General features: G+C 32.3%; 8 protein-coding genes across 16 annotated transcripts; 3 read left to right on the top strand and 5 right to left on the bottom strand.

Moving 5' to 3' along the window:
- Nucleotides 1-8340: 8340 nt before the first annotated feature.
- Nucleotides 8341-16582, bottom strand: LOC139490769 (organic cation transporter protein-like). Of its 2 annotated transcripts, none has more exons than XM_071277754.1 (5): nucleotides 15744-16582; nucleotides 12623-12777; nucleotides 10580-10748; nucleotides 10010-10234; nucleotides 8341-9423 (listed from the first exon to the last, which is right to left on the bottom strand). In XM_071277754.1, the coding sequence occupies exons 1-5, from the start codon at nucleotides 15791-15793 to the stop codon at nucleotides 9348-9350; spliced, it is 675 nt and encodes a 224-aa protein (XP_071133855.1). In that variant the 5' UTR covers nucleotides 15794-16582; the 3' UTR covers nucleotides 8341-9347. The 2 variants fall into 2 exon arrangements, with proteins under 2 accessions (XP_071133855.1, XP_071133854.1); XM_071277753.1 differs by lacking the exon at nucleotides 15744-16582 and adding an exon at nucleotides 15010-15590.
- A 2258-nt stretch (nucleotides 16583-18840) lies between these two features.
- On the bottom strand, nucleotides 18841-42327 carry LOC139490768 (organic cation transporter protein-like). 6 transcript variants are annotated; one of them, XM_071277751.1, is made up of 11 exons: nucleotides 42237-42327; nucleotides 30799-30948; nucleotides 29912-30068; nucleotides 28810-28913; nucleotides 27028-27182; nucleotides 26338-26506; nucleotides 25669-25893; nucleotides 25078-25304; nucleotides 23597-23778; nucleotides 23083-23234; nucleotides 18841-18965 (listed from the first exon to the last, which is right to left on the bottom strand). In XM_071277751.1, the coding sequence occupies exons 2-11, from the start codon at nucleotides 30939-30941 to the stop codon at nucleotides 18890-18892; spliced, it is 1590 nt and encodes a 529-aa protein (XP_071133852.1). In that variant the 5' UTR covers nucleotides 30942-30948; nucleotides 42237-42327; the 3' UTR covers nucleotides 18841-18889. The 6 variants fall into 6 exon arrangements, with proteins under 6 accessions (XP_071133852.1, XP_071133851.1, XP_071133848.1 ...); XM_071277750.1 differs by having other exon boundaries at nucleotides 42180-42277; XM_071277747.1 differs by having other exon boundaries at nucleotides 42185-42274.
- Nucleotides 42328-49805: 7478 nt separating this feature from the next.
- Nucleotides 49806-64204, bottom strand: LOC139490765 (protein-cysteine N-palmitoyltransferase HHAT-like). Of its 2 annotated transcripts, none has more exons than XM_071277744.1 (11): nucleotides 64083-64204; nucleotides 62270-62415; nucleotides 60979-61043; nucleotides 59765-59875; nucleotides 58292-58489; nucleotides 57514-57843; nucleotides 53282-53607; nucleotides 52588-52623; nucleotides 51622-51820; nucleotides 51108-51249; nucleotides 49806-50076 (listed from the first exon to the last, which is right to left on the bottom strand). In XM_071277744.1, the coding sequence occupies exons 2-11, from the start codon at nucleotides 62400-62402 to the stop codon at nucleotides 49973-49975; spliced, it is 1644 nt and encodes a 547-aa protein (XP_071133845.1). In that variant the 5' UTR covers nucleotides 62403-62415; nucleotides 64083-64204; the 3' UTR covers nucleotides 49806-49972. The 2 variants fall into 2 exon arrangements, with proteins under 2 accessions (XP_071133845.1, XP_071133846.1); XM_071277745.1 differs by having other exon boundaries at nucleotides 59761-59875; nucleotides 64083-64139.
- Nucleotides 64205-65186: 982 nt separating this feature from the next.
- LOC139490767 (perlucin-like protein) lies at nucleotides 65187-69645 on the top strand. The gene is made up of 6 exons (XM_071277746.1): nucleotides 65187-66003; nucleotides 67151-67371; nucleotides 67754-67827; nucleotides 68040-68133; nucleotides 68873-69097; nucleotides 69538-69645. The coding sequence occupies exons 2-6, from the start codon at nucleotides 67152-67154 to the stop codon at nucleotides 69546-69548; spliced, it is 624 nt and encodes a 207-aa protein (XP_071133847.1). The 5' UTR covers nucleotides 65187-66003; nucleotide 67151; the 3' UTR covers nucleotides 69549-69645.
- A 4198-nt stretch (nucleotides 69646-73843) lies between these two features.
- Nucleotides 73844-104686, bottom strand: LOC139490738 (major vault protein-like). 2 transcript variants are annotated; one of them, XR_011656381.1, is made up of 27 exons: nucleotides 104547-104686; nucleotides 98248-98381; nucleotides 95765-95828; nucleotides 94767-94994; nucleotides 93912-94003; nucleotides 93308-93377; nucleotides 92597-92691; nucleotides 91974-92040; nucleotides 91247-91388; nucleotides 90659-90763; nucleotides 90021-90108; nucleotides 89150-89210; nucleotides 88423-88517; nucleotides 88028-88106; nucleotides 87474-87530; nucleotides 86239-86335; nucleotides 85108-85187; nucleotides 84052-84111; nucleotides 83755-83833; nucleotides 83061-83203; nucleotides 82094-82194; nucleotides 81559-81785; nucleotides 80221-80285; nucleotides 78365-78445; nucleotides 77912-77992; nucleotides 74848-76444; nucleotides 73844-74686 (listed from the first exon to the last, which is right to left on the bottom strand). XR_011656381.1 is itself a non-coding variant. In XM_071277707.1 (26 exons), the coding sequence occupies exons 1-26, from the start codon at nucleotides 104604-104606 to the stop codon at nucleotides 76331-76333; spliced, it is 2565 nt and encodes an 854-aa protein (XP_071133808.1). In that variant the 5' UTR covers nucleotides 104607-104686; the 3' UTR covers nucleotides 73844-76330. The 2 variants fall into 2 exon arrangements, 1 of the variants encoding a protein (XP_071133808.1); XM_071277707.1 differs by having other exon boundaries at nucleotides 73844-76444.
- Nucleotides 104687-106854: 2168 nt separating this feature from the next.
- On the top strand, nucleotides 106855-109770 carry LOC139492671 (serine-rich adhesin for platelets-like). The gene has a single exon (XM_071280823.1). The coding sequence runs from the start codon at nucleotides 106855-106857 to the stop codon at nucleotides 109768-109770; it is 2916 nt and encodes a 971-aa protein (XP_071136924.1).
- Nucleotides 109771-111582: 1812 nt separating this feature from the next.
- Nucleotides 111583-138950, bottom strand: LOC139492095 (cell division cycle 5-like protein). Its single transcript, XM_071280238.1, has 20 exons — nucleotides 138796-138950; nucleotides 136374-136477; nucleotides 135619-135780; nucleotides 134886-135007; nucleotides 134187-134283; nucleotides 133711-133761; nucleotides 132834-132910; nucleotides 132077-132180; nucleotides 131507-131586; nucleotides 129151-129226; nucleotides 128271-128435; nucleotides 127726-127900; nucleotides 126812-126945; nucleotides 126420-126600; nucleotides 125922-126046; nucleotides 125333-125527; nucleotides 123868-124065; nucleotides 113788-113871; nucleotides 113322-113450; nucleotides 111583-112553 (listed from the first exon to the last, which is right to left on the bottom strand). Exons 1-20 carry the CDS (start codon nucleotides 138838-138840, stop codon nucleotides 112449-112451), a joined length of 2409 nt encoding a protein of 802 aa, XP_071136339.1. The 5' UTR covers nucleotides 138841-138950; the 3' UTR covers nucleotides 111583-112448.
- Nucleotides 138951-139180: 230 nt separating this feature from the next.
- Nucleotides 139181-143959, top strand: LOC139492093 (uncharacterized). The gene is made up of 2 exons (XM_071280237.1): nucleotides 139181-139270; nucleotides 142012-143959. The coding sequence occupies exon 2, from the start codon at nucleotides 142021-142023 to the stop codon at nucleotides 143770-143772; it is 1752 nt and encodes a 583-aa protein (XP_071136338.1). The 5' UTR covers nucleotides 139181-139270; nucleotides 142012-142020; the 3' UTR covers nucleotides 143773-143959.
- The last annotated feature ends 220 nt before the right edge of the window (nucleotides 143960-144179 follow it).

The following is a 144179-nucleotide window of genomic DNA, read 5'->3' as shown; positions in this document are numbered from 1 at the left end:
CGTACGGTGACCTATAGTTGTTAATGTCTGTGTCATTTTGGTCTTTTGTGGATAATTGTCTCATTGGCAATCATACCACATCTTCTTTTTTATATCTCGTTTGATTGACTGAATAACAATACTTATTCAAAAATTAAACTTCAGCCTTTGTTTGTTAAAATGTATCGAGTGAAAATATATCCTTATAACATTAGCTTTTATCCCTTTCCTGACATGTTGATTATGTTTGTTTAATCAACGTGTGGATCGTTTGATCTCAGCTCTTCATTGGTCAAAATTCGATTATGACGTCGAATTTTCTTGCTTTTCTCTCATTTTCCTATTGTGACTGCACGAAAAGAGGCGACCATGCCTGATGACGTCACATAGAAAGAACACATCTTTTTGTACATCATTTGAAAAGAAGTATTGAATTTGTCTGTATATTGTTTAAAATTCATTAGAGAAACAGATTCCACCACCAAATATCGTGTAATACAATATTAATCCACTCTCGACAGTTAAATTTTAAATATTTAAAACGCTCGGCGAGCCTCTCGTTTTGACTTTGAAAATTTAAATGTCTCGAGTGGATAAATATCGTATCACACTCGATGCAGTGGTAGAATCTTTATTTTGAGTTATTAGTACTATCAATATATTTGATAACTAGTACCACGTGCACCTCCAACTTTTATCAAATCTCCGTTTTAATTTAAAGCAAACACTCAGAAACGATCTCGTTCCGGTAGATACGTTTATAGATATAGGAAGATGTGGTGTGAGTGCCAATGAGACAACTCTCCATCCAAATAACAATTTTAAAAAAGTAAGCCATTTTAGGTCAATGTACGGCCTTCAACACGGAGCCTTGGCTAGTGTAAAACCATTCATACGGGAAAACCAACGGTCTAATCTATATAAAAAACGAGAAACACGTATAAATTACATAAACAAACGACAACTACTGTACATCAGATTCCTGACTTAGGATGGTTAGCATGGTTATAAAAATAAACGTTTATGTTGTTTTGAAATCGCCCCATAGTGTACTCGTATGACAGGTGGTCTGACTTGTACGCGGTTTCGAGTCCGACAGTTATAATTGCAAATGTTTATCAGTCCTTTTAAAAACAACAGCTGATCACGATTGTCTTTTAAAGTCCTCAATACAAGACATAGGCAAAAAAGGATGAGCAAATCGAATCCCTCATGAAAGGTTAGCAACTCCTTGCTCCACATGTGATTATATTTCGTATAGCTCATCAAAATCAGCATGACTTTATAAGATAACATTGCGAATACTACAAATCCAAACTTGAAGGTGTAGATAAAATTTATAACCGGCATGACGTAAAAACTGTGAATAAAAGAATTCAACTTTATATCGGACTAATGTAGGACAATGCTGTTAGTTGAAAATAAACATTCCAAAGAATCGATATTACCAATAAGTAATGATTTACAGATCAACAGATTCAAACGGAAAGATGTTGAAAGCAGAGAAAACCGTGCATCTTACAATTAGCATGACATTCTCAGATATCAATACGAGTGCTAGTTCTAAAAATCTAAGCTAAAAATAAGGCTGATATAGAATTAGATACTCTAATTCAGTCCCGGAAACGCGATGTCGCGGGTGTGTCCCAGTGGTGATATTATCACGAGCATGCATGTCAATCGACCAAATATAGTGGATATCTTCAAACTCTAAATAAAGAGAAGAAAAAAAGAGAGAATCAAAGATTGAGAAATTATATTCTGTGATGATGACTCAGGTTTTAATGATTTATGACGATGAAGTTGGACCATAACCGTATCAATAACACTTTTTGAAAGTACAAGAAATCTATTTGACCTTTTACTATAATCATGAACATGTTTGGAAATACATTTAGTTCGTTTAAAAGTTATATTGCTCCACAAAACTATTCAGGTTCATGTTCGTATATTTTTTGCACCTATCAACTTATTTGATTCAATTGTCACTGATGAGTCTTTTGAACTGAAACGAGAGTCAAAATATTAATTCTGATAACTAAGATGAATTTATGAGAAGCTAAAACTAAAAGCATGGTTTCTTGAAAGCCAAGTAGTATCGATAAGATAGTCAATTAAGAGTTTATGGTTCATGAAGAGTATTTTTGACAAATGAAAATGAAAAGAACACCCTCAATAGCTGGCCAACACTGTCAGGAAAAGCCATTATAATGTCATCTTTGAAAATTTCATAGAATATAGCAAAACATCGCCACTGAGTTAAATTTAATATTTAATATCTTCGTACCGTCTTGATAATAAGTTGCAACTTTACTCTTTTCCAACAGTTTTTTTTAATTTAGTTGATGTTGCGAATATTTTTATCAATCTAATTTCATATCAAAGTGTGAATGGAATAAAAAGATTCCGTAGTTAGGGAAAGCCTTCGCAGTGGAACAATGATACATGTTCATTTCTCCGAGAATAGTTGGTTGCACTTTGTACATATGGTTGGGGGGGGGGGGCAAGATAACATATAAGGTACTCAGATGATTTTTTTTATTCGTATGATAAAACATCAGATCATTTACTTCTCCTTTCATTTCAGGATTACCAGTCATCATTGCAAACTTAGTAAAGTTTTTCTCAATGATTTCGAGACAGTCGGAATTTCTTATACGCAAAACATAAAGGTGTTTATTTACAATGGCAATTATACTTTCGATATGATTGTTCATCTTGCAAGGTTTATAATTTGAATGCTTACATCCTCTATTGTGTTTGCTAATGTGCTTTGTCTAAATGCTCTTTTGTTTAATATTTGTTAACATGTTTTACCGTGATTAAGATTATAACACACTGCTGTCTGCTGTAATCCTACTTTTGACATTTTAACCTATTATGTCTGTTTGTTTATCAAACATCCTTGTTAATAAAATTGAATGTTAGCTAGCTATTACAGTGACTTGATTGTTAGTGTTGTTCTCCAACTTTTGCAACTGATTAAAAATTCTGACCAAATTGCATTTTGTTTTATTAAACGAATGTTTAACTGGTCAGAATTTTGAACAAATTGTTTACACAAAATGTGAAAGTGCAAGGTGATAAAATAAAACATACTTACAATTCTAAATGATTTTTGTCTATACAATGTAGAAGATTTTTCGAAAGAAACACTATATGAAAGTTTAGTTTGGACATTTTTCATAGCAATTCAAAATAACAACATTTCACCTTTAGTATGGTAATGACTATAATATACTAATACAAACTGATAGACTGAATTTGTCACAACAACATTAAAGTGGCACTTGTTAAAATTTCTGACCAGTTGAACAGTTTGGTTTTATAAAACAAATTGCAATTTGGTCAGAATTTTGAATAAGTTGCAATTGGTTGAGAGCAACACTAACAGGCAAGTCATATTTAATTCAATAGTTATCAAATCAGGTTTATTCCACCATTTACTAAACAAGCAAATGCCTGTACCAATTCAGGAATATGACAGTTTGTTTGATGTGTTTGAGTTTTGATTTTACCTAATATCAAGGAACTCATCGAAACTCATCGTTTTGTTATTTAATTTTTTTTTATCTGCAAACAACAAAAAAAACAGTTAAAATTAGTTTTTCATTTATTTGTAAATCAGCTGAAAGGGGTATACAATCAAAAGAATATTTGTCCTGCACTTTGTATGCACTTTCATTTGCTATGCAAAAACAAACCTTCTTAAACTAATAGTTGTTTTGCACTCAATGACCGCCTAAAACCAATTTTCGGGAAACAGTAATATGATTTTTGGAAATTGACACTTTATGGACTTTTATTTGATTTGCGACAAATTTTATTATCTTCGAAGTTTTAATTTTTGCTCTTAATGACCCTACTCATTTCTTTAGGATACAAAAGATATCTTAAGGGAAGAGTGTTTAAAGATTGACCTCAAATTGAAGGGTGAAATACTGATTTTTTTTTGCAGTGTATAGTAGGTTGTGTTTATACAAAAATCTCTTTTAAATGTGCATGTTGGTCTTTTTTGAGAAATTGTAAAAAAAATTGGCTCACCTTGACTTCTTAGTGTAAGCATGTAAAAGCTATTTAGAATCAGAATTACCTAATATCACTCGGGAACTAGAAATAAGGTCACTATTTGTCGTTCATTGACCATCAGTTCTTAATTTTAGGAGTCAAGTATGCTAATATTCTTGCCAGTTTATATATTTATCTGTATGCGGAAGTTTGCATACAATTTAAAGAAAGAAAGAGAGAGAGGAAGAGAGAACTCAAACTTGACCTTCGTTTACTATATTTAGTTGATTCTATAATATGAAAAAGGAACCTGCAACACAAGTAACATCAAGCGGTTTCTATTTCAGTTAGAATTTAAGAGCAAGACTCTTTCTCTTTGTGTACTTCCTAAAATGCATGAAAGGTGTGTAAATGGTGTATAATATGTCTTCATTTCGATTGGTTTCTCGATGAATCATTTCAAAAAGTTAAAACCCTATGGTTTGTTCCTGTACCAAGTCATCCCATTTGAAACTTGTGTCGTTCTTTGCTGTTTATTTTTGTTGATGCGCCTTAAAGATATTGATATTGCATGAAAATATGTGACCTGAAGTTTTTTCAGTGCGGTTGCTTCACTATAAAGGGAGAAATATACATAACTGCTGCCTTTACATGATTGTGTCTTAATAACCGTTCATTGATACTAAAAGTCATCGATAAAGTCAGTCTATACATTTTTTTTTTATCCCCGTCAGTTAGCTAATCCATCGTTCAGACACCTTTTGTTGAAAAAAATAGATTAACGTTTAGATATCTTATTGTTTATTAATGTCAGTGTGCTGCTTTCACAATAGCGTGTTCGTACTATCTGCTAAAAAGTCGTATTTGCTTGTTTTATAAATGATACATGAAAAGTGGATACGCAATTTTGAAAAGCAATTTACCATATTATTTAACAGAGAAGTAAACTCTAATGTGATTCACTAGTTTGAAATGGTGTTTTGATGATGTGAAAGTAGTCAGGAGTTTGTTATTCAGTGCTGGTCGTTTGTTGGTGAGGTTCATATATGTTTCTCCTTTCTCGCTTTTTATATACATTAGACAGTCGGTTTCCCTCTTTTATAAATTATTTTTCACCAATCATCGGGGCCTTTTATAGCTTACTGTTCTGTGTGAGACAAGGCTCCGTGTTGAAGACCTTACTTTGACCTATACTTGTTAACGGTTTATGCATTGTGACTTGGATGGAGAGTTGTGTCATTGACACTCATGACACATTTTCTCATTTATATAATGAATTTTGCAAAAAAAAATAAAGGTATATGATACAGTACATTTGTTTTCTACAAAATAGCAGGAAATTGTAGTTTTATGAAAGATGAATGAAATGTGACCTCGAAGGAATATGAATTGGATATTTTCGTTAAAAAGAAATTTTAACATTTAATGTGTCTAATGCCTTTGGTGCAGCTATTAGATATTTAATGCTCTACTACTATAACATGGTGTGAACTGGTGTTTTTTTTCTAAAAACTTGACATATGGTAAAATACTTGTACATGTACATTGTTTATTACATTGAGGACAGGTGTTTATCTCTTCAACGATTTTAGGATAACATGTTTTCTTATTTACATCAAACCATATCATTACGTTTTATTGTAATATATTTATCACGTTATACATCAATTTCTTTAGCTATAAACACTTATCCCAGTAAACAATCAGAGGTTCGGGTGGCGTAAACTTACAAAGTACTGTCGAGATTGTTAGAGTCTCAGTCCTTTATTTCCGGTTCAAGTTTACACCAAAAAGAAACGTAAATTTAATCATTACAATTTGTAATTTGGAAGTACAATCTTAAATAACATCGAATAAATTACAAATGTGTCATTATTTGTCGTATTGGATGATTTAAGATTAACACAAAGGCAATTTGTCAATTTAGTTCGAACGGTAAGCAAACCATAAACAATCAATCAAGAGAAGTGCATGTTTGACTTTATTTGTATGCCCTATTTCAACCTGTGGTGGTGTCCGTATAAGAGTTTGATCCTCTTGATAGATTTTTTTTTTAATGCATCCTATTTCAAATAATTTGATAATTTGATAATCAAAGCCGCAAATAAATATCAAATTACATTACATTAAATAACATAAAACAATTATATATATTTCCCCAAAGGTTAAACAAAATACCGACCTCGAAATTTTTTCCGGTTCTTGTATACTTTGAGGCAATAGCATATTTTTAGTTTCAGGAAGTGCAAACGAGCACAAATACCAAAAGCACCAAAAATTACCAGCGGTAAGGCAACACCAAACAACCAATACACCCTACAAATAAATGAAGTGAATATACTTGAAACATTTTAACATTTGAATTATTACAATGGAAACATGAAGATTTGTCAACTTTCACTTATGTTATCATTATTTAACTGATTTTATTTTTTGCTTTCTAAGGTTATTCCTATTCCTATTCCTATTACAATTGTGTATGTTCTTATTTTACCTTTATCATAGCGTGCTTCTAGTGTTTATGTTTTTTTGTTATTCACAGAAAATTAACAGAACCCCGCAAGCTAAATTATTTTCTGATAAAAAAAACTATATATACATATTGGTAACATTTCGTGATTCGTATGAAAATTTATCATCATTCGGAAATAAATATGAAATAATCTCAATAACAAATATTTACCAAATCACCAACATAAGCGGATACCATTGATCTAGCATACCCGGCTGAGCTGCCAATTCCAAACCCAAATGATCGAAGGTTAGTTGGGACATTTTCCGCCACCATAAGATAAAAATTAAAGTATGCCACTGTTATTGTGAGGTTTCCTATCAAAGACAAGGTTATCGTCAACCAGTGTAGGGCTGTAGTAGACAAAAGAAAATAGGATGAATTAAAACTGATTAAATGAATATATGTGGTTATAAAAAATGAAAAAAACGTGTTATGATATTGCGTGCAGATTTTTTGTCCCTTTTCAAAAACAAACTTGTTATCATAATTCAAACGACGTGTTTTTATTGTATTTAAATACAAATCAGATGCGAAGAAAGAATTAAAGATGTGCTGGAAGGATTATAAATCCCTCGAGGTTTTGCTAGATACGCCTCTTTCAACTAAGAAATGTTGATATAACTAACCTTTTCATTGTAACTCCTTCTACATGGTTTGTCGTATCTACATGAAACTTACTACATTGATAGATGCTACTGCATATATGGATATGGGTGGAATGTTTCGGGTTCAATGCGTTTTTATTGTTATCCCCTTTGAACAAAAAACATGTTGACATAACCGACCTCGTTATACATGGTTTATCATATAAGCATAAAAGTTCCTACACTATTTTTTTCTTATTATGCCCGTTGAACATGGAAATTCAAACAGAACCGACCTCTCATCGCAATTCCTCTTACATAATTAATACTATCAACATATGTGGATGTAGGGTGAATGTTCCGGTTGAAAAGTTTCCTTTTGGTTATGCCATTTTGAGCTAGAAACAGTTTGATAGGTACAACCTTGTCATCGCAACTGCTTATATATGGTTTATCGTATCATCATGATAACTACTTCATGATAACTACCACATTGTCATACCCATCATATGCAAATGTGCATGTTGGAATGACGTCATGTCCTTTGAGTCTTTTCGTAACTATGCCCCTTGAATATTAAAAAATATTGGCAAAACCGACCTTTTTGCCGTCGCAACTTCTCATATATCGTTTATCTAATGTATTAGCGTTGAAATTTATACATTGGTAGATGCTAAAATGCAGATGTGCATTTGGGTACGATGTTCCGGTATTTTTATATTTTTTTTTATTATGCCCTTTGAACTTTGGGAAAGTTTAAACAGAACTGACCTTCTCATTTCAACTCATCTTACATGAGTTCTCGTATCATCATATTTGGATGTGGGAGGGATGTTCCCGTTCAATGATGTTGGTTTTTTGTTATGCCGTTTTGAAATAGGAAAGTTTTGATAGAGCCGACCTTTTTATCACAACTCATCAAACATAGTTAAACGTATCTTCATTATACGACTCCATTGTTAGATCCTAATTTAAAGGTGTGCATGAGCATTAGATGTTCCTGTCATTTTGTTTTTAATACGCCCCCTTTTAGTTTTTGAATTTTGGCAGAACTGCCTTTGTCATCGCAACTCATTCTACATGCTGATATCAATTCATATTACAAAATGTTTTCATTGCATGTAAACTCAATTGTTTGCCAAAAGCATATACAAAATTATAATCCTGGTATCTATGATGAGTTTATTTACCACTTCCACCACATCGTTGATTAACGTGTGCATATGCTCGTGACTGATATACGGCGAATCTATAAACTTTATAATACAAATTCGGACCAAATGTTTAATCAAGAATTGAAAGTTTTGTAAACAGTTAATTTAGATTTATGATCATACGAGTATCAATGATAATTCGTGTCAATACAGAAGTGCTGACTACTGGACTGGTGATTCCCTAGAGGAATAAAACTCGACCAGCAGTGGAATCGGCCGGGTATTGGTAAATACCACCATCATATACAAGCTTGTTAAAAGTGTTTTACATACTACTTACATGGAACACCGTACAAAGATGAAAATATTGTACACAGACAACCAGTGCCACAAATTAACATAGAAGAACTGAATATTTTCTTTCTTCCAAGTCTTTCCACCACATAAAGACATATGAATAAGGCTATTACTTCAGCTGACGTGGATCTTAAATAACTCACATAGACATCCCCACCTAAGTTACCAACTGTCATTGTGATCCCTAAATAAGTTATACTTATTGAAAACCTGTAAAACAATTTGATATTAAGCTACATTTTCACCATAACAGAAGAAAGTGTACTAATAAATTTTGTACCAAACAAACAATTACCAATGTCAAAAACAGTATATAAAATACAGTTTATTATTTCATCATACTTTCTCTCACAATCATTTTTTTAGAAAATTTGAAGCATAATATTATTAAACGTACACGTTAAATTTTATAACACATGCATTGTTCAACTTTAAAGCGATCTCGAATACGTCAGTGATTCCCTGTTAACTTGAGAATGTGTACGTTGTTCTCCTCTTATATTTAATGCGTTTCCCTCGGTTTTAGTTTGTTACCCCGATTTTGTTTTTTGTCCATGGATTTATGAGTTTTGAACAGCGGTATACTACTGTTGCCTTTATTTAGCTATTCCTTTCAGATATGTTTTATATATCATATTTTCATTTGTTAAATAACTTTTTGTTCGGTTTCCCCTGTTAAAGGTAAATCAATATACTAAAAATTAAGTTATCAAATACGTGTTGCTGGTGTGAGGAGAAATGCCAACTCCGTCAATTATAATTGTTTTTACAGCTACATCTACATTGTGCCTTTTGTCTGAACAGCATTAATGGAAACTGCTGGAAACTGGCATGTAAATACCATTGTTCAATCTGTGCATATTTTGTAACTTTTTATATAAAAACAAGATGTGATATGATTGCCTATAACTATCCATCAATCGTTCAAATGCATTAAATAATAGTATAATATATGATTAATACCATTATTGAGTAGAAATTGCTTTGCTTGGGCACGTCATAAAATGAATACACCACTTGGTATCGTGGTAGAATGATTGCCTTAAGTGTTTGATATAGTGTGCTCGATTTCTGGTAGTTTCAAATGAAAGCCTTGACCTTTTAGCTACCTCCCTGCCAAATATGCGTCCGCAATTAGTGAGAACAGACTGATTGGTTCGAAGTTATAAATATGTGCCTGGGTATGGTAACATGTCCATCTGCTAGCTTTTAGCTTGTTAAATAGCACATTGAATATCCGTCTACGGATGCCGGTCAAATATAAAAATGTCACCAGACGTTCAACAATAATTCAAACTTCTATGCTGTCATCATAAGGCATTGTTTTATAAAATACTCCGAAATATAGCTGCCAATAATGATGTACTTACTAATTTATAAACGTGTATAGGTTATTGTTTCAAAATACTTACCAATTAAACATAAAAATAGCTAATCGAAAGGTTAGAATTTTTGACTTGAAAAGCTCTCCGACGACTGTACAAAATGCAACCTTTTCATGTTTTTCATCAAACTTAATTTTCTGAATGTCAATGTCAAAATTAGCATTATTTTCTTTTGCAATATCCTTTAGAATCATTTCAGCTCTCGATAATTTCCCCTTCGCTATCAGCCATCGTGCCGACTCTTTCTGGAATCTGAAATATAGTACATGTATTTCTAAATATAATGAGTTACATTTCTTAGAGAAAATCGTGTGAGGGGCTAAGAATTATGTTCGCTGTTGATTAGAATTTTTAGACGAAACGCACTTTCGTCTGGTTTCTTTAACAATATTTTTGTTAAAACTTTTTTCGGTTAAAATAGATCTTTAATGTCAATTCTGCCTATATTTAATCATAATTAAAACACATGTAAATTCTTGAAATGTTTTGCCATATCCTGTCGTTTCCATAAATTGTCCAAAGTATTTTTATTATTTTATTGCATTTAAAATAAATCTATTGAGTTGCTATGATTATACTTGATAACTATCTACATACAGTAATGAGGTGAGAAATATGCCAACAACTATTGATGTTGACCAGCCCAGAATACGCCAATCCCTGATAAAGTAGGCAAGTATTACCAGCACGTATTCTCCAATACAGAAGGAGAAATAATAGGCAAAGTTTGCGAACACTCTTTTAGATGAATCGACCAATTCAGTAGCTAGAACGAAAAACATTTAAACAGATGCATATCATTTATATGTACAAAACATATTTATATCCTACATATTTTGAACTGTTACTGTGAGGTTGTTGATACAAATTAGAATTAAGAAACTGAATGGGTCTATCTTTAAGACCTAAATGTTGCAAACACAGTTATTCTATCTCCACGACAAATATGTTGTTGTCCCCGCAGATAAAGCCCCAAACAACATCTAACCAAAGAGGAAATCCTGGATAAGCAAGGGTCTGTTCTATCTTCCTTTGGAATTTCAACCAAAGACGAAGAACTGGATATTCCATCAGTGTACTTGATACCTAAACTAAATAAGTGTCCTTACAAACAACGGTATATTGCTAGGTGTTCCAAGTGCTCCATCAAACCTCTTTCTAAATTATTAACATCAATTTTATCAATAATCTAAGCCGGGCTTCAAAGTTATTGAGAAACTGCCTATTCTAGAGGTGGTGTAAATCAGATGTGAATACTAAAAACTTCTAAAGATCTTTTAGAGTACATGCGATCTAACTCTCTTTCATCTTGCAATAGTATTAAAACATTTGACTTTTCTACACTTTACACAAGTATTCCGCATTCCAAACTTAAAGACAAATTGAAAGCGTTGGTATTGCTTTGCTTCCTTAAAAAGAATGGCCAACGTAGATACAAGTATCTTGTCTTAGGGGGGGATAAATCCTACTTTGTAAAGGATCACTCTGATTTCAAACAAAAAATTCTCTGAAACTGACATTATCAAGATGCTTCATTTTTTGATTGAAAACATATTTGTTACGTTCGGATGGCGTTTTTTTCAACAGATTGCCGGCATTCCAAAGGGAACCAATTGTGCCTCTCTTCTTGTCGATTTAGTTCTTTATTATTATAAGGCTGACTTTATACAGGAACTTCTTAGGAAGAAAGATAAGAAGTTAGCAATATCCTTTTACTTTACTTTCCGATATATAGATGATGTTCTCTCACTAAATAATTAAAAATTGGTGACTATGTTAAACGCATGTATACCATCGAACTAGAGATAAATGATACAATAGATACAACTAAGTCGGCCTCATAACTTGACATACATCTTTAAATTGACAATGAGGGTCGGTTGAAAATAAACTTTACGACAAAAGATATGATTTCAGTTTTCTAATTGTGAACTTTTCATTTCTCAGTAGCAACATTCCAGCAGCACCTGCATACGGGGTATATATCTCCCAATTGATACGATATTCCCGTGCTTGTATTTCCTATCATGATTTTCTTGAAAGAAGGTTGTTATTTACAAGGAAGCTATTAAACCAAGAGTTCCAAATAGTGAAGTTGAAATCATCCCTTCGTAAATTTTACGGACGCCATCACGAGTTGGTTGACCGTTATGGAATAATCGTTTCACAGATGATATCGGATATGTTCCTTACGTCGTAACTACAAGCCCCTTCCCTATCATGAATGTGACCTACCAATTTAGACTATTTACCGGATTTGTTATAGCATGATCAACACTACGGATGCCACATGTGGAGCAGGATCTGCTTTCCCTTCCGTCATGTTTACTATTATTAGTCTTTTTCATTTTAGCCATGGCGTTGTCTGTTTATTTTCGATTTATGAGTTTGACTGTTCCTCTGGTATCTTTTTTCACTCTTTTTGTTAACAATTGACGTAAAGCTGAATTATTCCAAATGAGAATAGCAAATTTATTATTTTCGCTAACTGTAATTGCAATGCTTCATTAAAAATAGAATCAATTTTGACTGTCAATTTTTTTTAGTCTTCAAATTCGTTGTCATGTTTCCGTTTAGTTAACATTAAAACATATCCCCACTAATCACATATAATTATGGTATAAGATATAAACAGCATACCTAGAATATAACCTGTATCATACACAAGCATGCTGAAATAACCGTTTGCAAAAATCAGGAAACCAACAAGTGGAAGAGACGAAACAAAAGACCTTATTAAATTTGGTAACATCATTCCTATAAGCGCTGTTGTCAAAACAGGTTGCCTACCTAATCTGAATTAGAAAAATAATATATTGTGTGTGAGTTTGTTATCAAATAAAAAAAACCATCTTGAACAGTATGTTTCTTCTAGTGGATTTATTTAAGAAACTTATAATCCAAAGAAAATCGCTTATTAAGTTGATAGAGACGGGATATAATCTTGATGTAATCAGTCATATTTTTAAAAGTGTTAACGCAGTGATTTGTTTCGCCTGAGTGTCATTTCGGCAACGTAATACAAAAATTAAAAAGCACTCAAATCTGTTAACTATGCAAACGTTTCAAAGACAATAGACAATCGAGTAGATTGCAGCGCCAATTGGTCTCAATGGAAATAAATGTACCTATGCCAATTGAACTTCCTGCCAAATATCATTATGACGTCTTTACACTTAATCCATTGGATGTTGGATGTCTATTGTATGATAACTTAGTCTTAGACGCATGATTTTTTTTTTATTATTTGTTATTGGCTGTTTGTTCAATTGGTTTTTAATACTTATAATGTATTGTAACACCACTGTTCTAGATAAGGGGAGGATTGGGATCCACCTTACACGTTTAGCCTATTTACATTCTATATGTATGTGCCTGTCCCAAGCCAAATTCCTGTAATTCAGTGGTTATCAATTGTTGCTATGTTACATATTTGTTTTTTGTTCAGTTTTTGGATCACTAATTAGGCCGTAACTTTTCTCATTTGACTTGATTTACAGTTTTCAGGATTGGGACTTTTAATGCGGATAATGCGTTATTGGCTTTGCTCTTGTCGAAGGCCGTATGCTAACCTTAAATTGTTAATTTCTGTGTCATTGTGGAGAGTTGTTCCATTGGGAATCATACCCCATCTTCCTTTTATTTTTATATACAGTAAGTTCATACAGGATAGGACATACACTCTAATTCTTACGGAAATGTTGTATACCTATCCCGGTAAACGTACCGATCCTTTAAATTAATTCATGCGAAAATGTTATTAATTCAACAATGTTATTAGGTCTTTAAATGTTGTTTTTATTGGTAAAAATTTTGATTTTGCTATCCTGTAAATTAAAACCAAAGAAAAAAAGTATGGTTATATGAATATGCATATTCACAGCTCTACAATCTGTCGACACCTGTAATTTGATATTGCATAAGGTCATGTTTTTCTCGAACTGCTAAAGACGTCTTTGCACTAAATTCATTGGATGTTGGATGTGCACTGATTGATATTTAAGTCGTAGATATATAATTTTTCAGTAGATGTTATTGGCTTCAAATTCATTGTCAGTAACTGAGAGTATTCTCAGATTTGTAACCTGTAAATTTTGTATAGTGGGATGTATAAAAACCCTGCCACGTCCGATCTATGCTTTTCTAAATCATGTTTCTGCTTTTGATCGATTTTAAACTCTTTTCAACTGCTTTTTTTTTATAAGTTTGTTCTTATGTTTTCTGTTCCTCCACTGTCCAAGGTTAGGGGAGAGTGTGGGGCCTCCAAACATGTTTAACCTCGCTATATTCTGTATGTGTATGTACCAAGTCAGAACCTGTAATTCAGGGTTTTTTGTTTGTTTACTGTATATCCTATTTATGTTATCTTCATTGTTTTGAACATAAACCAGGCCGTTAGTTTTCTCAGTTGTTTACATTTGTCATTTAGGGGAATGTATAAATACCTATGGAGTATGTGTTTTGTTTATTGTTGAAAAACGTAGTGTGACCTATAGTTGTAAACTTCTATGTTATTTAGTCTCTGGTGGATTGTTGTATCATTGCCAATTATAATATATCATCTTATTCTTATAATATCTGCGATAATTAGTGTGGCTCAAAGATTTCACTCTAGAGACAATACACCATTAGCATTTTGATTCTAAATCTTCAAATATGATTATGTCGTTATTATTTCAAATTAGACAGACAAAAATTCATATTTCAGTACTATTATTTGAAATCTCAAAACTACTCTTAGATACATAATTATTAAAAATGTTATCCTGTTATATTTTTTTCTTCGCTGTATGTGGCTGATGAAGAACAAATGAGGCTTGTCATCAGATAGCCCTACGACGTATGTCACTATAGGTGCAAACCTTCTTGGAAGTTCGGAAGGTTTTGTGTTGTTAATGATTTGTTTTTAAAGGACCTTTGTTTTGTTTCCTTTTGTGTCTTTGTTTTCTTTTTTTGCCATGCTGTCGGCTATTTTTCAATTTTTGTGTACTCTATACGATTGTCGATTGACGTGTATGCATACGTACGTGTCGGAAAACATTCCATATGTCATAGCACCACAAAAAAGTCCAATATAATGAAAAAGCATCGTGTGACTTCTTACAAATTTGTTGTCGCATACCATATAAACTGAAAAATGGTAATGCGTGAATAATTTTCCGGCACAAACTGTAACCAACAACTTGAATGTGAAATACTTATGTACAAATAAGCCTGTTGTGTTGTTAGCATATTACTTGGTTAACACGCTTTGTGTTATTGTTTTCATTGACTGCATTTTTTAGCGTACATTATCGTTTGTTATTCAGCATTTAAACCCGCTGCATTTGTATGTAACTTTCCTAAGTCGGGATCCTGTTGTTCAGTGGTTGTCGTTTGCTGGTGTGGATATATATATAGTTATTCTTGTCTTTCGATTTTTTTATATAAAGACCAGATAGATCTTTTGAATGGCTTTAGACTGATCATTTTTGGGTCCATATTAGCTTGCTGTTCGGTGTAAGCCAAGATTACTAGTTAAAGGCCATACTTTGATCTATAATTTTTAACTTTTTATACATTGTGGCATGGAAGGAGAGTTACCTCATTGGCAATCATGCCACATTAAATATTTTTTTTAATTGCAAGACAAACTGGGCAAAAGAAGTTTCCCCCTCTACCCCACACCCCCCCCCCCCCCCCCCACCCCACACACACACTGAATTAGAATGACGGCAGCCGAAAAGAAGAAAATCTTAAGTTAGTTGTACGCTATACTTACTGTTGAAATAAGTGTAGATTTGTACTGACTTTGATCGTAGACCCACTCATTACAGGCTGTTGTACTACCGTTTTGATATACAAAAGATTCAGAAATGTTAGCAGCCATATTAACAGTGCTGTTAAATGGATCCACCATGGTGTTTGTCATTTGGCATCTGCATTATATTGACAAATGAATCAATTTTTGCAGGAAAGATTTTCAAATAAATCCATATGCAATTCGCATTATCATATAAAATTAAAATCTTCGTTTAGCCTAAGGTCTCAGCAGACATATTTTTAAAATGCTATTATTTTAAATATTTTCTCAAAATTGAGACAATAAAAACAAGCCATTTCTATGTTGTTGCCTGTTTTCTCTCTATTCGACATTTTAGTTTTTGATTGCCTCTTGGTATTTTCTCTCTCTTTTCTTCTTCTTTAAAAGTCAGAAAAATAACAATTGGATCGTTTCTCAACCGCTCAACAAGATGTACCTCTGTACAATTTCCCCTATTTTTGGTGGCTTTTTACGTATTTTCGTAACGCGTTATCGAACCGTTTTTTGGAAGGGAAGTGTCATGACCTCATATTCAGATGTTTACAATGAAAGATCAATCAGCATTTTCTTTGTCATAGAATCAGCTGTTAAAAATAGTCTTCAATGTCGATTTATAAAGGAACAAAGATAATGGCGAATTAATTAGAAACGTTTTAAATGTAACAGGACAACTTACTTAACAAACATTACCTACACCAGATTACCGGATATCACTACGGCATATACAATTATTACGTTTTTAATTAATAGCAATTCTTTTTCTGTAGTGTATCGCGTATTGTAATTATCAGTAATTTATTGTTGGGTCAATAAGCCTTATTGTTTTATTGCGTATTGTTGTCTAGCATTCCGATTGAAAAACAACTTATCTGTGCTTATGATCTCCAAGTATAAATGTCAGCATGTATGACGTCATTGGATCCAAAAACGGAGGAATCAATAACAGAGCCAGCATGCGTTTCTGAAAACGGCCAAACTCGCCAATCTTCATTAGAAGCTTGTCGTAATTCATGTTGGTCCTGACAAAAAAGTCAAATCGGCAAACTATTTTGTTTGGATCATTTATTACCACAAGTAAAGAGATTACTTGTAAACGAATTTTATTTTGCGAAAAAATGTCCAACATTGTTTTTTTACATCCACCTCATTGGGTCTCTAGTGGATGGTAAGCAATCGTACAGCATATACTTTTTATGTTATAATCAACCTAAATCGGATGCATCTAAAAAAGGCATTATGAATGAACGTTCTATATTTGAATTATGTTTAAAATGCATTATTTCCCGTTTATCGCCAAAATATGCAAGAAACAGGCCACCATTGCAGTTTTAGTACTTGGTTTTATTGAGTAATTATAGAATATAGAAAAAAAGAAGATATGGTATGATTGCTGATAAGATATCTCTCCACCAGAGACTTAACGACGTAGAGTAAGCAATTATTGAGTAATTATAGTATATAGAAAAAAGAAGATGTGGTATGATTGCCGATAAGACATCTCTCCACCAGAGACTTAACGACGTAGAGTAAACAATTATTGACAAAAATGAGCAAAACCAATACCGCATAACAAGCTTTTATAATATTTTAACATTGATAAGGATAGAAAAATGTCTTTTCTGAACATTATCGAGTTGTTTCAATATATCATAAATTCGTGTATATTTTAGAATATAAGTCATATGATTTACCATCGAGATGGTCTCTGAAGAATTTTGTAGGCCATAGACATAAACATGTGCAATCGTATAATAAGCAATTTTCTTGATTGTCATACACTAAAACTGTTATCTTATAGCGAAATCTTATTTCACGATTCGCTTTTATACATGTTTGGAACAACATTATAATAGTATGATTTTTTTTGTCAACTTCGTAGCTAATTCCCTTTTACCCATCTTCAAATAATCAAATTTAGAAGTACTTTTAAACAACATATTTCACTTTTGTAAGAAATTTATATTATCAAGTTGGTAGAACTTAGTATAGTTTGCTAAATTCTTACTTTTCAAACAAATAGGTTCATAAGATCTGTTCAACAACACATAGTTCTTACCTTTAAATCTACATACTCAAGTTTTCTTTCAAAATGAATCGTTATTATAATTACTATCTAGAGAGAAATTCTAATTCTATAACATTGTCACAGATCAGTAACAATTACAACTGTAAAGATGGAAATTTAACTGGTATGTTATTTATTAACAAGAGAATTTTGTTTTGTTTTTTGTTTTTGGTTTGTGACCCGGATTTGTTTAAATAGATTCATGACTTTTAAACAATTTGTCCAAAATGGCCTACAGTATACTCATACATAAATTCAGTGGGGTTGTAAGAAAACTGAAGTTGATAGCGTTACCGATTTACAGCTTTTAAAACAAATCTAATATAAAAGAGGGGAGAAAGATACAACAGGAACAGTCAAATTCATCAATCGAAAATAAACAGACAACGCCATTTGCTCACTGGCCAGAAGAATTCCTGAAGGGAAATCACCTTAAACAATAGAATTACACCTTTTCAAATATGTAAACATTATTTCACATTTTAGCAAGTCCTGTTAGTGATGTCATTCCATCAATCATCTTAAATGAAGTTACGATTAATAAAACCCGTAAAGTTAAAACAATTGTAACTGTGTAAATAACCTGTCATCTAACATGAACTAATATTCTTACATTCCGGATTTGGTTTACATATTTGTATAAAAAAATTAGTGCTGTTTCAAAATCATGTTTTAATTAGATCAGAAACATTGGACGAATTCGTCCATTTATTACGGAAGAAGCATGCAAAATGTTAGTATGCTCTCTTGTTACCTCTCGTTATATTATCTAATAACATCAACGGTACCAATTTTCCTGCACCAGATGCGCATTTTGACAATACATGTCTCTTCAGTGATGCTCGTGGCCAAAATATTTAAAATCCAAAGCTTATATAAAGGATTAGGAGTTATAATCCAAAAGGTCCTAAAAGTATAGCCGAATCCGTGAAAGGAATCAGAGCTTTGCATTAGGGAGATACATTCCGTAATTCATAATAATTTCTATCATTTTGTAATAGCAAATTTTAATAACACAAAAAATATTCGTTTAAGTATTTCAGTCCTTTGTGACTAACAAACAAATTTCAGCACCATTCCTATACAGGACAGATCCACCATCTTTGTATTGTTTCCTGCAACGAAAGTCGAACATGATTGTTTATAAATATACAAATAAATAGTTATCAAAGGTACCAGGATTATAAAATGTACTATGTTTAAAAAGAAACTACAACAGAACTGATTCGCCAATATCCTAGGGTACGAACTGTTGTCAAAATTTATCTATACACTTATTACTGTAATTGTAATTTCTGTAAGCTATAAATGGGACTTGAAAAAGTATAACAAATATTCTGAACTCCGAGGTAAATAAATATTCTGAACTCCGAGGTAAATAAATATTCTGAACTCCGAGGTAAATAAATAAATGTGAGGTCCATAAAAACTGACAAAACTGTGATGATTCTTTGCTATATAGACATCGGAAGATGTGGTGTGAGTGCCAATGAGACAACTCTCCATCCAAATAACAACTTATAAAAGTATACCATTATAGGTCAATGTACGGCCTTCAAAACGGAGCCTTGGCTCACACCGAACAATAAGCTATAAAGGGCCCCAAAATTACTAGTGTAAAACCATTCAAACGGGAAAACCAACGGTCTAATCTATGTAAAAAAACAAAAAACGAGAAACACGTATAAATATTACATAAACAAACGACAACTACTGTACATCAGACTCTTAACTTAGGATAGGTGCAAACATTTGCAGCGGGATTAAACGTTTTAATGGTACCAAACCTTCTCCCCCTTTTTCTGAAACAATAGTATAACATCACAACACAGAAAAACACACGATAAAATAACAATTGGAAGGCTTAACTTAATCAGAAAACGTAAATTAACATTATTTGGTACTGTTTAACATTGATTTGCCGTCTATTTTGTTGTTGTCTATACTACCGATAATGTAAAGTTAAATATTTTTTTCGTATAAGAAAAAAACTGTTTTGCCACTGAAACTTATATTTTGGTGTTTAAATCTGTCCAGCGTGTGTGTCGTATCTAAAAAATTAAAATAGTATGTCGATGAACGACTTCAAGCTACTTAGTTTTCTTTTGAATTGTTTTATATCAGTGATTTTGGGGTCTTTGATAGATGACTATGTTGTATGGGCTTTACTCATTGTTGAAGGCCATACGATGACTTTTAATTTCTGTGTCATTTTTGGTCTCTTGAAAGAGCTGTGAGATTGGCAATTACACCACATCATCTTCTTTATATATTTTTTTCCACGTATTATATTCAACTATTAATACTCATTCTCAGTTCCTTAACACATTTCCCATCAATTAAAAGAGATGCCATTTGTTGTAATTATAAAATATTATGAATTTTTTTTGTTGTTTAGTGTTTTTCTCAGCTCTTTACAATTATGATAATGACAAATAGAAATTTGCTTTCTTTGACTGAATTTTAAACTGATCACATATTTTAGATTATGTTACATTGTGTTACATTGTAGTGTTGTGTCGTTGTTCTCCTCTTATATTTAATGCGTTTCCCTCCGTTTTAGTTTGTTACCCCGATTTTGTTTTTTTGTCCATTGATTTATGAGTTTGAACAGCGGTATACTACTGTTGCCTTTATTTACAAAATGGCTGTTAAAATACAGTCGAAGCCCAGTCATCAATGTAAGTAGTGTAAAGAAAAAAAAACTCTAAGGATACTTTCAATACTATGCATCATGTTAACTATTCTAGTGAGAATTTTATGTGTTTACTGTAAAGTTATTTTGATAGGTTGAATGCTAAAGTGAAAAGATATAATTTAATGAAATCCCTTGAGATATTGCTCATTTATTTACGTATGTTTCATCTGAAACAGCTATTTTCTTTTTTAAATGCATCTTATGAACGACATTTTTATAATGCCCGCGTCACACTGTCCCGATTTTTACGCCGATGGCAACACGATAATGGAAATTTTCAAAATCGGGGCTGGTCGTATCCAGATCGGGCTATTCGTAGTGCCATCTTTAACCATCTTTAACCATCGGCCACTTTTTCTAGCCTTCGGGGACAACTTCGGGAAGGGTTCTAAATTTTTTAACATGTTAAAAAATCCCCGAAGGTGCGCCCGATGTTGAGGGTTCGTATTGAGTTCGTATCACCATCCTCAATATCGTAATGTCACCGGGAATGCATCTTTTCACATCGTATTGCATTCGTGTTTCAATCGTTTCCATCGGGCAGTTTTGACATTACGATGTCTACACGAATGAATCACGAAGGTACCCGAAGGTCTTACGATGGCAACACGACTTCGTGAAGACCTCGTAATCCCGTCGTGTTGCCATCGTATTAAAGTACGAAGGCGACAAGATGGAACTACGACGGCAATAAATCCAGCTAAATGTAAGTTAATTTTCGCGCTAAAATACATTTAAAGTGCCATGCGCGATATGCACTGGTCAGTCCAATACGACAGTTAAGAAAGACGTTCACAAAACATGGAGCTCATATCATATGATTCTATGAGAACAAGAAAGGCGACAGCGTTGTTTCTATTAATTCAAATGGAACAAGAAGAGCAGCTATTACAGGCTCAGGATTTACTTTTCCAAGTAAAATATTATTTTTTGTCAATTTTTTATATCAAGTAACATAATTAAAGGTGACAAAGAATTTAGAGTTTAATTTATATTAGACAATGTCGGAACATATTCAATTTCTTCTATTCACAACAACAACACGAAAAGACAAAAACGTTAGTTATGATAAGAGCGATATGTTCAGGCCTTTTCCATCTGGATTGTTTCATATCATTACATGCTGGGGTTCCTTTAAATAAACGCGCCTCGTACACCAACACTGCAGGTACACTTATATAGGGAAACCAACTTTTTATTCATTATTCTGATTTTTTATGTATCGTCTGAGTTGTTGTCACACGAATGTTTACTCCATAACCATTTTGTTTTCTATATGTCATATTTTGCCGCCTTTGTTGCTTTCCCCACATCCTTCCTTTTGTCTATATTATTGTGATATTCTCCTGGAAAGAGCTCTTTTTGAATAAAAGGGATCAACGAACCCATTACCTTACCTTTAAGATAGATCAGTAAACATGGGCATAATTATGGGTAATTATTCAGACTAGTGCACACATTTTACAGTTCAAACAAGGCAGTGCCGAGCGTGGCATCCCCTCGTATGTAACATATTGGGGACAAATATGGACACTATATTTGTATATGACACATGCAGAAAATGGTAAATTGAATATCCATATTTGATACATAAACTATTTTTTTAGAAATCAACCAAAACATTTAGTAACTGGAAATACCTTTAATATTGTCTTTAGAACCAGCAGGTAAAAAAATGAGCAATCAATTTCCTGTGTATTATGCTATTTCAAGGAGAAAAAACAAGTCCATCTGCATGACCTTGACCTTTCGCCTTGAACGTAAAAAATGTCAGATCATTACAAGGAGGAACAATATACCAAATGTAGTTAAAATCTTTTGAAGCATATTGGTTTTAGAGTGTCCACAAGGGTGATATTGCCTTGTATTACAACTGCCACTGTGACCTTGACCTTTGAACTTTAAAGTCAATAGCGCTTTAGATATTCTTAACGAGTAACACCATACCAAGTTTTGAGCATTTTGGTTCTAGAGTGTCCATAACAATTTTATCTACATGCAACTTACATGTAGTAGGCGAGGGGATAATAAACTAAGTTTTATAAGAATTAGACAAAAAGATCGATTACCCGCCATGCATGGCAGACTTGTACAGAAACGATATGTTGTCGAAATTCTGTTCGTATTTTTTAGACATCGTATGGCCATCGCGCCATCATAGTAATCCATCGTGTAGCCTTCGTAATCCACCGTGTAGCCTTCTTGATCCATCGTGTAGGCTACGGCTGAGATATGAAGCTTAAATACCCGTCTTCGGTTAATCTTCGTATGTCCATCTTTTGCTATCGTATACAATTTCGGCACCATCGTATAGACTTCGTTATTCATCGTACTTGCTTCGGTCACTTTTTGATATTTTAACGAGATCGGGACCAACTTCGTACGAACTTACAATTTTAGCATTCGGGTGTCCATCGTATATAAAAATCGGGACAGTGTGACGCGGGCATAAGCAAATGGTTTAAAGTATAGAATCATTTGAGAAATCCATTCCTTTGATTTAAGGTTTTTGTTGCTTAGACGTAAATACAGACCTTGAAATATTTTCAGCTTCTTGTATACTTTGAGGCAATGGCATATTTTTAGTCTCTGGTAGGGCGAACGATAGTAAACCAGCACAAATACCAAAAGCACCAAATATTACCAGCGGTAAGGCAACACCAAACTTTGTATCAACCAATACACCCTACAAATATATGAAATGAATTTACTGGAAATTAACTAATTATAATTGATACATGAAGAACCTGTGAAATGTCACCTAAAAGCTGTCATTATTTATCTTATTTTATTCTAGGGTTATTCGTGTTCCTATTATAATTCTGACTGTTAAATCTAACCTTCATTTTAGCATGTTTCTCATGTTTATGGATTTTTCATATTTCATAAAAGCAGGAAATTAAATGAGTTTTGAAAGCAAAATTGGTTTTGATTTGGTAAAATTAAAAATATATATATATAAACATCTTGTCAAAATTTCTTTCCTCGTTTCGAAAAAGGGTCACCATAAAAAAAAATTGGAAATAATCTCAAAAAACACATATTTACCAAATCACCAACATATGCAGACACCATTGACCCAGCATACCCAGATGAGCTGCAAATTCCAAGCGCAAATGATCTGAGGTTAGTTGGGAAATTTTCCGCTACCATAAGATAAATATTAAAGTATGCCACCGTTATTGTGAGCTTTCCTATCATAGCTAAGGTTATCGTCAACCAGTGAAGGGCTGTAGTAGACAAATGAAAATACGATAAAAACTATGTTATTATACCTTGCATACAAATTTTTGTCCGATGTGGTTTAAATGCATTCAAATACAAAATAGATGCAAAGAAAGAAGTGTAACTTCCAAGTGCATTTAGGTATTACTATCTATATTCATTTTAACTTAGAAATGTTAATTGAACGAACCGTGTCATTGTTACTCCTTCTACATGGTTTGTCGTATCTACATGAAACTACATTGCTATATGCTAATACATTCGTGGATTAACATTCGAGTTCCATAATGAATAGATATAAGTCATATTTTACAAAGCCGAATTGATTATAAATTAAGCTTGTAAAATTCAGTTTAAAAATTATCAGTCTGAATAGTTATGTATTTATCATAGTTTATGTAAATGATTTGGATCAATGCAAAACCAGGTATTAATTCCAATGGGACGATAGCGAAAAAAAATCGTATATATATCTATGATCATATCACCTGTTATCATTGATAACTAACAGAGAAATATATGATGAATTTAAATAGCTAATAGTGGGAATGGAAAACGACGAAAAAGTATGTTATCTCAATGTGGAACAAGCAATTTCAAGTATCTTACAATTGGTGATATTAGTGCGAACCAAACTAAATTTTTCTACATTTTCATCTGCTATTGTTCAATCTATTTCAACTTTTTTTTCAGTTCTGTTGTTTTATTGAGTGAATACAATAGCTATTGTTCTGTGTGTAGTCTATTCACCGGTACCTTTAAATTTCTTCGCAAATAAAAGTTTAAATAGATTGAAACTGTGGAAATGTTTCATTTGTTTTGCTATATTTTTTTCATGCAGCTTGTGCATTTTAAACCGTTCGTTTAAAAAAAGATAGACAGCAAATATGAAAAAAAGTCATTGACTCCAAAAAATAAAATAAAACACCAACGAATTATGTTATGATACAGAGTCTCGAAGCAAGTATATGTTTGGTCGCTTTGAAGTGTACCTGATTATAAAAATGATAATCGTTTGCGTATATAAAGTTCACCTCCACTTATGGACAGTGAAAACTATACTATTTATTTCACATCTATTAAACAAACGGAAAAGCGAAATGAATTGCACATACTATAATACATTTGCAATCATCGACGGAAAATGTTCACATTGGTTTAACTCCTTTACAAATACGTACGTTATCGGCATGTTAAAAAAGCTCATATATACTAAAGTTATGTAATTACGGTGCTTTTTCAGAAGTCTTTATTTTACTTTAATTGCAATTAAAGCTTTTAAAAGTGTCCATAATTCTACTTACATGGGCCACCGTACAAAGATGAAAATATTGTACACAGACAACCAATGCCACAGATTAACATAGAAGCACTGAATATTTTCTTTCTTCCAAGTCTTTCCACCACATAAAGACATATGAATAAGGCAATTACTTCAGCTGACGTGGATATTAAATAATTAACATAGACATCCCCACCTAAGTTACCAACTTTCATTGTGATCCCAAAATAAGTCATACTTATTGAAAACCTGTAAAACATATTATGTATATATAATATATAAATGTGCGTCCTTAAGTAGTAAGAACAGACTGATCAGTTCAAAGTCATAAATATGTGTCTGGGTATGGTAACATGTCCAGCTGCTATATTTTAGCTTGTGAACTTTCACGTTGCATATACGGCTTAGTATGTCGGTCAAATATAAAACTTGGTTCAAAGTCATGTCACATTAAGACGTTCTTGTCCTTATATGTAGACAATGTTTGTCATCGGACGTTCAAAAACAATTCTTTCACCCATGCTGCTATATCACGACATTAAACAGCTAATAAATTGATTGATGTACATGCTGATTTACAAACGTGTTTATGTTATTGTTTCAAAGTACTTACCAATTAAACATAAATATAGCCAATCGAACAGTTAGAACTTTTGACTTGAAAAGCTCTCCGACTGCTGTACAAAATGCAACCCTTTCTTGTGTTTCATCAACCTTAATTTTCTGAATGTCAATGTCAAAATTAACATTATTTTCTTTTGCAATATCCTTTAGAATCATTTCAGCTCTCGATAACTTTCTCTTAGCTATCAGCCATCGTGGCGACTCTTTCTGGAATCTGAAATATAGTATTTCTAAATATAATGATTTGCATTTCGAAGAGAAAATCGTGTGAGGGGCTAAAAATTATGTGCTCTGTTGATTAGAATTTTTAGACGAAACGCACTTTCGTCTTGTTTCTTTAACAATATTTTTGTTAAAAAAAATTCGAGTTAAAATAGATCTATATTGTCAATTCTGCCTATATTTAATCATAATTAACACACAATTAAATGCTTTATCGAGTCTATTAATTTGACATTTCTGACAAATGAAGAACGGCAATAATAGTACTGTTCCTTTTATCTTTGTGTTTCCATGTACGCGTAGTGATTTTGTTTCTTGAAATGTTTTGCCATATCCCTTCTTTTCAATAAATTGTCCAAAGTACTTTTTTTATTTGATTGTATTTAAAATAAAACTATTAAGTTGCTATGATTTTACTTGATATATATCTACATACAGTAATGAGGTGAGAAATATTCCTACAACTATTGATGTTGACCAGCCTAGAATACGCCAATCCCTGATAAAGTAGGCAACAATTACCAGCACGTATTCTCCAATACAGAAGGAGAAATAATAGGCAAAGTTTGCGAACACTCTTTTAGATGGATCCACCAATTCTGTAGCTAGAACGAAAAACATCTAAACAGATGAATATCATTTATATGCACAAAACATATTTATATCTTACATATTGTGAACTGATATATTGTTCCTTTTTCGAAATGAAATGTCCATCTGTTATAAAGGCACACGAAATCTTGCGCATAGAATAAGAATAAGAATAAGATTATTCATTGAATCCAATTAAAGGGCCCGTTTCCGAGCATATACAATTATATAAATATATACAAATAAGATAAACAAATTACCAGCAGTACTTATGAGATTGGTTACTACTATTTAATAATGGACGTTAGGTTGAATAATTGTAAATGAGAATCGCAAAATTTAATTTTCGTTAACTGTAATAGCAATGCGTCATTAAAAATAAAATGAATGTTTTTTGTTGAATTTTACTTCTTATTCAATTAGTCCTCAAATTCGTTGTCATATTTTTGTTAGATTAACATTTAAACATACCCCCCCCCCCCCCCAAAAAAAAAATCACATATAAAAACTGCGATATATAATGTAAACAGCATACCTAGAACATAACCTGACTGATACACGAGCATACTGAAATATCCGTTCGCAAATATCAGGAAACCAACAAGTGGAAGAGAGGAAACAAAAGACCTAATCAAATTTGGTAACATCATTCCTATGAGTGATGTTGTCAATACGGGTCGTCTACCTAATCTGAATTAAAAAAATATATATATAATTCTGTGTGATTTGGTTACTAAATTAAAAAAATCAGTTTAAACAGCGTGGTTCTTCTAGTGTTATTATTTCAGAAACATATTATCTCTCACAATCAAAATCAACAATGTAATTGTGTCTTTAAATGTTGATTTTATTTGTAAAAATATTGATTTTGTTATCAGTAAATTCAAACCAAATAAAAAAAAGTATGGTTATATACATATGAATATTAACGATACCTGTTATTTGGCATTTCACAAGGTCATTTGTCTCGAACTGCTAATGACGTCTTTGCACTAAATTCGTTGGATGTGTTCTGTTTGATATTTTAGTCTTAGATACAAAATGTTTTATAATGTGTTATTGGCTTTCAATTAACTATCAGTGACTGAGAGTATTCTCAGATGTGTACTTTGTATATTTTTTTTATTGCGGGATGTAAAAATACCCTGCCAAGGCCGGTCTATGCCTTTCTAACTTTTGTTACTACTTCTGATCGAGTTGATGAGTTAAACACTTTTCAGGTGTGTTTTTTTATAGTTTGTTCTTATGTTTTCCGTTACACCTCTGACCAAGGTTAGGGAAGGGTTTGCGGTTTAAAACATGTTTGCCGCCACATTCTGTATGTGTATGTACCATTAGTCAGGACCTGTTATTCAAAGGTGTTCGTTTGTTACTGTATATCATATTTTGGTTTCGTTCATTGTTTTGTACATGAACAAGGCCGTTAGATTTCTCGTTTTAATGGTTTTCATTTGTCATTTAGATGCCTTTTATAGAAACCTATGGAATGTGCTTTAGTTCATTGCAAAAGGACATAGGGTGACTTATAGTTGTTAACTTCTGTTTCATTTAGTCTTTGGTGAATCGTCGTCTCATTGGCAATTTTAACAAATTAACTTATTCTTATAATATATGCGATAATTAATGTCTTTTTATTTTTAGCCATGGCGTTGTCAGTTTATGCTCTATCCATGAGTTTGACTCTCCCTCTGGTATCCGTCGTCCCTCTTTTAGTGTGGCTAAAATATAATAACACTCTTCAGACAATACAGCAATTAGCATTGTGTTTCCAAGTCTTCAAATATGATAATGGCGTACATTTCAAATAAGATAAGAAAAAAAAAACCGGATTTCAGTAGTATTATTTGACATCTCAAAAATCCTCTTAATGATGAACTTATGATTGGGCTAGTGGAGAGTTGTTTCATTGCAAACCATACGGGCCACATTTTCTCATTTAAAACGATTTTTAATTTTAAGGGCGCATCGACCTGTGAAGTCAAGTACCCAGATTTTCAACTAAATTTCACGATTTTGAATATGACGCTCTTGTATTTACATGTACATTTTACAAGTCTACCTTTATAACTATATTCTCATGTGCGCAGCTGATGAAGAAAAAACTAGGTTTGTCATCAGATAGCATGTAACTATAGATGCAAACCTTCATAATATTTGCAGCGCTTAAGTTCGGAAGGTTTTGTGCTGTTAATGACTTTTTTATTGTTTAAAAGACCTTTGCTTTCTTTTTGTCTGTGTTTACTTTTGTTGCCATGTTGTTTGTTATTCTTTTCAATTCAACTCTATACGACTGCAGATCGCGTGTGAGCATACATACGTGTCAGAAAACATTCCATATGTGAAGGCACCACAAAAAATTCCAATATAATGACAAAGCATCGTGTGACTTCTTACAAATTTGTTGTCGCATACCATATCAAACTGAAAAATGGTAATGCCTGAATAATTTTTAATGCAAGCACTAACTGTAACTAATAACTTGAATGTAAAATACTAATGTACAAATAATGTTTTTGCGTTGTAAGCATACTGCTTGGTTTACAATCTTTATGTTATTGTTTTCATTGACTGTATTTTCAACGTGTAACATATTCGTTTGCTATTCAGTTGTTTTGAATTGCTTTACACCCGTCAGATTGGGGCCTTAATAGCTTGCTGTTCGATGTAAGCCAATATTCCTTGTTGAAGGCCATACTTTGACCTATAACTGTTTTAGTTTTATACATTGTGACCAGGATGAGGAGATGCCACATTGGCACTTACGTCACATCGTTTTATTTATATAGTTTCTTAATTTTATTTTTGAGTTTAGGGTGACGGATTTATAGAGGATCACTGTTCTTTTTTCCTAACCCCAATTATTGCATTACTTGTATATTTCGTATTTATGTCTTTACTTTTGTAGTTATACCTTAAGATTTTCTTTAATAAAATGTGTTTACATTAACGATCAGTGAAAACGAAATTTAGAAAAGTAGCATTTTAGAATTATCTTATAGATGTACCCACCCCCACCCCCCAGAAAACCCCCCAAAAAACACATTCACACACATAAGACACGAACAAACATGAAATAGAATGACTGCAACAAAACGAATTAAAATATGATGGTATCAAATGAAATAGTTACAAAATGTTAAATATTTCTTAAGCCTGTAAAAACCAAATCAGTTTTCAATTTTTTTAAAATAGTGCGTTCGTATGCCAGCTTTTAACAGATTATATTAACTGTTTGTTTGAAACTATACCCATCATATGATTCATACTTTGTAGTTCCATGGATTTAATCTGTGTAATCGTCGTTGTTTAGATGTGAGGCTCATGAATTCCAAATTATTTGATATATGTACATTAAGGATCATTCAGACTGCAGTTGGTTTTCTAGCATACCAAAAAACGTAATTGAACGCAAAACTTACTGTTGAAATAAGTGTAGATTTGTACTGACTTTGATCGTAGACCCACTCATTACAGGCGGTTGTACTTCCATTTTGATATACAAAACATTCAGAAATGTTTGCAGCCATATTTAGAGTACTGTTAAATGGATCACCCATGGTGTTTGGCATTTGGCATCTGCAATATATAGTGAAAATGCATTAACTTTTACAGGAAAGGTTTTCAAATTATCAATATTAAATTCATATTTATTATATAAAATTAAATTCTTCGTTTAGCTTTAGGTCACAGCAGACATATTATTTAAATGCTACCCTTTTACATATTAACTCAATATTGAGATAATAAAACAAATTATTTCAATTGTGTTGACTTAATGTCTGTTTTTTGGTTTTTTTTTTTCTATTCGACATTTTGATTGCAATTGTTTTTTCTCCCTCTTTTTTCTTTGAATAGTCTGAAAAATAGCGATTGCAGCTTTTATCGACCGCTCAACAAAAATTACTTTTTGTAGCTTTGTATGTTTTTCCGTAACGTCATATATCGTATTTTTGGAAGGGAAGTGTCAGATGTTCACCATGAAAGATCAATTTGTCATACAATAAGCTGTTTAAAAAGTCTTGAAATGTAATAACTTGAAGATCAGATCGTCAATGTCGATTTATAAACGAACAAAAAAAAATAGCTTATTAATTAAAAACGTTTACATGTAACACGGCTACCTACTTTTAAAATAAGCATTACATACACCGGATTACCGGCTGTCACTACCATTAATACGTTTGAAATTGATAGCAATTCTTTCTTTCTCCATTGTATCTCGTATTGTTATTATCAGAAATTATTTTTCTGTGTATTATCGCGTATTGTTGTCTGTCATTCAGATTGCAATTTGAAAAAAACTAACCTGTGCTTATGATCTCCAAGTATAAATGTCAGCATGTATGACGTCATGGGATCCAAAAATGGAGGTATCATTAACAAAGCCAGCATACGTTTCTGAAAACGGCCAAACCCTCCGATTTTCATTAGTAGTTTGTCGTAATTCATCTTGGTCCTGACAAAAAAGTCATATTTCATTAAATGGACAAAAAATTGGCAAACTATTCAATTTGCAATAAAATAAATTTCCATCAATTCCATCGGCGGCCTTTTGCGGGTATTACAATAAGTTTAAAATAAGAAGGCACCAGAGAAGAGTTTTGCCAATGGACTTTGAGATGTGAAAAGTTCCATCCGATCTGACGGTAAAGAGTTGCAAGTTTTACTTTAATATCGTAAATAGAATATGATTATCTGTCTATTCTGTTCGTTGTGTCTTTTTGTGTCGGGATGTACCCGGCCACGTCCACTTGTATTTTTGTCCATCTGATGAGTTAAGCCTTTTTCAACTGATTTTTATAGTTCGTTCTTACGTTGTACTGTCATACCACTGTCCCAGGTGAAGGGGAGGGTTGGGATCCCGCTAACATGTTTAAACCCGCCACATTATTTATGTATGTGCCTGTCCCAAGTCAGGAGCCTGTAATTCAGTGGTTGTTGTTTTTTTATGTGTTACATATTTGTTTTTCGTTCATTTTTTTACATAAATAAGGCCGTTAGTTTTCTCGTTTGAATTGTTTTACATTGTCTTATCGGGGCCTATTATAGCTGACTATGCGGTATGGGCTTTGCTTATTGTGGAAGGCCGTACGGTGACCTATAGTTGTTAATGTTTGTGTCATTTTGGTCTTTTGTGGATAGTTGGCAATCATACCACATCTTCTTTTTTATAAGAACCCAATGTCCTGCCCCTTTGCAAGAGTAGTAAGACATGGTTGGGACGTTTTTTATCCGTTGTTATACTTTCTACATATGTATTTGCAGTACTGATTTGAGCCTATTCTTTCAAATAAATCCGTTTGAACGGGACATCTATCTGAATATACTTTTAATCTGGACATCAACAGTTTATTATGTGTACTGTTAAACTGCGTATCGTAAATCATTGGTGTAGAATTATCCACGGCAAAGAAAGTAAGTTGTCACACATTTTGTATAACTTTATGTTTTTAAAATATTCATAGAATAATTGTAAGACTGAAGGGATTATGTTTATAAAAAATATTCTTGATACATGTGGTTATAGTAATATCTGGTTAGCACAAAATGGCTGAATGATAGTTTAAAACAGAAGTTATTTGACCAAATTTCAACAAACCTGGCGTTCAGATATATTCAATTCGTCAAAAGGTTTACCATATAGATTGTATAAAGATAAGTTTGCATTCGAAAAATATTTAGATATATTACCAGATAGAGATAGGGTTATATTTTGTAGATTTAGAATTGGTAATCATAGATTACCAATTGAAACTTGAAAATGGATAGGTTTAGATAGAGAAAGGGGATATTGTAATTTATGTCAATGTAAAAAAAAAAGGTTCTTTTGAATTGTAGATCCCTGGACGTTTAAGAAGACTGTTTTTGGATAATTGTTATTGTAACAGAGTAAATATAAAAAAATTAAATTATTACAAACAACACAAAGAAATAAGCTAAAAAATATATGCAAATTTATAAAGGTTATAAATTCAGTAGCAGGTCTTCCTGGTAAGCCTTTGTCTATTTGATTTCTATTATATATAATATATTTATATAATAGTAATTGTAACATTCCTATCTTGTCATATCATGTGCACAATTTATTTTGTATACTATGTATTATTATTTCATTCTTTTTACCAATGTGTATAATAATACTTTCATCGTTATCAAAAATAATACACCATTCTTTTACATGTATCTGATCCTTCTTTTACATGTATCTAATCCTTCTTTTACATGTATCTGATCCTTCTTTTACATGTATCTAATCCTTCTTTTACATGTATCTGATCCTTCTATTGCATGTATCTAATCCTTCTATTGCATGTATCTAATCCTTCTTTTACATGTATCTAATCCTTCTTTTACATGTATCTGATCCTTCTATTGCATGTATCTAATCCTTCTTTTACATGTATCGAATCCTTCTTTTACATGTATCTAATCCTTCTATTGCATGTATCTAATCCTTCTTTTACATGTATCGAATCTTTCTTTTACATGTATCTAATCCTTCTTTTACATGTATCTGATCCTTCTATTGCATGTATCTAATCCTTCTATTGCATGTATCTAATCCTTCTTTTACATGTATCTAATCCTTCTTTTACATGTATCTGATCCTTCTATTGCATGTATCTAATCCTTCTTTTACATGTATCTAATCCTTCTTTTACATGTATCGAATCCTTTTTTTACATGTATCTAATCATCCTTCTTTTACATGTATCTAATCCTTCTTTTACATGTATCGAATCCTTCTTTTACATGTATCTAATCATCCTTCTTTTACATGTATCGAATCCTTCTTTTCACGTATCTAATCCTTCTTTTACATGTATGTAATACTTTCCCTATTTTCGATATTTAGAGTGACTCTATTTACACTTTCTGAACTCTTGCTCTTTGTCTTTTTTAGGTGCGGTTTTTGTATATGTTTTGTTTAGTTAAGTTGGGGTTTTTAGGGGCGCTGTCTACTGTTTGTTTCTAATTCCTTCTTACTACAAAATAGACCATTCAGCTACTGCATTGGAGCTGTTATATATTTTGAATACTGACTGGAATGAAATAATTTTGTTCAGTACTTTTTGTGATTTTTCACAGGTTAAATGGAATGGAGAATAAAATTTTAAAATGAACAAGATACAACAAGAGGCTCAACTGCATAACTTTTGCAGCAAAAAAGGAAACACAACAGTAGCAACATCTGGCTTATTTGTAAATTTGATGTTTAAGTATAAGAAGACATGAATGGACATTAATCTGCTTATTTCTAATAAATGTAATATTTATTTAGCGGTTTTCTATTATTTCTCATTCGAACTATATCCGGTTCCTTGTAGATTCATTCTTTCTAAATGCAATCAAATACTAATGAATGTCCACACACCCCCCTTTTCACCCTCCCCTGTGTGCTGCAAAATATGCAATCCCGTACGAAACATTACATTTAGACTAAAGATTAACATTTGAACCAAGAAATTTTTAATTCGATTCTGATATTGAGTCAATTCTGTATACGAAATTCCGAAATAGGTCGCCGAAAAGATTTTTTGTCTTCAGCCTCAAAATTTGAGACACAAAAAACTCAGGAGCCTTTAGAAAACTATGCAATGGTTACGTCTGCTTCTCCTATCTGTAAATAAATTATGGATCATTCTTTTCCGTGAAAAATAGAATTTGGTGTTTACTTTTCTCAAAAAAGAAGTTTTATACTTTTTCTTACCTTTGTCGTTTTGCTAAGCTTCGAAGGCGCCAACCATGTCAAACATAGTTAAAATCTCAAACGAGGCGTTCAACACAGTGATATATGTGCCGATATAAGTATCCCTTAAATTAGTTATTTAATATTTAGGAAAAAATATTCAATAAAGTATATCTATAAAGTTAGTTATATTTATTGCATACATTAGAGCAGTTCTACAGAGTACAATTTCATACCGGAATACGATATTTTTCTTAATCTAAACTGTATTTGATTGATTTATCAAAGCTTCACTGAACCGTGAAATTGATGATGATAGCATGGCGTTTCAGGTCAATGCTTTTACACCCCAATGAAGTTACACAAAGAAGCATTCAATTCTTAAATATGAGATGAGGAATACAAATATTGTGTCAGTAGATGCAACTTTGTTAGTCACAAGTTCCAAATCAAGTCTTCAAAATGAAGTAGATGATATTCCGTTTAATCAACTGCACAGTTAAGTTATATTTTATAGCATTATCATAACTAATTGGATTGGACAAGTTCTGGCTATTGAGGATATATAAGTCAACAAATTGTTTATATAATACTTTGCACTTTTTTTTACACCAAAAACCTCCATATTTCCGGCCCAATAATTTGGTGCGTGCACCAATTAACTCTCTTGTTATATTTTATATGCTTTATTATTATATCATTGGTTTGAGATATTTAGAGCGTATTCCAGTATACTAGTATAAAGTAATGTAATATAACTACACTATGAGGCATCAATATTTGGCTTTCATATTTCTTTTTCTTCTTCTGCGATTTGCTATATCGAATTATTTACTTTAAGTTCTATTTAAAACGCAACATGAACCACAGAAAACAGTAAATAATAAATGAACATTAAGAATAAATGAAATTGAAAACAAGACTTCGCGTTCTGATACCTTTTTGTTTTAGGACAAAAGAGGGGCGAAAAATACTAGAGGGACATTCAAACTGATAGACTGGTAGACAATATGTGCTGTGACTAGCTGTCATGTACACATTGCCATCTTTGTAATAACATTACTTACAAATTACTCTTTGTAGTGCAAATATATAAATATATCATTTTGGAAATCAAGGATAAGATTCGTTTATATTCTATTGCTGTTTATTCTGTTGACTTTAGACAACTTCTAATTTCTTTGATTTTCGTTTTTCAGATCAAGCGAAGATTTTTTTTGATAGTTTTGTTTTGCGTTCCATAAGCTTAAACAGTTGCTTTATGATTTAGTGTTGTAAAATGTTTTTTTTTCGAATCGATTGACACTATAAAGCTTCAGGTGCAAGGTAATTTAATTATTATCATTACAATTTTTCACTCGCATATGCGCTTTGCGATTGTTTAAGTTCCTACATAAAGTATTGGAGTTAAGGTCACTGCATACGAAGAAGTATAGACGAATTAATGCATGGGAAGACAATATTTCAATAGCAGTACATAAAATACGTAAAGGATTTTGTTTGTCAAAAAAGTTATTTACCACACTTGAATGAAACTATTCAATTATTTGAATAAAGGCAATATTAGTATACCGCTGTTCAAACTCATAAATCCATGGACAAAAAACAAAATCGGGGCAACAAACTGAAACTGAGGGAAACGCATCAAACACAAGAGGAGAATAACGACACAACACCACAATGTAACACACACAGAAACGGACCAAGCAACAGACAAAATCCCACGAGAACAACAAATATAACATCAAAACCAAATACATGAACCTGGGACAGACAAGTACCGTGACACGTCTTATCGCAATGTGAATTTACATTCAATCTTTATTTTTTTAATATGAAGTTTCATATCACTTTAAAGTTCAACACACCATTTTTAAATCGAGGTCGAATATTAATTCCAGCTACAAGTTACAAAAAATTGAACTTTTTACTGTGTCGAATGACCGAAATTCATTACCGGTTTGAAAAGGTTGAACTGTTTTGCGGACAAACATCAGAACATACTATTCATATACACTTATAGACATTCAGAACCCTTCTTCCACCACTTTGATATTATAACTATACAACTTATTTTGTTCGAAACAAATATGCATGCTTAAATGACCGCTTTTATGTATATCTATAAACCGTGTTCTTGTAAATTTATCAGACCTTGAAAAATTAAAATCTCAAGGTTTGTGTTTACAAACCTGCGTCGTCTTCATAACCTTGAGGGAAGACTGTCTGTATCACTAAAAAAATCACTTGAATTGTTTTACAATCCGATAGAACTATTCAATTGAACATATACTTTGTTTAACCCTGATTATGTTTTGTATATGCACATTTTCTTGGTTTAGAGATTGTTTGAAGTCATCAACTACAATACTAAAATAACATAATTTTAAAACTTCCTAACCAATACTTGGTCTTTCTTATAAACTGTTATTTTTTTTATCTAACGTTTAAAAAGAAAGGTCATGATATTTGTGAAAATAAAACCTTCTTTTTATATTGCCTATATAATTATTCACCTTTCAGATTGGTTGACTGATCCAGTCAAACATATCAAAGGTAGTTAGAAAACAACCGGGCACTAGCTACGAGATATATAATAAGTCAAAAGTATGACCTTTTTTTGTGTTCAATTATTAATGAAAGTGAAAAAGTGAAATAATCATTTGCTTTTATTAGCTAAAATGGTTCAATTTTGTCAAATTAAGCTTATAAATATTGATAATGTATTATTCACTAGCAAGTGAATAACCCGACCTCATAAAATCCATATTCATGTGAACTTCAATTTAACCGCGTAGAAAGTGATAAAATAACGCATGCATTGTCCGTGTACGGGTATTTAAAGGACAAATATGTCAACATTGAAAGTGAAACAAAGGTAAATAATTTGATTAACTGATTCGATCCACACAAAATCATTTTTATAAAGGTAAACGACAATAAACATAACTTTTTAATCTATTATAAAAAATTTAACAGACCTATAAAAATCCAATTGCACGAGTTGCTTAATCTATTTATATCTGTGTTTATGTTTACATCGCTTATATGGTCATAGAAGGTCAACTCGATAGTTAATTAGATGGCGTCTTGGCTAAATTTCACACAAAACGAAGCAACATTGTATTGAGACCATGTCCTGTAAATAGTTTATTTGATATTTTTGATAGTTTGGAAAAATGTTTTACATTGTTATAAATAAAATATGAGAATTTGAGTAAAATCGGTGATCATGAATTTGTCAGTTAGTGCCCCTTTAAAAATAGACAATAACATACTATAACAATAAATGCCCATGCGTTTTTCTTATGGTGGCATGTGTTACGATTATTTTTTTTTATAAATAAACCTATTTATGATATCAAATGTTTGGATACAGTAATACCACAAGTAAAGAGATTAAAAGAATTATTTTTTTTGCGAACCTATGTTCAACATTGTTTTTTTACCACCACATTGTTTAGCCTCTGATGGATGGTTAGCAATTGTACAACATTAATAAAAGCAACAGTAGTATACCACTGTTCAAAACTCATAAATCGATAGAAACTTTTTATATTATAATTGGAACAAAATTTTAAAAGTATTTTTTTTTTGTCAACTTCATAGCTAATGCCCTTTATACTCATCAGAAAATAAAATATATTTAGAAGTATTTTGTAACAGCATTTTCTACTTCTGTAAGAAATTTTTATTATCAAGTTCGTAAAACTTAAATTCGTACTCTTCAAAACAAAGAAATACATGCGATCTTTTCAACAACGTAAGGTTCTTACCTTTAAATGATCTTTTAATCTATGTCATAAAATTTTCTTTCAAAATGAATATTTTTTATAATTACTATCTAGAGAGGTATTCTAGTTCTATAACACTCACACAGATCAGTAAGAATAACAACTATTACGATGGAAATTTAAGTGGTATCTATTTCACCCTGTCGAAATGCCGTAAAATATGAATAACATATTACATCATGATTGTCACAAACATAAACTTTCTCCTTTTGTATTTCATTATATATGTTTACAAATTGAGATTGTTATGTATACCTGTTAGGAATTTAATTTTAATTTTTCTAATGTTTTCTCAAGAGAATCTTAGAATAAACAGCGTATAGAAAGATACACTTGCAGTTCGTGAAAATAATTGTCATGTTAAACAAACAAAGTAATCCAATTTGAATCTTTTAGTTAGTGATGAATTCGTGATATTCCTTAGGATTCAAAAGATTAAATTGCTTTCATGAATGGGTCCTATTTTTCAAAATTTATTTTTAGAGGTTGTGCCTCTGCACTAGCTTTGACGTTTCGCGACCAACTCTACTAGCACCAAGACATAGAGTAGTTAAACAATCCTACCCCTCGTATAATATTATTTCATAATTTTTCCAACCGTTCACGATGTATGTATCCAAGTTTTTAGAAAGGGAATTGGGTCACTTTCTACCTGGCTAGCAGTCACTGAATTGAGGTTCGGAAAAAGTGGATTAAATCTCAGTATTCCTCAATGCTCTTCAACATCTTACTTTAATTGGACATTTTTTTAAACTTTATTTGATGTCATTTGTACACTAAACTCGCGTCTGGCGCAAATAAAAAAAAAAGTAAATCATATAAAAAGATTTTGATCATATAAAGGATTTTACCTTACAAAATAGTCCACGTAAACCTGTTTAAAAGTAAAACTTAGCCATACAAGTAAATAAAACATTCAACTTTTTTTTCATTTGAAGTTTCATCTGACTTTAACTTGCAACGCACTATACAACGCACTTGAAATCGATTTTAATTCCAGGTACATTGTACAAGTTTAAAATATTTGACTTTTTTGCAGTTTCGAATGACTGATATTTGATACCAGTTTAAACTGGTTTCGTTGAACTTCAGAATATATAACAAATATACACTAAGCGACTTCAGAACCATTCTTCCGTCACTTAAATTTACATCTTTTATTTTCGAAAAAAAATATTTATGGTAAATTAACTACTTTTACACATGTTTGAAAATGTGTTCTCGTATTAAATCTTCATAACTTCTAAAAAAAAGATATATTTCAAGGTCTGTTATCACCTTCGTCGGCTAAAATAATCATTAGTGACGACTGTCTAGTTTATATGAAAAGAAAATTATTTGAATTGTGTTATAATCTGATGGAATTATTCAATTAAACATATAGTTTCCCTTTTTACTTCTGAAAAGTTAACGTTGCAAAAACCTTTTTTTCAAAAATACAATTTTTCTTACTGTGTTTGCACATTTTCTTAGTTTTTTAACACAGTTTTTAAATAACTAAGTTAGTAACTAAAATTTGCAATGAAACGTTTTTAAAATTTGTCTAAATGACAGCTTGTTGTTGGGTTTGTTTTTTTAAGTGTTATGATGCAAAGCAAGCAAAATGACATTCCAAATATGCATTTGATAAGACGCATTTATAAATATTATGCAATTTAATGATTTTAACTATGAAAACTCGATGGAACCGGTTAAGGTGAATTTTAAACACATTAATAAATTATTAATCTTGTTATGCAATCTTATACAGATAAAAACGACGATAAACATATATTTTTAATCTATAATATGAAATTAAACAGACCATAAAAAATCTAATTGCACGATTTGCTTAATCTATTTAAATCTATATCTTTGTTGATATTGCTTGTATGGTCATCTGAAGTGTTCGGGGTTGAACTCGACTAGATGACATCTAGACTTAAATACACACGAAACGAAGCTACATATTATCAAACTCACGACCTGTAAACTGTTTATTGTTCAATAGTTTGGATAAACGTTAAAGCTATAATTCCTATATAGATAACCAAAAAAAACCAAAACATAATCTTTGATAAGGGGTAGAGTGAAGTTAAACTGCAAAAACATAATATGTTGATGAAGATGTACTATATCATTCATAACTACACAAACAATGAAATAAAGACTATAGTTGTCAGAAAAGCATCTTTATTTAAAAAAAAAACCAACATATACTGTACAGTAAAAAAAAAAGAGATTCGTTAACTCATGATACACACAGAAACGTAGACAAAAAAATGAGCAGTGCCTTTTCTTATCATTAAAAGTGCCCTGCCCTCCACTGGTACCCTGCCCCTTTTGATTTCTAGCTAGAGCACTGAAATCTATTACTATTTCAATTCAACGGTTGTTGATGTTTTTGTCACTTGGTTCAAGCCGTCACCTGTTCAAATCTAATCCTTCAAAACTGCCTTTACAATTAACATAAATTTTCATGGGAGTTTAGTATTTTTGTGATTTTACTTTCTATTACTAATGCCTTAATCATGGAAGAAATATGATAAAGTTCGAAATGTATGTACAAAATGTAACTAAAAGTAACGTGCTTTCGCCATTACCATGATACGAACATTCTGAACATACACATATCTTTAATATCAGGTTATTGGATACGGTTTATTACCACAGGTAAAGAGATTGCATTTGGTCTCTAGTGGATAGTTGGCAATCAAACCGCATATACTTTTTTTTATATCATAATACATTTATGTAAATCTAATTCGCATGCATCTAAACTAGTAAGCCATTATGAATGCACGGTCTATATTTTAATTCGGCTTAAAATGCATTATAATCCGTTTATTTCGCCAATATTTGCAACAAAACATGCTATCATTGCAGAATAAGTGTTATTGAGAACTAGTGTTAAGCGTATACAACATACGAATAATATGGTATAACTACCAATATGACAACTATCAACCTGAGACCACATGACTTAGGTTAAGCAATTTTTGGCCGTCGCGATTATTTCTGACAGATTCTGTAGGTCACATAACCTTATATAAACATAAATACACACGAAACACGTGCAATAGTTTAATTGTCATTTTTCTAGGTCAGTTTGATTTCATGTCTTATATTAAAAACGTGTTAATCATTGTGATTTGTGAGCATGGCAAAATCAGTGAACGACAGACAATTACCGGGTGGCTGCTTTTTTCACTTTCAATATTGACATTCTTTTTTTATTGATAACTAAACATGCTTTCACCATGAATAACCATTCTCAATTATAGCGAAATATTATTTCACGACTCTGCTTTTATATGGGCTTGAAACAAATAATCATATTTTGGTGGGTTTTTTTTACAACTTCGTAGCTAATGCTCCTTTCATCATCTGCAAAGAAGAAGTTCTTAACAACATATTTCACTTCTGTTACACATTTAATCATGAATTTGTTAAAGGGGTACTAGCTGTCAAATTCATGTTAACCGATTCTAATCAAATTCTCATATTTGATTTATAACAATGTAAAACATTTATCCAAACTATTAAAAGTCTAAATGAAACAATATTCAAGGCACAGACATGAAAATACGTAGCTTCGTTTCGTGTGTACTAATATTTGAGTCTAGACGCCATCTAGTAATTTATCGAGTTGACCACTATAGTCTTCCTATGACCATATAAGCAATGTAAACATAAATATAGATATAAATAGATTAAGCAGACACGTGCTGTTGAATTATTCTAGATCTATTAATTTTTTTATTACAGATAAAAAAAAATGTTTATCATCGTTTATACCTGCATTAGAATGTTTATTTGCGGATCGAATCAGTCAATCAAATGATTTATCTTTGTTTCGTGTCAATTTTTACATTCTCTTCCTTTAAATAACTCTACACATACAATTCACGTATTATTCATCTCAAGCTACGGGGTTCACATGAATACGGATTCAATGAGGTCGAATTATTCACTTGCATAATTCATTATCAATATTGTTTTGCTTAATTTGACAATATTGAACCTTATTGGCTACAAAAAGGAATTATAATTTCACTATTTGCATTTCATTACTAATTGAGCCCAAAAAACAATACAAAAAATATATTAGGCTTTTTATATATCTCGTAGCTAATGCCAATTTAAAGATGAGAGCGGTTTGATAATTTCTTCGTCTTCAAAATAAATAGATGCATACGATCTGTTCAACAACAAAAATCTTACCTTACCTTAAATTGTCTTTCGAAATGAATCAATGCCCGATAAATGTCCGATAAATACCTTTTCAATTTTTATTACAGACACAGATGAGTAAGAACTACAACCGTAACACTGGTAATTTAAGTAATGCAAACCTCATCCTGTCTTTATTCTGTAAGATATAAATAACGTATTGAATTATAACATATTAAAATTTCTCATAGATTCTTTTATTTTCATATGTTTACAAAAAGGAAAATTTATGGACACGCGTTGGATATTAAAATTCTTTAATTCACTTATTTCTTCAATTCTTATCTACCCAATGGGTTTGAAAATAAACAGGGCATAGAGGTATGTTCTTACAGGTCATATTTCTGACTTGGTACAGGCATGTTCTTATGTAAAAACTGTTGAATTTAACCTGGTTGTTAAAACCTGGTTTTATATAGAGCTAGGGCTACTACTTGTTTTACAGTCGCATAAAATATCATTGGTTTTTTTTAACAAAACAAAGAGACATAATAGTTTAAAATGTCAAAAATAAGGGTACACTAGTAACCTTTCATCATGTTTCATTACACATGTTTCCGATAACGTCAATGCAAATTATTTTCCGGTTATACTTCTGATGCGGTATATATGGGATCAAATAATTTCGTATGGGATGAGAGCGAAGCTCGAATCCCTATATGGAATTTACTGACCCCATATATACTGAATTAGGAATTTACATTGGAGTTTGGTATTTTTGTGATACTTTTTCTTCTACATTAATTAAACTCATTATACGTACCAGGATTAAAATTAAGTAATTGCGCTAGACACACGTTTCGTCTACAAAACAACCGTTAATTCCATAAAAATTTTACAATGATCAAATGTCGATATCATTTATCCTCCGAGTCATTGAATCTCACTACGAACCAACTTTTATCTATTAGTATTTGACGTTTCGAGAATGTAACTTTAACACACTTATGACTGTTATTAAATTAGTTGTATTGATTTATAGATTCACGCAATATTTCTGAAGATAAACTAGATTCATCATGTACATGCATCATCAAGATAAATTCGAATGATGATAAGAAATGTTTCCACCAATCGCACATTTTCTTCAATTTTAAGTTTCTTTTCGTTTTTATTTACAAACAAGACAGCTCAGCCTACTTTAAAATTCTCAATAATTGAAAAATAACTCTTTATCTATTCATTGACTAACATTATTTCTCTCTTAAAACAGGTTTGTAAGGGATATTTTTCTTCGAATATTACATCATTTTACTCTTTCACCGAATCATATATCAGTCAATTGAAATTTAAAGGTATGTACATATAAACCTCAAACTGAAATCATAGCTTGTTACGATAATTTTATAAAACGAGAACATTTTAGAAAAAATATGAGAAAGTTCATTTAAGGTGGTACCCAACACTTTAACTAAAATTAATTTGGCTTGTTTAATTTTCATAAAATTTTGTCAAAGTATTTACAAAAATATAAAAATTTCAAACAATTTGAACCAACCGTTTTATCAGAAAAATTACACTGGTTACATAGCAATTTGACAAACACCAATTTTGATCATTGAGAAGCTTAATATTTCCTTAACAACACAACGTAATTAAAACGTTTAGCTGATTTTACAGAGTTATCTCCCTGTAGTTTTAGGTACCACCTAAATGACAAAAGAAAAAAATAACTCTCATGAATATTAAACTAAAGACGCGCAAGTCCAATATTTTTCAATTTGGTCTAAACATGATTGTGAATGTTCGTATCTTCATCTCGCATAATTAGTAAACAAAATTACTGACGCATAGCAAATTTGTTATCACACTTGAACGGAAAACTGAAAATTTGACCAATTTAAACAGAAATAAAATGAGAATTTAAATTTAAAAGAGAAAAATATTTCCAGCTGTTACTCCTATTTACAATCAAAAACGGTTATCTTTATACAGCGTAAATAAAAAAAAATGTAATTTTCTTGAATTATTTGAAAGGTATTTTAAATGACAATCCTGGTGTACTTCTATGCAGTGTTGCACTAAGACAATCAAATAAATAAACGTCTGTCCTCATAGATCTTAACTAACATAATTTATTGCCTCATGAGCGAGCTATTAATGCTGCTGCACAGTCCACAATCACCAAGTTTGTTTATGTAAAATACTCAAAATAAAACCTATATTGTGCTGTTTGCTGGTATCGAATAGTTATTATGCTTTTGAAACTCTTGCTCTTTTAACAGAACACTGTTCCATATTGGGCTGTCTTTTCAAATGAGTTCCTTTGGCATTAGGAACAATGTTAAAGGTCAATGAAAAACACCTTTTCCGAACGCCAATGTATTTGTTTGAAAGTGTTCTTTGGACTTTTTAATGGAGTTGTATCCCCTTTAAATATTAAAAAAACAGACTATTTAGTAAGAGAGTTCCTAACCGTATATAGAGACTTAATGTTTTCTGATTTGAGATCCTCGATTTTTTACCCTGAAACTTAGGGCAAGGTCATATTTTGACTTTTGGTAGAATTTAATACTCGTAGCTGATGAAGCCATTTTGTCTTTACTACCAGTATTAGAATGAAAATGGCTAACACGAAGTAACTGTGTTTAAGTTTGATAGACAGTTTTGCCCAATGGCATGTAAAAGAAAACACAAACAATATGTTTTTCGCAATGGTGAAAAACTCCTTTTTCATTTGTCATCTGATTTGGAAAATTGTTCGCCGTAAATAATTTCCCTTATTTCAATGAAACCATATATATTCTTTTCAAATCAGTCAAAATTAAGTTTACACTGGAATGGCTTTTGATACAGAAAGTAGCGGATCATCTTTCTTGCTTTAACGAATGATTTACAAACAGCATATTTTTTTGGGATTGGAGCTGGATAAGTGGTCTTCTGACACGAATTGTTTAAATATAAGTTCATTTGTGGTCTCGAAAAATTAGTGTCTGCAGAACAGTTTTTTCCCAATATTTATCAGCATGTGAGCGATAGATATCTGAACAATTGTTTTTTGTTTTGTATTATTTTTTTATTTAAAAAAATCTTTAGTTGTATGGTTATTTTCTATATGTGCATTACTGTTTTCACAATTTTGGCTTTAATTCATTGTTGAAGCACCGCAATCTTATAGCAATCACAGTACGTACGTACTAAATCTTAATGCTGGTATCATTGATGAGTTATTATATGTAAAAAAGAGATATATCCCCTTGCAGGAGATAGCTTTCACGAAAAGAAAATTATTTCCCTCTCATCCTAAATTTACTTTACTAAGTAACAATATGGACAGACTTCTATCAGTCACAGGTGGAATTTTATTTTGATTGTAAAATGTATAGTCGTTTGGGGTAATGTATGTTGTATATTAAATAATCATATACCTTGATGATATCAGGTTTAAAAGACTCGCGCGTAATATAAGACAAACCAAAGTATATACCTGGTATATATGAGTTTTAACAATCTCTGTTTCGATGTCTTTGCTTTATGACGTCCCGTTTCCGAGAGTATCGGCAGCCTAGTAGTCGGCACTGTTTTCGTTGACATGAAATGACATCAATCGTTTCATGTTATGAAAATTAACTGATTATAAACTGTTGAAATATTCAAAACACTGATGTTTTTCTATACCCAGAAATAAGTTTTCTAAGCTATATTTGGCACACCTTTTTTTGAATTTACGGTTATAAATACACTCGAACTTTGTTTTTAATTCAAGCGACATTTTCCCGTCTTTACGTAAACTAAATTATAAGCCTGGTATCTTTGACGAGATGTTTTAATAATTTTTGATAAATTCAAACTATTTATCGCAAAGTATACCTTATTTCTCCCTTAAACAATATATTTTTTACATATTTTGGTCAATTTTTTTTTATAAACAAAATTCTTCTAATCTGTCTTAAACTAGGATTATTTGTGTAAATGTTACAAAATGTCGATGTGTAATTGAGTGTACTCTTATATATGCGTTCTTTATATTCCAAAATAGGACACACACTCCTAGTGATAGAGTAGACATTTTCACGCTTAATCTTAAGCTCTGTTTTGATTGCTCAGATAAAAGATATGCGTACTTTATTTGATGGAGGTTTTAGGGGAAAATAGACCTACTTAAGTTAATAACAATTTAAATGTTTGTTGGGACACCTTTTATTTGTATCCATTTGACAATTTTCGTTATGTCTTGATTAATATTTACTTTGCAATCCTTGAAAGTTTTGATTAAATATAAAAGCTTACCACAATCTGTTCTCATACTTTCTTTCTTTTTGTTTTTAAGTATTTAGTGTTTCTGCTTACATTCATAATACCTCAATGCAATGATCTATTTGTATCCATGTTATATATATATTTTTTTTGTATTTTCTCTCATATTGTTTTGAGTACACTGTCAGATTTATTTTACCTTGAATAGCCTACCATTTCATCACAAACTCATCCTTCCTTTTTTCATAAAGATATATTTCATCCTCATTCCGTAGTGAAGTAAAACACTATATGTTAACAATTTTGAGGAATTGAGCCACATCAAGGTCCAAAATTGTGGAATACAAAAGGAAAATAGCATAATTTATTAAAACGCCTGTAATGTACGTCCAAAGTTAGATCTCATTAACACCGATATACATAAGTAGGATATTATTTGTATATAATTATCTCATCATCACAGGTTAAATAATTTCCTTTACAAAAATAAATTATATATCCTTGTTTTAAAAATTTCAATAGGGAATATATTTTACATTATTGTAGTAATTAACCATTATTCAAGACGTTTCGGCCACTGGCTTTCTTCAGTTTCTTTTTTCTTCTTAGCTATATGATAGACATTTTTCCTTTCACAATCAAAAAATTATATATGTTTCAAAAACATGTAAGGTACAAGATATAGGAAGATGTGGTATGAGTGACAATGAAACAACTCTCCATCCAAGTCACAATTTATAAAATTAAACCATTATAGTTCTAGGTACGGTCTTTAACACGGAGTCTACGCTCACACCGAACAGCAAGTTAAACGGGAAAACCAACGATATAATCTATATATATATATAAAAAAAAAAAAGAGAAACGAGTAACACTTATGAACCACATAAACAAACGACAACCACTGAGCATCAGATAACTGACTTAGGACAGGTGCAAACAATTGCAGCGGTATTAAACGTTTTAATGGTACCAAACCGTCTACCTTTTCTAGAACAGTAGTATAACATCACAACATAGAAAGACACACTATAAAATATCAATTGGAACGACTTAACTCAATCAAAAATTATATTGAATGTATAATGTAACCGCAGTTTACTGATGTTCAAATCCGATAAATCAAGTTAGAAGATGAAAATTCAAATTTAAAACTAACAAAAACGAAGGGATTTAGGGAACAAAAATATTGTCAACAGAGTAAACAGTCTTTGGACATGTAACCGCTGCAATAAGAAGGCACACTCAGTCAAAATATAACAATCCACTATAAACGTGTTTACTTCTAAAAGGGATAAAACTTACTGTACTTGTTCTTTCTGCACCATTCTGAACAAGTCGATATTTTATTGGAAATCACTGTTTTTGTACAGGTATTGCCAGAGAAAAAAGTTAAAGGTACTTGGTTTTATGGCTAACTGAAACTCTGGCTTATACATCATTTGTTTAAATTTCATTTATATAAACCATATTAAGTCAGCAACTCCAACAGACATGATAGGTTAATAATTTGATCCAGTAAATGTAGCACACCAAGTGTGACTGAGTGTGTAATAAAAGCTTTTTAATCTTTGGTGAAAATTAATTAAAAAAAACTATTAAAGATGGAATGGATTTGAAAAACAACAAATGAGTTTAAACGGTTAAAAAGATGACAGAAAGAAATATGTTAAGCATTGATATTAAACATTTTATAGACATAGATATGTCAAAGAAAATTACTTATTAAAAAAACTTGTCCATTAAAATTTGCTAATGCATATTGTAAATCAGGTTCTGATAAAATCATGAGATAAATGTTAGAGATAGGATTTAATGATAGTAGATAAATAGATTAGAAATAGTTGTAAAAAAAAAAAAGTAATGTCATCCCTCATATATTCATATTTACCGAACTCCAAGGAAAATTCAAAACGGAAAGTTCTTCTTCGAATGGTAAAGTCAAAAGCTCAAACACATCAAATGAATGGAAAACAACTGTCATATTTTTACTTGGTACAGGCTTTTCCTCATGTAGATTATTATGGCTTAGCTAGCTAAACCTCTAACTTGTATGACAGTCGCAAAATCTGCATTATTTTAACAGCAATGTGTGAGCAAAATAAACAGACATAATTGGTAAAATTGTCAAAATTTGGGGTACACCAGTCAACAGTGCGTTATAATATTTATCACTATAAAAACAAATAACTATATTTCAAGGGAGAAAAATAAAATGGCATATTCATTCTATAAATAAGTACCGTGATAAGCAAACTTGAAAGACAAGAATACAAAAAAAAATGACTATAGCACAATAACAAAATGTCGGGATGTATAAAAACTGAGCCAGACAAAAAGCATATTACCAAAACTGGACAAAACAGTAAAAGTTTTAAAAAAATATACAAAGACAATTTAAAACACTATAAAACGTAATAAGGACGATAAAGAATATCAGTACTTGACTTCAAGATTATCATGTAATATTTGTTAAGTTAATACGGAATATTTATGAAAAAAAGGTTAAGTATCTTCTGATGATATTGTTTAAAAAAAAGGACGATACGTTCTTTGACACAACTCTAGATCATCAAATCTCTGCTTGGACACTGATGGCATTTTAGTAGCTGCAAGCTCTCAAATACCAAATAAACGACTAAATGTATATCCCATATACAGATGGAATTGGAATAGTAAGGTGGGGGGAATTAATAGTTTTAAAATAAATATTGTCTCGTTGTCATAGATTCTGATTCCCGCTAGTGTCAAATTTGAGTTATATATCAGTCTAAAAATGAGGCAGAGGAAGCATTATAAGTTATATATCATAACTACACTGCGGTAGTTATAATATATAGGAATAGATTACCTTAGCTGTATTTGGCAAAACTTTTAGGAATTTTTTATCCTTAATGCTCTTCAACTTCGTACTTTGTTTGGCCTTTTTACATTTTTTGATTCGAGCGTCACTGATGAGTCTTTTGTAGACGAAACGCGCGTCTGGGGTAAATATAAAATTAATCCTGGTATCTATGATGAGTTTATATATAAACTTTGTTTGAATTTTAGTTCAACTTTTCTAGATTGGCAAATTTGTGGTTTTAAAAATCTAGTGTCATGGTCTCAGCTGTAAACCCATGATTTTTTGACATCGACGCAAAACCACCTGCACTGTTTCCAGTGCCCAAGTCCACGTAATCTACTAGACGATACGAAATATAGCGTTCGTACGTTAAAAAAAAGGCTATCTCCGTTGTCTTCTAGAGTTGGAACACACTGCATGATTTTGATGGCATACTTTGCAAATCTATGTTTTATCTGTCGTCAAGAATATACGTATCACTGGATCCTTGTTCTCTCATTGCGTGCATTTATGCTAACTTCAAATAATATCATGGTTTTAACAAATAATTATGAAATATCATACAAAATAGACAATAATTTGGATATCATTTATAAATGCAAGAGAGGATGTACAAAATTGATGAACAGTATTTTATCGAAATGTACTTTAAATGTAAGCACCTAGCGAGTAATACACGCTTGGATTGAACCTGTTCTTACAGAGTTTCTGCGTTTGTATACTATAGTTAATAAAACTATTCCTAGTCTTTTTTCGGTTTCCTATCTAACCATTTGTCGATTTCTATACTTGAATGAACACAACAGTACATGACAAACAAGTTTGTTAACCACGACTTCATCGAACCTGTAATGAAGACAAGCTTTTTTAAACAAAGATGTCGCTGTCTCAAACCTTCAAAAAATAAACGATATCCCCCCAAAAAAGATATGAAAGTAAGAATTACTAGCATTATCCTCACAATGAAAACGAATGTCGGATCTGAGGACCATAACGTATTTAAAATATATAATATACTTTGGTTTTAAATTGAAACTTATTCCCAGACCTTGAATTTGATTTCAAAATTCAATTCAATTCAAAGACAGTATCATATCAAAGAGAAAGAGAGTTTTATGATGGCAAATACGTCATAATAGTATTCGATACAGTCAGTTTTACGGTTGCCTTACACAGAAGGGACAAAAACAAGATAATTTACATAAAAAAAACACAACACAAGTAAAATAAATAGCGTTTAATCAAGTACAGGAAAACGATTGAAAAGAAAGAACGAAAATACAAAAACAAAGTTGAATTTGTTTAAAGGCATTAAAGATAAACAAACGACGGGTTCCACATGTGGAACAGGATCTGCTCACCCTTCCGGAGCACCTGTGATCACCCTAAGTTTTTGATGGGGTTCGTGTTTCTTAGTCTTTAGTTTTCTAGGTTGTGTCTTGTGTACTATTATTTGTCTTTTTGTCTTTTTCTTTTTTAGCCATGTCGTTGTCAGTTTATTTTCGATCTATAAGTTTGAGTGACTGTCCCTATGGTATCTTTCGTCTCATTTTCATTGACTGCATTCTAATGTTCATTTCATAACTTATAAGTTTTAAATTTGAAAGTAAAAAAAGTTTTGCTGTCGTTAACTAATGATGTTCGTTGTTATTCTTCGGTTTACATGTTACTAATTTGTACTATTATATTGTTTATTTGTGCATTTCTCTGTAGTGAGTGTTCAGAATTGTGTTTGCTTGTACTATATTCCTGTCACGTAGTGTTGTTATAAAATTTATGAATTGCAGAAAACTGTCTTTCTCTAGTTATTTAGCGCGTCTTTGTGAATTTTTCATATTCGTTCGTATTTGGTAAGTAAAAAAGTATTAGAAGCTTACCTTTTACAATAATAGTCTGATAATAAATGTTTCCTATACTGCTCCCTCCAATAAAACAGAAAGCAGATAAGATTGACATAATAGCTATCGGTGCTGCAACAAAGCACTGTATTCTTCTGTAGGCAGCGGGCATTGACGTTTTCTAAAAATTGATAAAAATTTGCATTGTTGCGTGTTTGTATCGAGGTAATTAGTGTACTTAAAATAATCAAGTCAAGGAGTAATTTAAATTACATATAACATCTTATATATCAGAGTCATAGCATATTCTCGTTTACAAACTTTTCAATTTAATGGTCTACAACCTTTCGAGTACATTTCGTGTGGTGATTTCCAGATGCTTATATCTTAAACGTGTCAAAAACCTTCTCTTAAACTTCTTTAAGAAACTTTAATAATGATAGTCTAGTTAGAAAAGAAAAAATAAATCTACCTTCAATTTTCAATTTCAATCTCAATTTGTTAAAAACAAAAATGGTAGTGTTGAAGTATTAGGACGAAATTGAGAACTTACAAAGTGAAACACAGCAGTTTGTTTATCTACCCAGTTACCGAACACTTCTAGTGAGATACCAATAAAGTTAAGTAATGTCCAAATAAATATGTAGTATTCTGTGCCGTGCCAAATGAACACAAATATAAAACAGGATGCTGAACACACTAGTCTCTGTAAAGTATTTCCTTTAGAGCCTCCAAGAGGTACATATATATACCTGTAATAATGAGTTAAATAATAGTTAAGTGTATACTGTTATATATATCAGTGGAACTCAGAAGCACAAATATATATCTGTTATAATGACACTTTATTTTAGACAAAACCCAACACCCTTGATATTAAAACTGTACTCAGTCGCCTTTTACAGATAATTACATAATATGGGTGTTCTCAGAGTTGGAGGCCACTTACGGTGATATATAGTTACTTTCAACGTCATTTTAACTCTGTTGGTTAGTTTTCTCAATGACAATCGTCATGATCGTACCACATCTTCTTATTGTATACCAATCAGAGTTCTATCCATCCTAAACTAACAGTGTTGCTACAAAACGGTAGACACCATTGACGTGACGTTATAGGTCGGTCGATGATTATTTCAGTGTATCCAAAGTAATGGTAGATTTATCTTCAGTGCTTCTTATCATTTTAAACATTCATTTACCTTATTTGAAATATTATCGGATATGACCAACTACCAAAATGTGGAGTTCTAATGCTGAGATTGATACGCTTATATTTGAAAGCAGTTGAAGCTTATGTTGACAGTATTATGCATTGCTTTAAGATCGTGTGTGCTGTTTTTGATATATATAGCTTTGAGTCCGTCTGTTTTTGTTGGTCCGTGCATCTGTCTCATTGATTTTGCTTTGTCACATTCGTTTATTGTTTAATGCATTTTCTAGTTTTCCAGTTTTAAAATGCGCATACCCAAAATATAATTCAATGAAGAAAAAAATATATATGAATTACCCTACCAACCTTTTGATAAAATTGTACATCCCTCTGTCAAAGCACCTACAAATACAAAATGTATTGCCTAAAATAAAGTCAAAAATTCTGGTAAAATCAAAATCAATAGATAAAAGATGCTGCGAGAACCGAATTTTATCTAAGCTATTATTATTCACTTTATAAAAATGATGGTTTCTTTTTTTTTTAACTTTGATATACAAATATATATGTCCTTTTATTTCTATGCTGTTTTCTAAGGTTTAATTCCTTAATGTGTGTGTCAATCATCACTACCTCATAAAATATCCTGGAATTACTTTATTCAAATTATTATTCCTCTGTTTCAATGAATTGCAACATGTTCTTTTTGACACCCGTTAGCGGATCTAGATATGTAGAGTGAACAATACGAATAAGGGTAAACTCATAGCTTTTTATGAAAATGGAATGAAAAAGTAATAAGGGATGATTATTTTACAATTTTGTATAACCAGTTTTTACAAGTCTAATCAACAGAATGTAGAAAATAGTTGTCTTAAATCTTGCATAAAACAAACGATGAAGCTTCTAATATACTCTTTCACTTTCTTTTAATTAATCAATCAATTTGTTGAAAAGTAGGTACAAAATATAAACAACATACCGATTGATACACAAACGGCTTACATTCAAGTGTTGAATTAATCTCATCCCCCAAAAATATAAAAACCTAATTTCTTACTTCCACATATCAGAGTATTTGTAAATATGTCCTACGTAATTAGGTCCTTCTGGTGGAACAATGCCACAAATCCTGGCCACTACAGACGGCAGACCAAATAACACCCAGTATTTTATCATAAAGAAATGGCCTTGACAATATCCAATTCCCCATAAAGTCCACTGGTCAATGTTTTCTAGAGTAGACACATTATTTTGAAATGCATTGACATATAAGAAGTGAAGAATGAATTCAATGAAAAATGTCCAGAATATCACCCTTGTTGCTCGAAATGCTATAGATTTCAGTTCCGATGCTTTTAAAGTTGTCTTTTCGGATTCGTTCATCTAAAAATAAAATAAATTGTTAATATTTGCTATTTTTGTGGATTTTGCCATTTAATTTACACAAAAAATAGTGCTCTTTGTTTGGGTGAACACTTCGCAAAAACATGAATAGAGGCACATATCATACTTGGATGGAGAGTTGTCTCATTGGCACTCATACAACATCTTCCTATATCTATATCATGAATGTAAAGGCATAATGTACGAACCATACTAGACAGATACATGTACTAACATACCTACAAAAGTAAATACACCAACCGTCCTCAACCCCTGACTTTAATTAAGAACTGTACCAGGCTTTGCTCCAGTGATTGTAAGTGTTTACTGCCATACATATATTGTAATTGTTTACTGCCATACATACATTGTAAGTGACATATATTGTAAAAGAGGGACGAAAGATACCAGAGGGACAGTCAAACTCATAAATCGAAAAAAAAAACCTGACAACCCTATGGCTAAAAATGAAAAGGACAAACAGACAAACATAGTACACATGACACAACATAGAAAACTAAAGAATAAACAAGACGAACCCCACCATAAACAAGGGGTGATCTCAGGTGATCTGGAAGGGTAAGCAGATCCTGCTCCACATGTGGCACCCGTTGTGTTGCTTATGAGATAACAAATCCGGCAAATAGTCTAATCCGGTAGGTCACATTTATGAAAGGGAAGGGGATTGTAGTAACGACGTTAAGAACATATTAGATATCATTTGTGAAACGGTTATTCATAACGGTCAACCAACTCGTGATGGCGTCCGTAAAATTTACGAAGAGATGATTATAACTACACCATTTGAAACTCTTGATTTAATAGCTTCCTTGTGAGCAACAACCCTCTATCAAGAAAATCATGTTAGGAAATAGAAAGAACGGGAATATAGTACCAATTGGGAGATATATACACCATATGCAGGTGCTACTGGAATGTGGCTTCTTGACTGTTTACTAACATTGTTTATTGCCCTACATACATTGTAATTGTTTACTGTCCTACATACATTATAATTGTTTACTACCATACATATATTGTAATTGTTTACTGCCTTACATACAATGTAATTGTTTACTGCCATACATACATTGTAATTGTTTACTGCCATACCATGAATTGTAATTTTTTACTGCCATACATATATTGTAATTGTTTACTGCCATACATATATTGTAATTGTTTACTGCCATACATATATTGTAATTGTTTACTGCCCTACATACATTGTAATTATTTACTGCCATACATATATTGTAATTGTTTACTGCCGTATATATATTGTAATTGTTTACTGTCCTACATACATTATAATTGTTTACTACCATACATATATTGTAATTTTTTACTGCCATACATATATTGTAATTGCTTACTGTCCTACATACATTATAATTGATTACTGCCCTACATACATTGTAATTGTTTACTGCCATACATACATTGTATTGTTTACTGCCATTCATATATTGTAGTTGTTTGCTGCATTACATACATTGTAATTGTTTACTGCCATTTATATATTGTAATTTTTTACTGCCATACATATATTGTAAATGTTTACTGCCCTACATATATTGTAATTGTTTACTGCCATACATATATTGTAATTGTTTACTGCCATATATATATTGCAATTGTTTACTGCCATTCATATATTGTAATTGTTTACTGCCATACATATATTGTTATTGTTTACTGCCCTACATATATTGTAATTGTTAACTGCCCTACATATATTGTAATTGTTTACTGTCATTCATATATTGTAATTGTTTATTACCATACATATATTGTAATTGTTTACTGCCATTCATATATTGTAATTGTTTACTGCCATACATATATTGTAATTGTTTACTGCCATTCATATATTGTAATTGTTTACTACCATACATATATTGTAATTGTTTACTGCCCTACATATATTGTAATTGTTTACTGCCATACATATGTTGTAATTGTTTACTGCCATTCATATATTGTAATTGTTTACTACCATACATATATTGTAATTGTTTACTGCCATTCATATATTGTAATTGTTTACTGCCCTACATACATACATTGTAATTGTTTACTGCCCTACATACATTGTAATTGTTTACTGCCCTACATATATTGTAATTGTTTACTGCCCTACATATATTATAATTGTTTACTGCCGTATATATATTGTAATTGTTTACTGCCATACATACATTGCAATTGTTTACTGCCCTTCATACATTATAATTGTTTACTGCCATACATACATTGTAATTGTTTACTGCCCTACATACATTGTAATTGTTTACTGCCTTTCATACATTATAATTGTTTACTGCCATACATATATTGTAATTGTTTACTGCTCTACATACATTATAATTGTTTACTGCCATACATACATACATTGTTATTGTTTACTGCCATATATATATTGTAATTGTTTACTGCCATACATACATTGTAATTGTTTACTGCCATACATATATTGTAATTGTTTACATCCATACATACATTGTAATTGTTAACTGTTTTACATACATTGTAATTGTTTAATGCCATACATACATTATAAGTGTTTACTGCCATACATACATACATTGTAATTGTTTACTGCCCTACATACATTGTAATTGTTTACTGCCTTTCATACATTATAATTGTTTACTGCCATACATATATTATAATTGTTTACTGCTCTACATACATTATAATTGTTTACTGCCATACATACATACATTGTTATTGTTTACTGCCATATATATATTGTAATTGTTTACTGCCATACATACATTGTAATTGTTAACTGTTTTACATACATTGTAATTGTTTAATGCCATACATACATTATAAGTGTTTACTGCCATACATACATACATTGTAATTGTTTACTGCCCTACATACATTGTAATTGTTTACTGCCTTTCATACATTATAATTGTTTACTGCCATACATATATTGTAATTGTTTACTGCCATTCATATATTGTAATTGTTTACTGCCCTACATATATACATTGTAATTGTTTACTGTCCTACATACATTGTAATTGTTTACTGCCCTACATATATTGTAATTGTTTACTGCCCTACATATATTGTAATTGTTTACTGCCATACATATATTGTAAGTGTTTACTGCCGTATATATATTGTAATTATTGTTTACTGCCATACATACATTGCAATTGTTTACTGCCCTTCATACCTTAAAATTGTTTGCTGCCATACATACATTGTAATTGTTTACTACCCTACATACAATATAAGTGTTTACTGCCATACATACATACATTGTAATTGTTTACTGCCCTACATACATTGTAATTGTTTACTGCCCTTCATACATTATAATTGTTTACTGCCATACATATATTGTAATTGTTTACTGCCCTACATACATTATAATTGTTTGCTACCATACATACATACATTGTTATTGTTTACTGCCATATATATATATTGTAATTATTTACTGTCATACATACATTGTAATTGTTTACTGCCATACATATATTGTAATTGTTTACATCCATACATACATTGTAATTGTTAACTGTTTTACATACATTGTAATTGTTCAATGCCATGCAAACATTGTAATTGTCGTTTAATGTTATTAGCTTACATTAATCTTTTATAGGCTCTTATTGTTATTGTTACACCCTTATGTTATCTTAGGCTCAGCCTCTTTATAACTCCCATAACGGTTTGTTCATTGTTGAAGGCCCTACAGTAACCTGTAGTTGTTAAGATTTTTGTCCTTTGGGTTTTCTGGATAGGTTGTCTCTCGTTTGGTAGTCCTACCACATCTTCATTATTTCAAATAGAGTTGCAACGTGGCATTTGTGATTAACTCTTTTTCATATTAATAAATATGCAAACTTAACGACATATTATATTACAAATAAAACATACCTGTTTTGAAAAATCATCAAAGGTAATAATTGGTCCAGTGAAAAACAAAGGATAGTAAAAGCAATAACTAAATGCATCCAACAAAGAAAAGTGAATCTCCTCTTTTTGTTTTATTTCTTCGTCAGGTTTTCTTGTAGGACAGGCACTTTCGCTTTGTTTTGTTTTAGCGCTTTGTTGTAGAGGAGCTTTGCAAAATATATATTGTTTAATTGAGGCAGCATATTCCACTCGTTCCAGACAAAAACTTGTATAACGTAGATGTGTAAGCGATAACGTAGCCATTAAGGCGTAGTATGAGTTCCTTGTTGAGTCCTCAGGGGTCAATGAATTCTACAAAATATGACAATAATTTATTGACTGGAGTTTGTTTTCAAAGTCAACGGGTAAATTTTGCATGCTCACTATGGAAGAAATAAAGTATTATTTGTTTAAAGAATGTTACTTGCAACAACTTTTGCAATGTGCAATATAAATTTGCATCTGCTACTAAATCTTATAAATTGGTTTGTTATTGAATTTATAACCAGCAGCATTCTTAAAACATCTAACAAAACAAGTCTTTTTATTCTTATAAATATGAAATTGGTGTCATTAATATTTTTTTTATTCAATGGTTTACATCTTACCAAACATTTAACAATCTAATACCTGTTACAACTTTCGTTAGTCGGTGTATCATGTTTTCTGTGCCGTTTTATTTCACACTCTTTATTATTGTTTAATACTAGTATATAACAAAGAAATTGCAATTGTTTTTTCGTCCCCTCCCCTAACTTACCATCAATGTAACACACGCTGGTATATTTAAAGTTGAGATGAGAGCGATGGACAGTATCCACACCAAACACTTAGACTGGAGTAAACAGACTAGATACATTACAGTACAATGTAGAACTTGTAATAACATTGTCTTCAATCCAAGGAGGTATATCAGTAGTATCACAGAATACGAAAGACACACCATTCTTCTGTAAATCTGTCAATGTTAAATAGAGTAGTAATAGTAGTATTGTCAATAACCTTAGCAAAATGTTCTCTTTCAAAGGACAATGAGTTAAATACATTGCTTAAATTTAAAAGGTACACAAAACAAAGGAGAGTAAGAAAATAGAGGCGAAAGATACCAATTCAAACTCATCAGACGAAAATAAACTGGCAAACAGACAAACTGACAAACAGCAGTACACAAAACACAACATGAAAACTAACAGGTGAGCAACACGATCCGTCCTAAAACTGGTGATGATGTCTGGTGCACCGTATTAAGGTTACGCATATCCTGCTCAACAGCAGCAAATAAATTTCACAAGTAGCATCCGATTCCGTAGACTATCTTGTTACTTTGGTTGAGTTTAACTGTAAATATAGATAAGAAGATGTGGTGTGAGTGCAAATGAGACAACTCTCCACCTTAGTCACAATGTATAAAAAGTTACCAATTAAACAACTCAAACATGAAAACAAACATTCTAATCTATATTAAACAAAAAGATAAACACATATGAACCACACCAAGAGACACCACTAAACAACAGTTTCCTGACTTGGGACAGGTGCATCAAACAGATGTTCTCATAAAACGCATATAATTGTGAATGTCAAAGAACATTTTGATTAACTGATAATAAAAAAACTACCGTTCAAATTAGTTTTGCTTTATTTTACGAAAGCCCCTAGTCTTATATGCTTTATTTTACGAAAGCCCCTAGTCTTATATGCTTTATTTTACGAAAGCCCCTAGTCTTATATATTGCATTCTGATTATGAAACTACTGCTGTGAATGTAAAATGAACATTTCCAACTGTTTATATTCATAGCGGGCGATTATTACAATATTAAAGTTGTTATCCTTATGCCAGTAAATTAAAAGTTTGGTTGATTTGCCTGCTTTTTTGTATAGATATTTGCTCAAGAATTGTTATTAAGATTGACATCTGCGGTCAATACATAGGGGCTTCAGCTTGTATACATTATACTTATAAATGTTTTTGGAAGTTAAGCAATGTATACAAGTTGAATCCCCGCCTATCTAGTGGTTGCAAATGTCAATCTTAATTACATTTATACAGCCAACCAAACCTTAAACTTGTTAGCATTATGATAATAGCTTTAAGCACAGGAATAATATATTCTAATTAGTTATCAAAGGTACGAGGCTTATAATTTAACACGCCAGACGCGCGTTTAGTCTTCATTAGTGACGCTCAGCTCAAAATAGTTATAAAGCCAAATAAGTATATACGTACTTACAAACGACATATGACGTGATGCTACCCAGTCCAGGGCTATGTAAGCAAAGAATGATGGATAGATACTCCAAAATAGGTTGTAGAAAAAATGCCACTCAAAATCAGAATTATCCTGAAATATAGGTATTCATATGAAACTATTTGATATATGTACAGTCATAACTACAGCATAGACCATTCTCGTACCAACCAATTTTCATGCATCTGATAAGGTCGTTCATTTTTTATCGATTGTTCCGTAATGTTAAGCTATAATTGTTAAGTTAAAATGTTTTTATTTAGAAATCTTAACATTTGCCTTCATTCTGCACCTGAATTTTGGTTTTAAGCCTTAAAAAGTTTTTGGTAAACAGATCTGACTTACAGCCCATTGATTTGAGTGTGTAGGTTAAGATAATATAAATAGACATGATAGAAGTGGTAATTGGTTTATGTCATATATTGTCTAATGTAAAACATATAGTTTTTTTTAAAGTCTTATTTCTTGTGAGAATATATATTGGTAAATGACTTACGAAATTGGAAGTAATTTCGTCGAAAATAATTACGCTCGCAATCATGCCTTTGTTGACTTTTACTGAGTAACTGTATCACAAATGGCTATGCATCGATTGTCGATGTCAAAATGTTTGCTCTTTTCAGTGGTAATTTCTTGTTACTTGGTACAGCTTAGTATTTACTTTTTACATATCATGCTAGCAACACGACAGTCGCCATTGGAACAGGAACTGCTTTATCTTGGTATCCAAGCTTCTCGTTATCCGGTTTGGATGATTGTTTTGCTCAATTTTTAGTTTTTCGTGTAATATTTTTAAGACTTTTGTGTGTTCTTTTTCTGTAGTCATAGTATTGTTGGTTCTTCTTTGACGGATGTTGTTTGATTGTCTGATTTATAGTTTCTTATTTTCACAGGTATTTAAAAAAAAAATACTAACACTGACTTCATGGTACTTGATTGATTGAGTGCCTGATTGTTCTGGCTTTTCTTGCTAAATGTCCTGTGGCATATTTCCCATGCACATTCAAGAAGGAAACAAAAAAACAATAAATCTTATATATAGACCTACAACGATCGGTATCAAGGGCGGAAACATATTGCCAGAAGAAAAGTTACAAGAGAGTAAAAGATAAAATTTATCAATGTTCTGTGTCCATCGAAATACATTTGTAGATATAAAAAAATGAAGCAAAAATGATAATAAAGAGCAAACATACCTTGCCTCTCTTAATGAAAGCCCATCCAGATTGAAAGTCAATCCCACCGAAAAAGGCACCATACTCTTAAAATGGGATAAAATGTAAGTCAAACATTTGTTTTCAAATAACATTCATAATCAAGTAAGTGAACGAATCGTTTGAGTTGATGGCTGATATTTGGTTGTTTTTATTCAACTATTTATACACATGTACGTTGTTTATACTCGGTATGGACGCCTGTCTATCGTCAAACTTTCGGATTCTGCCTCCTTTTGATTTTTTATCGTTTAATAGACGTATCGTTGCTATTCAACCCCCATAATTCAATTGTTTTGTATGACCACCCTTTTGGAGCATCTTATATCACACCCGGATTTAAAGTTATGTTATAACGTGTAGCCTAAAGCTTTCATTGAAATGGGTTTTGGTTTTTTTGTAGACGTTTTTTTTTTTTGTTTGTTCCAAAAGCTTTCTCCTTACTTTTGATTTGTTTCCTTAGTAACCTGTCGTTTGGATCTTAATGATTTAAATACATGCAATTTGCAACAGTATTGACTTGAAGAATGAAAATCTTAAAAAATTTAAATGCATGTTACACATTTTTTTTAGTTAGATACAATATTTACATGAAAATGATTGTATCGAATTACATATACAGCTTAAACGATTTATTAAAATAATGAACAAATAGTACAAGCAAACTAAAATTAAATATAATGAATCAATCACATTAAGGGGCAACTGTTAACATTTGTTAAGTTCATATACAGTTTTTAGAAGGGCCTCCTTGTCCGAGTTGTCTAAGAAGTCTAACTATTGTACCACTATCCTGTCAACACTGAGGTTACGAGTTCAAATCCCGCATGTGGCAGGTGCGCTAGACGCAAATCTTAACTGACTGAAATTGTCAGTTTTGCCGAAGGCTGGTTGCTCTTTCCGACTTCCTACACCATTAAAAATCAACCTCCATGAAATAGCCAATAGTGTTAGAATATAATACTGATATATAGTCTTTGATCTTATTACATTGAAACTTCACAATTACTAAAAAAACCACATAGACGCGGACGGCATCCATACTGCATCAAACAGAAGATGAGAAAGTAACCGGACTAATCCAGTCGTTATATTCCGACTCACTATATATAATACATCGCTACATTCCCTCGAGAGTACACTGGCCGATAGAGAAAGAGACAATCAAAGCTGAAAGAGAGACCAACATAACAATCGAAACAGACCGAAAAATGACAAAAGGACAAAAAACAACATACCACACGAGCAATATTTCGAACTAGTCTTTACTTACTGTTTGATGCCATATACACACAGTATGTAATGTATGTCACAACAGATATATGTACACTTATGTAGAAGTAGGTTTCCCAAGCTGGTAATATCATCCAAGGGTTTTTAGTATTAGTCTTTTTCTTGGACTCCATTTTAATTAAATTTCTAAAAACAAATGTACTAGTATATCAATAACATATGTTGGCTACCTTCTTACAAATAATCATTAGCATGTTATTTTGTTTTTAAGAAAAAAAAACATGTTCTTTAAAAGCTTTAAAGTACATATTCGTGTAATAAATATATATTTATTAAAGTTCAATGAACTTTTTTTTATATCGCTATATATGTGCATGTCAGATATTTGCAGAATTCTAGAAGTTTTTCGACAAATTACAAAAAGGCCGAAAAAAAAAAGACTTAATTTACCTTTATAGACTTTTTGTACATTTTCCGAAATTATATACTGAAAATTTAACTATAAATACGGTATGAGAGTTTGTACACAAAATATTTAAGAAAAAGAACTTATCTTTAGGGACACGTACATTGGTAATATTCCTTGTATCATTATCTTCAACAATATTAAATAATGATGTTTTGTTGGTCTTCAAACTGTATTCTTTCGAGTGCCAATGATGACTACTTATATAAATATAAACGAACCGTGCGTCTGATGTACCAAATGATAAACCAGGTCTTTTTGACGTGTTTGTAAAATCAAAGATTATATGCCATTGCTGGTGGTCGTTTCGTCCCCGGGGATATGTTCAACCCAGCAGTAAGCTTTATTGTGTTTTCTATAACCAAATTAATCACTTCAATTTTAGGTTTTGCTGTATTTAAACATCCTGTGTTATTGGTCTGTTTATTTGTTGTATAACTTTGATTTGAAATTAGACCCAAAAAAAAGAAGACTTGCAGTGAGCTTGGTCTCCATATTTATTTTTATTTATTTTATATTTTTTTTTGGGGGGGAGGGTTCCTATGTATGAAGCCCACACTGTGATTTTGAGATGAAAATCAGCAATGGAAGCGCTGTTCCTTTGCTTTTGTGTTGTCGGTTTTTTCTTCTATGAATGGACTTTAATTGTGTCGTGGACGGATGGATATCCCATATACTTTTTTTTTTTCATCAAATGATGAATTTGTCAAAGTTTAAATTTTCTGTACAAATGTTTTCATTGAGAAAATATAAGTTACGTATAGAGTACCTCGTGTCACTTATATTATAATCGTTATCTATAAGTAGAACGGAAGTTCTTTAGATTACAGGAAAAGATCCATTAACTAATATATATGCAGCATCTTCTTCCTAGTAGCTTACTATCGTGTGAAAGGGAATTTGATTCAACATTTTCATGAATGACAAGTTGAAAATACCCTAAAGATTTTGGTACGTGAGGAAACAAAAATCAACACCAGGAGGACAATTTATATACGGCACAGCAAAGAGACAAGACATCTACATTGACAAACATGATAAAGTATTGGATCAAACAAACGAATGATTTTTGGGAACAGAAAAGAAAATATATACTACTACACCCACATCGTTTTACCAACTTTTTTTGAAAATGGTGTTTGGTAAACGTAACTAAGTTTTCAGTAGATCATATGAAAGTTTACCTTTTGCGGCACTCTTTTTTTTTATAACCGTAAAACGCAATTTAAAGTAATTTTAGTAAATCAATATTAAAAGCTAGAATAACACTGCTACACAAGCAAATGTGTTAGTCTGGTAATATTCAGAATGTAGAGTTTTCAAGTAAGGATAGATGTATAGTTTCAGATTTATAACCTATCTCAGAAAGTTAATGAAAATGACTTACCATCGGTGATGCGTGTTGATATACCTTCCTGGAGTGATTACGTGTCACTGTAACCGTGATCAACACTTAACGATATTCGAATTATCCATCATTAAAATGATGATGATGATGAGGTGGAAGAGGAAGAAGGAATATGAGGTGGAGGATGAGGAAGAAAAGAAGTGGTATCATTGTCAAGACAGCTATTCCTATCGACCAGAGTTCAAATGACAAAAAAATATAGTTCCCAGTACGGCTTTCAGCGATGAAAAAACTATTAATACCGACATATATCTTAATCTTTAAAAGGCCCAGACACGAAATATGAAGAGCTACTTTTCAAATCGATTTAACATAGTAGTCTCGTCGTGAAAATGATGGCAATGGTGACTTTTAACTACCATAGTCTAATTTGCCAATCTTCTCTGGTTATATTGTTTGTCCTTTTTGGTTTTAACAGCTCTTCAAATAAAGTTTTGGATTTTCAAATATTTTGGCAACGAGCATCACTGAAAATACATTTATTGTCGAAATGCGTATCTGGTGCAGTAAAATTGTTACTGTTCATGTTAACACATGTAAATGTATATTCAGGAAGATCGATATGAAAATAAATCAAAGTTGTACGAGACAAACATACAGAGCCGGATTTGTAATGTGTGAGGAAACAGTCCGCAAAACGACATATCGCACTACTCGGACACATTAGTTTGGCTCCAAGTCAACCATGCAGTCTCAATCTTATGTTTAGTGGAGAAGCAGCAACATATGTATCGCTGATTTAAACCGACTGGTATAATGATATCTATAATGTATGCCTTTTAAAAGAAAGCTTGCCAAAACATAATCGAAAAATACATAAATGATTCATAATTGAGATATACATATAATGAAATCATTTTTTTTTATATATATAAATTCGACTCCGTCGCTTCAGGATAGTTATACAAAAAGATCAATAATTCAGAAATTGAATGGAACTTATGTTTACTAGGTCAGCAAACAGACCTTTAGATGTAAAGATAATGAAGGCATTTCATATGACGTCTATAAACAACTATTTGATTCACTTGTGAGTCCTATTGATGAATATGGTGACACGATTTGGGGGTGCAAGAATTTTTCATTTATAAATGCCATTCAGATGAGAGCTTGTAGATTCCTCCTTGGTGATGGTAAATACACACCAAACCTAGCTGTCATGGGATACATGGGTTGGGTTCCAATTTACAATACACAATGAAAAGAAATTGCAAGACACTGGCATAGAATAGTAAATACGGAGCCGATCATATTAGCACAAAATATTTATATGGACAGATTAGGTCAGTCAGAAACATAAAATTGTTTTAAAAAAATGGAATATCATGGTTAAAAAAACAGTTCACGGAACTTGAACTGGTTGACTTTGTAATACAAACACTAATATTAATCAAAAATATATTTGTTGAAACATTCTTGTAAAGAATGTTTGATAAATATATTGATAAATGGAAAAGCATCGTTTATTCATCCTTTTCAACACGGGCAAATGGGCGTAACAAGTTGAGAACATATAATATTGTTAAGCAGGATTACGTACGTTGTTGAAAACTACTGCAAACTGTTGATGCCTTTTTGGTGAAAGTCCACCTTTGTAAAATTAAGATGTGGGATGGCTCCTAAAAGGCTGGATTCTGGAAGGAATGGAAATTGGCGTAGACTGTGACATCGCTATTTTGAAGTGGAAAGATCTCATTGCGGTAGGAAAAGTTGAAATACTTGATTACGGTATGAAACATCGAATCGTTTGTCGACAATTCATGATTGTGAATTTCCCTAGGAACGGGAAAAACCTTTAAAAAACTGTCTCATTTGTATATAAATACATTCGAATATATTTGATAACATATTCAGAAAGTTTTTATTAACTAAACAGAAAGTGGCGCCGAAATATTTGCAGGTTTGTTTTTAAATTGTATGACAGCTTTTTATTTGTTTTCGTTCAGTTGTTTTTCTTTCTATATAGATAAAATTAAAATTAAAACATTTATATATATTTTTTTTAATGACATGAGTTGATGATTTTATAGTTTACTAAGATATCATTACTTGGATAACTTTCAGTTTAAAAATAAAAAGTGGTTTATTTCCGATGCTAAGTTTGGTAACAAAAATAAATCGGAAACCGACATGATAAAGATGCTTGATTTCTTAATTGACAAAATTTGTTATGCTTGGAGGACGTGTTTTTCAACAAACAATCTACATTCTCATGGGAACCAACTTTGTGCTTATTCTTTACGACATGTTCCCTTTTGATGTAACGCATAGTTCAATTTACATAGAGAACATACAATTATTTTAACCCACCCCCTCCCCCCATACACACACATTTATTTCTTGTATCAAGACAAAAAATCCTCACGCTGTTTTCCTTTGATTTACCTTTTTTCTGAGGAGTTGAGTGTTTATGGTTGTTATGGTCTGTTTTACTGTGCAGTATCTCTGTATTTACTCTTAACCTGGTAATGTAATTTGTTCAATTAACTTTACTCAATCATAAAGAAATGTATTTTGATTTAACTAGCAATGATAATTTTTGTATCAGAAATTTTCAAGATTTTTTAAAAATAAACAGACCGACTGAATTTTGTTGGTGATATTGATTACTGGTACAGTATAAAGACCAGGAGTATCATTTCTCTAAAATTTTGTATACAAAAAAAAAGAATGTGTAATTGAAAACACGAATTCCCCTGCACAAGCTTTGCAATGAATGTAAGTTGTACGTACGGACGGTCAAGAGTAACACTAAATGACCCCTACGGCGGGGCATACACATAAATGTTCATTATTATAATGCTATCTTTATGCTGTTGACTTAAATTTGATAACATTGTTTTACCCTTCTTGTCTTGTTGCATTTACTTATTTAGCAAGTAAGAAGCACACTTTTTTTGTGAAAATAAGCAAAAAAAAAGAGCATTGTTTTATTATTTATGAGTTTGACTTTTTAAGGATGTTATTACTGTTTCTCTGTGTTTATGTTTTGATTGCTTCTTAGTTCATTCTTCATACAGAATGCACCATTCTTTACTTTTTTACAGAATGACTTCTGTCTTAATGTTTACATTCCTTATGATGTGTGTGGTATGTGAGACTGTTTTTTCGTTACCGTGTCTAACAATCAAATCCAAAGAAGATTTTATCAAAGCCAGAAAAGCATTAACAAATCTTGAAGATTTCCTAAAAAGCCAAGCAAGTGCTATCAACTCTAAAGTACAGGCTTTAGACACAGATTTAACATCGATGGAAGAGGATTTCAAAAGTGAGGGTTATTTGTTCTGCTTTGAAACTCTCTACAAAGGAGAAATGAATAATTTATAATCAAATACTTTATTTCTATATAAATCAAAATTTGGTCTGTGACAAATTAGACAATCTTCAAAATAAATAAAACAACATTGAAATAACAGTTCAAATTAAAAAAGAAATGTTTTAATAAGAAGGTAATTCAACAAAATTAATGAATAACAAATTTTCAATTAATTTGTGTCAGTGTGTCTGTTAGCATACATAGCATTAAACAAAACTTTGTGATATTTAACCAAAAAAAGCATTTGACATTAAAATGCTTGTCAGTTTTCTGTACTTCTTTATATAATTTTCATATAAACTGCTAATCAATATGAATTTGAAATGTCATTCAGGGAGACAATGGACAAAGTACAACAGCCACTGTTATTATATTGGAGATGATAATGTTATATGGACTGATGCAGAGGTAAGCTTACGTCTATACTGTCAATATTATTTCTTAAGAAAAACTTGAAAAAGTATTTCATTGAAAAATTGGGTATTATATGTTATATCCATTTTTAATTACGGATTAATGTTGTGCTTGTATTCGTTCGCGTGTAAATGATGTGTGAATTGTTTTTGTACAAAATAACAGAACTTATAATTCACATTTGTAAAACCATATTAATTTTGTAGAGAAAATGCCGAGAGATTGGTGGGTATTTAGCGAAAATTGATGATTCATCAGAAAACAATTGGATATACCAGCAAGTAAAGAAGAGCAGCAACAGTAAGTCGGGCATATCTAGTTTATAGAAGGGTCTTTATTTATTTTGTAGAACAAGTGTATTAATAAATATAAATATAGGCATTTCTTATAACTTGAACCAATAGAGTAATAAAGAAAAATACATTTAGAACAGAAATCAATGAGTAGAGTCGATTTAAAACAGAACAGACATCAATCAACACGTGTATAGATTGTTTGAGACCGTTTCTGTATCTCTATATGCCTAGTGTTGGTTTGCCTAGTTTTGTTTCTGTCTCATCGGCGGCTATGATCCCTTATCTCCTTTTATGTTTACCCTAAACTTTTAAGTATAATCCGTCTGAACAGTTGAAAAATTATAGAATTGTATTGCAATGGAATATTTTCATTTCTAAACATTAACTGCATATTCTAGTTCTAATAAGGAAGCAACCATTAAACTTCAACGGGGGTTATGTTTTTTTTTCTGAGTCAAAATTTGTTTTCTCGGGCAAAGCGCGAACATTTTTTTTAGTTTTTCAATCATTCAAATTATTTCTTTTCAAAATTTGACATAAAGGTATTGGGAATATATGTGTATTCATAATATTTTAATTTATCATCTGCTTTTCCATCTATTTTTAAGGGGCATACAATATCGTTTACACTGTGCGAGATACTTTTGTTTCGTGTACGCTAAATACCAAAAACATTGGAGAGCCATAAAAGTCTACGAATATTGTTGATAAGGATAATTATGTTTCCTTTCATCCTATTTAAGAAAATTATCACTGGCTGGGGTCTACAGATGTGGTCAATGGTGACTGGAGATGGATATATGATCAAACTCAGTTAAGTTACAAGAACTTTTATACAGGACTACCTTATCCAACCAGTAATGCATACTCCCACTCATATAACTGTATGATGATGAACTACAGCAATGGTTACTGGTACGACTCCCAGTGTCAGAGCAAATATCCATATGTCTGTGAAAGTAATTTCTGTAAGTTTTATATAGATGGTTAAAGCTAACATATAATAGTATTGAAAGTTATACATGTAGTTTGTATTTTTTTGCTAGACACATATTCAGTGTTCCTTCTTTTTACATCAAATCTCGTTGGTAAATACATCCAAAATAGAATAAAAAAATATATGACAAGAAGTACTTCAAAATGACCAATAACCCCACTTATTACTTTATTTCTTTTTTTCTCGAGCATTGATGAAAGTCGCACACGAAGCAAGACATGTGCTATTCTACAACCGTCGTCGTTGTTGAGATCCATAGTTGTGGTAAATTGAAATGGTAATGTCGTATGGACAATTATCAATGCATGTTAATTATCATCATTATCATTAATATATGTTTGACATAAGAATAACTATTGTTGTCAGGAATTTTAACTTCGTAATTAAATGTCCACCCTATTTTCATTTCAGGCTTCCAATAGAAATGTAGATGTTTCCGCAAAAAACAGATGACAGATTCAAAAAATATATTAAAGTATCACTACGGTGCATAATCCTGTTGTTGTGTTTATGAGGGGGGCAATGACTGACCTAAAAGTGGGCACTCCAGTCATGCTTCAGTGATTCCCTATATAATCAACCCAATTGTTCCCACATAAGGGGCGCCCGGGCCCTTCAGTCCCCTCCCTGTATCCGTATACGGGCGTGTTTTTTATTGGTAATAAATGTAAAAATATTTTATTAAATTATGTGATATATTTTTCTATTAAATTTGAAAACAGTTTTTTCTCAGTCTATAGAAAGAACTTCAAACAGGTGCAAATCTGCATTAAGGCTAACCTTTGGTTTTTGAACTACATATCCATGAATGGTCCCTAACAAACCAAATAATAAAAAATGCCCCATTCAACAGACTAAACATTCTGAAGTACACCTTTAACATTAGGGGCACACATTTCCATAACCCTGGCTAGTCCGCTTAGTCATGGGCACACTAACATTGCTGTCAAATACAAATGATTTCATTTCAAGATAACGTAATCTCATTTTTATCTATATATAAAATTGAAAATTGAAATAAGGAATGTGTCAAAGAGACAACAACCCGACCAATGAGCAGAAAACAGCCGAAGGCCACTAATGGGTCTTCGATACAGCGAGAAAATCCCGCACTCAGAGGTGTGCTACAGTTGGCCCCTAAACAAAAATGTGTTCTTGTTCAGTAATAATGAACGTCATACTAAACTCCGAAAGATATAAATGAACTTAAATTAAAAATCATACAAGATTAACAAAGGCAAGAGTCTCCTGACATGGGACAGGCGCAACTTAAATGCGGCGGGGTAAACCAATATATATTGGCTCTAAATAATGACGACTTCAGTATGTATACTAAAGAAATTTATCCTGTAGAACTTACTTTAAATAAAGCTAATGATAACAATGACCACTGCCCTTTCCTCGATCTTGATATCTATATCATAAACGGGAAGCTTAATACAAAAATTTATGATAAAAGAGATGATTTTTCATTTCCTATTGTTAATTATCCATTTTTAGATGGTGACGTTCCCTTGTCACCATCTTATGGTGTTTATATATCTCAACTTGTACGATTCGCTCGTGTATGTAACAATGTATTAGATTTTAGCGAGAGAAATTTATGTATTACTGAAAAATTATTACACCAGGGTTTTCGATATCACAAACTGGTCAAAACATTTACTAAATTTTATCACCGGTATAAGGAAATAATTCGTAAATATAACTGAACATGCAGACATCTTATACGTTCAGGTATTTCACATCCAAAATTTTATGGAAATATGCTTTATAAAGCACAAAAATGTCAGTATTCTCCTCAGAAACTAACAAAACCTTTAAATAGACTTATTAAAAGGGGATATAGTTACGATACTGTTGTCAGGTCATTAAAGATTGCATATTTTGGCTTTAACATTGATTCACTGATAGGGTCTTTGCATCGGAACTAAACACATTTATTTCTTAAAAAACAGTTGTTGGCATGACACGGGTTATGTTCTTCTCATATATTTTATGATAGTATGATACTAAACCCCTAACGGGAGGGATTGTACCTGATATTCATATGATGAAGACATAATCTTTCAATCAGTTTAATTGAGGTCTGGAGCTGGCATGTCAGTTAACTGCTAGTAGTCTGTTGTTATTTATGTATTATTGTCATTTTATTTATTTTCTTTTGTTACATCTTTTGACATCGGACTCGGACTTCTCTTGAACTGAATTTTAATGTGCGTATTGTTATTCTTTTACTTTTCTACATTGGCTAGAGGTATAGGGGGAGGGTTGAGATCTCATAAACATGTTTAACCCCGCCGCAATTTTGCGCCTGTCCCAAGTCAGGAGCCTCTGGCCTTTGTTAGTCTTGTATGATTTTTAATTTTAGTTTCTTGTGTATAATTCGGAGTTTAGTATGACGTCCATTATCACTGTACTATTATGCATATTTTAGGGGCCAGCTGAAGGACACCTACGGGTGCGGGAATTCTCGCTACATTGAAGACCCATTGGTTGCCTTCGGTTGTTGTTTGCTCTATGGTCGGGTGGTTGTCGCTTTGACATATTCACCATTTCCTTTCTCAATTTTATTCAAGTTTTCGGAAATCTCAACGCTCCCCTATACCTAGCCAGTATAGAAAAAAACAAACACACCGCAATACGCATAATTTCTATAACTATGTCATGTACTAAATTTTGTTATTTAAGAACACTTTTGATTTTATATGGTTGCTTAGTAGTGATCGTTGTTTGATCTTTTGTTGAGCTTCCGTTATGAGATCAATAAGGCAGTGGGGCATTAGAAACAATTAAATTATCTCTGATCATAACTACCGGTATTTCTATGTTTCTCTAGAGTTAAACATTCGAAGAAGACTTCATTTTTATCATTGAGCTGAATAGTTACTTGGCAAAAAGCAACTACTCCTTCTTACGATGTTGACCAATTATTTATGTAAATTTGTCCTTTCTGTTTAGTTTTTTACTGCCACATGTTCTACATGTTTGACATATAGACATTATGTATCAACGGGTACTGATGAACCCATCATAAAGATTAAGAAGTTTAAACCCGCTGTATTTCTTTGCACCTGTCATAAGTCAGGAACCGGGTGTTCAGTGGTTGTCGTTTGTTGGTGTAGTTCATAAGTGGTTCTCGTTCTTTGGATAGATTAGACTTTTGCATAGTTTCTCTGTTCAAGTGGTTTTACACTAGACAATTTTGGGGCCCTTTATTGCTTGCTGTTCGGTGTGAGCAAAGGCTCCGTGTTGAAGGCTGTACTTTGACCTATGAAAGTTTACTTTTGCTAATTGTGACTTGGATGGATAGTTGTCTTATTGGCACTCATGCCACATTTTCTTATATCTATTTTCAGCCACAGAAATCAGTATTAAATGCCCCAAGGTCTACAGACTCTTTTTTTAGCAGCATTTTATCGGACCAATCTAGCTATCTAGCATATAGTAAGTATGCATTTGTTCAATGATTTGTTTATGCATCTTCACAACAGAATGATTTAGAGCATTACATAATATATGGAAACCCGTCTTTTGTCTCTGTTTGTTTTGCTCACACATATTGTCAATAAAATCGAATTTTACGCCACCTGTCATACAAGTGAGTTGTTTAGCTAACTATAAAACCAGGTTTCAATCTACCACTTTCTTTAAAAGGAAATTCCTGTACCAAATCAGGAGTATGAAAGTTGTTTTCCATTCTTTTGATTTGCTCGAGTTTTTTATCCTGCCATTCGTTTAGGTTTTTTATGGTTTGAATTTTCATTTGAATTCAGAATTATTTTTTTTTCTCACTTTTTTGTTTATGAACTGAATGCTGCTCTCTTTTAAGCTTTAGTTATTTTTGTCTTTGGCACATTAGCCTATACTTCACATCTTCTTTTAATCATCTCATTAAGACTATTACACTGACAGTGGTTTACTTAATACTTTTAAACTTCTCTATCCAAGTTGTTAGGAGAATTACTAGATATCACTAAATGAGTTTTACAACCCCCAAAAATTGCTAGTTGATCGATAGTTAGTTTTTCCGGTTCCTCTTGCTATTTGATGGGTATTTTAACTTTGTAATATTTTCAACACTATTATTCTCCAACATTGTTGGCAGTTTGGTAATGTTCTTTTATTTGGTCCCTTATTCCTAATATGACTTTGGAATCCTATACAGGTAAGTGATGCATGCATAAGTCACCCTGTCTTTCAATTGTAATACATTCAATTTTATCTCATTTCAATTTAGCCTAAACAAAATCATGTCAATTTCTAGCCTATTTTTGAACATTATGAGATCATTTGATAATTTTTAAATCATATTTAAAATTGAGAATGGCAGTAGGGAATGTGTTAAAGAGACAACAACCCGACCAAAGAGCAGTAAACAGTCCAAGCCACCAATGGGTCTAATATAGCGAGAAAATCCTGCATCAAGAGATGAGCTTCAGCTGGCCCTTAACATAAATGTGTACTTGTTCAGTTGTTTATCCCACAAAATAAACTAGGGGACGATTGTAATGTCACCCTATGTTCTCCATGTGACAGCCTCATTTGAATATGCATGATAGTTGTCTCTGGAAATTCAGCACACAACCATTAAGCTTTCAATACATGTTGCAGGCGACATCAATGGATGAAACCTATAAGTCAGACATATTAATTGATTAATCAAAAACTTGTGCTCCAAAACCAAAAAAAATATTTCTATTTAAAGAAAACTAACTTTTTGAAACTACAAATATATTACTTTAATAAAAACATTTTTACAGTTTAAATTACAAATTGCACAGAATGAATATAAAATAGAATCACATTGTCTGTAGTACAGAAAAACTTGAAGATATTTTCTACAGTGATCATTGACCATTTTAACTGATACAGGCTTCATAATAGACCACTTTCGAATTTGTCCTTCACCAGAAAAAACTCGTCAATTATGTGAGCCTTTATGACATCATTTACCAGATAAAGGGGATCGCCTGTATCCATGCACTATTTACATTCATCAAGTGTCTTATTGAACGTCATTGTGCATGATAAACTAGAAATAATATTTGTTTGGTAGGTACTTAATCACAATTCCCTAATGACATCAGATTTGATTGTCAATTATTAGAATTCTATTGGCCAAATAATTCGTGCAATATAGCATCCTAGTTTTCCAACCAATTGCTCAACATGGGAACGGAAGTGACGATGCCCCTAAACGCACGAATGATGTTCACTAAAATCAAAGTTTTTGACGGAAATGCATCGAACTAGAAAGTTGTCTATTGACTATATTTAGACATGAAAAAGGCAATTTGGTCCTACCATTACAAGTGTATCTGGTGTCAAAATAATATACATTAACAAATTGTTTTATGAAGCTTCATAAATAATACAAAAAACATTATTGAAAAGTATGAACAAAAGAAAATAAGATAATCTAAAAAGATTCATTCATAAGAGTAAAATTACAAGTATAAAAACATAATATAAACAAACTATCACCAACACTTACAGCAGATAGCATTGAGTGTGTAGGAAATAGTAAAATCTTTGCTTAGCTTGTTTGTTAGCTGAACTTTGAAGTCATTACTAGGTTAAGTATACAACCATCATTTCGGAGTACTCTTGTCCTACAGACAGAAAGATTGGTTATCTCTTAGACTAGTCTACTCTTAAAGAAGGGTAGTTTACCTAACCTAATAATGACTTCATGGTTCAGCTAGCAAGCAAGCTGACCAAAGATATTACCTTTACTTACACACTCAATGCATTCTGCTGTATAACAAATAAACATACATATTCTGCTAATAAATCAATGCAAAAGATCTCAAGATTATTTTTAGATATACAGTATTTTGACATGTATTATACACACTTTTTTTTTACTTTTTATTAATAGTTACAGTAGGATCTGACTAAATCAAACAAAATATACATTTGTCAATAAAAAATTTTGTATCAGGACAAATACCTTGAACATTCTGTGATATTTACACAAAATCCCAAGTCCCCATTATGTTTGTTTAGACTTCAATTCATATGAAAACTACCAGTCATCTGTTAATGCTTAATGTCAAAAAGCCTATTTAGCTATATATAGCAATTGACTCTTAACCTGATATTGGCTGGTTAGTTTTGGATGATGAAAACATGAAAAAAGTCAACAGATAACTGACGCTAAGTGATGGTAGCAGCCTATATAAACACAGAGGCTCTTGATCAAGTTAGCTTAAAATTGCACAATTAGACTTGCTGTTGCCTTTAATATCTACTTCTCGGTCATGGCTATACAATGTACTTTTTTAAATGTTATCTGAGGAAAGGTAAAATATAAAATAATGGAACAAAATGTACATATATTCTACAAAAATATATTAATTGGTACTTGTTAATATATATTATTGTTAAAATAAGACAATCAATAAAATTAACTGTGACCAAAACACTAATTCTATCTTTTATTCCATACAAAAAGTAGGTTTAGGACCTAGTGGACTATAGGAAATGGTAAAAACCCTGTAATGACTAGATTTTACTTAAGTATTGTTTTGAGTTTTTAATCATTACATTTTACTCAATCTCATGTAGGTATACTTAATACCTGGTCAGGATTTGAATTTGATCATGTGCTTTTTAAAATGTTATTCAGATATTGAAGTACACATTGCTCAGATAAAACAACTTGCTTCCTTAACTTTTACCTTAGATTTAACTGCCTTCAACATGAACAATTTGGTGTAAATATCAGATATCATTTTCAGTAGCTTTTTATAATATCAAAATAGTATTGTCCACACATATTAAAACTAGTTAATTATTACATTATTTGCATAAAAACAATCAGTTCATTTCAAATTTTACATAAAATGTCTGTTGTTTTCTAGGCCTATATTACTTTTGAAACTTAAATTAATGCCAATACTACAATATTTTTCTGAACTGTGTATAAAAAACTCACAAAAACTAACCAAAATTTCCCCTATACAAACAAAGTTGTAATTTGAAAATATATGAGGAAACAAAAGTTTGGTGAAAAATAAACAAACGTGTAAAGTGTATGTGCTTATATTGCAAAAAAAAAATGCATTTGTGTTGTACTTCAACTAATATTATAAAAATAGTCATTCTTTTCTTAGGCTTTTTTGTTTTTAACTATATCTTTTCCAATATAATCACAGTAATTTCATCACAGTTATTTAAGCCATCACAGACTTGTTCGCTATTGTCCCTGTTTAGAACCAATAAGACCATGTGCAGTGTCAAAGAGGTTGATGGGTGTAGTTCCATCAGTCACTAACACACTCTGTATGCCAAGACCTTGCAATAGATTGGCCTGAAAAGGAAATAGATCAAATTTAATATCAAATAGCATTTGTGATATGTAAAAATTTATCTCTGTACTTTTAGGTATTTTAGTCGATTTCCTTATAGGAATATGAATAAAAGCAAAATTAAACTTTCAGTATGTTAAAATTTGTGAGTTATCATTTGTTTATCGATATTGATAATTTTTACAAGAACCAATGAAATATTGTGGAACTATAAGTTGTATTCAGTTGCCCATAGCATTGAGTTAAGAAAGCTAGCCACTATTCAGTTGCCCCAGACTAGTAGAATGTTTTTCCGACCAATTAGTATTTACAAAACTTTGTTAAGACACTTAAGAAAAATGTCAAAATATTGGTCTTCAGACTATTGGTTGGACATGTTTTTGTGCAGACTTCTGTAACATACAAAACTAAATAGGGAATGTGTCCATGGGACACAGATGAAGCCCCCACTTGCATATGACCAATATAGAATTATAACTCAAGAACTGTAAAAGTGAAGCTACCAAAATTTGTACTTGATCTAAGTTTTGTGGTAGCAAGCATTGTGGATAGGTTTCATAATGTTTGGTTGAGGCAAACTTAAGTTAGAGAATGGAAACAAAAAATTCAGCAATTTTTTCACTTGATAAGGGGCATTACTGTAGACAATAAAAAATGACACCACAGAAATTATAACTTGACATGTGTTTTGTGGTAATAAACAATGTTAATAAGTTTCATAAAATTTTGTTGTGGCAAACTAGAGTTGGAGAACAGAAACCAATTTCAGGATGTACAAGGGTAAAACTAAATGCCTCCTCCTCCGGGAGGAGGGGGGTGGCATTAAAAAACATATTGTCTAGATCTAAGAAAACTAAAAAAACTAGATATCATTGAGATGGGAGCCATCTCTGTGGGCCCCGCTGTGAATAATGTGCATTAAAAAATTGTATCTTTACCATAGGACATGGGTTTGTCAACTGAAATCAAAGTTTTTGACCTTGACCTTTGACCTAGGAAGTTGTAAATAAATTATGACACACCCTTTGGTGTTGGTTTATATACATGTCAAGTATAAACTTTGAAATGATAACGGTTCTCAAAATATAGAGCGGACACGATCTTTACCATAGGACATGGGGTTGTCAACTGAAACCAAAGTTTTTGACCTTTAACTTTGCCTAGGAAGTTGTACATACATCATGACACGCCCTCTGGTGGTGGTTAATAAACATGTAAAGTATGAAGTATGAAATCATAATGGTTCTCTAGATTCGGACGGACGGACGGATGGACGGACGGTACGACTGATCACTATAGGGCGACCCGCCTAAAGGCGGGGCCCTAATTATTAAAAACCAATTACAACTTATAAATAGATCATGTTCTTCCAGATAAAAGTATCAATTAGGACACATCCAACTGATTTAGAGAAGAGGTGATTGTCATTGTATAATAATGTCTACCCTAACTATAAATGAGTTACTCACTTGAGCCTTGGGTCCTGCTATTGACATAGTTTCTATTGTTTTTATTCCTAATGTCTCAACCATAGACTTGAATTTCTTCACCTAAAAATGTGTAGAAATATTTCCAATTATTAAAGGATTTAGGAATGCGTACAATATATTTTTTTGACACAAAATTTTCAAAAAAAAAAAAAGAAAGGCAAATCAGTTTCTTAACACTATTATTTGGTATTTATCTTTCTGAAAACAAACTTTCATATAAATTCTTTCACAAAAATACAAATTTGATTATATAAACGTGTAATGAATGTTTATTGCTGTGTTTTTAGAGAAATTATTGAATAAAAAAAAATCTTTTATCTTTTTTACAATGAGCCATACATTATTGGTTTAAAATGACTAATAGGTAATATCTCAAGTCCTCATAAAACTAGGTTGTTTTATATGATCAGTATAATATTAAACTATCTTTACCTCAATGTCTGCTCTTCCTTTTTCTAAATCCAATTCCATTCTGTTAAGTTCTTTTTGATATGAAAGCTCCTGTGCTCTCAACTGTAAATTTTAATGAAGAATTAATAACAATCAATTACAGAATGCTAAAAACAAATGAGTACTACAAATGGAGTGAAGATAGATTAATTGAAATTGAAATTTCAAAGACTTTAATTCCATTTGAAAAGGATTTCTATTCATTTCAAAGACTTTAATTCCATTTGAAAAAGATTTCTATTCACTTATACTAAAGTTATTGTGCAAAAACCAAGAAGAATGCTTATTTGGGCCCTTTTAGGGCCCCTAATTCCTTAACTGTTCAGACCAAAAATCCAAGAATCATTCCTAACCTTCCTATTGTGGTCATTAACCTTGTGTTTAAATTTGATAGATTTCTATTTACTTATACTTAAGTTATTTTGCGAAAACCAAGAAAAATGCTTATTTGGGCCCTTTTTTGGCCCCTTATTCCTAATCTATTAGGACCACAACCCCCAAAATCGATCCAAACCTTCCTTAAGTGGTATTGAACCTTCTTTTAACAAATTATAGAGATCCATTCACTAAAACTAAAGTTATTGTCTGGAAACTAAATGCGTCTTTGGACGACTACGACAACATCATACCATTATACGACACAAAAATAACAAGAATGTGTCCATAGTACACGGATGCCCCATTCGCATTATCATTTTCTATGTTCAGTAGACCGTGAAATTGGGGTCAAAACTCTAATTTGGCAATTAAATTAGAAAGATCATATCATAGGGAACATGTGTACTAAGTTTGAAGTTGATTGGACTTCAACTTCATCAAAAACTACCTTGACCAAAAATTTAACCTGAAACTTGCACTATTATTTTCTATGTTCAGTGGACCGTGAAATTGGGGTCAAAAGTCTAATTTGGCAATTAAATTAGAAAGATCATATCATAGGAAACATGTGTACTAAGTTTGAAGTTGATTGGACTTCAACTTCATCAAAAACTACCTTGACCAAAAACTTTAACCTGAAACTTGCACTATTATTTTCTATGTTCAGCGGACCGTGAAATTGGGGTCAAAAGTCTAATTTGGCAATTAAATTAGAAAGATCATATCATAGGGAACATGTGTACTAAGTCTGAAGTTGATTGGACTTCAACTCCATCAAAAACTACCTTGACCAAAAACTTTAACCTGAACGAACGGACGGACGAACAGACCAGAAAACATAATGCCCCTCTACTATCGTAGGTGGGGCATAAAAATGAATTGTATATGTAACTTCTTATTATAGATAAGCATGGAAACATCTTCAGGTCCCAATAAATTCAAGACAATTTTGATAAATTGCTGCACTACCAGTGTATGATATATAAAAAAGAAGATGTGGTATGATTGCCAATGATATGCATGTCATGAGCAATCAATATTAAAGTATGTTTAAAAGAATTATGAACAAAAATGTGACCATAGTACACAGATGCTACCACTCGCACTATCATTTACTATGTTTAATGGACTGTGAAATTGGGGTCAAAACTGTAATTTGGCATTAAAATTAGAAAGATCATATCACAGGGACCATGTATACAAAGATTCAAGTAGATTTGTCTTCAACTTCAACAAAAACTACCTCGACCATAAACTTTCTTGAAGCAGGACAGATGACTGGACGGAAGAACGGACTGACGCACAGACCAGAAAACATAATGCCCATAAATGTTTGTAATAATATCATAAATATTAAAAGTTTACGGGTTCTTAGGATTATGAACAAAGTGAAAAAATACTTAACATTTAATAAATTCTTAATAGTTTGATCTTTTTTCAAAAATAATCTATAAACTTACCAAGCCCTGAGTTTCAAGTTTGGCCATGTGTTCAATTTCCTCTGCTTCAGCCTTTAACTTGGCAGCTGTAATACAGATTTTAAGCATTAGTATTATATGGAATAACGTTAAAAACTTGAGTTCATTTCAGACAATTTTAATGATATGTATATTGTATTTTGATAAAAACAAGCAAATGTCTTTTTATCGTCACCAACTAAACTATGGGTCGCCATATCCTGGTTGGACAAAGTGATATTTTTAGGCAAAGAACAATCAACTGTATTTATCATAAGATTGTGTTCTGTTTAACATGACTGCTGTAAGGTTTGTAGGGTTGGTTCACAGAACTGCTGATAGTTTGGAAGGATCAATTCAAATATATTTTTGGCCTCAGGGGTCAAGAAATTTTAATTGTTTATTTACATTACTAGCTTGTCAACACTGAGGTTATGAATTTAAACTCTGTATGTAGCAGTTTGTCTAACTCCAATCTAAATTGATTAGAATTGCCTGTTATCGTGTCAAACGTTGTGGTTATCTACAGATTCCTCACCAAATAAAAACTGTCTGCCAAAATATAGCTAAGAGAGCTAAAAGTCATGTTAAACACCAACAATCAATTGATCATATAATATTCATTTTATTTTTTTATACAAATGTGTTCAACCATTGAATAAAATTTGCTTTTTTATTACATTGAACTTATGAAACTCCAAATAACATTAAACAGATAAAAGAATTATACAATCCAATTAAATTTAAGGGGTTTTTTTTCTCGGCTTTTATATTAAGCTTGTGTTTGACTTACATTCTATTTCACTTTCACACTCTATTAGCATTCTCTCAGCCTGTGCTTGTGACTCGGCTTGTGTTTGACTTACATTCTATTTCATTTTCACTATATAAGCATTCTCTCAGCCTGTGCTTGTGACTTGCCTTATGTTTGACTTACATTCTATTTCACTTTCACATTCTATCAGCATTCTCTCAGCCTCTGCTTGTGTTTGACTTACACTCTATTTCACTTTCACACTCTATTAGCATTCTCTCAGCCTGTGTTTGTGACTCGGCTTGTGTTTGACTTACATTCTATTTCATTTTCACTATATAAGCATTCTCTCAGCCTGTGCTTGTGTTTGACTTACATTCTATTTCACTTTCACACTCTATTAGAATTCTCTACGCCTGTGTTTGTGACTCGGCTTGTGTTTGACTTACATTCTATTTCATTTTCACATTCTATCAGCATTCTCTCAGCCTCTGCTTGTGTTTGACTTACATTAATTCTATTTCACTTTCACACTCTATTAGCGTTCTCTCAGCCTGTGTTTGTGACTCAGCTTTAGCTTGACTTACATTCTATTTCGCTTTCACACTCTATTAGCATTCTCTCAGCCTGTGCTTGTGACTCAGCTTTAGCTTGACCAGTAGATTCCACGGCGGCAGTGATAGCTTGTAATTCTAATAACTTTGTCTTTTCTTTCTCAGAATCCATTTCATTAAGCAATTTCTGTCGTTCAAGTTGACCTCTGGCTATTTGTTCATTTCTGCTAGCTTCGTGGGATGCTGAGGCTTCTATTGATCTATGAAAAATATATACACATATAAACCAATATGCTTTAACGTATGTGAAAAGATCAGTTATAAAATGTCAAAATTCAAACATTAGCATACATAGCAGCATAACCACACACCTTTATAAAATTGAATTCAGGATTTATGCATAAAACTATTATATCTAATAATAAAGAAGATGTGGTATCATTGCATTAGTTCACATGTTAAACTTATTTTTTTTAAAGAAGAATAAGAACTCTAAAGTTGTTTTTACTGCCTTTGTCTAATGAATGTTCCTTCACATATTTATGAAGATGTATATAACAGGACTTACTTAGTAGATATTTCTATAGCTAACTGTACAGATTTACTTAAACTGTCTCTCATCTTAGCATCAACTGGTTCAATAGACTGGATATCTACGCTGCTGATTACCTGTAAATACAATAATAATTATATAGTTATATCTATGTTTCAACTATGATACTATGAGGGGGGATAGGACCTTTATCGGGACTCCGGGATCGGGTGTTTTTAAGCTCGGGATTTCGGGATTTACCCCTTCGGGATCCGGGAATTCTTTATTTTGAATTTCGGGATCCGGGATTTTTATTTATTTAAATTCGGGACCTCGGGATTTCGGGATCATAACCCTTCCTATCCCCCCTCTACTATGGAATCATTTATTTTCAGGGGTACCAATTATTGTGGATTAAGGAAATCTTCCTTTTTCTTGGATATTTGATTTGGTGGTATTGTCAATTTCTTTATACAATCCTATTCAAAATTTGTTATTCTTTTAACATTTAAATTCGTAGCTCAACAGTACCCACAAAATCCACTAAATTTAGTATCTGACGAATAATAATGAATCCACATGCACAGAAGAACAACTAGAGGAAAGTGATGGGAGCCATCCCAGAGGGCCCTGCAAGAGTTAACAATTTAATTGTGGTGGAAACAAGAAGTTATCAGTGTTATTCTATTTAAAAGTATAGCTTATATATACATATTGAAGGAAATTTTCTGATGCAACACTTACTCATCCCAAGGGGATTTGAACAAAGTTTTTGACTATGATTTTCAATGTATGGTTTTCTTTCCAGAACATAAAATGTTCAAATGGTGAATTATGCCAACTTTACTTACAAAACTCCAAGGGGATTGAAAGTTTGGGAGAGACAAACACACAGACAGACACAAAGATTACTATAGGTCTTCTGCTGGGCCCTATTTGTCCCAATCAAAATTAATAGTAAATTTAACAAAAGGTTTTACAGACTAATGCATAGGAATCTTACCAAATTATTGGCCTCAAATGTCAGAGGAATATTAAGATTGCCTTCTTGATCCACACCAAATACAGCTGTTTGTATAATCATTGCTGAATGTTTGTGAAATTCATCAAATGGCACATGTGCTACTTGTCCTCTGATACGACCACCTAAAAACAATAATTAAGTATACTTATCTACTGAATAAATCTAAGATAAAAAGATAAACAATATAAAACAATTTCAAAGAAACTATTGTATGGTAGTCCAATAAATTATGACATCTTGAAAGGCTAAATATTATTTTTCTTTGAAGCCTTACATCGACAGAAAGGCGTCAAAGCGATAATTTAAAATAGCCCTTTAAGTCATCATAATTATTTGGACTACTGTATTGGATATTTTCTCATTTCTCTATAATCTAAACTGTCAAACAACAAAAGAAAGTCTGACTGTGCAGAAAGTCCTAAATATTAAAGCAGTGTTTCTAATAATAATCAAAAATGCTGAGCTACATCACAGAAAAGATTTCAGTCATTTAGTTTTGGTGCAAAACTCATATTTCTCAAATAATTCACACAAAAAAAAAACATTTGGTTATTTCTCATTTGATCTAAAAAAAAAAATCTGATGGCATACAGAAAGGGTTGTTAATTGGTATGTTATTCATTTTATAAATGAAGAGTATAAGAAATCTGTCTGAGGTCCTAATAATACAAACCAATTTTTCTACAGGCAAATCCAATAAAGTCCCCTACTGAGAATATTTTGGCTTCACTTTCAACATCCCCTTTTTCATACTGTAACAGAAAATATATCATTAGGTTTAGAATATTTGTTGAATCCATGATATTTATCACTTACTTTCAATTTATTTTTTAGTGCCCAATTTAAATATAAATGGAAATGTAAATGGAAAAAAAATCATCTTTAAAATATATATTTAGTTCTATTGTAATATGACTATACATGTATCAAGCATACAAACTTCTTAATTTGCTAAAAATATGTACCGTACCTCAAAATGGTTGTTGAAAGCCAACTGCAGTCTTAGTCTCGCATGATCTGATGTTTCTACCTATAATCAAATATATCATAAAATTATACCATTAGAAAATCTTTCTGACGGGTATTTTAAATTCTACATAAATGCATTCTGCGTCATGCAGGTAGAAAATACAAGTATACTACAATGCATCATTACTAAGAAACTACATCATTTTATCTTTGTATCAATTATCTTATTGATAATATTGGTTAATTTGAAAATCAGTCAAAGTATTTTTATTTTGCTCTACACAAGAACAAAACAAGGAAGATGTACTAAAGATCATTAAAAGATGTTGTAAAGGGTATAAACTTTTATAGTGTAAAAGAGAAAAGGTGTGAACCTTTATGGTGTGAAAGAAAAATAATGTGACCCTTCAATGTGTAAAAGAGAAAGGATGTGAACCATAACGGTGTAAAAAAGAAAGAATGTGAACCTTAATGGTGTAAAAAAGACAAGATGTGTACCTTTATGGTGTAAAACAGAAACTGTGTGAACCTTTATGGTGTAAAACAGAATCTGTGTGAACCTTCAAGGTGTAAAACAGAAACTGTGTGAACCCTTATGGTGTAAAATAGAAACTGTGTGAATCTTTATTGTGCAAAAGGGAAACTGTGTGAACCTTTATGGTGGAAAAGAGAAACTGTGTGAACCTTTATGGTGTAAAACAGAATCTGAGAGAACCTTCAAGGTGTAAAACAGAAACTGTGTGAACCCTTATGGTGTAAAATAGAAACTGTGTGAATCTTTATGGTGCAAAAGGGAAAGTGTGTGAACCTTTATGGTGTAAAAGGGAAAGTGTGTGAACCTTTATGGTGTAAAAGAGAAAGTGTTTGAACCTTCATGGTGTAAAAGAGAAAGAGTGTGAACCTTTATGGTGTGAGAGAGAAACGGTATGAATCTTTATGGTGCAAAAGAGAAGGAATGTGAACCTGTTTGGTGTAAAATAGAAACTGCGTGAACCTTTTTGGTATAAATAGAAACTGTGTGAATCTTTATGGTATAGTTTTAAAGAAAACTGTTTACCTCAATGATATCAGTGATAAAGTCTGGTCCTAACATTAAACACAGTGATCTCATAGCATCACATTTCTTTGGTTTACCAGCTAAAAATAAAGAAAACAAGTTTCATAGAAAGCAACAAGTGAAACTGTGAGCTACTGCTCACTGATGATACCCACGCCGCAAGTGGATAATTTTAATAGTGTAAAAATATGCAAGTGTTTGGTAAACAGGAAGTTGTTGAGTGATGAATCTGAAAACGCATCACACGGTATAGCTGACTTGTATAAATCCTGAAACCAAATTTCAGAAATCCTTGTATTGTAGTTCCAGAGAAAAATGTGACGGAAATTTTCAACTTGGTTATCATGTGTAAAATAGTACAAGTGTTCGGTAAACTGATGGACTGACGGAAGGAAAGACAGAGGTAAAACAGTATACCCCCCTTTTTTTCAAAACGGGGGTATAATAAAACAATCAAAGTGCTTGTAAGCACAGAAGGGTAAAGATTGCATTCATTTATCAGAGGGAAGTAAAATTAAATACTGCATAGACAATAAAGCATTGTTTGTAGTTTATTCAACTAAAATTCTGGAAAATGGGAGATAACTCCAATTTTAAACTGACTTTAACAATGACATCATTTATATTTAAGAACAGATATTAGATTCCTGCACCTTGCAAAAGTAATGTACTTTTTTTGACAGGTGTAACAACGTTTTGTAACTTAAATATCTAAGCATATGTTACATTGATAAATTTCTGGAAATGTTCTTGGAGTGGAAGTATAGAAAGTTATGATCAATGCACTATTTTTTGTGTATCAAAACGTAAGTGATAAACTTTGGAAGATATTAAGTCAATCTTTACCCAAAAAACCTATAAGAACCTGTTATTCCATTTAAATTTTTCCTGGATGTATATTTTTGGTTTCTTTTTGAGCATAAAAAAATCCATGTATCAAAATAACCTATGTTTATGAAATAGAAACAAAATGTTCTTGGGTCATTAATATTTCCTTTTTTTTTTAACTAAAAATCTTCTGCAACAAAAGTCTAACAATCATTTTCAAACTGATTTTTTACTCTTGAGTTTTCCCATATGATGCTAGTCCTGAGTCATATTTGTAATCACAATATCAATAATATGACCTACCACTTAAACTCAGAACATTAAAGTTTTCATGTGGTCCTAAGATGACAAGATCTGGTCCAAATACTACTCTGGCTGTTTTTTCTAAATAGTTGTAAACCTGCAAAAAAAATGTTTAGCTTAAAACAATTTTCTTTTTTATTTTGTTATAATGTGTATTCTTCAGCATCATTACAACATGACGAACATTTTTCAACTAACTGTACATATTTTCTTGCTTGTTTGCAGTCTTTTGCAAATCTAAATAAATGAATCTGTAGGTTGCATTTCTGTAAATATTGACAATGCAATTTCCCATAGGAACTTCTTTTACGGCTAAAACTGTACCACTTTTATGATGAAGTTTTGAAAAAAATCTTATCCTAGAATTGAAAGTTCATATGCACCACAATTTTTTTCAAAGGTCAAAATATAGGGCTGTACAGCATATTTTCAACGTTTATATATGTGAACTTCTCAGAGTTTAAACTAACACTAATTTTCTTAACTACCCTTACCTCGAATGAAAGGTTACCACAGATTTCAATGTAAACAATATGCACACGTATATTTACTGGTAACATTTCCAAGTTATGTCTCTGTGAGATGAAACACAGAGAGCATAACTGGGAATCAGTATGTAAACAAAATTAATTTTCTATGAATATTCAAGATCTCCCCAAAAGAGGTGTGTTTTGAGAAACAGCTGTATTTACAAAGTGCAACCTGTAATCTACTGCTTATTAATGATAACACTCCCCACTAAAAGTATAAGGTAAACAGGAAGTTGTTGACTGATGAATCTGAAATTGCATCACAGGGTATAGCTGATTCATATAAACCCTGAAACCAAATTTCAGAAATCCTTGTAAAAACCAAAGAAAGATGCGAAGAAAATATTCATGGGATGGAAGACGACTGAGGGATTGATGGATGGACAGACAGAGGCAAACCAGTATACTCCCACTTTTTTGTATAAAAATATGCTCGTAATTTAGACTGTTAAGTGTATTCAATAATCAATTAACAAGATAAAGGACAGGCAGAATAAAATAGATGGGGGTTACATTTACCCATATTTCTTTAACATGGATAAAAGAAAGAGCTCCTTCTTCCTGTCAACTTTATTGGACTTGATAAATCCTACAATAAGGTTTCAATAAAATGTGCATTCATACCTCTACATAGTGAAACTTTAAATTATAACTGAGAGAGGGGGGAAAAAATGCTTATTTGTGCCACACTTTACTAGTATTTACCTGTACTGCTGTATTTCCAGGACATCTGTAGGTTATAACTCTGGTTTTATCTCGACCCTAAAATATAAAAGTATGTAAATTATACTTCACTTTAGCTCAAATTATACTAACATAGATAAATGTAAATTTTCTTTTTTTAATGTTTTATTAATGGTAAACAATTGGCACATTCTGATTGTGCAATAAGTCTTTACCCCCCAGAACATACGACGATATTTCATGACCATTTAAATATTCTTAATCAAGTAATAGAAGTTCCTGTGCATGTTTCTTGCACAAATGTCAGAATGTCAACCTATATTTTCGTTTCTTGCTTCATCAAGTTAGTAGACTCTATAGAAGCTACGGTGTTTAAATCTCCACGTTTGAAGAGAGTTCAAGTGCTACTATTGGTCAAAAATAATGTATTCGGAATGGGTGTAACTTTTATTAACCGATGGCTTAATCTACCAAGGGTGGAGAGGAGGAGGAGGGGATTGTAACCCCTGGCTAGCCAAGATGACTTTTTCAAAGATTTAAATTACAAATTATGATTTACAACATCTCCTACTTACCTTCAGCATCTGAGGATCAATACTCTGTTCAAAATATGCAATCTTTCTAATATCTCCTGACCCATCACCACCACCTTGTCTGGACAAAGGGAAATGAAAAGTGATTGTTAATATAAGTTACACTAACTTTCTAAAGACATATAATTTCATATAATTTTTACAAAAAAAAAATATAGAGCTATGACTATATTTCGCATAAGCAAACCCAGAAAGGTTGTGGTGAAGTCATTTTATGCAAAGGTTTGCAATATCTATTTAACTTGTTTTTTGTTTGTTCTTGAAGCTTGTTATTCAACTTGTTATGTGCAAGTCTAACAACAAATTCAATTCCATCTGATGCTTTATCTTTCAAATATGGATATTTAAACTGTCCATTTTAAGGCATTTCAACTTACTTCAGAAGAGTTTCTATGTTTGAATCTAATTTCTTTTCCCACAATTCTTCATGGGCTGTCAACATGTAGGACTTGGGTCCCATAATTGCTCTAACCTAATTGAAAACATAAGTAGAAATGGATTAGAAATATTATCAACAAGTATATGAAATAGTACTGCATCCTAATCAAAACTAGGAAATTAAATATCTATCCACAATCATTATTTACGAGACTGTGAGGACATAAATAAGTGAATCAACAAATTTTCAAAATGAATTAGTATCATATAAGATGCATCCAATTTTCTTAACAAGACGTTTTAGGTAATGCTATTTAGTTGTGGGCTTTAAAATCTTCCTTGTATATTTAATGAAAGACGTGGGTTATGTCCCTACTTATCATATACATTTCGAAGTCAGTGGTGCAAGCTGTTAAATATAGAGCAAAATAAAACAAAGAAAAAAGAGGACAGAGGACAACATAAAATTGTTAAGAACTGGAATTGTACAGATTAAATACATGTAACTGGTTCCGAAGTAGGTAAATTTTGTTTAAAGAATATATAAATCAAAATATAAATACCGGTATTTGTTTTTAATTCAGTTTATGAGTGCTTGAGTCCAGTCCTAACATCAATAACCTCTAGGGTATATTGTTTAATCTTATAATAATAAAACATTGAATTGAATTGGTAAACATCAATGAAATAGCAATCCAACAATAACACCTAAAAACATCCACATACCTTTCCTGTCTTTTTGTTTTGTATATAAATTCCTTCATTTTTACTTAATGGTATCTGATCCCTGAAAAGGGCAAAACATAATAAAATCAGAGAGATTTCGACTTGTGCCATTAACATCCCTTTAGTTACAGTTACATTAATAAGTTCAGTTGAAACACCATGATCTTAAAACTCTTTGTACAAAAGACCACTTTCGAGTTTGTCTGTCACAGGAAAAAACTTGTGAATTATGTGCCCCTTTATGATGTCATTTACCAGATACAGGAGATCGCCTGTATTCCTGCACTATAAACGTTCTTCAAGCATCTAAGTGATCACCATTGTGCAGAATAAACTAGAAATAATGTTTGTTCTGTGGATACTTAATCACAATTCCATAATGACAGCAGGGCTAATTGTCAATTATGAGAATTCAATTTTCTAAATAGTTCGTATAATATAGCATTATAGTTTTCCAACAACTCGCTCAACATAGGAATGGAAGTGACGAGGCCCCTAGACGCAAGAATGATGTTCACTAAAACCAAAGTTTTTGATGGAAATGCATCGAACTCGAAAGTTGTCTATTGTACAAATTGTCTAAATTTGTAGAAAACATTTATCTCATAAAAAGTCATTTTATTTGCTACTGTAGCAATTTTAAGTTGTTTCTCTTTAGAAATTAAATGTGATCAAAAGACTCTGAAAGTTTCTTGAATCAAGATATTTTTTTAAAAATTTCATCTGCTCTCACACTTCAAGATGTCCTGTAATCTCATTTTATTGATTGTTTACAACAGTATAATATGAAGTCTTTGCATGAGTTTTCAAGCAACCGTAAACATGATGTCTATACATGAACATTGTTTAACTCAAACTACATAGCCCCTACCTCTGTTTTACAACTTGTACTTCTACTGGAGGGATATAATCTATAGGTCCTCTGATCATCCATGTGTCACCTGGTAATCGATTCTGTCCTGTAGTAAATATTAAAGATAATAATCTGCAACTATTAAGCTTACAATACTTTTTTTGCAGCTAATCAAAGTCTTTTTACCAATTAAAATTATTTTGTCATTCTGATTGATTGTTGGTGTATAAAGTCAATTTTAACACTATTGTGCTATTTCATGGCTGCCATTTTTGCATTGATGGAGGAAGTTTGGGTACCCTGAGAGAACCACATACATTTGGCAGGAAACTAATAACCTTATTCAGTTAAGTGTCACTGTGCTTATCAAGTAACTTTTGTGGTATCACCATAGTAATGGCTAAAACAGTTTATCATCTTGACATGAGCAAGGTTCAAACTCATGAGTCAAGAAGCAAATGATCTGTGTAGATAAACTACTTATACCATTCTAACACTGAGACTGTATGTCATTCAGGAATTCAATTGTATAGAAATGCAGTATTTTGACAGATGAGTTAGCCATAAATTCATTATAAAGTTCAAGAAGGTATCCTTTTTATTCAAGGTTTTCTGTATATTTTGTATATCAGCTGATCACCACACTAGGGACTAACCTTTGAACATTGTGTCTTTGAACTGGTTGACAGCTTGAAGCACAATTGCTTGTTGGTCAGATAAGACATAGGATGACTTAACATTTCCTCCCTGTAATGCTTCTCCTGTAAAGCAAGAAACAAGAAAATTACCCCACTGTAAATCTGAATATAAATCAGCACATAAAAAAGATCAGGCTAATTTTGTAACACTGCATGCATTCATACGTCATGTTAAGCCACTACTTTTCATCAGTTTCTGTTTTTGCTTAGACATAGGCAATAGTTAAAATATAAGCAAAACACATTATGTTGTACTGGTTAAAAAACATTTTAATGCCTTGGTTTTTCATAACTGAAAATTATTTTATGAAATAAATATCTCTACAATTTATATAACCAAAAGACTAATTTTTAATTTGCTATGTAATAAAATTAAATATTTTTCACATATTTGGTTTAATACATTCATTTCTGTAGCTCTAATTTCCCATGTGACTTCCTTTGGTGTGCAAAAATGCTGAACACTCTTTTCTACATACCAAGGGGTTTCATTGATTTAAAAAGCTGGAGCAACCATTTCATAAAGTCAACCTTGTTAAACCTTACCTGGATGTAAGAAAAAGCTGGAACAACCAATTCTGAGTTCAAGTTTTCCTAGCTGTGGTCTCCCTGACTTATCTAATGGATTCTCTACCACACAATATTGTCCTTTAGTTAAAACCAATTTCTTTGCCTTCGATGCAACTTCCTGTTTAAATGAAATCATAAGTTGCATTTCCCATTAGACAACTTCATAAGTTGGAAATATCATGTGAAATTACAAATTGTTAATATTTACTTATTTCAAATTTCGTATTGCAAGGTACTTAGATACCAAAATGTATACAGCTATTTATTCTTTTGCCTCTGTTTTATAAAAGCTGATTTTTTTACTAAACTGAAAGAAGCAAATAACATTATATTTTGTGATTTCATTAAGTATTCCATATATTGAATCATTTGATTATAGCTTTTTCAGATAAAGGGTGAAAACACAAAATGTTAAGCAATTATCTATGTCCAAAGGCCACAATTTCTTCTGATATTTCTTATTCAGGACAAACTCAAAGTCTCTGTAACTTATTATGATTTGTATATATACCAAAATTCCAACAAACCGATTAAGCCAGTACAGAAAGTCCAGAAAATATTTAATTTCCAGCAAAAAGCATAATACATGTATATGGTAATACTATAATTTGAATTAAATCTTATGAAAATATCTAGTATTTATAGTCAAAATAGTGCAGGACATAGATCAATAATATTATGATAAACAGACTTATTATCTTACCACACCAATTTCAGGGTAATATTCATCAGTTGTTTCACTGGTCAACAACCATTCTTCACCAGCAAGTCTGGAAAATACATATTTATCAAAATACAGAAATAATACAAAGATTTTTATTTGCATATTATATTATAAATCAGGTACCATACTTAAACCTATAATGAGTTCACCTTTATAAATTGTGACTTAGATGGAGAATTGTCTTATGGCACTCATACCACATCTTATATCTATATACAAATATACACAAATAAGGCCGTTAGTTTTGTCATTGAATTGTTTTACATTGTCATTTCGGGGCCTTTTATATCTGACTATGCAGTATGGGCTTTGCTCATTGTTGAAGGCCATACTGTGACCTGTAGTTGTTAATTTTTGTGTCATTTTGGTCTCTTGTGTACAGTTGTCTCATTGGCAATCATACCACATCTTCTTTTTTATATGTAAAACATAACAACAATCAAAATCATGCTATACAAATATTTTTCTCCAGATTACCTGGTTTCTTGGACTATGTAAAAACAAACAAATTAATATTTATTGAAATGAGTAAATAAAGTTTTTACAGATTTAAAAGGTGCCATTTATATTCTTAAAGAACCGTGTTTGATATAAATTCATACCTTGTAACACCATATCGGTCTTTGACAGTTTGTGTTGCTCTCAAATTCAAACCAATTTCTGGAGTCAGAGTTATCTTTTTCAACAATTCCACAACCTAAAACATTTTATATAAGAAACTGACATAAGTATTTGTTCAGTCAACCCTGAAATGATTAACTATTTTGCATAAACATAATATGAGTTATGCTCCATAATTAATGATTTTCTGTTATGCAGAAATAAATGACTTAATATACAGAAAGATCTACGAAGTTTAAACCAGTATCAACATAAAAGTCCATATTAATAATATTTTTCCTTTAAGAAAATCAAATTTGCAATTCATAATTTTTTACATTATAATCTTGTATGAACAAATGTGAATATATTCAAACACGTATTCAAATTTATCAAAAGGTCTGAGAGATTTCTTGATATTGTATGTAGAAAAAGTGTATTTACGATACATTCATGTCATCATTATCATCATCATCATCATTTCCAATGTTTACATTTATTTCTGTTTCATTTTTTTTTCTCAATTGTTAAACTCGTAAAGTATGGTTTATTTTGATATTGCATGCTCATATTAATATTTTATTGTAAATTATTGTTATTCAGAGCGGACTTCATAAGTATGGCTTACTTGTGTCCAAATCATTTTACTTTGAGTAAATAAAATATGTTTAAACTAAACATTATAATCACATGCTTGGATTCATATTACAAACCTCTTCATATACATCAGGTAAATATGATCCTTGTTCACAGATGAACCATTGCTCGTCTGTCACCCTTTCACTGTAACAAAATTAACAAAAACATCAGGATTTTATATACCAAATACACAATGTACCAGGAACTTCAAAGCTTTTATCGTTAGGGATACTCTCAAACGTGTATCCCCAAAGTACATATCTTCTTTGTTAGAGGCCATATCTTGTCAAAAACAAAATCTTGCCGTTTATCTCCCTTATGACAAAATTGTTGTTTATTTTTTATATTATTCTAGAAATATTTGATATGTGTTCGCCTAAAAAAGTTGATAGCACTATTTCTCTCTGTATATCTTTCAATGTATCTCAGAACCCGACATTAACCAGAAACCCATGAAAGGACACAATCATTTATTCAGTCTATAAGTTTAAGCTTTTATATCCTCACAGCATTGTGTATCCGATATTTTAAAATAAATAATTCTTTCAAATTTTTTTGGTTATAAAGTTTTAGGAAAAAAAACATTTAAGAAAATTTAAAACATTCTCTCTTTTTATATAAAAACTCAGAATTTGTTAAGAAATATGCTCCAATAGAGAACATGACTTGTTAACTTACTTGTCATATCTATCCATAAATCCTTGTTTAGCTCTCAGTCTTAAAGCTTCACCTTCTTTAAGAACTGTTGGATTTACAATTCCTTGCACTTCCTGAAAAATAAATTAATAGCATGATACCCAAAAACTATTGATACATGAGAAAATATCTCAAAGAATGACCTTTTTTAATAGTTTGTTCTTATGTTTTGCTGTAACACCACTGTCCTAGGTTAGGGGAGGGATGAGCACTCACAAACATGTTTAACCATGCCACATTCTTCATGTGCCTGTCCTTAGTCAAGAACCTGTAGTTGAGTGGTTGTCATTGGTTCATTTCCGTCATATTTTTTTTCCGTAAATTGTTTTGTTGTAAATTAGGCCATTACTTTTGTCAATTGAATTATTTTATATTTTGCATATCAGGGCCTTTTATAGCAGACTATACAGTAATGTTTTTTTTTCATTTTTGAAGGCAGTTGATTTTAAGGGTAAGGTTGTTTATAATTGCTAAAATCCATTTCATTTGAACATAGGTGGATAGTTGTCTCATTGGCAATCATACCACATCTCATTATTTTTATAATTGTCAATTGCAATTGATTTTTTAGTTAGTTCTTACGTTGTGTTTTTAAAATTACACCACTGACCTAGGTTAGGGAGGGCTGAACACTCACAACAGGTAAAACCCCACCTTATTCTTTAAGTGACTCAAGTTTCAAGTCAAGAGCCTGTAGAACAGTAGTTGTTATTTCTAAATTAATTCATCTTATAAATATTTATTATTATTCATATAATTCAATATTTAAATTGTTCTTTCTTCTAATTATTAAGTTTGCCACATAAATGATACAAAATTACTATTCCTTTCACATACCACTTCAGGTCTAGGTATATATGTACGTGGACCATTTAACTGCCATTCTTCTCCTGCCTGATGCTTGCCATTCTCATCTTCACAATCCAACAGGGCCTTCAATTTGATACCATGATTATCAGGTACAACTGGTAACTTCTTAATGGCTTTCTTATAATCTGGCAAACCACCAGTTAGGAAGTCAGAGGCGCCCTCTAGAACTTCACCAGGATATAATGGAAAAGGGTCCTATAAAATGAAAGTGAGGTTTTAATAATGGTTCTAACATTTATTTCATGTGCGTATGGGCAGAATTGTAAATTTCGATTAACATGATAAATGGAACCTGAATGTGAAGTTAATTTTTATGGGCAGAGGAACCTTGTTAGATGGACATAAACCCCTTACAAAAATTCTATATTCATATACCAAATGTGTTTTTCCTATTGCTTATAATATAAGAGAAACTGTCCTATCACCAATCCTTAACAATGATCATTGAATCTTGAAAGATAGACCCTATTTGATGGACATTTAATCTGTCTATAAACCAAATATAATTATTACTTATCAGAGCTGAACTAATCAAGAAATGAAAAAAAATGAAAAGTAAAAAAAATGTTTTTAGTGCAGTCACACACTAAACCATGAAAATGAGGTAAAGGAAAATTAACATAACATATGCAGAGAATTTGAAACTATAAGCAATCTGTATTCAATCGTATATGCAGTATGTGAACAGTTATTCTATCTTCTAAAATATCAGGTTTTATGCAAATAACTGATGCCAGCACCACTGTTCTGAAATCCTATCATATGGCGTTGTGCAACAAATTTTGACGGAGAGAGGAAAAACTTTGGACCTACTTTTTATCAATATGAATATTTAATGATACTCAGAATACAGACCATCTATTTTGACATTAATATATTTTGTTTTGTTTTATTACAAATAATATAATTACAATGCTATGAACTAATGAAATTCAAGTATTTCCATGTGCCGGTAGAGATCTTACCTCATGGAAATGGATATCTTTCTCTCCAAATCTAATTTCACATGCCTGACCAGGAACATAATTGCTGAAATAAACATCAAAATTTGTAAATTAAAGAAGACATTCAACACAAACTTTATACAATACGTTAAACCAGATTAAAGAAGATTGATTGAACTGTTTCCATAATGATAAACTTTCAGTTTTGTTTTCATCATGTCTAAGCAATGGCAATTGATGTCAAAAATAAATTTATAGAAAAAATATTTCATTACATTAGTCTTTGGACCAAAAGGATTAATACATAGCACGATAAATAATTACCTATAAGACAAAGAGCAAAGGCATAAGCCCATGACACCCCTGTCGCCTTTTCAGCTTGTTTCTATACTTTAAATGAATTTGCTGACTATCCTGTATGAGCTTTGCTTATACATGTAGTTGAAGGCTGTACGGTGATATAAAACCCCCCATTTTTTTATAAATAAAATCCATAACTTAGAAACATAAAATCTAAAATTTTGGAAAATCAAAAAATTATAAACATAAAATCTATAATTTTATAAAAATCAAAAGAAGCTTATCGTTGCTGTTATGCAAAAACCTTGTATCTAAGGTTTTGATAATTTTACAACAGGCAGTAACAAGAATGTGTCCTCAGTACACGAATGCCCCACTTGCACTATCATTTTCTATGTTCAGTGGACCGTGAAATTGGGGTAAAATCTCTAATTTGGCATTAAAATTAGAAAGATCATATCATAGGGAACATGTGTACCAAGTTTGAAGTCGATTGGACTTCAACTTCATCAAAAACTACCTCGACCAAAAACTTTAACCTGAAGCGGGACAGGCGGACGAACGAACGGACGGACGAATGGACACACAGACCAGAAAACATAATGCCCTTCTACTATAGTAGGTGGGGCATAAAAACTGAAATCTTTTTATCGATTATTTAGAATTAAATATGTATGTTCCACTGTATGCAAAAATATACCTTCTAACCAATCAATTACCAAGACGAGCAAAAATTTCTGCACCTATATTGTTTTTTCAAAGCTTTTCATTATTTCTAAGCTATATTAGAACCTAAAATTGATAAAACTGTACCTGTTATAATGTCAGCTGCCGTGCCATGTGTTTTTCTTTTGAGATACGATATTTTTGCACAACAAAATGTCTCACCAATCCGACTACACTTTTTCGTCACATGTCAGAATTCGGGTTAATGATTGGTTAGAAGATCAGATATTTTCGCATACAGTGGAAGATACATATTTAATTCTAATTAATCGATAAAAAGATTTCCGCAAAAAATTGAGATACAAGACTTTTGCATAACAGCAACGTTATGTCAATAGATATAAACAATTCACCAACATTTTATGAAAATTGGTGAGAGAGATTTAGAGTTATTATCCCCAGTTGCTAACACTTTGCCAGTAAACTTAATTTGCGACCATCAAATCGCCAATTGATGCAGTGGGAGCTTAAAACAGATATATATATAACTAGTGAAATAAATCATGTAGACAATCTCGTCAATACATTAGCCACATAAATTTCACTTGTCTTAGCACAATCTGGAACAAGAATGTTTAAGACTAAACAATATATACCTGACAGGGTTATGGACTTCACAATACATACCTGACAGGGTTATGGACTACACAACACAGTGCTACACAATACATACCTGACAGGGTTATGGACTACACAATACATACCTGTCAGGGTTATGGACTACACAATACATACCTGACAGGGTAATGGACTACACAATACATACCTAACAGGATTATGGACTACACAATATATACCTGACAGGGTTATGGACTACACAATACATACCTGACAGGATAATGGACTACACAATACATACCTGACAGGGTTATGGACTACACAACACAGTGCTACACAAAACATACCTGACAGGGTTATGGACTACACAACACAGTGCTACACAAAACATACCTGACAGGGTTATGGACTACACAATACATACCTGACAGGGTTATGGACTACACAATACATACCTGACAGGGTAATGGACTACACAATACATACCTGACAGGATTATGGACTACACAATATATACCTGACAGGGTTATGGACTACACAATATATACCTGACAGGGTTATGGACTACACAATATATACCTGACAGGATAATGGACTACACAATACATACCTGACAGGGTTATGGACTACACAATACATACATGACAGGGTAATGGACTACACAATACATACCTGACAGGATTATGGACTACACAATATATACCTGACAGGGTTATGGACTACACAATATATACCTGACAGGGTTATGGACTACACAATATATACCTGACAGGATAATGGACTACACAATACATACCTGACAGGGTTATGGACTACACAATACATACATGACAGGGTTATGGACTACACAATACATACCTGACAGGGTTATGGACTACACAATACATACCTGACAGGATTATTGACTACACAATACATACCTGACAGGATTATGGACTACACAATAACATCCTGGTGCAACAACTATCATAGGTAATGGACCAGCCACAAAGTTTTCATTTGTCTTCAATACAATGGTCTGTGGACCTATTTCTATCCTTGTAATATTAGTTGTCTGAAAATATTGTATATACAATTTTAAAATGATCGTGTCACTTTGGCTTCTTAATTAGGTGTAATACCACCATTGATTTTCCCCTATTAGTCTTTGTTAAATTTGCACTTTTCAAAAAAATGTGCAGAATTTGTTGTTTCAAATAAAGAAATACTTGGCATGAGTAAAGTTTTATCCTGTCCAGTACTATAGAAAAAAATTCACATAACATTTCATTGCATATAAGAAAATAACCATCATTGGAAGTTAACCAATCAAATTTCTCCCCTTATTTTATCTGTGTACAAGGTTTAGTCACCATGTAACCTCAAGGTTTTCTATAGAAATACCAAATAAAAAATAATGGTGTTTTGAAATACCAAAGACATATGTTTATGACACAGAAATATTTTTACTGCAATAAAATGTAGGATAAATTACTTACAACTAACTGTCAAATTCAAGGGAATATTTTTTTAGACCTACTTTCGTATACAACCGGATGTGACGTACCATGATTTGGTGGTACAAATTGTATTACACCTAAAACAAATTTGTCTATCACTTATTAGTGACAAGTAGGCACATTTAGCTACAAAAAAGATTAAATTTTATAATAAAATGTTTTTGTACTTGAAATTTAGGTACTACAGATTTTTGGTTACTTCCGTTACATTTCAGCATTTTGAAAGTTTTTCTATTCCAAATCTCTTAAAGTTATGATTTTCAAACAAGGAATATTGTATTATTTCTGTACCAAAATATTAAGTACAAATCAGAGTTGTAAACGCAATAATTCAAACTCTTGTTGTGAAATATTTAATATGAATTATACTGTTTATATAATGCCTTTTTGTTATTTTATATTAATATGGAACTTGTCTATATACCAGCTTTGATTATTTGATTATTTGGAATATCTTCTAATTTTCACTACATTTGTATAAACTTCATGATTTACCTGTATTAATAAAACCGGTTTTTTTTTCAAATGTGATAATTTTCGTAGGGTTAAATATTTCACAGTGGTGTCTTGCTATGGCTTTGTTTGGACTTATTTGTTTGCTTTTTGGCCCTGAATGTTTATCCCTAATATTTTATTAACTGTGCATTTACATTCAGATATCGCAGATCAAATTTATTCGTTCATAGTGTATTAATTTACGTTTTTTGATTGAGTTGAGCCTGCCAATTGATATTTTATCGTATGTTTTTCTATGTTGTGATGTTATGTAATTGTTTCAGAAAAAGCGAGAATGTTTGGTACCATTAAAACGTTTAATCCCGCTGCAAATATTTGCACCTGTTCTAAGTCAGGAATCTGATGTACAGTAGGTGTCGTCTGTTTATGTAATTTATACATGTTTCTCGTTTCTCGTCCATTTATATAGATTAGACCGTCGGTTTTCCCCGTTTGAATGGTTTTACACTAGTAATTTTGGGGCCCTTTATAGCTTGTTGTTCAGTGTGAGCCAAGGCTCCGTGTTGAAGGCTGTACATTGACCTATAATGGTTTACTTTTTTTAAATTGTTATTTGGATGGAGGGTTGTCTCATTGGCACTCATACCACATCTTCCTATATCTATAAACAGGATTGTTCTCAAAATCGTACCAATTAAAATCGTATTTAAGTCTAAAATGACAAAATTGCATTAATAAATGCACGCAATAATTTCTGAATTTATAGTAATTCATCAGCGATATTTCATTGCTTAATTTGACTTAAGGTTAAACCAAACAAAATCTTATTTGATTTTTCTCGTAGCTAGTGCCAATTTAAGATATCTCAAGGCCTAACTATTCTTCTTCTTTTAAAACTTATTATTGTTAACTTTGTATTAGGGAAAGTGTCACCAAGTGGTTAACTTAATACCAAACTGCAGTGGTGGATCAAGAAATTTTCATAAGTCGGGGCCCACTGACTGCCCAAAAGGGGGCCAGCTCTGGTCAAGCTTCAGTGATTCCCTATATAATCAACCAATTTTTTCCTAGAACTAGAGGCTCTAAAGAGCCTGTGTCGCTCACCTTGGTCTATGTGCATATCATAAACGAATAAATTTTAATAAAATTACAAAATTAACAAAATTTATGAAAATTGTTAACTAGAGGCTCTTAAGAGCCTGTGTCGCTCACCTTGGTTTATGTGCATATTAAACAAAGGAAACAGATGGATTCATGACAAAATTGTGGTTTGGTAATGGTGATGTGTTTGTAGATCATACTTTACTGATCATTTTTGTTACTTACAATTTTCTCTTTCTGTAATGAACTTGGCCCTTTAGTTTACAGAGATTGCAAAATTTACCAAATTAATGAAAAATGTTAAAAAATGACTATAAAGGGCAATAACTCCTTAAGGGGTCAACTGACCATTTTGGTCATGGTGACTTATTTGTAGATCTTAATTTGCTGAACATTATTGCTGTTTACAATTTATCTCTATCTATAATAGTATTCAAGATAATAACCAAAAACGACTAAATTTCTTTTAAAATTACCAATTGGGAGGCAGCAACCCAATAACCAGTTGTCCAATTCATCTGAAAATTTCCGGGCAGATAGATATTTTTACTAGATAAACAAGTTCACCCCTTGTAAGATTTGCTTTAAATGCTTTGGTTTCAGAGTTATAAGCCAAAATCTACATTTTACCCCTTATGTTCTATTTTTAGCCATGGCTGCCATCTTTGTTGGTTGGCCGTGTCACCGCACACAGTTTTTAAACTAGATACCCTAATTATGATTTTGGCTAAGTTTTGTTAAATTTGGTCCAGTAGTTTCAGAGGAGAAGATTTTTGTAAAAGATAACAAAAATTTATGAAAAATTGGTAAAAAATGACTGTTAAGGGCAATAACTCCTTAAGGGATCAACTGATCATTTTGATCATGTTGACTTATTTGTAGATCTTACTTTGCTGAACATAATTGCTGCCTATAGTTTATCTCTATCTATAATAATTTTTTTTAGATAATAACCGAAAACAAAGAAATTCCTTAAAATTACCAATTCAGGGGCAGCAACCCAACAACCCATTGTCTGATTCATCTGAAAATTTCAGGGCCGATAGATCTTGACCTGATAAACGTCAACCTGATACCAATATACGACCAAAAAATTCTCAATCTTTGCGAACGTATAAAAACAGCAAAATTTTCTTAAAATTACCAAATCTGGGGCAGCAACCAAACAGCGGGTTGTCCTATTCATCTGAAAATTTCAGAGCAGATATAAACAATTTTACTGCCTCTCAGATTTGCTCTAAATGCTTTGGTTTCAGAGATATAAGCCAAAATCTACATTTTACCCCTCTGTTCTATTTTTAGCCAACGCGGCCATCTTGGTTGGTTGGCAGGGTCACCGGACACATTCTGTAAACTAGATACCCTAGTGATGATTGTGGCTTAGTTTGGTTAAATTTGGCCCAGTAGTTTCAGAGGAGAAAATTTTTGTAAAAGTTAAAGACGACGACGGACAACAAGTAATGACATGAATGAGAAAAGCTCACTTGGCCCTATAGGCTATGGGCCAGGTGAGCTAAAACAAGAGGCTCTCAAGAGCCTGAATCGCTCACCTGAATTTTTTTGGTTTAATCTCTCATCAATGATTATTTTGGCTTTTCAATTTATTTAAATGTTCTTTGAATCGTCCTATTTTCTTCAAAAGCAAAAAAAAATCATTTTCTCCTATGTTCTATTTTAGCCATAGGAGCTATGTTTCTTGACATACAAGGAAATGAAATATAAAATTTATACTAGATACTCTGAAACTCTGAAACTCATTTAGCCTAAGTTTGGCTGAAATTGATACAGCAGTTTCATAAGAGAAGATCTTTTAAAGTAAGTCAACACGGTGAACAAATTGTGAAAAAAGTCTTTAAAGGGCAATAACTCCTAAAGAGGTCAATTGACAATTTTGGTCAAATTGACTTATTTGTAGATCTTACTTTGCTGATCATATTTGCTGTTTGGATGTTTGATTCATCTGAAAATTTCAGGGCTGATAGATATTGACCTAATGAACATTTTTACTCCATGTCAGATTTGCTCTTTATGCTTTCGTTTTTGAGATATAAGCCAAAAACTGCATTTGACCCCTATGTTCTATTTTAAGTAACGGCGGCCATGTTTTTTGACGGATCAAAAATCAAAGCACACACTTTGTGCAGGATAATCTAAGGAACAACCATGCTAAGTTTTAACCAAATCCATTCAGTAGTTTCAGAGGAGAAGATTTTTTAAAGTTAGCAAATATGATGAACAAATTGTGAAAAATTGTCATTAAAGGACAATAACCCCTTAAGGGGTCAATTGACAATTTTGGTCAAATTAACTTATTTGTAGATCTTACTTTGCTGATCATTTTTGCTGTTTACAGTTTATCTTTATCTATAATAATATTCAAGATAATGACCAAAAACTGCAAAATTTCCTTAAAATTACCAATTAAGTGGCAGCAACCCAACAATGGGTTGTTTGATTCATCTGAAAATTTCAGGGCTGATAGATGTTGACCTAATGAACATTTTTACCCCCATGTCAGATTTGCTCTAAATGCTTTCGTTTTTGAGATATAAGCCAAAAACTGCATTTGACCCCTATGTTCTATTTTAAGTAACGGCGGCCATGTTTTTTGACGGATCAAAAATCAAAGCACACACTTTGTGCAGGATAATCTAAGGAACAATCATGCTAAGTTTTAACCAAATCCATTCAGTAGTTTCAGAGGAGAAGATTTTTTAAAGTTAGCAAATATGATGAACAAATTGTGAAAAATTGTCATTAAAGGACAATAACCCCTTAAGGGGTCAATTGACAATTTTGGTCATATTAACTTATTTGTAGATCTTACTTTGCTGATCTTTTTTGCTGTTTACAGTTTATCTTTATCTATAATAATATTCAAGATAATGACCAAAAACTGCAAAATTTCCTTAAAATTACCAATTAAGTGGCAGCAACCCAACAATGGTTTGTTTGATTCATCTGAAAATTTCAGGGCTGATAGATCTTGACCTAATGAACATTTTTACCCCATGTCAGATTTGCTCTAAATGCTTTCGTTTTTGAGATATAAGCCAAAAACTGCATTTGACCCCTATGTTCTATTTTAAGTAACGGCGGCCATGTTTTTTGACGGATCAAAAATCGAAGCGCACATTTTGTGCAGGATATACTAAGGAACAATCATGTTAAGTTTCATTCAAATCCATTCAGTAGTTTCAGAGGAGAAGATGTTTGAAAAATTGTTAACGACGACAGACGACGACGACGACGACGACGACGACGACGACGACGTCGACGACGACGGACGCCAAGTGATGAGAAAAGCTCACATGGCCTTTTAGGCCAGGTGAGCTAAAAAAAATCCCACCTCTGAACTGGAGCCCCATATTGGAAACATTATTTGTTCTTTTCTATAAATATCCCCTTAAAATAAATGCCTGCTATTACAGATACATGTTGTGAGAGCAAAAACCCATCCCTTTTATTGGTTCTTGGTCAATCTATACACATTCATTATGTAGGTGTATTGTAAGTCAATGTTTGTTTATCAAACCAGGACAGGTTATAATCTGTTCAAACAAATAAATCACCCTGAAATTTAAAGGAAAAGCAAAGGGGTTGCATTAAGATGTTTTTTCTAGGTACAAAAATATATGAACTGGTAACTGAAACTGGAAAATTTAGGTCTATATATAACTCTATAATCTGTAAGGAGTTATGTCCACCTAATTAGCTTCCCTGGATCTGCACCAGATAATTTAGAAGGGTTCAATTTTCTTCACTCAAAAAGTATTAAGATGTAAATGACAGAACAAAGAAATCCTTAAAATGAGACAAACATTTTATTCTTTATCTTGATTAATAATAAATCTACATTTATGTCTCTTTTTCCATGTTTAAAACATTGCATGGTATTGTGCAATGTACCTTCATTTCTTCATTTCGTTCAATTCGTCTGTTTAAAAATTATTACTCAAAGGAGTTGATTTATTCCTTTTTCATCTTCAGGTAGGCATTAAAAAATAAAGCAACGATTTAAATCTACATATCAAAACTTGATCGCCTCAGGCAGATGAAAGTCATCGACATATGAAAGTGAAACAGAAATGTCAAATGGCTGTAAATTTCAATTTAAAATAAAAATACTTTTTGACAATAGATTATAAACCAATTTTACTTACCACATCAAGTACATGAACAAACTGGTAAAGCTTCAAACCCACAACATTGTTTTTAGACATCCTAACTGTAACACTGCTAATGCTGAGTAAACATATATTCCGGTCGTTTGGGAATTTCCTGTTTTTATTACATTAAATACCTCACCTTCATAAATTTAGATATCAGTCCACTCGCTGCATTATTCAACCGGAAACCAGCCAGAAAAAGAAACCATGACCCCGTGACAACCTCTCCCACCTGACACCTGTGTGTCCTAAACCTTCATCATTTTTTCCGGTTCTACAACGCATGCTGCACGTTTTTTTGTGGAGGAGGAAAAGCTTATTTTTTCACAAACAGTTTAACAAGTTGATAATTTATATATTTAGTAATTTATATTGATATTTTTGTTTATAATTATAGTATATTTGGATAATTTTATATTAATTTTATCTGAATATTATGGATAAAATTCCAGCTTCAGGTACCCAAGAGGTAAGTGACAGTCAAATTCACACATCCAATGGTAATTTGTTGTCCCCTTGGCGTTCGGCCACCCATTCAGATGAATTTTGGGATAGAAGTTTGGAGTTTATTCCAGGTGTTTCTGGTGTCGGTCTGGAACAGGACTCGGAACCTGTTCCTGTCAGGACTTTGCCTTTCACTCCTGGTGCTAGTCAGTTGAGGTTATCTAGGCCTAGCAGGGTATCACATACCGTAACTAGGCCTGCAGAGATACCAACGTCTCCTGTGGCTTGCACGACAAGCAGGCAGGAGACACTACCAGCTGGCATCAGGAGTGACCCCTTTTCTCGGACTAGGTGGCCCATGAATTTTGCATACCCTCCCATGCCTATGGGAATGCCCAACTTGCCGCCTTATCCCCAGCCTTTTGATCCTTATTCGGCTCAATCAGTTTGGTCTGGTCAGGGGTTTGGTGGTAGATCCTCTTCAGAGTCATCCTCCTTTAAGGATGAGATGAGGAGTCTTACCACCTCCATTCACAAGATACAAGCTACTGTTAATGCTAAGTTTTTGGAATTTGGTAACAGGCTTGATCTTATGGAGTCTAGGGGTCTGTCTCAGGATCCTGCACAGGATCCTCCCAGACCTCCTAGACAGTTGTTGGAAGACGACTCAGTTTCTTTGGCCCCTAGAAGTCAGGAAGGTAACTTTTTGGAGGACCAAGATGGTATTTCTGATGTTGATAGTGTAGTAAGCACAGAGGGAGATGCTTTCGCTCCTAAGGATCCTGCTTCAGGCAACCCAGAATGCCTTAGAAGTCTGGTCTATTCTATTCGTAGGAATATGTCGGATATGCCCATGTCGTCTCCACCTAGGGTTTCTTCTACTCCTTCAGATTTCATGGCTTGCTCAGGTATAGTCAAGCCAGAGTCTAAGGGGTATTATTCTTTTCCAGAGTCTGGGCACTTTACAACTGCTTTGTCTTTTGTAAACTCTTCTCTGGCTGAGAATCTTGCTAACACTAGCAAAACTGGTGGTAGTAAGTTCTCTGGTTTCGGACCTGCCTCTTATCCAGGGAGATGTAGATCTAAGGACTTTGAGATCCATGGATCTTCCTTGGGTATGTCGGCTCCTGCTTGTGACCGGGCTTTTTCTAGTTTGCTTGGTTCGAAACCTTTGGATGGCCTCAGACTTTCTCAAGCTTCTTATGTCAAGTCAGAGAATAATCTGAGGTGTTTGACTTTTGTTCTTGAGACAGCTGAGCACTTTTTGTCAGCAGCTGGGTCTCTGTTAAAGGACAAAGGGGAGGAATTTTCAGATTTGAGGTCTATGCTGCTTCAGGTAGACAAGAGTCTTGGAATGTCTCAATTCCTTCTTCTTGGTACTGTGGCCAACTTTACTCTTGCTAAGAGACAGGAGATTCTTGTAAAATCAACTGTCTCTGAAGCTCTTCAGCAGAGACTTGTCAGTTCTCCTTTGTCTAAGGACAAGTTGTTCTCTGTTTCCTTAGAGCAGTTACAGGAGGAGGTGAATAAGGCCCCTCCTGTAGTCAAGGTGGATGTGAAGGTCACTGATGGGAAAAGATTTGTCAAAACTACTCAGATGAATAATCCTTCTTCTTCTTCGTCTTCTCATCAACCCAAGGCTTCTACCTCTTCTTCTTCTTCACAGTCTACGAAGAGGCCAGCTTTTTCTCGTCCCAACTATTCAAGTGGGAAGAAAGCTAAAGTGGTTAAGGGAAAGAAGCAGGGTAAGTGATGTGTTGTCCCCTCCGTTGAATCGTTCCCCACTGGAAGAGGAAAATTATACTTCTCCTCTTCCTCATCTTCCAGTGGGGGGCAGGCTGTCCCACTTTCTAGATCAATGGGCTCTGATAACATCAGACAAGTGGGTACTTTCGATTTTACGGAGGGGATTGGAACTTCAGTTTCTGGAACAGCCTCCTCTTTCTCCTGTTCCAATCAATCTGTCAGTGACAAAGGATTCTCAAAAGAATCAGTTGTTACAAAACGAAGTGAACATTCTGATTCAGAAGGGTGTATTGGAGGAGGTAAATCCTTTTCATCTAGGGTTTTATTCCCGGCTGTTCTTGGTACCCAAGAAGAACGGGAAAATGAGACCGGTTCTAGATCTTTCTGTTCTCAATCAGTATCTGGTGGTCCCACATTTCAAAATGGAGACCAACAGGTCTATCAGGTCGACAATTCATTTAGGAACTTGGACAACCTCTCTAGATTTGATGGACGCCTATTTTCACATCCCTATTTCTCACAAGTTTCGTCATTTCCTGAGACTGGTGTGGGCAGACAAGGTTTACAGTTTCAAGGCTATGCCTTTTGGCCTGGCTATTGCACCCCTAGTTTTTACCAGGATTTTTCAGACGGTGGTGTCGTATCTTCATACTCGGGCAGTTCTCATTCATTCCTACCTAGACGATTCTCTCATCAAGAATCATTGCCGTTCTCTTTTGGAGGAACACACCAATTTGTCTATCCTTTTACTCCTGAGACTGGGTTTTTTGATTTCATGGGAAAAATCAGAGATAATTCCCAGTCAGAGTTTCAATTTCCTGGGAGAACATTTTCGGACAGATTTGGGTCTAGTGCTTCCTCCAGAAGAGAAGGTAGTCAAGGTATGTCAGTTAGTCAATGCTCTGACTCAGTTTTCATCTGTCCCAGCTCGTCAATTGCTTCAGCTGGTGGGTTTCTTGATTTCGATCATGGACGTCATTCCACTAGGACGTCTACACATTCGTCCAATCCAGTGGTATCTGATGGAGTTTTGGCATCCAATTTCTCAGTTGTGGGAGGCACCTGTTCCCATCCTTCCTCGGTTGTTACCTCATCTTCAATGGTGGCTTCAGGAAAAACATCTTCGGAAGGGAGTTTTGTTGGATCCTCCAGACCCCAGCCTAACTTTGTTCACAGATGCGAGTCTGATGGGTTGGGGAGCTTATCTGGAGGGCAGGACAGCATCAGGCCTTTGGTCAGGTGCTCAGTTGGAGGAACACATCAATCTTCTAGAGATGAGAGCTGTGTTTCTTTCTCTCCGTCAGTTTCAGGCTGTGATTCAGGGTCAGTCACTACTGGTTGCCACGGACAACTCCACAGTAGTGGCTTATCTTCAGAATCAAGGAGGGACCCATTCCTTTTCTCTGTATCATCTGAGCAAGGAAATTCTTCTTCTGTGTCACAGTCTCAATATTTTTCTGTCAGTGAGACATGTTCCAGGCAGTCAAAATCTTCTGGCGGATGCTCTCTCCCGTTCCCGTGTTCCAGTGAACACAGAATGGGAAATTCATCCATCAGTGTTTCAGGAGATCATTCTTCGTTGGGATCGTCCTCATATAGATCTTTTTGCCACCAGTCTGAATCACAAATTGGAGACTTACGTTTCTCCCATTCCAGACGAGAAAGCTTGGGCAGTAGATGCTATGACCCTATCTTGGAAGGGAATGTTCAGTTACATGTTCCCTCCTTTTCGTCTTCTTCCAAAGATCTTGCACAAGATTCAGAGGGATCTTTGCAAGACCATTCTTATTGCTCCGGCTTGGTCAAGACAGTCTTGGTTCCCAGAACTACTACTTCTGTGTTGTGCGAAGCCCCTTTGTTTGCCTCTAAGAGAGGATCTACTGTCTCAATTCAAAGGAAGAAAACTGCATCAAGGTCTGGAGAATCTCCATCTGCACGCTTGGTTGTTGTCAGGGATTCCCTCAGAAAGGGAGGCTTTTCTGAGGGAGCAACCAAGCGTATCTCAGGATCAGTCAGACAATCTACAGGAGCAGTTTATGACTCCAAATGGTCTATCTTCTGTACTTGGTGTCTGTCGAAGCAGATTAATCCACTCTCTGTCACTGTACAACAGTTAGCGGATTTCTTCCTTTACCTTTTTGAGGAGAAAGGTTATTCTCCTTCTACTATAAAGGGATATAGATCTGCCATAGCCAGAACAATATCACTTTCAGGAGGCTCTGATTTTGGGGATAATGAGTTTTTGTCATTATTGATAAAAAACTTTTGCCTTAATAGACCTCGTCAAAGGCGTTTGGTTCCTTCTTGGGACTTAGGTTTAGTTTTGAAGGTTCTTCAGTTTTCACCTTTTGAACCTTTACATTCAGCCTCCTTCAAATTTTTATCTTATAAATGTTGTTTTCTGATAGCTTTGGCTACTGGTCGCAGAAGGAGTGAGATTCATGCTCTGTCAATTTCTGAGTCTTGTCTCCGCTTTGCATCTGATAAGTCTTCAGTTACTCTTCTCACTGATCCATCTTTTTTAGCAAAGAACCAGTTACCTGATAAAGGTTCTGGTATTATTACTATTCCTGCTTTACCTCCCACATCGGATAATCAGGTTTTGTGTCCAGTGAGAGCCTTGCTTGTTTACCTAGCTTCTTCAGCGAAATTAAGATCTGCTGGTTCTTCTAGGTTGTTTATTCCTATTAAAAAAGGAATTTCTGACATTTCTGCCAAAACCATTTCTACTTGGATTTGCAATACTGTCATTTTGGCCTATAAATCTGCTTCTTCTGAAGTTTTAGTTAAACATCAAGTTAAAGCACATGAAGTAAGAGCCTTAGCCTCTTCTTGGAACATTTTTAATTCCTCCTCTATGTCGGAAATCATGTCAGCTGGTTTTTGGAGGTCTGATAGTGCCTTTTATAACCATTATTTACGGTCCATGCCTCTTCATTGTGACAACCTCTATTCTTTAGGGCCTTTGGTTGCTGCTCAACAGGTTGTTTTTCCTCCTCCTAGTGATGGGGATGCAGCCCTTCGTTAAATTCTGTTATCTAAATTTATGAAGGTGAGGTATTTAATGTAATAAAAATTAAATTTTTAGAATTAAAATTTAGTTTTGTAAATTAAATACTCACCTTCATAAATCAGAGGTCCCTCCCTCCTCCCCTTCATCCCCCTTTTAGTGCCTAGCATTTTAAGGAATAAATGATGAAGGTTTAGGACACACAGGTGTCAGGTGGGAGAGGTTGTCACGGGGTCATGGTTTCTTTTTCTGGCTGGTTTCCGGTTGAATAATGCAGCGAGTGGACTGATATCTAAATTTATGAAGGTGAGTATTTAATTTACAAAACTAAATTTTAATTCTAAAAATTTAATTTTTATTTGTTTACAAAAGTAGAGTTGTCTAACTTTGCCCATTAAAAAAAAATCATCTAAGGTGAAGTGTTAATCTATGTTATATTGAGTAACACGAAGTTTGTGTTGATTCATGTCAAGTATTTATATTGTCTCTCTGTTTTGCCTTGATAACCGTAAACAATACAAATAACACCTGATACCATTTTCAAATCTGCAACAAGTTCTCATTTATGAAGTTATACAGGAATATCATTTTAAATAGAAAATGAAACAGTGGCAACTTGATCATTTAAAAAAAAGATTGACCCTGAATACATCTTGTTTTCTATGAGACATTTATCAGAAAACCATTGAGACTTTTTCTTAAAGACATATTAAAATTACCTTGATCACAAAACTCTTTTTTTGTCTAAATCATCTTATATTCTGACTGACAGCTAGGACCCCCCCCTTTTTTTAAATTAAAAAAAAACCTCCTTACAAGACATTTTAATGGCCAGGATAAAATTAATTTGTTGTTCTGCATGGCATCAATGGTTTCAATATTCATAATTTTCTGTTTTTTATTTTGTTTAAGCCAAAATGGTGACCACTTCATAAATATTCTGTTAGAGCTGGTACTATCTTGTAGCACCACAGTTTTAGACCTGATGGTGTACAGCATACTTTTACCTAAATACTGACCTTCCCTAAATAGCAAAAAACATCTGCTACTTGGATGCTTTTAAAGGATACAATTCTCCAGATATGAAATTTGATGTAAACTAAAATAAATAGCAGTAGATAGTTTTTTCAAAGGAGGTAAGTTTTTATGATTTATAATCTTTTCAAAAATGTAAATCTGTTTGCATGAATAGACAACTTACAGAACCTGTTACATGTATTCATATATGATTTCTAACTATGCTTCAACAATCACTTTGGAAATAAGGTTTGATGATTTATGACTGACCAAAAGGTAATACTCCACAGGTATCTATGTCCATGATGTCACAATTATATGCACACACATTTATTCTAACTCCAAGATGCAGTGTGCTTGACAGAGAAGCAGCAATTAACAATTCTTAAATCTCTACTGTGACAAAGCCAAGGATAAAACCATCTAGAACAAACACTTGTGAAAAGTAAGCTACTAATAGACCATCGAAATACTTCAACTTTTGAAAAATGCAAGGAGGACACATTTACATCGTTTTGATACAAGTAACACAAACTGATAGACTAGTATGATGCAAAGTATACAAGGCAAGTTGATTCTATCCATTATGATATCTGAATTCAAGGTCAGACATACCGGTACACTTGAAATGCAGCAATGGAATCTTAAATAGATACAATAGACTTTGAAGAAATCAATAAGGTAGCAATAAACTGAAACGACATGGTACATTGCATTTTAAATAACTGATATGAGATAAATGATAAATCTCATTTGAATATACATTTGTACTCTAAATAGATGTCTTTGGAGAACCAAATACATGAAAACAAATACTGGTCAGATGTTTTATTGATGGAATGACAATATGAAATACATATATAACATAACTTCTTTCTCCCCTAAGAGCTTCTCACTCCATTCTTTTCTAACATAGAAATATGAATCATGAGTTTTTACATTAATGATTATTTATTTGTTTTTTCATTTCAAAACTATTTTGTTTTACTAGGACTACAAAGCCACCATGAAGACAAATATTGATGAAGTGTCATGGGACTAATAAATTATATATTTTTACAGAGTTCTCAAAAATAATTTTGTCTTGTGGGACATTTGAACAGACACTGTTTGTAATTTTTCTGACAGTCAAAATAACATTTTCATCAATTTAATCCTATCATTGTATTGCAATACTAACTACCTTTGAGTGATTTGGACAGAAATTGTAACAAACATCTAAAATTTTGATCAGTAAAAAAATTCATACTGACACTTCAAGAACTCAGATTTTTAGTACACTTCATATTTCTCCCTGAAATTTTTCGTATTTTATTTAAATGATACCAGAAATTCACATTCATAACAAGAAAGTTAGAAATACAGTATAATAAATACATGTATAAGTATAATGCATAACTTTTCTATGTAAAATACTTGTCTGAAGGCAATAGTCCTAACAGTAATGTTTTATAACAAAATTACACAAACTTGTTAAAAATTATGAGAACTAAGCCAGTAAAGCTATGTAATAAAAAAATCTTAGCATTTTTCTTTAAATTTTAGATTTAATCTTTTGTTATGGCTCTGTTTATATTTTTAATGAGTTAAAATTCTGATAACATTTGATATTAAACTGTACAAAATTCTGACAAATATAAGTTCAATCTGTGTTATAATTTTGTAAACACAAGTCCATATTATTTGTTGTACTGGATAATATCTTGTTTATATTGGAGTTCACTGTATTTTCTCTGTAATTCTTTCTCTCTCTCCTGTTGTCTATTTACATCTTCTGTCAGGGACTGAAAGTAACAAATAAGCAAATAAAATAATTTGACAGATTAAAACACAGAACAATGCTAATATTTTGATACACCTTCCAGAAATAGTTTTGGGGTCTTTTTGATACAACATTTTGAAGTTTCAAGACAATCAATTAAATCAACATAATGCAATACTTGGGAACGTTAAAACAATGTTATAAAATAGTTTTAAGTTTTTTTACTTTTGTTGTGCCACTTGATATTTTGTAAATTATGAATTTTCAAAGTCTGCATATAAGCCTAAAATAAATTTGTACTAAGGTGAACCTTTTTAATTTTTGGCATTCCTAAATCTCTTTGTATCTCAAGCAACAATGAATCCACAGAAACATGTTTTCATGCAATATTGAAAGAATGTATGCCTTTACAGATAAAACACTTAATCATCTGCTGATATATAAATCCTAGCTTCTTATAACATTATATCAGTACATCTCATACAGCTATATCATGTACAGAGTTGTGGATTGTTTCTCTTTGATATCTAAGTAAAGTTGGTGTTGATGTGTTTCATAAGTGTTTCTTTTTTTTTTATAGACTGTTGGTTTTCCTGTTTGAATGGTTTAACACTAGTCATTTTTGGGGGCCTTTATAGCTTGCTGTTCGGTGTGAGCCAAGGCTCTGTGTTGAAGACTGTACTTTGACCTACAATGGTTTACTTTTACTAATTGTGACTTGGATGGAGAGTTGTCTCACTTGCACTCATACCACATCTTTTTATATTTATATAAAGTAAGCATCACTCACCTCCTTTCTCTTGGGAATGGCTCCAATCTCATGCTGCCTAAGATCTTCAAAGGTCCGTAACTCTACATGTGTTTGTTCTATTTGTTCATACAAATCATGTATCTGCTTTATCAAACTTTGGGACCTTGACTGAAAGTGAACAATAAAAGATATACATCTCACAATTTGTTCAAATATTCATCTATTAAAAGTTCTTTATGGATTCCCTAGTCTTACAAATATATACAGTAACAGATATTGATATATGAGCTTAAATCTTAAGACAATAGATTCATAAAATTTAAAATAAGTATTTGCTTGCATATTAAGTACTTGGAAGGAAGAGTAACTAAGTGATTTGTAAATTCATGCAAATTTTCATTATTTTTTTTAAGATTACTTTTATTACATTTGATTAATAAATTAAACGTCTTGAAACTTGATATTAAATCAATATTATCTTTTCAGTAGAAGCAGTAAGAATTACCTGATAACCTCCAAGCAATATCTTTAATTTCTTTTCCATTTTTGCTGCCATTTTAGCATCTTTTGTCATATAATTTCTGTTATTCTGTGAAGTACAAAAAGATGCAATGAAATAAACAATAAAGTAAGGTCATTCGTGATACCTTTTAGTTGTATGAAACTGGAAGAATGATATATCCCTTTAAAAACCTATAATTAAAGGGAAAACCAAGTTTTTGAGGTGAAGTATGAAATCTATACTACTAAAGGAAGAGACTGATTTCAAAGAGGTGCATCTCCTCTGAAACCATACAAAGGCGGAAATATTTGTGATATGATATATAAATGTAGTGTTTTGTACTTCTTAAATTTGTCTTTATCTTTTTTCCACAGCAAACACCATTTTTTGAGAAACTGTTATATTTTTGATTTTTATAATGCTTTGTATCGATCCAATAAGTAATGGTTTTTCAACTGATTTTTATATTTTTTTCTTATGTTGTGCTGTTACATCACTGTTTCAGGTGGGGGAGGGTTGAGTGCTCACAAATATGTTTAACCCCACCACATTCTTTATAAATGTGCCTGTCTCAAGACAGGAGTTTAAAGTTCAGTGGTTGTTGTTGGTTCATGTCTGTCATATTAGTTTTTCATAATTTGTTTTGTTATACATAAGGCTGATAGTTGTCTCAATTGAATCATATCATATTTTACATGTCAGGGCCTTTTAAGGCTAACTATACATATCTTTTTCTCAATGTTGAAGATTGCCTATAATTGTTTACATCTAATTTCATTTGAACATTGGCAATCATACCACAACTTGTTATCTTTATATAAACTAGAGGCTCTCAAGAGCCTGTGTCGCTCACCTTGGTCTATGTGCATATTAAACAATGGACACAGATAAATTCATGACATAATTGTGTTTTGGTGATCATGGTGATGTGTTTGTAGAGCTTACTTTACTGAACATTCTTGTTGCTACAATTATCTCTATCAATAATGAACTTGGCCCAGTAATTACAGTGGAAAATATTTTCTAAAAATTTACAAAAATTTATGAAAAATGCTAACCAGATGCTCCGCAGGGTGCAGCTTTATACGACCGCAGAGGTTGAACCCTGCACCGTTGGGGCAAGTATGGACACAACATTCAAGCTGGATTCAGCTCTAAATTTTGATTGTGATTAAATAGTTGACACAGCATAGGTTTCTGACACAGAATGAATGTGGTCTAATGAACTTAAAATATTTTTTTTGCCTTTGAGCAATTCACTATGATGTTGAATATTAATACTCTCAAAAAAAAATGTGTGAAGAAATTTTCTTTTTATTTATGAAATCTGAAATGAGAAAAATTTACCTCCCCCCCCCCCATTTTTTTTCACATCCCCCTTTCCCTTTTTCCAAAACTGATCTCAATTCAAATTTTTAATGAAGTTTACAACAATAACTACTCATTTAAATACATCATAAAATATTAAAATGTAAAATAAAGTGCTTGTTATCACTGAATGGTAAAGATTGTTTTAATTTATCAGTTGGTAGTAAAAGTGAATATACATTGTATATTGTATAAAACAATGATTTAAGTTGATTCAACTACTATTCTGGACAAAGAAAGATAACTCCAATTGAAAATTTCTTGCTATTGCACAATATAGTGCAATTAGATATTTCTTGGTATTGCGCAATACTGTGCAATTGAAAATATTTGCTATTGCACAATACTGTGCAATTGAAGATTTCTTGCTATTGCGCAATACTGTGCAATTGAAAATTTCTTGCTATTGCACAATACTGTGCAATTGAAGATTTCTTGCTATTGCTGAATACTGTGCAAATGAAAATTTCTTGCTATTGCACAATACTTAATATAATAATTTTGGATCCTGATTTGAACCAACTTGAAAACTGGGCCCATAGAGTGCACACGCTGAAATGTCTCGCCTTCTATACTAATCATTGATATTATGTTGATAGTGCTAAGTATAAAGCTAAGCTTTATAACAACTGTCACATAAACTTAACATTAACCAAGATAACTAAACATAGACCAATGAACCTTGAAAATGAGGTCAAGGTCAGATGAACCATGCCAGGCAGACATGTACAGCTAACAATGCTTTTATACAACATATATAGTTGACCTATTACTTATAGTTTAAGATAAAGAGACCAAAACACAAAAACTTAACACTGTGCAATGAACCGTGAAAATGAGGTCACGGTTAAATAAAACCTGTGCGACTGACATAAAGATCATAAAATATTTCCATACACCAAATATAGTTGACCTATGGCATATAGTATTAGATAAAAAGACCAAAACTCAAAAACTGAACTTTGACCACTGAACCATGAAAATGAGGTCAAGGTCACATGACATCTGCCCGTTAGACATGTACACCTTACAATCGTTCCATACAACAAATATAGTAGACCTATTGCATATAGTATGAGAAAAACAGACCAAAACACAAAAATTTAACTTTGACCACTGAACCATGAAAATGAGGTCAAGGTCACATGACATCTGCCTGCTAGACATGTACACCTTACAATCGTTCCATACAACAAATATAGTAGACCTATTGCATATAGTATGAGAAAAACAGACCAAAACACCAAAAATTTAACTATAACCACCGAACCCTAAAAATGAGGTCAAGGTCAGATGACACCTGCCAGTTGGACATGTACACCTTACAGTCCTTCCATACACTGAATATACTAGCCCTATTGCTTATAGTATCTGAGATATGGACTTGACCACCAAAACTTAACCTTGTTCACTGATCCATGAAATGAGGTCGAGGTCAAGTGAAAACTATCTGACAGACATGAGGACCTTGCAAGGTACGCACATATCAAATATAGTTATCCTATTACTTATAATAAGAGAGAATTCAACATTACAAAAAATTTGAACTTTTTTTTCAAGTGGTCACTGAACCATATAAAAATGAGGTCAAGGACATTGGACATGTGACTGACGGAAACTTCGTAACATGAGGCATCTATATACAAAGTATGAAGCATCCAGGTCTTCCACCTTCTAAAATATAAAGCTTTTAAGAAGTTAGCTAACACCGCCGCCGCCGCCGTAGCCGCCGCCGCCACCGCCGCCGGATCACTATCCCTATGTCGAGCTTTCTGCAACAAAAGTTGCAGGCTCGACAAAAAATCTAAGTACATGTTTAGATTCAGCATATCAAAAAAGCCCAAGAATTCAATTTTTGTTAAAATCAAACTTAGTTTAATTTTGGACCCTTTGGACTTTAATGTAGACCAATTTGAAAACGGGACCAAAAATTAAGAATCTACATACACAGTTAGATTTGGCATATCAAAAAACCCCAATTAATCAATTTTTGATGAAATCAAACAAAGTTTAATTTTGGACCCCGATTTGGACCAACTTGAAAACTTGGCCAATAATCAACAAGAGTGCACACACTGAAATGTCTCGTCTTCTTTACTAATCATTAATATTATGTTGATACTCCTAAATATAAAGCTTTATTACGACTGTCACATAAACTTAACATGAATCATGAAAATGAGGTCAAGGTCAGTTGAACCATATGCCAGGCAGGGCTTCAAAACGGTCATATATTCCGGACATTTGTATAATGTCCGTTAAAAGTCCGGCTGGGCAAAGCATGAAACGGTCATATACATTTTAGTTTTCAAGACTTTTTCGGTCATTTTAACATAATTCACGATCTTTTTGACCCAACCTTTTGCCTTCAACATCCACACATTTCCGGTCATAAAAGTGACATGATGATTAATAACTATCAAAACAACCCCTACTTCAATACTTTCTAATTTTAATCAAGGCTAATTAGTTGTTGGACAGGTGATATCTACCTGTTCAGGTGACAGGTAAACTATGTTCAGTACCGGACATCGTATAAATTGATCGGTCTATTCACAATTATTTTCTTACATTTCAGCGGTTTGTAGCTCATTGATTTAGTCCAAAAGATTAAAATTATAAGAAATTAGTTTATCTACATTATTTGATGAAAAATTTTAAAAGGTTTAAATGAAAAATCGTCAGAACTACGTTGAATGAACTAGAACACGTGTGCGCATGTGCAAAGGTGGGAAATTTAATTATGCATCCTTTATTTCTTCAAAATGCTAAAATTATCATTGATACCTGTATCTAAACGTTCATTTCAAGTATTTTGTTGAAGAAATAACGTGGAAAGAGCTTCTTCACTCGACCATGCTTTGTAAAACGTACACGGATTTTACGTATCCGTTTATGGTCCATGTTTTACCATTGTCAAGTCAACATCCGGTTTTAGAAAAACGTGATTTTAAAAACGAAAATAAAGTTTTTGACATGTCATTTTGCACAAATAAAGAGTCTATGGCAGATATGAGCACGCTGATGTGCACACTTTGAATGATGCACTGCCAATTTAACAGTTTACATCCAAACATCAAATTCATATCAAAGTAAAGTTTAAAATCATTTTTTAATCTAATGTCATTATCATTGGAATGGCCATCTGATTACCATGATTGCCTTTTGTGACTAAGTCTTAAGGGATTAAAATCTGGATCAGATATAAAATGTCCGGCTGGCTCAAATTTTTTTTGGAAGCCCTGATGCCAGGCAGACATGTACAGCTAACAATGCTTCCATACAACAAACATGACAAATATAGTTGAGCCTATTGCTTATAGTTTAAGAAAATAGACCAAAACACAAAAACTTAACACTGAGCAATGAACCGTGAAAACCAGGTCAAGGTCAAATAAAACCTGTACGACTGACAAATAGATCATAAAATATTTCCATACACCAAATATAGTTGACCTATGACATATAGTATTAGATAAAAAGACCAAAACTCAAAAACTGAACTTTGACCACTGAACCATGAAAATGAGGTCAAGGTCAGATGACATCTGCCCGCTAGAAATGTACACCTTACAATCATTCCATACAACAAATATAGTAAACCTATTGCATAAAGTATGAGAAAAACAGACCAAAACACAAAAACTTAACTATAACCACTGAACCATGAAAATGAGGTCAAGGTCAGATAACATCTGCCCGCTAGACATGTACACCTTACAATCATTCCATACAACAAATATAGTAAACCTATTGCATAAAGTATGAGAAAAACAGACCTAAACACAAAAACTTAACTATAATCACTAAACCATGAAAATGAGGTCAAGGTCAGATGACACCTGCCAGTTGGACATGTACACCTTACAGTCCTTCCATACACCGAATATACTAGACCTATTGCTTATAGTATCTGAGATATGGACTTGACCACCAAAACTTAACCTTGTTCACTGATCCATGAAATGAGGTCGAGGTCAAGTGAAAACTGTCTGACGGGCATGAGGACCTTGCAAGGTACGCACATACGAAATATAGTTATCCTATTACTTACAGTAAGAGAGAATTTAACATTACAAAAATCTATATACAAAATATGAACAATCCAGGTCTTCCACCTTCTAAAAATATATAGCTTGTAAGAAGTGAGCTAACACCGCCGCCGGATCACTATCCCTATGTCGAGCTTTCTGCAACAAAAGTTGCAGCGACAAAAATCTAAGTACATTTTTAGATTCAGCATATCAAAGAACCCCAAGGATTTATTTTTTGTTAAAATCAAACTAAGTTTAATTTTGGACCCTTTGGACCTTAATGTAGACCAATTTGAAAATGGGACCAAAAATTAAGAATCTACATACACAGTTAGATTCAGCATATCAGAGAGCCCCAATTATTCAATTTTTGATGAAATCAAACAAAGTTCAATTTTGGACCCTTTGGGCCCCTTATTCCTAAACGGTTGGGACCAAAACTCCCAAAATCAAACCCAACCTTCCTTTTATGGTCATAAACCTTGTGTTTAAATTTCATAGATTTCTATTTACTTATACTAAAGTTATAGTGCGAAAACCAAGAATAATGCTTATTTAGGCCCCTTTTTGGCCCCTAATTCCTAAACTGTTAAGACCTCAACTCCCAAAATCAATCCTAACCTTTCTTTTGTGGTCATAAACCTTGTGTTTAAATTTCATTGATTTCTATTTACTTATACTAAAGTTATAGTGCGAAAATCAAGAATAATGCTTATTTGGGCCCCTTTTTGGCCCTAATTCCTAAACTGTTGGGACCTCAACTCCCAAAATCAATCCCAACCTTCCTTTTGTGGTCATAAACCTTGTGTCAAAATTTCATAGATTTCTATTAACTTAAACTCAAGTTATAGTGCGAAAACCAAGAAAATGCTTATTTGGGCCCTTTTTGGCCCCTAATTCCTAAAATGTTGGGACCAAAACTCCCAAAATCAATCCCAACCTTCCTTTTGTGGTCATAAACCTTGTGTTAAAACTTCATAGATTTCTATTCACTTTTACTAAAGTTAGAGTGCGAAAACTAAAAGTATTCGGACGACGACGACGACGATGCAGACAACAACCCAACGTGATACCAATATACGACCAAAAAATTTTCAATTTTTGCGGTCGTATAAAAATTAACTATTAAGGGCAATAACTCCTTAACAGGTCAATTGACTATTTTGGTCATGAAAACTTATTTGTAAATCTTGTTTTGATGAACATTATTGCCGTTTACAGTTTATCTCTATCTATAATAATATTCAAGATAATAACAAACTAGAGGCTCTCAAGAGCCTGTGTCGCTCACCTTGGTCTATGTGCATATTAAACAATGGACACAGATAAATTCATGACAAAATTGTGTTTTGGTGATCATGATGTGTTTGTAGATCTTACTTTACTGGACATTCTTTTTGCTACAATTATCTCTATCTATAATGAACTTGGCCTAGTAATTACAGTGGAAAATATATACTAAAAATTTACAAAAATTTACAAAAATTTATGAAAATTGTTAAAAAATGACTAAAAAAGGGCAATAACTCCATAAGGGGTAAACTGACGATTTTGGTCATGTTGACTTATTTGTAGATCTTACTTTGCTGAACATTATTGCTGTTTACAGTTTATCTCTATCTATTATAATATTCAAGATAAAAACCAAAAACTGCCAAATTTCCTTAAAATTACTAATTCTGGGGCAGCAACCCAACAACAGGTTGTCTGTTTTGCCTTAAAATTTCAGGGCAGATAGATCTTGCCCTGATAATCAATTTATCCCATGTCAGATTTGCTCTAAATGCTTTGGTTTCAGAGATATAAGCCAAAATCTACATTTAGCCCCTATGTACTTTTTTTAGCCATGGCGGCCATCTTGGTTGGTTGGTAGGGTCACGCCACACATTTTTAAAACTAGATACCCCAATGATGATGGTGGCCAAGTTTGGTTAAATTTTGCCTAGTACTTTCAGAGGAGAAGATTTTTTAAAAGAATACTAAAATTTAAGAAAAATGGTTAAAAATTGACTATAAAGGGCAATAACTCCTTAAGGGGTAAACTGATGATTTTGGTCATGTTGACTTATTTGTAGATCTTACTTTGCTGAACATTATTGCTGTTTACAGTTTATCTCTATCTATAATAATAATCAAGATAATAAGCAAAAACTGCAAAATTTCTTTAAAATTACTAATTTAGGGGCAGCAACCCAACAACGGGTTGTCCCATTTGTTTGAAAATTTCAGGGTAGATAGATCTTGACCTAATAGATTATTTAACCCCATGTCAGATTTGCTCTAAATGCATTGGTTTTAGAGTTACAGTCGAACCTCGTTGTGTCGAACTCGGTTGTGTCGAAAACTCGGATGAGTCGAAGTAATTTCTTGGTCCCGGTAAAATTCCCGTTTGATCAATGCATATTTACCTCTGATGAGTGGAACTCGGTTGATTCGAATACTCGGTTAAGTCGAGTAAATTTTATAGTCCCGTCGAAGTAAAATAATGTAAATTGACCCCGATGTCTCGAACTTCGAAAGTAAGAATTTTCAAAAGATGCAGACCTAATGATAAAAATTCAAATCGGATGTATTTCTTATGTCAACTAATCATTTTCAAAAGAGATTAAAGCTGAATAAACATACTTGTTTGTAGAACAGTTAAAATGACATGTTTATGGTGACCGCTAATTTGTTGATCGTTCAAGCGGCATGTTAGTGTGTTGAACATTTTTCACCTGAGATAAAACGAAACGAATCTAATTAACCCAAGCCGAGATTAAATGAATCGTTAGATTTAAAACTCATTAATTACCATAGATAAAAGGATTATGACAATTATAATAAATTCATGATGATTTAATGTTAGCAGACGACCTCATCAGAGACCGTTCAGAACTTATTTCGTGCCGCGAGTGATTTCAAAATTTATAGCGACTGACCTTTGTAAATATTTGTGTAGACTATTGATTTTATTTGTGCATGATTTGTATCTGTACTTGTGTTTTTAATTATTACGAAGGACCTAAAATGGAGATTGAATACACAATCATAAAGTGTCTTATCGAGAGAAAAAAGGCACACTGTTCATTGTATCTAGTTTACTCAATTCTCATACCGTATTTCATGCATTCAAAATTTATGACGACAAACTCGACCTCGGATGAGTCGAATACTTTGGTCCAGTCCCTTCGACTTCGACACAACGAGGTTCGACTGTATAAGCCAAAATCTACATTTTACCCCTATGTTCTATTTTTAGCCATGGCGGCCATCTTGGTTGGTTGGCAGGGTCACACCACACATTTTTTAAATTAGATACCCCAATGATGATTGTGGCCAAGTTTGGATTGATTTGGCCCAGTAGCTTCAGAGGAGAAGATTTTTGTAAAAGATTACTAAGATTTACGAAAAATTGGTAAAAAATGACTATAAAGGGCAATAACTCCTTAAGGGGTCAACTGACCATTTTGGTCATGTTGACTTATTTGTAAATCTAACTTTGTTGAACATTATTGCTGTTTACAGTTTATCTCTATCTATAATAATATTCAAGATAATAACCAAAAACAGCAAAAATTCCCTAAAATTACCAATTCAGGGGCAGCAACCCAACAACGGGTTGTCAGATTCATCTGAAAATTTGAGGGCAGAAAGATCTTGACCTGATAAACAATTTTACCCCATGTCAGATTTGCTCTAAATGCTTTGGTTTTTGAGTTATAAGCCAAAAACTGCATTTTACCCCTATGTTCTATTTTTAGCCATGGCGGCCATCTTGGTTGGTTGGCCGGGTCACGCCACACATTTTTTAAACTAGATACCCCAATGATGATTGTGGCCAAGTTTGGTTTAATTTGGTCCAGTAGTTTCAGAGGAGAAAATTTTTGTAAAAGATTACTAAGATTTACGAAAAATGGTTAAAAATTGACTATAAAGGTCAATAACTCCTAAAGGGGTCAACTGACCATTTTGGTCATGTTGACTTATTTGTAAATCTAACTTTGCTGAACATTATTGCTGTTTACAGTTTATCTCTATCTATAATAATATTCAAGATAATAACCAAAAGCAGCAAAAATTCCCTAAAATTACCAATTCAGGGGCAGCAACCCAACAACGGGTTGTCGGATTCATCTGAAAATTAGAGGGCAGAAAGATCTTGACCTGATAAACAATTTTACCCCATGTCAGATTTGCTCTAAATGCTTTGGTTTTTGAGTTATAAGCCAAAAACTGCATTTTACCCCTATGTTCTATTTTTAGCCAAGGCAGCCATCTTGGTTGGTTGGCCGGGTCACGCCACACATTTTTTAAACTAGATACCCCAATGATGATTGTGGCCAAGATGGGTTTAATTTGGCCCAGTAGTTTCAGAGGAGAAGACTTTTGTAAAAGTTAACGACGACGACGGACGACGGACGCCAAGTGATGGGAAAAGCTCACTTGGCCCTTCGGGCCAGTCGAGCTAAAAATAAATCACATAGGTATAAATCAACAGGCTGGTCAAAATAAAATGAATCAAATTGAGATCAAAATATATAAAAGAATTGATTTTACATTTACCATGTTATCATGTACACACAATATACAACTTGAAAACAGAACTTTAGTGTTGAAAGCTAAAAATAACTTTAACAATTTCCACTTGTTTCTTGGAGTTAACATTATGAAGTTTACTGTATATGCTGATAGAAATTACCTCTAATCTTTTTTCCTGAGACTCTATTCTGTCTTTTTTGCTAGCCAGATTAGCTCTGGTGTATCTGTTTTGTGAAGGTAGATATAATACCTGGCTGTAACATTCCTCCCATACAGTGGAGTAAGCATCAATAGACAGATCACCATGACCCATTCCTTTCTTTACATAATCCATTTCCATCTGTAGAAGCCGCTTAGCCTTCAAACAATAAATGTTAAAAAAAATATATACATCAGTTCTTTAGATTTTTACAGCAAGCATTATTTCTTTTTCTAAATAATGAATTTTCTGTATTGTAACATACAACCTAGCACAACATGTATAAACAAGGGTATACAAGGGTATACAGAAAACACTTTCACAGTAAAGGAAATTTTATTATTGAAATATATATTTTTTCATATCGGTTGAAAATAAGATTCTCTTCAGTAATAAATTCCATTGATCATTAACAGAACAAAACGGACCAGAAAACCGGTCGTTTTAGATGATAATGACCAGTGGGGCCCGGTTTCCGTCTGTTAATGACCGTTGGGGTGTGGTTTCTCTGTTTAGAGAGATGTTCCTTTAATAAAACATTTCCTGTTATTTTGGTAAATTATAAAATTATAGAGAACTTGATTGAGTATTCATATCCTGAAAAAATGCTCTAAAATGAATGGTAGTATTACTACGACTTGTCTTCACTCTTTGTCATAGAAATTGTACAACTACTTGAGTTTGCTTTGGACATTTTGAATTTATGAGAATTTTCAAAAACATGGTTCCTCAATGAAATAAACATAAAAGTTTTTGAATAACTGGTCATTATCGTGATATATAGACTGCCCGTAGGAAAGTGGTATTGACTGTAACAGCGATTATGATCTCGCCTCCGGCTCAGTCATTATCACTACCAATGTCCTGTGGGCAGTCCATATATCATGATAATGACCAGTTATTCAAAAACTTTTATGTAAATATATAACAGAATACATTCCGTTAGCAATAAATAATTTGAAAAAATTGAAAGAGAGAAAAGTAATTATTTTCTTGGATATATATTTGTGCGAGTTTAAAATTATTAATGACCTTTGACCTGTCATGTTGCTCATGAATTCATTGCAATGAAACCTTAATATAGGCTGTTATTAGTTATGAATGATTGTGATATGTACATTATCTATAATAACTCTCTATTGAGTAGAGGTAAATGGCTAACAGGATGTTTATAGGTGGACGTCAAGCTTCAAGTAACCCTTTGCAATACCAATACTGTTGAGACTCAAATGCAATAATTCACTGTTTCAGAATCTAATGCATCCTGGGTTATATTTTTAAAAGTGTATATCAAAACATCATAAACAATGGAAATTCAACCAATGACGTGGCGTTATATTCATTTTGGTGTACGAACAATGAGATTACCCATAGTCCTCAAGTTTCAGAAAAGGCGAATTGATGTGCAACACTATGTAAACTATACCTCTTCTAAATCAGCTTCATTGACCTTTTCATATGGATGTTCCTCTAAAAATGATGCATGCTGGGCCTGATTTAGAACCCCTTTTTGTGTTTGTTTTTTACTTCCTGGTGCGACACCCAGTTGATTAGAACCTGGTGTATATAATGCATCATGATGAAGCATAGTTAACATTTCTTTTTTGATTAATTCCTCAGCCTACAAATAGAGAACAAAGAAATAATTAAATTCTATTTACTTTATTTATTTATACATTGTGTATCACTTTTCATTAATTGTAAGGATGTTCATCAGATCACAGATTTCTATTAGACTTGTCTGCAGACTTGAACCAAACAATGAAATCATGTTCATGTATCCAGGAAAATTAATGAATCCACAGTATTATATTTATGCTATACTAAATAGATAATGCTTTTCCGGTCTAGCAAACAGAGTTTAAACATGAAAACCTGTTGAATTACACCTAAGTGTAGTACAAAAGAACAAATACTAAATTAGACATAGACGACAAAGGGTTGAGCCATGCTGTACAATTGGTAACTTTTTGGTTGGTAGAATTGTTAAGTATTAAAATGTCTATTGATTTTACCTTCTGTAGATCTGTAAGAGCAGGATCACCAGGACCAGCCACTCTCAGTATATTACTGTTGACATCTGTTGGACGGGGCATGTCTCTCTGTACTGACTGAGATCTCATTCTTAATTCTTTTTGTCCTATAAAATAACCACTGGTTATTTCACCTTTCTATTAAATTATATAAAATAAAATGCTTTGCTGAGTGCAGCCTGAAACCACCATACTCTTCCTAATTTGATGTAAATCAATGAATGTTTTGAAAACTTTACTGCAAGTTTAGAAATTTGTGTTTGTATTTGTTCAGTTTGTTAAACAATGGACAGAAATTCCAAATTAGTAATTGTCATTTCAGTATATATAGTATACTAATAACTCTACAAAGATTTAAAAAAAGTGTCACCAATAGGTTGCAATTGTTTGCTATAATAAAAAGATCATAAAAAATTTCTGAATTAACAATAAGTTTATCAAAGTCTTGAATGATGGCATTTAGCTGTATGTATATCTTACTGATAGCTCTCCTCTCCTCCTCTGATGCAGCATCAATGTCTGCCTGATCCTCAATGTAATCGTCTGTCTGCATTGGTTCATGTATATCCTGCTCCATGTCTTCGGGAACCACTATTTCATAATCATTTTTAGGACGAGGTAGACTGGCCAAACCATGTTTTAACTGGTCTTTGAGGTCTCTCTAAAAACAATAAATATCATATTTATGATTTATGTCAAATTTTCACTTGGTTTACAAATTTTTCATGTTTTTAACATATAAAATTATTTTCTATTTTAGTCATTTTTTTTACTAGTGGACATCTATTTCATATTCATAATGCTCCAAACTTAAAAACATCTGCATCAAATTTTTATGTAGTATTCTTAAGTAACTGCTTATTTATACATACCTGGTAAAATTTGTCATTAACATTCATGTCATAATCCTCATCAGGGTTAATATTTAGTTTGTCTCTCACAGGTGTCCTCAATGGTGTCTGTCCTGCCACGCCCATTCTAGGGGTCATACCATGTGGTGTTAATGCTGTAATTATTCAAACAAATAATCCCTATTAGAGGGTCCTGATTCAAATTGTTTAGAATAAAATTGACATAAGCATCATATAATATGGTATCACTAACAACCTATATTTTTTTCTTGGAGATTTTAATGAATTATATTATGAAAGGTAACATAATTTTGTATTCTTAACTGAAACAATAAACAAGATACTAGATAACAGGACAATTCTATGTGATCTTCAAACAATGTTGAAAAATATCCAATTTCTGCTTTTCCACTGGAAATTACTATTATCAGAATGACATGAAAAGTGCAGTGCAGTACTATCTTAGGATAGAGAAGCTTTAACTGGGAGATATGGTATCAAACATGCAAACATTCAATATTGCCTAACTCACTTTCTTTCTATAGAATTAAGATTGTGTGACCTACTAGGGATTCATTATTATTCATAATTACCAATTTTAGCATATTAAGCAGATACAGATGAACCACACATTTAAATGTTAAACTAAGTACAATTTTTCTATTGGCTTATTTGCAGACCATTGAAAAACCACAAAATATCAATGGAAATCTCTTTTCCTTTATCTATACAAATTTGTACCCACAAAATAAATGAATCACAGTATAAGAACTTCAGTTGTTCAATATATTAAGTAAGGTTCTTTCCAAATTATGAGCAGCCCAAATGTTTCCTAATTAATTTAATTCTAGTTGGAGGTCTTCAAAAAATCAGCTTTGGTAGCAAAGCTAGGAAAGTGACATTAATCATTGGAGTCTAGTAACATGTGTATGTACCTCCACTACTTTCCATTCCTGGGGTCCTCATTGGTGTACCTAACACTGTGTTTGGTGTCTGCGCTGTGTTACGTTGAGGAGTAATACCACTGAAATCTGACTGATGTAGAGGTGTATTTAATCCTCCCTTCAATGGGGTGTCCACCAATTGTAGAGCCATAATATTTTGTGCTTCCTGAAATTAGTTCTATGTATATATAAATAGTAAAAAACAAGGGATAATTTTAGTTCCAGTAAAAAACATAGCTTTCAAAACAACTATTTAAATTTAGAAGTGGAAAAATAAAATGATATAATTAAAATCTGTCTCTAGCTGAATTTCTTCACATTGGTTCATTTACTTTGTGTTTACCCTTCCGTTAATCAGAATGAGGTCCAAATAAAATGATTTTAATGAAATAGAGACCGTATCTTTTATTTTCATACATTGAAAGCAATGTTTATTCAAGAATAAAAAAAAAATCAAAATGATAAAAGATTTTTAATGCAAAGTTGCAAAAGAAAAATTCATATGACAGTGTGAGAGAAAAATACTACATTTTTACCTGTAATACATTATCTTGTGTAGCAGGTGTCCTTGGTGTCCTGAGATTACCCAATGATGGAGTCACATTGTAGTCTTGTAGTAAGGCCTGACTGGCACCATTTTGTGCACCCGTTTCCTCTGCCTGCTGTCTGGCATATTCACTAGCTTGACCAACTTTCACAACCTAAAACAGAATTATGCAATAACATATACAGTACAGATTTAGTATTTACAAAATGTATAAATTAACTCTTTTGGAATTTTAAGAAGTTGGTATCTTTCACTTCAGAAAGAGGCTCATACTTTACAACTCATCACTGTCATGATGCTGACCAAACATGGAGTCATTCTGTTTAAGAGTAGTAGAAAAGTGTGATGATAATATTTGTTAAACGAATAAATTTACAAATATAAATTGCTTTAATTTGGCTGCATCTAATATTTGAAATACAGAAAATTACTTTCACAAACTTAACAGATCTACATTTTGATGATATATTGGTGCAAAAGTATGACAAATAAAATAAAGAACTTATTTCTTGTCATGAAATTACTTTTAACAATTCAACAAGATACAAAGCAATATGTCAACATTATAATAAAATTTAAAATAGATGAAGAATGTGTCCCCCCCATTTTTCATATAACTTTATAAAGAGACATTATTTCAGAAAGGTAAAAATCCAAATTCAAACTTGTTTTTTCAGCATTGTATATCATTGAGGAAAGCTGAAATAAGAGAACAGAAACTATAAACTCAAGTTCAAATCAGCCTAATCACTTTAAAGGAGGTTGAAAAATGTAAAAGATAACAAATGCAAATTGTAAAGATATGTCAGATGTGTTTGTACTAGTTCACATGGACAAATCTGCCCAAGAGAGCTAGACATACAACTGACCTCTTCTAATTCTAAATCAGAGATCTGTGGAGCTGGCAATACAAGTTTACTTCTCTTTTTCACTGGTTCTTGGAAACTGAAAAATAAATTAATATGATATAAAGTGAATTTTTACATATGCTGTGTCTATTCAAATCAGGGCTTCCAAAAAATATTTGAGCCAGCCGGACATTTCATATCTGATCCCGATTTTAATCCCTTAAGACTTAGTCACAAAAGGCAATTATGGTAATCAGATGGCCATTCCAATGATTGACATTACATTAAAAAAAAAAACGATTTTAAACTTTACTTTGATATGATATGAATTTGATGTACGGATGTAACTGTTAAATTGGCAGTGCATCATTCAAAGTGTGCACATCAGCGTGCTCATATCTGCCTTAGACTTTTTATTTGTGCAAAATGACATTGTCAAAAACTTTACTTTCGTTTCACATTGTTCTAACCGGAGAGGTCAACCGGATGTTGACTTGACAATGGTAAAACATGGACCATAAACGGATATGTAAAATCAGTGTACGTTAACAAAGCACGACTGAGTGAAGAAGCTCTTTCCACGTTATTTCTTCAACAAAATACTTGAAATGAACGTTAGATACATGTATCAATGATAATTTTAGCATTTTTGAAGAAATGTAGGATGCATAATTAAATTTCCCACCTGTGCACATGCGCACACGTGTTCTAGTTCATACGACGTAGTTCTGAGGATTTTTCATTTAAATCCTTTTTAAATTTTTCATCAAATCATGTTGATAACTAATTTCTAATAATTTTAATCTTTTGGACTAAATCAATTAGAAACAAACCGCTGAAAAGTAAGAACAAAAATTGTGAATAACCGATCAATTTATACAATGTCTGGTACTGAACATAGTTCACCTGTCACCTGAACAGGTAGATTTCAGCTGTCCAACTACTAATTTGCCTTGATTAAAATTATAAAGTATTGAAGTAGGTGTTGTTTTAATAGTAATTAATCATCATGTCACATTTATGACTGGAAATGTGATGATGTTAAAGGCAAAAGGTTTGGTCAAAAAGATCGTGAATTATGTAAAAATGACCGAAAAAGCCTTGAAAACTAAAAAGTATATGACCGTTTCATACTTTGACCAGCCGGACTTTTACCAGACATTATACAAATGACCGGAATATATGACCGTTTTGGAAGCCCTGATTCAAATCTGTTTTTCTTCTTATTTTTTATAACAACAGGGACTTTGGTGGCCAGATGGTATAAGAAGTCAAACTTCTGTATCGCTAGCCTGCAAACTAGAGGCTCTAAAGAGCCTGTGTCGCTCACCTTGATCTATGTGCATATTAAACAAGGACATAAATGGATTCATGACAAAATTGTATTTTGGTGATGGTGATGTGTTTGAAGTTCTTACTTTACTGAACGTTCTTGCTTCTTACAATTATATCTATAATGAACTTTGCCCATTAGTAACAGAGAAAATTACTTGGTAAAAATTTACATAAATTTACCAAATTAATGAAAATTGTTAAAAATTGACTATAAAGGGCAATAACTCCTTAAGGGGTCAATTGACCATTTTGGTCATGTTAACTTATTTGTAGATCTTACTTTGCTGAACATTATTGCTGTTTACAGTTTATCTCTATCTATATTAGTATTCAAGATAATAACCAAAAACGGCAAAATTTCTTTAAAAATTACCAATTGGGGGGCAGCAACCCAACAACCAGTTGTCCAATTCATCTAAAAATTTCAGGGCAGATAGATATTGACTTGATTAACAATTTAGCTCCTTGTCAGATTTGCTCTAAATGCTTTGGTTTCAGAGTTATAAGCCAAAATCTACATTTTACCCCTGTTCTATTTTTAGCCATGGCGGCCATCTTGGTTGGATGGCCAGGTCATCGGACACATTTTCAAACTAGATACCCCAAAGATGACGTTGGCCAAGATTGGATTAATATTTAAATCTGTTTTTCTCCTTCTTTCTGACCGGGATCTCAGTGCCCAAAAGGTCTAAGTTGTCAAACTTCTACATTGCTAGCCTATCCACACTGAGGTTGTGAGTTCGAATCCCCCATGGGGAAGGTGCACTTTACTCCAATCTTAATTGACTAGGATTGTCAGTTTTTATAATGGAGGTATTACCGTAGGTGATTTTCTTTGAGCACTCCAGCTGCCTCCACCAATGACCACCACAAAATAGAACATTAGTGCTGAAAGTGGTGTTTATCACCAATTAATCCTATGCCAAAAACAGGCAAACACTAAACAAAACAGCCAAAAAAATGTTTGTAATAAATTTTGTACATTGCGACCAGTCAAACATTTGTTTAATTACTCTGAGCTTCAAAACAATTTTACACTTACTTGCTTTGGCTGGCTATTGCTCCAGGTAAATCATTTTCTTTTCTTTTCTTTTGTTTTAGTTTATCTTTCTTTCTTTCTCTCTAAAATTATACAAATAAATACATGTTTTTACTTTAAGGGAGAAAATATTTGATAAAAAAAGAAAGTATAAGTCTATTTTTTTACCCATTGCATTTGAAAATCATAGTCTCAAAAATCTATCAACAACTATTCTCTTTTGTTTCTCTTTGATTTTCTTAGAAGTTGCTGGTTGTGGCAAAGTAAAGAGTATGAAATTGGTAAATTCAGTAATTTTTACATTTATCCATGGACATAAATCCTAAATGGTGATAGTGACACCACCCAATTTTAACTTGATCGGTGTTTGGTGGTGTATTAGTTTATAAATATCCCGCTGGTGTGAAGTAAAGAGAGAATGCAGACAAAAGCAAACAAAAAAGTGATGCCACTCAAATTTGAACTTGTTCTATGTTAAGAGGTAATACGCGAGGGCATTATTATCAACATCCAGGAAAATTGTTACCATGAAAATAAATGAATTAAAAATATACTTGGCAAGAAATGACTTACAGCCTCTGCATCATCTCTTCTTTCTCCATCCAGATTTTGTTGTCTTAATCTTTTAAAATTAATATCTTTTGGCTTAAAAACTTCTTCAGATGTGTCATGGAAACCTGTCAAAAATAAATGGAATTTTGATAATAAAAAGGAATATTGGAAAGATTTACATCAGACAGTACTCCTTTCCATATCTGGATAATACTTGAGCCAATTCTCCATTATGACATGTAATCAAATATCCTGGCCAGTATTGCGTCTAGTTGCTTGTTCCTCCTGAACATGCATGAAATATTTGCCACTGGATGTTAGCAATCAACAATTTATTGATCAATTTTGTTGCTTGTTATTAACTGATAATAATTGGTCCTTTCCTACTTAAACGCCTCAAATATTATTTTTTTTATTAATTTGTGAAATATCAATTTGTTGCTGTTTAAGCTGACTATATAGACTCCCATATCTACCAGTTACTGTTTGTAGAAGGGTGAAACTAGTGCAAGAAGGAATGTATCATTTTATTTAGTTTCTTTTCTGATAACAGTTGTACACAAAATGTATAATGCCCGTTAAATCAGACTGCTTTATAGCAACAGACCGCTTCATACACCTTAAATTCATTTATCTATTTTTCATTCCTATAAAATTATAATAAAACTTTTTTCTGAATTCATGCTCTTTTTTTCAAAATAACGACAATATATGATATTTTTTGTTTCAAATGATTTCTATGAAGAATGTTTGATTATATAATACAAGTATGATATACCTGGTGCTGGTTTCTTTTCAAACGGAATTTCTGCATTGTAATCTACTCCTCTCTTTTTCTTCTTATGTTTTTTAATACTGAAATATAAACCAAATGAAACATATGAATCTCTTTAATCATGTAATACACGGGGAGTTACTGTGGATTCATTTATTTTCATGGGGACCAATTTTCGTGGATTGAGGAAAACTTGCATTTTCGTGGATATTTATTTCATGGTTTTCCAAAAGTCTGCATTTAATCATACAGCAAATTTACAATTTGTTGAACATTTAAATTCATGGTTTTTCCGGTATCCAATGAATATAATGATTCTACAGTACCACTTTTGAATATTAACCCACATTTAAAGAGTTTAAAGCATGTAATGCTCATGGAATTATCGCTTCTGCTAATGATCACTATTTACATTTTGAACTTTTCCTTCTTATTTTGTTTCCCTCTGACTTTTACTTTGGTAATGTATTCAAACATCTTAACTGGGGAGAGAATATATATAGCAACTAGTCATACCTCTTTTTTTATATCAAATTTTCTATTTAAACAATCACATATATATCTTGTTCAAATTTTTTCTGTGTCAATGAATAAATGACATGAAACAAGAGTGTGTCCATAGTACACAGATGCCCAATCCGTACTATCATTTTCTATGTTCAGTGGACCGTGAAAATGGGGGAAAATCTCTAATTTGACATTAAAATTAGAAAGATCATATCATAGAGAACATGTGTGCTAAGTTTCAAGTTGATTGGACTTCAACTTCATCAAAAACTACCTCGACAAAAAACTTTAACTTGATGCAGGACAGTCAGACGGAGGAATGGACACACAGACCAGAAAACATAATGCCCATAAATGGGACATAAAAACTTACTCTATTCCTGCTGCTCGTAACTCTCTTCTCTTTTGTAATGCTGCTAACCTCCTGGTAAAAAGAATCAATTTAGAGATTTTAAGAATTCAAAAAATTACTTAGTGAATAGGAAGGCAAACTTGAAGCTGCAAGATAGGCGGCAAACATCAAAACTGACTCTGTAAAACAATTTGCTGCTGAATTCTGCAGACTGAAGCTACGTTTTTTGCTAAGACATTGGTAACCTTTCTGAGGGGAGTGAAAAGCTCCATTCAATATTCAATCATTACATTCTAGACATTAGGCCACACTTAAAAATATTTGGTTTGTCCAAACCCTTTCAATCTTTTTTATGGTTTTATTTCATGATTTCTTTTTAAAAGATCCAAATTATGGCATGCCTTTTTCCTGTTACACTTGTCTAACTTATGGATACTGTCACAACCATGGTTATACATATTAAAGTTATTTTTCTAATATATATCTTTCAGACAAACCTGGCTTCCTCCAACTGTTTTTCTCTTGCTTTTCTTTTGGCTTTTTTGCCTTGAGTGTTTGCTAACCTAGCTCTGGCTTCAGATAACATCTCAAGTTCTATAAAAACAAAATCAATTATCTTGTCAAAGTCATTTGATCATATCAAAATTAATTTCAACATTCATTTAATAAAGAAGACTATCTATAAATACAATACAATATGCTTTATCTATTTATTTTTTTTGGATATTGCTTAGTGTTTTTCCATTGACGAGAAATCTATTCCAAATTCCACACCATTCCAACTTTTATCATAGTATCTATTGGTGTAAGACCAAGTTTTCCTTGTCATAGTATTTTGTGTTTAGGATCTTTTTTTTAAAACATATTCCTGCAAAGCTGCAGTTGAATTCTTTTCCAGCATGCAATTGTTTTCAAATCCCCATATTTCACACTCATATGTCAGAATGGGAAGTATAAACATAAGGGCATCAAACATTATTTATATAATAATAACAACACATTGTATTGTATTGTACTTGTGATTTGTAGGGAGAATTTTTCAATCATTGCACAATTTAATCACCACATAAAAGATTTATGCATAAGAATCATGAATATAACACCCCTCGAAAATATTAACATTTACATCATTTGTACATTGGATAATACAATACTATTATAACAAACGATCTTTTCCACCATTTAATAGTACACACCATCTTCATCCATATCAACTGGATCTGGCTTTGCTGGTTTTGTTTCTGGGTTTGGATCTATTTCTCCTGGTTTCAATTTTCTTGGGTCATCTTCTGATTCATCTCTGTTTTGAGCTTTATCTCTGGAAAAAAATGCTTTAAAATGAAAATTTTCTAAAGACTATAGGTAAAATTTTATTAAACCACCTCTCAATAACATAAATTTAATAACCCAGTTTATGTCTATTTTTTTTTGGGTGAGGTTCATGTTGCTCAATATCATTGTAAAGAAACGTCCACGTCCACTTGTATTTTTGCCCATCTGATGAGTTAAGCTTTTTTTCAACTCATTTTTATAGTTTGTTCTTATGTTGTACTGTTATATCACTCTCCCAGGTTAGGGGAGGGTTGGGATCCCGCTAACATGTTTAACCCCACCACATTATGTATGTATGTGCCTGTCCCAAGTCAGGAGCCTGTTAGTTTTCTCATTGAAGGCCATACAGTGACTTATAGTTGTTAATTGGTGTGTCATTTTGGTCTCATGTGGAGAGATGCTCATTTGCAATCATACCACATCTTCTTTTTTCATATATAATATTTTGTTGTTGTTAAATTTTTAGAATTGTAAGTCACAGCTACTAGATGCCAAATTCTATTCTTGTCATTTTAAATTCATTTTTCATGACAGGCTAATACAAGATTTTTCATATACTTATGTTTTAATTAAGTCCTTATGAATCATGAGACTCACAGTAAATATTCATAATGTTCTAGACACTGTGCTGCAGTTCTACCAACAATAGGAGCAATAGTTCTCCATTGTGTAGGCATCAACTTGGCCAAATGTAGTAACTTTTCTTCTTCTTCTCTGCTCCATTCTGTCTTTTTGATACTTGGGTCCAACCATTCAAACCTGTGATGAAATAAAATTTTTACATTGAATGCTGTTATAAAGTACTTTACACAAAGAAATATTCAATTTCTTTTTGTTAATTTCCTGTCATTGACGATGATGTTCTAGTTGATACTTTTGGAGTGTACAGTCCATTTGATATTAGCCTTGTTTAGGAAAAACAAACTTTATATTGAAATTCTATATTTACATTCAACTCAGTGATTACATTCAAGTAAATAGTTTGATAAAAGAACGTTCATGACCAACCCCTCTCATGTTAAAATTGGTACTTGAAGAAAAAGCATGTTTGTGTTTGAAAAGTTGAAAACACAATATATTTTTGGCCTTAAACTACTCCACTGATCTTCATATTTGTATGTAGGACTACAGCAAAATATCAGTACACCTCAACTGATTTTCTTTCAAATTACACACATTAAACTTTACCTTTAATTTATCAGTAGTTGATTAAAAAAAAGAAGCACAAGACCTTAGGGATAATTACTTCATTATTATAATTTTTGTTGAAGAAGATTTAGCTCCTAGTTTAAGTAATTTCAGCTGGAGTTCTACGCTGTAACAATTTATTGTGTACATGTATCTCAACTTACCATCTAGCTTTACATTGTTTTGCTGATTTTCTGTGTAGCAATGATGCAATTCTAGCCCACTGGTTTTTGCCATATTTCATGACAGCTGCTTTCAGAATCTCATCCTGAAATAAAATATAAATATGTTTGCTATCATACTTGTATACAGCATTCTGTATTACAACATTCTTAATAGGCCATGACTGAGGAGCAGGGTCAATTGATTTCTATAGAAATGAAAAGTGTCAATGAATGATTATACAATTGCATACTTTATATCATTGGTTTAACATAAGTTTTTCCCATTAAACTGGCCTACTTTTAAGTACTAAAAGGCATTTTATAAACTGAATTTTAATGTTGGTATTGCTGTGTGTTCTTCACTTTTGCTTCAGTCCCAAGTCAGGAACCTCTGGCCTTTAATTTGTTTGTCTTGAATGTTTTTTATTTTTTGTTCATTTATATGTTTTGAAGTTTTCACTGAACTAGAACACATTTTTATTTAGGGGTTAGCTTATGCCCACCTCAAGTGCAGGATTTTCTCCCTGCATTGAAGACCCATTGGTGGCCTTCTGCTGTTATTTGGTCGTGTAGTTGTCTCTTTGACATATTCACCATTTCTTTATTCAATTTTACTAATCAATTTACTGTTGACCATGCTGTAGAAACAGCATAACTATAACTTACTCTTACTCTTATATTAATCCACCATTTTTTACATACATGTAAGAATGGTTGGATTTTTTTTAATACATTTGTCGATATTTACATGTACCTGCCTGTCCTTGACATTGCAAGAGATATCTTTTGAATCAGAAGCCACATAAAGGTGAATTTTTCACAAATTCTGAGGTTCAGTGTTGCAGATTCCAACATAGTCATTACAGTATATCAAAAGGTAGCCTGCTACAGAAATATCACTAGACATACAACTGGGTAGTAATGCCCTTTACAGTCAGGCGTCAACTGTCAATTTTCGGCTACTGTTAGCGTCAAATTGATTAAAATTTTACTGTGATTTGTAAAAATATCCTTATTGTGATTCGTCAGAGGGCTCAAATAATTAACGTTACCGTTATTTTTGGAAATAAATAAACGTGATCAACTAAATCTTTATTTTTTTATTGTCTACATGGTCTAAAAAAGAAAGTGCACATTTAATCGTCATGCACCAAAAATTACTGTTAACGTCATTTGGCAACAATTTTAACTGTTATTCGTCATGTCCATTACCACCCTTATACAACAGTATCAATATTAAGAATGTTTGATGTAAACGCCAAAACAAAAACATGCACTGTTGTAAAACAAAAATGTAAGCGTGTGTGAACTGATAAACTTCTTCTTCTTCTTCTTCTTCTGATATACAGTTACAGCTTCATTATTATTGAAGATTACGAACTGTTGCATGCGCGGAGTATATGATTAAAAAATATGAACAAAAATTTATCTTTAACTTAGTAGAATACTTGGTGATATTTACATGAAAGAAAACAACAAGTGATTAAAAAATATGTACATTGTTATTTATAGAATTAAATTATGTTGTGGAGAACAGTTGGTGTCAACTGATCTCTGTAAATTTCAATGGTTTGACTTGCTACCACAACTTGTGGCAACATGTTCCATTGAATGATTGTTTGCGGAAAGAATGACCATTTGTAGCTGTCTTTAGAGGTGGATATTTGCCGAAATGTTTGAGTATGTCATTTTCTTGTTCTAGTATCTGATGGTATGAGGACTAGTGATGGGATTGCAATGAGTCCATGGATGACCTTGTAGAACATGATAAGTCTGGTTTTGAGGCGGCGCTCACTGAGTGAGGGCCATTGTAGTTCGTTTAACATGGATGTAACGCTACTGGTGTTGTGGTAATTGTTACATACATATCGGGCCGCACGCCTCTGTACCATTTCTAGCTTATTTTTATAATCTGCTGTGTGTGGATCCCATAGACTACAGGCATATTCGAGTTTTGGTCTCACTATTGATTGGTAAGCACGGGATTTGATACTGGAGTTAGAAATTTTTAAGTTTCGCCTAAGAAAGCCAAGAGATTTATTTGCATTTGATACGATGTTGTTGTAGTGAATGTTCCATTTTAAGTTAGACTGTAGGGTTACGCCAAGATATTTTGCAGATGTTACTAGTTCTAAAGTATGGTTATGAAGGATGTAATCGTGTTTAAATGGTTGTTTTTTTTGTGTGATGGTTAAGATAGTGCATTTTCCAGGATGGAAGGCCATGAGCCAATCAGCCTCCCATTTCGCTGCTGCGTTAAGATCTTTTTGTAAATTTGTGCAGTCTTGTTGACATGTTATTTCTCGGTATATAATACTGTCATCAGCGAAGAGTCGTAGTTTGCTGTGTTCCAGGTATTCTGGAAAATCATTAATGTATATTAAAAAGAGTAAAAAACTTCCAATAATGTATGGACATTTACCTCCGTGTTACGCCAAACACCTCCTTTTATCATAATTCTCGGCATCTTGGCCTTTCACTTCTTAGATCTCTGTAAAAGGTGCCTAAAATGTAATTGTCTAAAAGTTTTTTTTTCCAATAACGTTGGGTATAATAAATTTAGCTAATAACCAAAATTAACAACGGACACGAATATATTTTAGATACACAACTCTATATATGATGATTGACTGCATTTCTGTACAGTTTTATTATTCTTCATATATTTTGTATAGTTCTGATATTTAATATAACCAAAATTAATCATTTTAAGAACAAAATTCGATAAATACATTTTATTTTGGTAACATGCTAAAAATGAACACTTTATTCTTCTGCAGCCTAATAGAAAGTCTAGAGAGAATCGAACGATATTTCCCCGCCTTTTTGAAAATAGCTGGATAAGCAGCCGGATTGTTTACACATCGTTTCCCAATCCTTTCTCAGATACAAATACAGTATAAAAGAACATATTTTTTTTACAGGAAAAAACGTAGTTCAGGATGGTCACCTCATCTTCCTGTTAGAATCATTGCAGATGAGGTGGCCACAATCAATTTGAACAGTTGAAAAAAATTATCTGAGACTATAACACATAGTAGTCTCAGGTTGAATGCATAGCAAATAAATTATTCTGAGCTCAAGGCATCATGTGAGCCATTACCATCACTGTGCCCCCTTGATTACTTTGCAGTTTCTTAATCAAAACATTTGAAAAATACCTGCATGATCATATGATTCATATTTGAATGAAACATCTTAATGATAGTCCATTGGCCAACTATCTATTTGATTCTATTATACAGAAATTGCTTCTCTTTTTCAAATATGACTGGTTCTATATCGTACAAATTTGGGGTCTGTCCTCAAAAGGCAAAATAAGTTGAATATGAAATATCAGCATTTGAATAATTCTGGAAGAAAAAAATGAAAAGCGCAACGGTTACCAGAGTTCCTGTCAACGTATATTTGTTCCACCTAATAGAAGTTCCAGTGGAAACTTTGTTATAAACAATGTCATAATACCTGTACCTGATGGAACAAATATTTTATACATTGGTTAGAGGTATAGGGGGAGGGTTGAGATCTCACAAACATAATTAACCCCGCCGCATTTTTGCGCCTGTCCCAAGTCAGGAGCCTCTGGCCTTTGTTAGTCTTGTATTGTTTTAATTTTAGTTTCTTGTGTACAATTTGGAAATTAGTATGGCGTTCATTATCACTGGACTAGTATATATTTGTTTAGGGGCCAGCTGAAGGACACCTCCGGGTGCGGGAATTTCTCGCTACATTGAAGACCTGTTGGTGACCCTCTGCTGTTGTTTTTTATTTGGTCGGGTTGTTGTCTCTTTGACACATTCCCCATTTCCATTCTCAATTTTATACTATTTATTCCGTTAAGAACATCTACTGTAATATTTATTCCAGAATATTTGTTCCATTTGGAAATTATATTATGAAGGAACTTCTGTTCCGTGACATTCCAACAGTTTACAGCTTACAGTAACAAAAAAATTATTGTAATTAAAAGATTTAAGAAACTTAAAGCTTACACACATTTAATTCTCACAGATAAGTTTGCTGTTTTTCTTAGCTCTTCATTGCCAATGAAAAATTTATGACCCTTCAAAGTTAGACAACTAAAAAATGGATCTCTTAATGCAGGGTCAATTCAATTAAGGAAATTGGCAAATAGTGTGTATAGTTTATAAATTGATGTTTTGATTGAATGTAGGACAGAAAGTCACAGGACAAATAGTCACAGGACAAAAAGTCACAGGACAAAAAGTCACAATTCAGTTTTGAGATTGGTTTTGAAAATATTTTTTTTGTATTTTCTTGAAGTTATATATATATATATGCTTTTAAATGCATAAACACGTTTTAACTTTTTTTTTATGATAATTTTATGAATTTTACCGTTAAACTCTATTACAAAATGTAATAATGTATATAACATGTGTTAAGTGTCTCATAAGTCAAATTTATGACTGGGTATTGATTGTTTTATTGTATACTGTGATTTGTAAATATTGTCAATCAATATGTGACACTATAATAAAATATATATTTATTTTATTTTATGAAGCAACTTTGTAATTAAAATTTATTCACTAAATATCAATAATGATCAAATAATTGTCATGATTTTTATGAAAACAAAATGTTAAAAGTGGCTTGGTACTTGAATGGATTTATTTTGCCAATAAATATATCCTTTTCATGATTAAAATTGTACTAACTACATTTTCATTTATCAAGGTTAATGAGCAATTTCCCTAACTTAAAAATATATATATGTTTTAAAAAGTAAATATATAAAAATATGTTTAAACAATTGTCAAAAAATTATTTGTGACTTTTTGTCCTATCAAATTTGTGACTTTATGTCCTCTGACTTTTTCATGTCCTGTGACTTTCTGTCCGTTTACCTTTTGATTTGGGTAAGAGGTATTTCTCTTTTGTTGCTATGTTGTATTGTTTCACTGCATGTGGATGCTAGACCAGAAGAAAAAAAAATGTTTTCTCAACAATTTTTTTTTTATCATTCACATAATGCATCACTAATGATCAATTAAAAATCTTTTCTCCGACTAGCTTTCAATTTTGTTTTTTCAAAAGGATTAATCAACCAGTTGCACCTTCAACATTTCAGCTAAGGGAAGTAACTTGCAATTACTATTGAAATTTAATTATCTAAGATTTTAAACAATAACAAACAAAACAACTGTTTCTCAAAACAGAATTATGGGTTGTCATTTAAAAACTAAATCAATAAGACCAAAAATATCGGTCAAAATTATAACAAATTTTCTGGTTAATTTTAAGCAGATATTGCTGCTGAAATTGTAGCAAATTAGAATAATACATTTTTTTTATACAATGATAAAATATTGTTGCTTATACGACAGTAGCAAATATTACATACTAATCATAATTTTATGAGTTATTGCCCTTAAAGGATAATATTTAAAAAAAAAAAATATTATGTTTTTGTGTACTAGCTTCCCCTATCCTGATAAAAAAAAAGTTATATGATGCAGCAAATAAACAAGATAACACTGTCCATCTTTATTTTAAATGTACATTACACATGTCATATCTAATTAACCTCATATTTTATCTTTCATATTATATCTACAAGTGTTAATAATTTGATTAAAAGTTTTGATATATATATATGGTTTTTTAACTTCAGACTTCAAAAATGGCTTCTTCTAAGTCTTTACAAAGAGGACAAATTCCAGTAGGTTGTGAACTTTGTGATGGTGGGAATAAAATCAAATTTAAATGTTTGGACTGTCAACTTTTAATGTGCAGCCGATGCAAGGATAAAGTCCATGCTAGATTTAAAAATGCAACTGAACATAGGATTAGAGACATTAAAGAGCTGGATCTGGAAGAAGAAGTGGATACATTTAACTTTAGAGATGTTAAATGTCTAGAACATCCAGACCAGGCTTGCTGTGTATACTGTCAAACTTGTAAGAAAGTCATCTGTTTAAAATGTGTAACCAAAGTCCACAATGGACACACCTTTATTGATGAAGAAGAGCTTAATGATAAAAAGACGATAACTAAAAGTGGACAGAAGAAAGCTGATGAAAGTATACATAATTTGACCAGTACATTACACAAAGTTCAGGACATAAAAGATCAGGAAGATGCTAAATTTAGAAAAATCAAGCAAGATATCCTTAGTCACAGGGATGCTTTTAAGTGTGAAGTTGATAAGCATGCTGATAATCTTGTAAAAGATCTGGAGCAGACATGGGAATTAAATAGCCAGGAAATCGGGGCAAAGCATAGCAAGATTAAGAAAACCTTAAAAAAATTACAGAGGAAGAGTAACACTGTAAAAAGTATTACAACTTCAAAAGATTTTGTCAAATTCTTTGATGATTTTGATAAATTTGCTGTTTCTTTGTGTGGAGCTACACCACAAGAAAACCTTGAGTTTTCATTATTGGGGAGATTCTTGCCAGACAAAATTACAATGGTAAATTTTGGATCAATGGAAAATAGAGGAAACTTGGAAATTCAACATCCTAAAATTGAGTTTAAAATTGCTAAACAATTCACCACACAATTAAGAAATGTTCATAATATTTGCAGATGTTCTGATGGTACTCTGTGGATTTATGATGGTATTCTTGAAAAGTTGCAACATATAAAATTTGATAATCAAAATATTACGATTATGTCAGAGTCAAACTGTTTTTCTATTTGTGACATGGCAGCAATGAATGCATGCACAAACCTGGTTGAAGCAGCCTTAGGTGAAACAAAACTGTTTATTATCAGTGAAACAAAACTGTTTATTATCAATAGTAGCACTGTATGGCTCAAACATGATGAATCCAATTATGTTGTGAGACCATATACAAATTGTACATCACAAAGTCAACCAGTATGTGTCCATATAACCAAAGATAACAGAGTTATAGTAGGTGTAGGACGAAGAGGAACGAAGGCTGCTGTGGTAGTGATGGGCCAGGATGGTGGATGCTTGGAAAAATATGAAGAAGACAGCAACAAAGAACCATTATTTACACGGCCTAGATTAATTACAAGCACCAACAATGGCAATATCTGTGTTGTGGATGGGATAGATTCTGATTGTAGAGTCTTGGTATTAGGAAAAGAAGGAGATATCAAACAGGTGTACATTGGTCAACCAAAAATCAACACTGAAGAAAAAACATTTACGCCCTCTGACCTGCTTACAACTCCTGCAGATAATATTTTAGTTACAGATATATTCATTTCTACACTACACATATTGAACTCTGAGGGGAAATTTATTGGTCATTACAATCTGCATGACATTGGAATTATATATCCATGTAGACTCACTTTGTCTACAGAAGGACATATTTATGTAGGATGCTCAAATACAAGGGACAGCCAAGAAACTTTAAAAGCCAAAATTTATGAGTTGGAATATTCTGGATTCTAGTGATCTAAAACTGTGTAAAACTGAATTAATTTTGAATAAATGATTTTTGATTTTGATAATATATCTGCTATATATAATTATAGTGTGTGAAATGACAAAAAAATAATATTTAAAAAAACATACATGTATATATATCAACATTAATTTGGAATTGATTTGGATGTTATTTTGACTCCTCAAGAACATTACTCATTAGGGACGACATCAAAAGATCGATGTAGGATAAAAAACTTAAATCAAATAGTTTGGGGGTGGGGGGGTCAACATGGCTGCAAGTTTTGTTAATCTAAAATCGATTTTACATATATCCCTATTGGTCAATCAATTTTTCCCAAATTAAGTTAAGAGGGGGGGTGTGGGGGTCAGTGAAAAAACTATGTGAATTAAGTTTTTTATCCTTCATTGAA

The sequence above is a fragment of the Mytilus edulis genome, chromosome 10 (genome assembly GCF_963676685.1).
Source record: "Mytilus edulis chromosome 10, xbMytEdul2.2, whole genome shotgun sequence".
Lineage (NCBI taxonomy): Eukaryota > Metazoa > Mollusca > Bivalvia > Mytilida > Mytilidae > Mytilus > Mytilus edulis.
Note: the sequence above shows the minus strand (reverse complement) of the source record. Positions and strands in the feature narration are given on the sequence as shown.

Bases quoted from the DNA above. Each gene is read 5' to 3' on its own strand.
- LOC139490769 (XM_071277753.1), bottom strand. From the start codon at position 15,107: ATGGTATGCGACAACAAATTTGTAAGAAGTCACACGATGCTTTTTCAT. The intron at 12,778-15,009 runs GTACGTATGCAT...TTTCTAATTCAG, and splicing joins TATGGAATGTTTTCCGACAC to ATTAGGTAGGCAACCTGTTT. The intron at 10,235-10,579 runs GTATGTAGATAG...ACTATATTTCAG, and splicing joins ATATTTCTCACCTCATTACT to ATTCCAGAAAGAGTCGGCAC.
- LOC139490768 (XM_071277751.1), bottom strand. From the start codon at position 30,941: ATGAATTACGACAAACTACTAATGAAAATCGGAGGGTTTGGCCGTTTT. The intron at 25,894-26,337 runs GTATGTAGATAT...ACTATATTTCAG, and splicing joins ATATTTCTCACCTCATTACT to ATTCCAGAAAGAGTCGCCAC. The intron at 23,235-23,596 runs GTAAATATGTGT...ATATATTTGTAG, and splicing joins CTGCATATGTTGGTGATTTG to GGTGTATTGGTTGATACAAA.
- LOC139490765 (XM_071277744.1), bottom strand. From the start codon at position 62,402: ATGGAGTCCAAGAAAAAGACTAATACTAAAAACCCTTGGATGATATTA. The intron at 57,844-58,291 runs GTAAGTTAGGGG...CATATTTTGTAG, and splicing joins CAGCGTGTGTTACATTGATG to AATTCATTGACCCCTGAGGA. The intron at 51,821-52,587 runs GTTGGTAGGGTA...TCATTATTACAG, and splicing joins ATGTACAATTTTATCAAAAG to GTATATATATGTACCTCTTG.
- LOC139490767 (XM_071277746.1), top strand. From the start codon at position 67,152: ATGACTTCTGTCTTAATGTTTACATTCCTTATGATGTGTGTGGTATGT. The intron at 67,372-67,753 runs GTGAGGGTTATT...AATGTCATTCAG, and splicing joins GATGGAAGAGGATTTCAAAA to GGAGACAATGGACAAAGTAC. The intron at 67,828-68,039 runs GTAAGCTTACGT...TTAATTTTGTAG, and splicing joins TTATATGGACTGATGCAGAG to AGAAAATGCCGAGAGATTGG.
- LOC139490738 (XM_071277707.1), bottom strand. From the start codon at position 104,606: ATGTCTAAAAACAATGTTGTGGGTTTGAAGCTTTACCAGTTTGTTCAT. The intron at 94,995-95,764 runs GTAAGATCTCTA...TTCATTTTATAG, and splicing joins AAGATATCCATTTCCATGAG to GACCCTTTTCCATTATATCC. The intron at 88,518-89,149 runs GTATGTGGATGT...GTTTTCAATTAG, and splicing joins AAAACAAAAAGACAGGAAAG to GTTAGAGCAATTATGGGACC.
- LOC139492671 (XM_071280823.1), top strand. From the start codon at position 106,855: ATGGGCTCTGATAACATCAGACAAGTGGGTACTTTCGATTTTACGGAG.
- LOC139492095 (XM_071280238.1), bottom strand. From the start codon at position 138,840: ATGCCGAGAATTATGATAAAAGGAGGTGTTTGGCGTAACACGGAG. The intron at 135,008-135,618 runs GTGAGTCTCATG...ATTTTTTTCCAG, and splicing joins GAACATTATGAATATTTACT to AGATAAAGCTCAAAACAGAG. The intron at 113,872-123,867 runs GTAATTTCTATC...TGTACTTCACAG, and splicing joins CTCAGGAAAAAAGATTAGAG to AATAACAGAAATTATATGAC.
- LOC139492093 (XM_071280237.1), top strand. From the start codon at position 142,021: ATGGCTTCTTCTAAGTCTTTACAAAGAGGACAAATTCCAGTAGGTTGT.